Source organism: Vanessa tameamea, chromosome 20 (assembly GCF_037043105.1).
Source record: "Vanessa tameamea isolate UH-Manoa-2023 chromosome 20, ilVanTame1 primary haplotype, whole genome shotgun sequence".
Taxonomy (NCBI): domain Eukaryota; kingdom Metazoa; phylum Arthropoda; class Insecta; order Lepidoptera; family Nymphalidae; genus Vanessa; species Vanessa tameamea.
In genome coordinates this window covers 2,396,816-2,519,199 of record NC_087328.1, presented here as the reverse complement: position 1 = coordinate 2,519,199, position 122,384 = coordinate 2,396,816, and the positions used below count along the sequence as shown (strand labels likewise).

At 33.9% G+C, this 122,384-nt stretch overlaps 4 protein-coding genes across 5 annotated transcripts; 1 reads left to right on the top strand and 3 right to left on the bottom strand.

Moving 5' to 3' along the window:
* The first annotated feature begins 1,504 nt into the window (after positions 1-1,504).
* On the top strand, positions 1,505-70,614 carry LOC113403784 (uncharacterized). 2 transcript variants are annotated; one of them, XM_026644375.2, is made up of 10 exons: positions 1,505-1,806; positions 34,749-34,842; positions 62,775-62,918; positions 63,082-66,206; positions 66,682-67,113; positions 67,390-67,532; positions 68,930-69,023; positions 69,496-69,599; positions 70,135-70,193; positions 70,399-70,614. In XM_026644375.2, exons 3-10 carry the CDS (start codon positions 62,830-62,832, stop codon positions 70,538-70,540), a joined length of 4,188 nt encoding a protein of 1,395 aa, XP_026500160.2. In that variant the 5' UTR covers positions 1,505-1,806; positions 34,749-34,842; positions 62,775-62,829; the 3' UTR covers positions 70,541-70,614. The 2 variants fall into 2 exon arrangements, with proteins under 2 accessions (XP_026500160.2, XP_026500161.2); XM_026644376.2 differs by having other exon boundaries at positions 70,122-70,193; positions 70,399-70,601.
* A 2,481-nt stretch (positions 70,615-73,095) lies between these two features.
* On the bottom strand, positions 73,096-92,592 carry LOC113403781 (UDP-glycosyltransferase UGT5-like). The gene is made up of 8 exons (XM_064217971.1): positions 92,413-92,592; positions 78,404-78,494; positions 77,282-77,471; positions 76,755-76,946; positions 75,696-75,915; positions 74,912-75,131; positions 74,376-74,592; positions 73,096-73,409 (listed from the first exon to the last, which is right to left on the bottom strand). Exons 1-8 carry the CDS (start codon positions 92,557-92,559, stop codon positions 73,139-73,141), a joined length of 1,548 nt encoding a protein of 515 aa, XP_064074041.1. The 5' UTR covers positions 92,560-92,592; the 3' UTR covers positions 73,096-73,138.
* Positions 92,593-99,448: 6,856 nt separating this feature from the next.
* Positions 99,449-108,819, bottom strand: LOC113403780 (UDP-glucosyltransferase 2-like). Its single transcript, XM_026644371.2, has 9 exons — positions 108,717-108,819; positions 104,938-105,093; positions 104,151-104,253; positions 102,372-102,561; positions 101,946-102,140; positions 101,448-101,670; positions 100,647-100,866; positions 100,312-100,531; positions 99,449-99,814 (listed from the first exon to the last, which is right to left on the bottom strand). Exons 2-9 carry the CDS (start codon positions 105,091-105,093, stop codon positions 99,538-99,540), a joined length of 1,584 nt encoding a protein of 527 aa, XP_026500156.2. The 5' UTR covers positions 108,717-108,819; the 3' UTR covers positions 99,449-99,537.
* A 5,582-nt stretch (positions 108,820-114,401) lies between these two features.
* LOC113403783 (UDP-glucosyltransferase 2-like) lies at positions 114,402-118,888 on the bottom strand. The gene is made up of 9 exons (XM_064217970.1): positions 118,876-118,888; positions 118,186-118,341; positions 117,799-117,883; positions 117,114-117,303; positions 116,560-116,757; positions 116,262-116,481; positions 115,668-115,887; positions 114,953-115,172; positions 114,402-114,854 (listed from the first exon to the last, which is right to left on the bottom strand). Exons 2-9 carry the CDS (start codon positions 118,336-118,338, stop codon positions 114,578-114,580), a joined length of 1,563 nt encoding a protein of 520 aa, XP_064074040.1. The 5' UTR covers positions 118,339-118,341; positions 118,876-118,888; the 3' UTR covers positions 114,402-114,577.
* Between the last annotated feature and the right edge of the window lie 3,496 nt (positions 118,889-122,384).

The following is a 122,384-nucleotide window of genomic DNA, read 5'->3' as shown; positions in this document are numbered from 1 at the left end:
AAATTTATATATACTTAATAAATTCAATTGTGTATGTTTAACATAACCTTATACTTAATCGAATAATAATGGAAAAGTTTAACTAGATATGTACTTATTTTCTTGTCGTTTCTTCTGGATAGAAGTCGGGCACGGTAGCTATAAATTTAATATAATTATGTTAAATGATCTAAAAGCCTAACCTAACAACCAAGACTAATCCAACGGTAATTGATTACGGGTTGTTTAAAGGCCAAACCTCAACAATTTTGTCAGAAAAAAAAAATTATTTTCTAATTTAGTTTTACATTCATTTCGAATATTACTAGGTATCATCTCACAATTAACACGAAGTAAGCTAGTAATTACTTAATTGAGATCAGAGGTAGACTTCCTTCATCGAGACCTCGGGCCGAGGTCGCAATGCGCGCCACCGCACCACCCGCTGTGTTGCCAATTATAATACATTCCGCCTAAATTTTACAAGACTTTTTTTTTAACATCATTGTTTTATTTTATTTTTGTAAAACTATTTTTCATTCGAACTGTTAATCCTTTATATGTTTCAAAACATACGTACATAGATTATATGGATTTATTGCCGACTAAGTTCGTCTCATTATTAGACAAACATTATTATTAATTAAAGTTACTTATCGATAAGCATTAATTCGTTGTATTGCTTTAATTCGAAGTGTGTGAGTGTAAGTTTAATACTAATATAACACTAGTATATAGAATTTAAGATCTTAAATATGTTCTAAAATGACAAAATATTTATCTATCTTATAGTACACAATTTAATGGGTGACCATTCAGCATCAGATAGCTCATTACAATCTTCCGGCAGCGAATTAAAAAAATAAGTATGATGTAAAACTTATTAAATAGATGCCGATATTTAAATGGGATAAATACCAATAATTATTTCAAACCTTTTTGACTAAGGTAATAAAATGTAAAGTATAGGTAACAATCAAAATAATAGTCTATTAAAACGGACAAATGTGAAATATATATTATTTAATTTTCATGTCAATATGCAAAATTATAATTATAATCAATATACAAGAGTAACTTATATACGATTCCAGATAGTTTTTCTCGGTACATAGATTTACTAGCTAAACCTAGTTCCATTTGTCCTTAATAAATATTTTAAAATACGATACAAAAACGGTCAGAGTAAAATATCTTAGTCGGTCAAGCCGATTCTGAGAAATTGTTTATTTTTTTAATGTATGTTTTTAAAAAAAACATACCGTCGAACATACATATAACCCTATTTAATAGTCAGATGTCAGTGTAAAAATAACCTTGAAAAAAAAGTGTTAAATATTAATTATTGATTAAGATAAATATTTGGCCAAATAAATGAAAATAAAATGATATTGATAGGTAACGTGATTCCACGATTTAGAAAAAGACTTTTTTCGATTTATCTAAAATTGATTAACATAATTCAGGAAAATTTGGACAATTATGTAGCAACTTGGGAGTTGGCAGTCGAACAAGTCAAGTTGGTTAGTGTTAGCCGGCCGCTGTCGCGTGCCGCACGCGTAACGTTCAACAGTTAGAGCCTATACGGCTGAACTGATTCGAGCGTACGATAAATAAATTTAAAAAAAAAAAGAACAACAAGGAAATCCCGTAGCGGAGTCGCGTATCTAAAATCCCTTTAGGGAGTCGAACGCTTCACCGAATTCGTAATTTCTTATATAATTTTTTTAAAACAAAGTTGATTAATATCATAGAAATCTCAAGTTTTCTTTAATCAACGGTGGTATAAGGTGGTCGACGGTCATCGTTGTGTAGTAGTGGTTACTGGTTAGTATCGATTTTAAGTTCCAACTGTATAATAAAGGCAACTGTGCCGCGCACGATTTAAATTATTTTTTATTTTTATTTTTAACTAAGCCTCTCCGTTCCTTTGTTTTGTAAGGCCGGCATACAATATGTATGTGGATTTCATATGTTTGTTATTTTTATTTTCAGTATAAAACATTTCTATTTTTTATCTTCATTGTGCGGCTGTAATTGCAACTGTGTATTATATTTTTAAGATCAGTTTTTTTTTTTAATTCTCAGTGAGCGCCTTGTTTATTATGAGTTTTTTTATAAATCGAATTCCTTTTAACGTTTACGTGTATTTAATTATAAAAAAAAGTTATAAGTATTTTGGTATCTATTGACCTTTGTAGCGTTAGAGCGTTGGATTTGCGCAAAGTTATTAGGATGAAAAAAAAAATCTTCGCGTTACAAAACAAATAATAAAGAAAAAAAAGCTACTATGTATGAGTCATTTTGTTTATTAAAATGACGTGTATCAAAACTTTGTCCACTTTTGTCAAATTTCGGTAGGGTGCGGCATTTTTTTTATAGTGCCCAGGGGTGGCGGTAACTTTGAATGCGAATCTTTATCAAAAACTTTTTCGCACCTAATAATATAATTGAACAAAAAAACAACCGACTAAGTATTCTTTTTTTAAAAACGTCTCTGCTAAATTTCTTATAAGTTACAGATAACCTTTTAAGAAAATCCATACAAAATTTGAAATTAAGCTATGAAATCGTGCATTATATAAAGAGGATGACTTCTATACCAATAGTCTATAGTCTATTCCAATCGAGGCAGGAAATAAGATAAACAAACCTTAGATTTACGTATAATATACCACGCTATTTTCTAATAGCCCTGCTATATTGTGTACTACTAATAGTTCTTGATTAATATATCTTCACTTATAATACAACACTATTCCACTTAATACTATACCTACTCATTTATACTTTAATTTTATTTCCAAAATTCCGATAACAGTTTCGTCGACGTTCAAAACGCCGTTTTTTCGCAAATCCAATCGCAATTCGATGTCAAATATTAAGTTTACTTGGGTTTTGTCCTTATGGTTGGAATGGACTATATATTGATTTTGGAAAAACTATTGTAATTACTTATTAGCTATTCCTCATCTCTTGTGTCTGTTACACTGGCTCACTTATCATTCATTCAAGAACTAGTTGCCGCCCGCGGCTGCGCTCTCGTTTTAAGGGGTATTTTAAAGAGTATTTATCAAATTTCATCAAATTCGGTTCAGTGGTTTCGCCTTGATAAAGCAATATACAGACACACAGAGTTACTTTCGCATTTACAATATTAGTTTAAAAGTATAGATAAGGCTTTTGAACGGTCGTTATACAAGATAAAATAAAATCTAAAGCGACCACGGATTTTGGTATTCCTTTAGAAGAACTAGAAACTCACATCTAGTTACTTCGTTTTTACTTATGAAATATACTTACAGGTAAATTTCAAAGAAAAATTAAATCTAAAGGAAATCTTTTCCGAATACCTACATGCGCTTTGTTCTCTTTTGTGTATTTTATCTACGGTATGGATAATAAAGTGTTAAATAAACTGTTCAATAATTAGATAAAAGCATGTTGCCAATCATAATACACCTGGCCCTGAGCTTGGCCTTATCGATAAGTTGTTTTATGTTTAAGCGAATGTATTGTCGCGGCATTAGACTACACGTGTATGACGCCTTTGGTTCAAAATTAGTTTATACGATATATTGATTACTATCAATATCTTTATATTTCATCCACGCATCATTCTAGCTAACACGTATCGTAATTAAATTTAAAAATATGAAAAGTTCTATAAACAGTATCTTATCAAAAAAAATTAATTATTTTTGTGATTTTTTTTTAATATGATGCAGTAAGAAATATTAATCCTTCCTTATGCCAATGCGTCACTAATCTTGGGGGCTATGATGTTCTTTGTGCCTGTAGTTACACCGGCTCACTCGTCCTTTAAACGGGAAAACAACAATACTAATTATTGCTGTTTGGTGGTAGAATAGCTGATGATTAGGTACTTCCTACCCCGACGTGCTTACAAAAAGCCTTACCGCCAAATAAAATATAAAAAACGAAAACAACAGTATTGTTGTTTAATTATAGTTCATTATACAACTTCATTGTGTCTTAGATTTGGTACCTTCCGAAATAGCAATGTGCTATTCGTTATTTACTTTAAAAATGACTCAAAATAATAATCCAGAACCAAAAAATAAAATAAAAGGTCTGTGACCTCTGATCAAACTATAGATAGTAGAATTACAGATCTGTCAAAGCTGTCAAGTTCGAACTAGATTTTTTTTGTTCAAATTCTTAATTCAAAATCTTTAAAATAACACACTTGATACTTGCATAATGCGCGCCTTGGTAAATGAGTACGTAAGTATCAATTTTTTTAATATGTATGTATATAGTACAAATGTACATTATACAGCTTGTCTGCCTTGATGATTGTGTTAAGAAGTTACACTTGTTAAGAAACAAAACCAGTATTAACATAATCTGTACAATATTTACAGCGAACTAATTGTCGCCTGCTGCTCCGCTCGCGTGTTGGGCTTGGGCGTCAGCTATTAAGCATAAAATCACAAAGGCTTCCTTGGAGTTCAAGCTTGCTTCATACATAATTTCATGTAATTCGATTCAGTAGTTTGGCCGTGAAAGAGCAACAGACAGACAGATAGACAGAGTTACTGTCGTATTTATAATTTAAATCCGCTACTATCTGGCCGAATTTAAAAAAATATTCATTCATAGTATGAGGCACAATTTTATCTTACACATGCAGTTTTCGTCATGACGCTTTCCTCCACCTCCAAGTACGAGATGAATAACATACTCAAGCGTTGTATCCAGTGTTCTCGGAAATAATTTATTGACTTTTAATTCACAATTATAAACCGAATAAGCCACGCTTTAAATACTGTTGCCAATTCAGTGCTTTGATTAAAAAAATCGTCAAAATATAGAGAAAATTATACATATTATACCATGGAAATTGGTAGTATTTTATGTTATTTTAGCCACGGTTAATAGCTACTGATATTTTGAAAAACGTCATTATGTTTTAGGAATCTGAAAGATACTCATTTATATATATATATATTTTAATTCGGGTTCGATTCCCGGCCGAGTTGATGTAGAAAAAGTTCATTAGTTTTCTATGTTGTCTTGGGTTTGGGTGTATGTGGTACCGTCGTTACTTCTGATTTTTCATAACACAAGTGCTTTAGCTACTTACATTGGGATCAGAGTAATGTATGTGATGTTGTCCAACATTTATTAATTTATTTAATCTTGCTAAAGAATAAATTATTCGAAATTATTCAAATGTTTTTATATTTTATATTGCTATAGTTAAGAACTAGTTTAAATAATGTTTATTAACATAAGAATTATTAAAATTAAGTTCTTCATTTAAATAATAAATGTAAATAAATCCTTTTGGAAACATTTTATTTCATTTATGTGCATTGGATTTAACAATACAAACACATTAAATCACTCAGATTTTTCCGCATAGCATGTAGTTTAAAATGCGATAATTATACACGCGTTTTTATATTATGCATGATATAGAAAAAGCTTTGAAGGCTAACGAATTCATAAAGAGGTCATTATGTAAAACACAATGACCTCTTTATGAATTCGTTTTAGTCTTTTTCGGATTACTTAATAAAGATGCTAATCCAGTATTAGTCTGATTTACTACAGAGTATAGAGTTTGGATTTTTAGAGGCCCCGAGATTGTTTCCGGCTCGACCCAATGAAAAGTTACCAAGAACACTCCGAGACAGTGATGAGACGAGACGATACACTCATCCATCCAAAATGGACGGGCCTCATGCACACATTGCTCAATAATAACTAACCATAACAATATATCGTAATGACAGTCTCATTAAAAGTATTTACAGTAGATTTGTTGCAAAAAAGAGATAGCAAATATTATTATATTCGCTATTCACACGATAGAAAGAAACGAAAATATAATAACTGTTTACCTGTGACTTTTGAACTGTATATTTTAAACAATTATTAAGATGCCGCTCAAATTAGGGACTTCAAAAATCTTTATCTTGCTGTTCCTGTATGCCTACCCTGGTGTGTGTTACTAGTCTTTGAAATAAGTCATCGCGTCAGAAATTGGACAATGAGACAGGCGTTTGTATATATTGAATTATAGTTTGCATTTGATATTATGGAATTTACTTACAATAGATTCAGACATTCCCTCATTCATTTCCGTTTACAATCATTTCTAAATCAACTCTTTCACTTCACATAAAATTGTGTCTTAAATATGTATTTTACGTTTAAAAATTAAGTCACGTGCAACAGCATTTATTTAAAAGTATACAAAAATGTATACACCTCGTTTAATTGCCTCCACTGGTGATACGAAGGCTGGTTAATTTGTTGCAATATCAAATGATATAATAACAACATATTCTACCGACAAATCTCTAAAATGTGTCTGTAGTAGCGTTGCATATCGATAGTCCACTATCGATAGTTAAGTTGCTAGCTATAGTATCGATAGTCTATCGATAGTATTGTCACGTGTCTATACTTTCGATAGTATCGATAGCTCCCCAAGAGCAATACTATCGATAGTATTGCAAAAGACTTTTAACATAAACTATCGATATTCCAAAACTATGGATACTATCGATATCCTGAATAGTTATCGAGGTCATCTATCGATAGTCAAACTATCGACAGTTCTGCAACGCTGATCTGTAGTTGATCCGTTTACAAAGCACGTTGCGAATCTCGATGACTCACTAATATAAATGATAAAATAAATTTATCACATGTCGTATATTATTAATAGTAGAATGAATTATTATAAGTGCATTCACGACTGTACGCGTTCTTGTGTGGTTAATCCTTAATAGATAATAATGTAAAAACAATTATAGTTTTCCTTTGTTTAACAAATTATATTTTTTTAAAAATCGAACGTCTAATATTTATTAGGTTTTGGCGCCTTTTTTGTAGCTTCTAGAAATTTGATTTTTGGACCAAGCCCGGTTGGAGGATTCGTTCTAATTTTAAATGAAGATCACGTGGAAACAAGAATGTTTCGGATAACATTTTTCCATGGCGGAATAAGTTCAGAGCGCTTTTAAAACAGGACAGGAGGTTTTTGCGCAATAGAAACTGCCTTTTTGACCTTTTATAATTACTACATAAATTCTCTTGGTACTGATATAATATATACATATCAAGACAAAACACATTGAGCTCTTTCAAGAAGGTTGAACATATTCGCAATAAATAAAACGTAATTGTTTTTGCAAAGTAACATTTTTTTTAAATTCTTTATTGCACACAATATACAAGACTTATCCTGAGTACAAAAAGAAATGACAGATGAAATATAAATCATTTAAAGCGGCACTATCAGTTACAATGATGTCTTCTAGACGATCTCGTGTTCGTGATCGTGATCAGTATGGCAGGCACAATGGCCAATACACAGTACCAATGTCTGTATCATACCGTATACGTACCGTAGTTTTTTATCTCAAACCAAAAGATAAATTATGAACTCAAATTAAGTTCATGAAAATCCAGTATACATGCCAAACTCACAATCATCGGTTTAGAACCTGATTCTAAACACTGGGCCTTCTCTCGGACTCTCCTTTGCCTCCTATTACATAAAAAAAAAAACTTGCTACTTAGTCACGTACACCTAGACAAACATTTTAAGTAAGCTTACCTATATAATATCTCCATATTAGGAGAGTAACAGGACTCGGTATGGAACTTTAACTATGCCTTAATTTTATCTCCATGTATTATTTAGTTTTGGTACAATGATTCATATAGAAATACAGGGTCGATTTAGTACCATCTGGTGTTTTTGTATTATACTTTAGATGCCAACACTGGATATCACTTAAGGTCACATTTGCTGTAGTTGAGACGTTTTGAGATCAATACCATACTTGTAGATGAATACACATGTTGCCTTGATATTAAACTAATTCCACACACACGCATATTAATATTCAAGTATCGTATTTTTCGATACTATTCACCCAAAAGTATATACCCGTTAATATTTATATCCTTATAAAATATATTATTTTTGTTTTTGTAATGGCGAAATTTCTATCTTAAGTAAAGAGTAACAGTGTGTTAAGATTCCGTATAAGTCTCTATTTTTGAGAGTGTTTGGAGATTTTTCCACTACGATGTTCCAATGCGGGTCCATCACATTCAGGGTTGATTCCAGATACCCAACTCCGTTCTAGCATTCAGGTCCCCTAAATTTGATATAGCGATAACGTCGTGTAAAACATTTGTCCGCTAACAGAGCGTTTACAGTACTCTATTAACTACTAGATACTTACAATTCATAAATAACGCAAGCTGCTTTTATTTTAAGAATCGAAATGACACTGTGGTTAGAGCGCGTTCGTATTAACCGATTCGGGGTCAAACCCAGGCAAGCAACACAGAATTTTCATGTACTTAAGTTGTGTTAATAATTCATCTCGTGATCGGAGGTGAAGAAATATATCTCGAGGAAGTATATAATCACAATGAAATTCCATATCTGTATACAACAACCCGCATTGTACCAGCAAAATCTCCAAACCTAAGTCCAGGAGTGTAACAATAACAGGATATATTTTTCTTTAACTTTAAATAGAAAAAAAAAGAACTTGTATTTGGATTTCGCTATTATAGCCTTTTCATCGCTTGTTTTAACGTTCATTCGCTTTAGTATAAACCTCGTTGCTATGGCTACAGCGATGGTACAACCCGTAAACATATCCACATGTCATTGCCCCGATGTTAGCATATTTAATTAGATTAGGGTGCAAATAACCTCTCTTACTAATTCTTCATTGTTACCTATAAGTACCGACGCTTAAGGCGGTTCATATTTTTCTAGCTTTTGGTCGATATGTGTTTCAATATCTCGTATTTACTTCTTATTATTTAAAACGATTTGCGTTTAAATATTCACCGTGCTCAAAATTATAATAATTGTCATGATAAAAAGTTGCCACACCACAAATGCCAATGATCGAATCAATTAACTGAATATTCTTTTCTTACTCGGTATTATGAACTAATTTTATGTCTGGGTTCCTACATTCGCCGCCATATAATCTGTTTAAAAATACAGGGGACAATTCTACTGATAAAGTGTCATTTTATTGCAATCGAATCGAAATGTAATCGTTGGCTTTTAGCCGTTTTCCTATTTTAATTACACAAGGTTTCAGTTGCGTTTTAATATTATGTATCTTTATTACTGTACCATTCTCATTTCTGTTGGTGATCCTAAGAATAAAATCTGAACGCGCGAGAGATGAGTGGACTGTATTAAGATGAGGAAAAAGAGAAGTTGTTACCTCAAAATCCGGGTTCTTACTTTCGAAGTAACTTTCTTCTTGGGAGCGCTCCCTTGGTCTTCACACACTTGAAGAACACAGGCCAAGCGATGGGTGATGTTATTCCTAGGATAGGAGAAGGATAATAGTTCGTTACACTAGTTAACTTTTAAGCGCGGCGCAAGCAGCCCTCACGAGGAGGGAAGTACGTCATACGTCAAAATCATATCATGGACAATTATCAACGTCTCAATTTATCCTGAATACGCTACAATATAAATAAATAAATCGATCTAGGATAGGATTCGAATAGGTATTAGTTAGAAACCGTCGCTAGTTACAATTCAGCTGAGAATTATTTTTTTTACAAAATAGTCCGAGCTAGATCGTATTTCAATCGGGAACGTATCGGAATCGTTTTACATATATCACATAGTAGATTCTCCTCTACACAACTCAAAACGTTAAGGCTTTGTAGAAAACACCTTGAAATTCTTAGACCCAATACAATAATTTACAAACCGGAAGTTAATTATATTTAACGCTATGTAGAATATAGAATAATTAACCAATGCAATGGGTTAATTATTAGCTCATAAGCAGTTGTCATATGAAGGTCAGATAGATGATAATCGCTGTGATATGTAATTAGTAATCAGTCAAATCCGATTGAAACATGACAGGATTGTATTTAGTGGTCTGAACTAAGTATATAAGTCAATTAATGCGAATTAATAATAATAACATTACTAATATAACGTAAGTTTATGTATTGTGATATTGTGTTATTTTTATAAATTATAAAAATAACTAAAATATATTCCATAACATAAACATACATAATCAGCCTAATCTCCCGTTGAGGAGAAGGTATGGAGCATATTCCACCACGCTGCTCCAATGCGGGTTGGTGGAATACACATGTGGCAGAATTTCGTTGAAATTAGACACATGCAGGTTTCCTCACGATGTTTTCCTTCACCGCCGAGCACGAGATGAACTATAAACACAAATTAAGCACATGAAAATTCAGTGGTGTCTGCCTGGGTTTGAACCCGAAATCATCGGTTAAGATGCACGCGTTCTAACCACTGGGCCATCTCGGCTCTTAATATATTCCAAACTTTGTAATTGCAAATCGTTTGATCCCAGTCAGCATCGATCATCATCTGATGTGGTTTGGGTTCCGTAGAAGTTCCCTGCAGCCAAGAAATGGTACTGAAAGCCTGGCAACATGGCATTCAGTACCATTCGACTTCGACTCATACATTCGACTCGATTCGACTAGGATAGCGCACCGACTTCTCAACCTGTCACCATGTTCCCGGCGACCTCGTGCACCTGTCGAGGCGTAATGCTCTGCCCGCTAAAATATTGGTAAATAACACGGAAATTTGAGCCCACAATCATCACACATATGTACATATATAGCACAATTTGATTTTCGCAAACATCAATTATTACATTAATAAGTTGAATGTTGTTACCATTTATATTTATATCAGCATGAGTAACGCTACACCGGATGCGAATAAGATTTCAATCTCTAGTCTACACAACGACTCATTCTGGGCAAATGTTAACAACCTCGGGAGAGGAAATTATCGCAGTCGGGCGTCTTTTTTTGCGCTTTTAAAGAGACAAGAATATGCATCAATTAGTTTCCGTCCGCGAATTTGTCCGTGATAGAGGAGGGATCTAGATGTCCTTTTATGTACACCTGATACCGTGTATTAAAAAATTGATATGGACTAGTTGAGATGAGAACGGTTGAGACGTTAAAGAGTAACAATTTAATTTATAAAATAAGGATTAGTTACAATAAAATTTAAAATTGGAACGTGAACAGATTATAAATTGTCTGTGTTCTTAATTGATAGAGACAACCACGGTTCGATGAAGCCGTGTAAAGGCCTCACGGCAATGTATGTAAGTCTTGGCCAATTAACTGGAGCTTTAAGTTGGTAGAATTAGACCATTAGGTGGCGCGGGGCTCAAACACATTGCAACTCATAACACTAGATAACGACAATTTTTGACAATTATTGAATTAAATGCCATACCATTTTAACAAACAAATATTTTAAATTGTATGAGGCTTTAGACTTATGTTGCACATACGGAGCAAAGACGGACCTGAATATAGAAGTTTGTTTTAAGCGGCAAGGGATCGTGTTACAATTACGCTAATTTATGTGATATACGTATTTGAAGGAAATAACATCTCTGTCAAAACGGTCTACATAAAATTAAAACTACATCTTATACTGTCAATTTAATTTTTATTTAAATGTTTTTAAGGTCTTAATGTTAATAATTGTTATGTAAATAAAAAAGTTTTATATTTATAAATAAGTAAAAAATAATAATTCTAAGAATATTTCGTCGATAATTATCGTTTTACATGCATTTTTGTTGTTCCATAAATTAGGAAGGCTGTGACGAAGCGGCCATTAAGATAATAAAATTCTACAGCGCTTTGAGTCTCGTCTAAGTTTAAACGTTGACTCATGACGACCGTGTGTTAGTTCCTTTCACACTTGAGTTGAATAAATGTCACCGTAATACTGTAAGGACTATTACTATACAGATTGTGAACATTCGCAAAAAATCTGTACGGAGCATTCAATTTTCAATGGAACGCTTAAAATTTAGATAGTTTATTTGTGCGTTTTGTTAAAAACAACACGCTTTATTTTTCAACAGCGTATCTATATTAATATTATAAATACGAAAGAAATTCTGTCTGTTGCTCTTTCACGACCATACAGAACCGAATTAGATAGAATTTGGTATGAAGTAAGTAGGTAACACTTGACAACCAACACCTAAAACGCGAGCGAAGCCACCGGAGACAACTAGTAATCTATATTTACAGTAAATCTAACTAATGCTCCTTAATTATTCAGTAAAGAAAATATATCATAAATAATGTTTATACATTGATTTATGTTAAACTTCCTTCAGAGATCTTATAAATAAAAATGATATACTAAATTGTTAGACGTATTGATACTGGAACAATTATATTTTAAGATAATTGTTATATCTTATTTTAAACTTATAATTTAACTTGAAAACGAAAGTCATTACAATATTAAAGTTGTGTGTCAAAAGAAAAATCACTTTCTTATGATATAAGTCGGGCAAATAGACCGTCTGATGGGTCACCACCGCCTACAGACATTGGCGCTGTAAGAAATATTCACCCTTCCTCACATCGCCAATGCGCCAATCTACCAACACACAAAAATACTAACCATTTTTGTTTGACGGTAATATATCTAATTAATCTCCGTTACCTACCTAGTCGGGATTGTTCAAAGACCTATTACCAAGTTATCTACTTTCATCGTAAATATTGCACGTTCCTTTATTCTCAATGATACAAATACCTGACCTGATAAGCAGGGGAAAGTAATCGACCGTTTTTTTTTTGTCTAAACTACATTACCGATCGCGATCAATTTTAGTTGTATTTAAAAGTAGATCTTTATTTATATTAAAAAAAAAAAAAAACAAATTCCTCGTAATATCGCTAAAAAAATTAAGTTCACACATGTCGTATTGATAAAATTCTCATTAGCATTTCAAATAAGCGTGACAAACAAGATGACGTGTCAAAGTACCGCATAAAAGCTCCGGAACTAGGTCAAACCTAGATCACCCACGCTCAAGCATTGATAGAGACGAAACTGAGAGGAAAAGAAACCGCTTCTGTTATTATGGAACAATGGCACAGTTAGGGCGACTTCTGACTGTTACAATGATTCTTGGATTACTTGCGATATAAGCCAAAACACAGCTATTTTTTACCTTAGTGATGCAATGAGCGAATAGGACATTTGATGGTAGTCATCACTGCTAGAATTATACCTTGGACTGTTAATACTAACGTAAAAAAGTAACTAAACTGTAAATGTCCCAATATTGAGTAAGTCTTCTTTGAGGAGAAGTTTTGGACCTAATTTCAAAACGGTTCTACAATGTGTGTATTTCAATTAGACACGTACAGGTTTCAATGGCGAAGATGCGTTCTAACTACTGGGCAGAAATGGTAGTCGTGGTTGTAGTTTAAATTAAAAAAATAAACTGGGCATTTCGGTACTTAATACAAACGTATTACTTTTGAATTCTGCGTCTATTCTAAAAAATGTTTTGTTTTGTGGTAAAACTCTCGCCAGGAACCTGGATCTAGAATTTTGGGGTTTTTACCTCGGCGCCAAAAAGCCGTGGGTCGTGCGCGCGCGTGTATGTCCGATACATTCGGCTTAATGGCCATTAAGCCGAATGTATCGGATTATCTTCTAAAGTGGGAAAACAGAGGCTGCATCCTTGTTTGTGCACTATAAAATATTTTGTGTTGGCTACATTTAGAATGGCCCATGGAGTGATATTGAGTCTGAAGGATCATTGTTATCATGTACATACATATAAATAATAAATAAATAAATAATAAATATTGGACAACATCACATAAATTACTCTGATCCCAATGTAAGTAGCTAAAGCACTTGTGTTATGGAAAATCAGAAGTAACAACGGTACCACATACACCCAGACCCAAGACAACAAAGAAAATAAATGAACTTTATCTACATCGAATCTGATCAATCATCATCGGACCTGGGACCTCGGTGTGGCCTACCCATGAAAACCGGTGTACACACTACTCGACACACAGAGATCGTCATTATATATAATTATGATACATTACATAGACATATGTAAACCTACTTTGCAAGTTTGTAATATGTGTAGTGCAACATCTTAAACTACAAAGTCGACTAGATTTTTATCATCCGGCGAAAATGTACGGATGACTCATTGTTCAAAAGTAAACTGTAAAACTCTTTGAAAGTACTTAGCGTGTTAATGATAAATTGTTTAATGTGTAGTTAGTTTATTACTAAGATTACGTTTTTTTATTAATCTGGGTTGGTTGTAGACAAATAAATATCGATGTATTTATTGTCGCGTGTACTTACGTTTTGAAAAATATATTGTTGTTTATCTGAGAGATGTAATTAATAGATCTTTTTAATATGTTGACTATCGCTTTTGGATTACCTTAAATCTATGAATCGTTATGGGAATCTTTACTTCCTAAGGGCTTCTGTTTCTACATATAATAATGTTTTAATTCGACAGGTTTAATATAACAACAATTATATCCGTACAAAATATAACAATAATGGTTTGGTTTTACACATTGATAAAGCTAAATGTTGCAAAATGTCGACCTTTTTCGTACATGTGCTGTGCTAAATCTCAATTGCCTGTTTAAAACTGCTAACCCGATTTAGATGAATAGTACCTATGGAGATAGAGTGCAGGGAAAGGACATAGGCAATTTTTTTAAATAACCTCTTCAAGGGGTGCAATGGGGGGCGACTGTTTGTGTGCTATAGGTAAAGTTTCATAAATAGCGCGCAGGTTCAGCTAATTTTATTATATATTTTGTAAAAGTCGATAAATATGTGGCAAATGGCATTAAATAAACAGTTAATATTAAATGCCGACAAAATCGCATTTGGACATTTTTTATACAATGTAATATGAATTCAGCCGTTCGAATACTTTTCTATAAATATCAGCTTCAGCTTAACATCTTTGACCTTTGATTTGAAGGTCTTTACATTGTCACCCATCTACTTCAATATTGGTTAGATAATAGAGAAAACCTGGTGATGTTTTAGCAATATTTATTGGATTTTGTTACATGAAGAAAGTTTTTTATAACGATTTCGGTGATAGGACTTTGTGGGAACCCGTCAGGTACCACAATTCATTAAATATTCTGTTACCAAATACTAAAACTTAGTATTGTTGTGTTCTGGTTTGAAAAGTGCAAGAGTTATCGTGTTGACTCAAGGGTCATAAGATCTTAGTTCCCAAGTTTGGTGATGCATCGTTGATATGAGGTATGATTAATATTTCTTACTGTACCAAAGTCTTGGGGCAGTGGTGAGCACATATCATCGGGTGACGGAGATAATATGCGTATCATCAGGTGAATGAGATTTCGTCCGCCTATCTAATTGATATAAAATCTCATCGAATGATTTATGCGACACCTTGCATAAAATGTGTGTACTTAGTTTTAAGTCCACTTCAATTCAATCTATTTATTGCATTTTTTTTCCATTTTTTTATATAATTTGTGGGCGGACCGGCAAATGGGCTACGGGCTACCTGATGTTAAGCGGTCACCACCGCCCATAGATATCTTCCCTTACTTCGCCAATGCGCCACCAGCCTTGGGAACTAAGATGTTATATCCCTTGTGCCTGTAGTTACACTGACTCCCTCGCCCTGAAAACCGGAACACAACAATAACCTAACCCAACCTACCCAGACGGGTAGGTACCATTTACAATGTAAATTCAAAAAGCTATGTTGGTAAGAATTACTACATCGACTAAGATTGTTGTATAATTATGATGACTTTAACGTTACTCATATGTGACGAATCGTTCAAACTCCATTATTATACTATTTAGATAACAAAGCTGGATTAGTGCGTTATACACACATATAAAAATGTAGAGTGCGTATATACACTATACAAATGTACAGTGCGCTAATCTCATGCACCATAAATTCCGATTTATTTATATTTCCATTACATAGACTATACATAAAGAACAGTTAAAGTTTATGTAAGTTTATGTTAGCCGAGCTGTTACCATAAATGCCAACCAGTATGACAAACGATAAAACCTTAACTCATCTTTCTATTGTTATCAACACATCAAGACCGTGTCTTTCGGATTAGGCAAACTTTACTCTAAAAACGAAAAAAATTGTATTAGTGGCCGCGGTCGAAATACAATTGAATGGTCGTAGTCGTTAGTCATCACTAAGTTAACGTTTATCTCAATGACATATCTCATTAAAAAATATTTCATTACTCACCGGCTCATGTTTATGTGGTTTATTATATTTATTTATGGAAATCTTGGAGCTGACGTAATGTAAATGAATTAAAAATGTTATATAGGAAAAATTACAAAATTTCACTTATAAATGTATTTTTCTATACTAATGTTATAATTACAAAAGTTACTCTGTCAGTCTGACTGTCTGTCTGTCTGTTGCTCTTTCACAGCCAACCCGTGAACCGAATGTAACCGGTAAGCAATCTTGAACTCCAAAATGTCCTATACGCTACTTTGGTTATGCCTACGTACAATATAAATTATTGTTCTGTCCTATTCAAATAAACGTTATTAACAATAAACTATCGACATAACCTTTTTTTTAAATTAAAATCTAAATCATTTTTCAAGTACTTAATTGTTTTAAGTTATTTTTTTATGGACAAATCTGTTGATAAGTATTTTATTAGTGCTGTAATAAATACTAATCTTAAGAACTAACATGTTGTACCTTGTAGTTTGTAGTAGTATCAATTATTTGTTTGGCGGCAGAACTTTTGATGAGTGGGTAACTACTCGGATGGGCTTGCACAAAGCCCTCTCATCACGCAAAGCAATGACTATTTGCAAAATGCAAGGATTATTGAAACTCCTACCTATTTATTCCCTACTATATTATGATATCTCTAATTCATTGAATTGTGACAGTCAAGGTGTGCCTTTGTAATTCCGTTCGTGAGGCCACCCTGACAGAGATTGGTCAGGAGCCAGAAGAACAGCAATATAATTACCAAGAATTCATGTACTGCAGTATTGTTTACTTTTTTAGATTAAATATTATGCCATCCGTAAATTAAACAATAACCATCCAAAAATGCCTTTAGATGAAGTGTAGTTACCTATTATTATTATTTAAATTCAGTATTGTGTAATGCGATGTTACTTGTCAGGGTAATTGCCGATAGCCAGCCGACCGGTTTTCTGAATAATTCACTGTTTAAATTTAATTACTGAGTCGCGACAAAGTAAGCGACGTGAGTGGCGTTTTAAATACTAATGTGTAATTTAAATTATATTACGCGAAGTTGTATTACTCCATACGTTTTACTGGATATATTGGTGATTAACTATCCTGTCCGAGGTAAAGCTAAATACCGGGGTCGGGATGATAAAAATTAATTGGGTTTTCGGTCAAGGTCACGGCGAATATTCAGTAAAAGCCTGACATTTAAAAGTTGGCAACACACAAACACAACAACATTGGAAACAAAGATGTTATGTCCCTTGTAGTTATACTGACTCACTAACCGTTTAAACGGGGCACAACAATACTTGTATTGCTCTTTGGTGGATGGTATCTACGTAGCTGTGCTTTTACAAAGTTAAGATTTGTAAATATATCGTCAGTTTAAAGGAAGAAAAGCTTAAAAGCCAAAATGTTAGTTTTGGAAAATAAAGTTTAAAGTCCATATAATTAAATCTCATTTCTCAATGGTACCATTTTGGCGTATTGAATGTTACTCTTCAAATATTACAAATGGAAAATGTCTATTTAAACACCAACCGTATATTAGCTCTTTGAGTATTTGTAAATAATGATTATGATTACAACATGTAATTTGAGACGGTTGTTTTAGAAGTCATAAATCATTTTTTTATGTAAATTTCATAGATTTAGTGTCCGTTAAATGTCTTTGATTAACTTAATTGCTATTTTTTATGTCAGAATACGAATTGAATTTCTCATTAGTTTATTTGTGTATAAGAGTCAAGATTGTCCAATAAAAAAAAAATACTTGAAACGAATCAAAATAAATCAAAATAATTTATTTTGGCATCACACTTACTTATTTATTGTCAAATTAAACACTACCACCGGTTCGGAAAGGAAAGTCAGGGTGACTTGAGAAGAGCTAGTGAAAGAAACTCAATGGGTTTGAATTTTCTTTTTTTTTTTTAACCAATTTATGGATGTTTTTTATCATTCAATATATCAAAGAAAATAGTTAGGAAGAAAACGTTTAATTCCCTAGAAACAACAAACAACTCCTTAACTGTATAAATTTAACACAAGGATACAATATACACACATATATATACAGGGTTATTGGTAATTCGACGTATTCCCGTTAGGAGGTGATAGGGGTGACTATTTGCGATAATTTTAACCCCCATATGCAAAAGTGAACCATTTTTTAGATTTCAAAATAAGTCAAATATGCAACTTCAAAAATTTATTTAAAAAAAAGTATCGATTAAATTCTCCTTTTTTTCTGATTTATAAAAACGATTAAACACTTGATAATTTTCAATATTTAAAAAATAATTATCGGTCCAAATTTAAAAATGCGAGACGGAATACGATATTATTTCAATATTATTTTTATTTTTTTCCATCAAATATGCCTGAAAAACAAAAAAAATCATTATGAAACTTGTTCTGCAGATTTTAAAAACATTATCGTTTACTTAGCTTTCCGAAAATGTATAAAAACTAGGAATTTATTTTAAAGCAACCGAAATAAAATGATCAGAAAGGACGCTGGTGGAAATTCGTATTCGAACATGACCGAATTCGTACTAAAGGTCGCTCTTTAAAATTCCCACAAAATTGATTTAAAATAATAACCAATGTAAAAAATCTTACTTATTTACTTAACTTACTTACTTAATACAAATTTAAAATAAAATTTCGATACATAAACAGTTCAGTAGCTAAGTTACAATATATAGTATATTTACACTTTTGCACACAAACATTCCTGTACATATATTTTAAATGGGCAACAGAAGTATATAAAAAGCTTTCTGGGATTGTGTTTTAAAATAACTAATACATATACCACAAAGAAGTTTGATATTGTCTGCAATCGAAGGAAGAATATCTTAACTAAATCGCGTTCTTTCAATAAACGATGACTAAGTTTTAATGAGTTTTTAATTCATCTCGTGCTCAGCGTTGAAGGAAAACCGTGAGGAAACCTGCTTTTGTCAGGTAAACCAACATTCATTCATTGAGACCCTGATATCCAAGGTTAGTTCGTTTGGAAAAACGATGTCAGTATGGTTTCTTATTTTAATTATACGTATAGACTACCCAGTGATTAGAATACGACATTCATAACCAAATATTGTGGGTTCAAAACCGGGAAAGTGCAACTGTATATTCATGTGCTTATGTTGCTTATTGTGACTTGTGAGGGCTGGTTCGTTTTTTGCCCTGAGGATCGGAATGCGATTCAACGGGGAAATGCTGCTAGCATTCTTGCCAACATTCCACGAGGTGATGATTTATACAGTAACTATTTTTTGTTTGTATTTATAAATAGTTAAGGATATAATTATGTGTCGGATTGATGATTTGAAAAGTCCTTCGAATTATCCTAATTAGTCAAATTAATTGTTGCGAAAATAACTATTAAAGTTTGTACAGACGTTTTTAGTAAGTACCTACGTTTAGTTATAACGTGACGAAGTATTACAAAACGTTTAACAGCAGTTCACTTTAGTGTTATATTCGAGTGTGATTCAGAGTAAGGTCGAAGGGCCCGGTTATCTCGTCACGATCATCTAACAACGTATCGTTAGGACCAGTAGGGTAACAGTATTATAATTCGATTTATTGCTATCAAAATGAGTTTAATTTCTTATGACTTGTACTTCATTGGTACCGCTAGTCAACCCCCGAGCCGCATGCGACTCGCCTGGCTTTTCTGAGTGACCCAGCTGGCAATGTTCCCTAATTTATATAGCGCGCTGAGAAAAATAGCTACGACCCTTTTTTTTGGTTTCGCGGGAAAGTCGCATTTACACGATTCATGTCATGAGGGACTCGCCCGTGCCAAGTGCACTCACTAAAAACCAGAAGCAACTACTCCGTCTCTTAGGGGACGTCACTGGATCGCTTGCACGAGCAATTTGTTTTTGAATAAATAAAAATCACCGTTTGCAAAATTGTGGTTATTTCCCTTGTAATCCAAGTCATTATCTGTACCATTAGAATTATGACTTAAAAAAATATAACGACTTCAATATTTTTTAATGAACAGACTCGATATATGTTAAAATATTTTTTCTGTCGTATTTTCTTTTAATGAAATATAAATCCGCTCTGCTTTCACTATTTAAAATATTTCTTTTATATTATGTTTATAGTTGGATTTAAAATCTTACTCATATATAGATAGATAGAAAAGTACTCTATACTATGATATAGTTATAACTTCTGCTTAACGTTTCAACATTTAATATTTCGTTTCAAGAATCTCAGTTCTTGCCCTCTCTGACGGTGAACTTGTCGAGGTCAGTTGGACCAATAGCAAAGTCATGTCGAAAAAAAAGGATATATGAACGCTTTAAAAAATATTTCAACATGAATGAATGTTGTTGCAAATGATTTAAAGCTAATAAAAGGTTACAAAGACAAATGTGGCGGCGCCGGCTCTCAACATTGTTTTTTGGATATGAGACGAGACCAGCGTGTCAACGCATGTAGCGTCCCACACAAAGGCCCTTACTCGTTCCCAGGGCCACTCAATGTCCAACCAATGTCACTCCATCAGGTCCCTTATCATCATCACAACCAATTCCACGAGGGTCAGTAACAGCAGGAACCACAGGAGCATATTTATTTATTAAACAGAAAATTACTAAAAAAATAAATAGAAAAAATACAGTAGTCGCACCAACTAACTAAATTGAAGTAAATATTAGATTAACAAACACTACTTCTGAGAAAAGGTATTTACTAACGATTCTAGGCATAGTGCCAAAAAGCTGACAGCGTTTTCCTGTGGATAATCTAGCTCGTATAAGTATAAACTAACAGTTATATTATATACTAAATATATGTATATTGAAAAGTCAAAGTCTTATGTATTGTTATTTTAATTACTCGAAATATTACTTAATGCTTTTGTATGACATAGTTCTAGATGTTGCACATACAGTTGACATGTTTATCTTATATACTAATAGCGTGAGCCGATTTTTGTTCCAGTGATCATGGAAAGATAGCTGCATATAAAAAATCGGTTATGGTCTCATTTTGAAGAGCTCCAGCCGTAGATGTACAGAAAATTAAAGAGGATTCTTGATTGTAATTTATTAAATTGCGATGATTTAACGAAGAATTAATTTTAGAGAGCGGAAAAACATTACTGGCCGGTTAGAGAGCGGTACTACGACTGTATAAGTAAAAAATGAAAAACGTAAACAAAATAAAAGTAAATTGTTTTCAACAAACTCCAAGTCTAACTGAACTAATGTTAAATATTTGATATTAAAAAAATATTTAAAAGAGGTTTCATCATTTTGGCGCCAAATGTAGATAAGTGTCTTGCAGTTTACAAAAAAAAAATCAAAACAAAACCATATCATAGGTTTCAAAATTCCTAAAAAATCTTTCGAATAAATGCGACGTTTCGCGAGAGACCCACTAGTGTTTAATAAATAGTACTACCGAGTAAATTTTCCATTTTATTTATTAAGATTAAACAAATCCACTTCATCTTTGATTGAAATATCCTTTAATAGATTAATTTCAAATTTGGAAAATTTACATTGAGAGACCTCGTATTCGAACTCGCGTCATTCTGTTAAGCTCAATAAGTTCTATTTACTTTGAAATCTCGGGATTTATACCAAGCGCTGACATAATTTCCATGATACTGATATGAACGTCGCGCCGTCTGTTGTTTTGGCATTCCTAAATAAACTTGCTCCAATATACTTGGAATATTAAATTTGGAGGGACGAGGAACGCTCTCTTCAAAATCAATAAGGTTTACTTCTTACATATTCTTGTTTCAGTAATAATACTATATTACTGGAAGTTGGACGTTACAAAATTCTTCTACATTTAGGGCAAAATTTCCTTGACAGTTCTACGTTTCCCCTTGTCCCCTTTCCTTAAGAAAATATAACTGTATTGAATGAAATCTTACAAATATTCTACAGTAAAAGATAATGCTATTTTTATATATCAAATTATTAAAATCATAAGTATTATTAATGGTATTTCATTTACATTGCCACCTATTGAAATCAACAAATCCGAAATATGTAAGAATTATTGAATCCTTCACTTTATTGAATTAGCCTAGTTAGGTTAGGCAGTGCCTTCTCTATATTTCGTTTGATGACTATGTTATTATACACTGAGACCCATATGGTCATAGATGACCAATTGGTCAGATTTGTTTTTTATAAATTATATTACAATATATTTTATTCAAGAAGGCTTTTACAAGAAGGTTTGAATCGCCAATTTACAGAACTATATTTAAAGTAAAGCTACTACCCGTTCGGAACATAGATTCTACTGAGAAGAGCTGGCAAGAAATTCAGTAGTTATTCTGTTTCAACATTTGAGATTCATTATGTTAGTTTAATAAAAATTATATATAAAATATATCCTGCTTGAAAGTTAACAATTATAAGCTCAGCGCTTTTTTTATCACCTATACTCGTATAATCTTGTGTTTAATATGCCTCATTTACTAATGTTTTTCTAACAAATGATTATTATATTATAAAAACACATTAAACTAGAATCAACTACGATTGAAGCAAAACTAAATCAATAAGATTCTTCGTGTCAAGAGAAAGAATCGCAATTTTGTCATATGTCCTCTGTGTTATATGAAAATGGTACTAGTACCTGTTATATGAATATAATGTTAAGTAGATACTTGGAAGGCTGTACAAACCGGGTATCGCGTCACGATGGCTACATAATGTGCGTTTTGTCGGCGCCGAGTCGACGTGACGGCTCCACCGGGATAGGGTTGCCTAATCTATTAATATATAAAAGTTGAGTTTATAATTGCCCTACTGCCGGGTAAATGTCTGCTGGATAAAGAGTCGGATTTTTAGGTCATTTAACATGCGCTCGTTGTCTTTCACGGAAGTTAAATTATATAAAAATTGTATTAGATTGACATAAAATTGTATCTCAAATATTGGAAGAGAGTGACTATTAAGTGCGTTGCCGGTTCGTCGTAGAATCTTCATTCCCAAACGGTGTTAACTTTACTTTAAATACAATTCAGTAAAATGACGATTCAATATTTATAAATGCCTACTTGAGTGAAATATTTATTGACTGATTGGCTTTACTCTACGGTTTTAGTGCGTACGCACTGTGTTTTGTATAATATTTCAATACAAGAGTTCAGACATTTAATAGTTCAACAAACATAAATTCATTGATAGGATAAATCGAGCAACCGAAATAAAAGTCTATGTGGTTAACAGTAAACTCAGAAATGTCAAACTGCTTTTAACAAATATGTACTTGAATCTACAGAATATTAAAGGTGAAGAACTTAAATTATATTGGTTTATTTTTTTATACATAGGTGGACTGACAAATGGGCCGTTTTATGGTCATTTAGTCTGCTCATATACATACATACGTATATGACAAATCTATTATATTGTTAATATATAAATAATAATAAATAATAATAGATAATAAATATATAATAAATATATATTGTTAATAAGACAAATACTTTCATTTCTAAAGGGCTATTAATCTTAATTACGAAGTTCAACACAACAATACTAGGTAGTGCTATTTGGCGATAGAATATCTAATAAGTGGTACCTCATTGGTACTCATCGTGCACAAACCCCTAAATAAGATGCTTCAATTTAAAAATTAATCGACTAAAATTGACTCGTACAAACTCGCTAATCAGTACATCCCTTGTTCTTGAAATTAGTCATCAACCGTGCTCGCCTTTCACACAGAGATCAAGGCACTACGAAAAGTTTATATTTAGATTGTGACAACCCTAACTGGCAATCGAGACTGAGTCAGGCCCTAACCTTACTGTCGCATGCTAATAAAGCCATAAAGTTGTCTGTGATAAAATAAACTGTATTATATAACATTAAAAAGTAAAAGTTGTTTTGCTGGCTCTCGTATTTATAAAAAAAAATACATTTTTGTTTTTTTTATGAGTATATTGGAAAGTCTTAATATATGCCATATTTTAGTTCTATCTATGTTTCAAAACAAAATATAAATTATATTAAAATTAAATAAAAAATATTTGTAAACTTTTTTAAACGATTCTACGATTTCTAATCAAAACATTAATGCGTTTTCTTACCGAATTGTCGCAATATCCCGAATTATTTAAGGAATTACTAATATTTCTATTTACTCCTTCTTTTAAGCTTATCACTTGTGTTAGGAGCGGGGACAACAATAGCCAAAGTGGTCAGGGTATTTAGCTCCAAATATTGTTATGAGAGGTCCAAAATATTCTAGGAAGGAACTCATTTTTCATTTAATGAATACAATCAACTTATACATTTAGTCTTGTAGATATTTTGAACAAGAAAAATGCCTTACAAAAGTAACACATTACGAGCCTCACCACACATGCCAAAAGAGTGCTTAGACGCCTCAAATCACTGTTGCTTTCTATACATCTTGCACTAACTTTTGGTATACCATTTCAATTAGATCTAGGTTAATATTATTTCAATTTATATTGTAAGAATATATTGCATTTTTTCAGGTTAATTTTTTTATGACTATATAACTAGTATATATTTAGTCATGAAGGCGCACACTAAGGTTTAATAAAATAAACTTAACAGATGTAATCTTATATGCATTAATTCGTAGTAAGTGAATAGCATTATATATAGGAGAAAAAATTATAAAGTGTGCGCTCTCCAAATGAATGCTGCCAAAATTATAACTGCTACACGAAATGCGTCTTTCAATAGATTTTTTGGTCTTCTGAAATATCTAAAGAAAAGTCTGCCTATTGGTACAGACATACATATACTGCTGAACAGTATATGTATATCTGTACATCTGTGTGTGTTGAGTGGTGGAATATGCTCTAAACCTTATCCTCAAAGGGAGAGGAGGCGTTAGCCCACCAGTGGGAAATTTACAGGCTGCTAATGTAATGTAATGTATAAGACCTCATAAAAATAAATACCATATTTCAAAGTATTCTACAAATAAAAATGATAGTTACGTTTTGGGTCTTTCGGAAAACCTAGAAATATTACAAGATACGGATATGATCATTACAAAATTCACCATAGGATGAAAACAGTAGAGTGAAAAAGTTAGCACGGTCTAAATTATGCCATGGGATCTATTTTATTTAATTAAAAATATATGCCGTTGCTTCTGTTTTTATATCATTATTACCTTAAAGGTTAATCTTCATTTTACCCTTGTGAAGTTAGGACGGGTCGCTTGTTAAATAAACATGTTCGCCAGGATATAGCGTTAAATTTTAATTAACTTTCTGTAGCGTGTTTATAAATCGCGGTTAAAGGGTCTTGTGACTCGTGGGCCACTTCAAGTAATTAAGGAAATTCAGCCTTATAACACTTAAGTAGTTTTATGTGAGTCATTTCTACGAATACTGAATACATTTTTTGAGTTGCTTCTTTCTGGGCATATATTTATTTAACAGAGTCGTAAACAAGCTTTCTGCTCTGACTTCGCAGGGTATTAAGATTTAATATCGACTTTTCTGAGTGCCTTTTTGATTATTGTCATAGTCATATTCTCCATCTTCTTTACTCAATTCTTTTTCATCCTTCAACTCCGCTCTATTTATAGGAGAATTTTAAATTTTTATGTACTACTCATAATCGAACGCTTCGTTCTGAAGATAATTTACTTTTAAAAATTCCTCCTCATTCGACTTCATTCTATAAAAATTCCTTTACTGTTCAGGCTATTCGTCTGTGGAACTCTCTTCCTGTTGAAGTAAGACGTGCACAATCACTTGCTTCATTTAAAACTATGTTGAAACAATACTATCTTGCACTTTAATGATGTATTTTGTTCGAGAGAATTTTAGTTTAATTTTATATATAATTTATATCTAATGAGATACATACATATATGTATGCTTGTTAGCTACCAGGTACTGTACATTATTTTATTTTAAATATATTATTATTTCACTATAATGTATTCATATATTATGTTTATATCTGCCTTGTACACCCTTATCTCTTTCTACATCTGTTTCTTTCCTCTACCCTAAGGTTGCCTGGAAGAGATCGCTGATTAGCGATAAGGCCGCCTCTTGTGCATCTTTCTTAAATGTGATTCAACTTTATGTTTACTGGTGTATAATAAAGAGTATTTTGATTTTGATTTGATTTTACTGGGCAACCTGGGCTTTGTGCAAGGCAACTGGCAAGGCCGCCTACAACTCACTTATGTATTCTACCACCTAACAGTGATATTTAGTATTGTTAGGTTTCGGTTTAAAGGGTGAGAGAGCCTTACTTCCGGTACAATAGACATAACCGCTTAGTTGCCAAGGCTGGTGAGGCATTTACGATGTAAGGCTTGGTTAATATTTTTAACAGTCGTAATGTGGGCTGTGACCACATACCGTCAAAGTAACATATTTAATTGCCCTTAAAATAAAAATGTACAGTAAATGTTTTCATCATTGAGGTTACCTGCTCATCTGTTATTTTAACCATAAAAAGTATCACGAGATAAGTTGGCCTTACTATGTAAAAACAAGTGACCTTCATATATAAATCTGCGCGAGATCTTATCAATCAGAGGAGCTTGGAACTCTTGGAAATTTATTTTGAGCGTTATCAATACTTGTGACAGCAAGACCAAATTAACCCAATTTAAATTACGAGTTTTGTATTAAATATTAACGTATAGTTTGGTGGTATCACTGGATCTGATACCTAATCTTTTTTTTTTTTTATTTTGCATAACTACGTGCCCTTTACACGTGTGAAAATGTTGACGATAAAATATATTTTTGCATTTATATTTTATATAATTAATATTACAGGTTCAAACTTTACGTAGCTTGTAGAGCTGGTAGGACTTTTGTACGTTCGCCCCCTGAGAAGAGCTCACTGCGTTGGAGGAGTAGCGGATGCGTCATATCGAGACGATCCCGTGGCCTCCGATCCGTATCGAGAATTGCCATCGCAGAGGTTTTAGCGGGTTGTAATCCTAAATAATCCGGACACATTACTGGAGGTTTCTACAGCGTAAATAAAAACAAAAAAAACGTTGGTGGAATAGGCTCCATACCTTCCTCAAGAGGAAGGGAGGCGTTTGTTTATATTATAGTGCCTTATTAAATTCTTAATTGACTTGTTCTTAAAAAAAAACTTATTTAACTACGGGGCTATTATGCCACATAAAGATATTTCCGGGGCTTTTGAAGTCTGAAACACATAAACTGGAAGCTGGATTGTCCCACACAAAACGATATTAATTGGTCACCCAACAGGTGCACATTTAAGATTAGGTTGGTTTATAATGTAACAATATTTCCCAAACATAATGAGGACAATTGTCGGACGTTATGTTAGTTTATTTCGTGTCGAAAGTAAACTGTAAAATGGCTTTGTATTGCGTGTCGTTGAATAAATGCTGTAATTTATTAATACACTTATATTTAACGACTTTTATTGCTTCACGTGCTTCTGTTTTCATCGCCCGTAACATTCTTGTTGCAGTACAAAATATACTGAGTCTTATTATTGTGAAAACAAAGAACTTCATTGTGATCACATTTTGCAGACTTACACCGTAAAAACAAGTTCACTCAAACTACAATAACATATGAACAATATGTTATAACATCTACAACATATAAAACATAGTATGTATCTAAAATAATATGAAACTTTCATATCAATTGAACATTTGCATTAGGAATTTTTGTACAAACAAAATCAAATAAATGAAAATTATAATAGGAGCTTTACCTTTTCACAATAATAGTAAGTATATGTCATAAAATTAAGATTACCGTAAGTTACCCCGTTAGAATAATACTAGCGACATCGCCAGGTTCCGCACGGGTGCAATTTATTCATGACTAGCGACCCGCCCCGGCTTCGCAGGAGTGCAATGCTGATACTAAATATACAGAATATCTTACAACGTTCACAGTTTTTCAGTCATTAGATAAAACAATCCGCTTTTTTGTTCGTACTCATCGTTTCTCGTAATCGAGGACTTTTTTAAAGACCTCTAAAGTGTAAAATATTGTAGTACATTATTTTGATCTATCTCCGAGGGTTCAACCAGCGTTTGCTATGTCAGCGCATAAAAATGTGTTTATTTACGACATCACATTAGAAACCTCTAAAATTATCAGAGTTTCTCTACTATATTGTGCATGTACTATACATACAAACATTCCTCTTGATCAATCTATCTATTAAAAGAATCCGAATCAAAATTCACTCCTAGTCTACCTCAATGTTACATTGTAAAATTTCTAGTCGTATTTTATGCAACGCTGCAAAACGTTTCTGACGCAGTTATGTTTTATTTTGTATATTAGTTATGTCATACAAGACGTTGAATCTTTCAACGTACTTATATACTATTTATTTTTATCTATATACTATATACTTGTGTTTTTATCTGTGATGAACGTCAGTAACCTAAAACGTGAATCGAGCTTATTTTATATATTACTAGCTGTGCCCGCGACTTCGTTCGCGTAGTTGTCGGAAACACTATCATGATTATCGTTTGATTGCTCACGTTGGTTTTTGTTATTATAATCGTCAATAAGATTTAATAATATGTTTTACAGTACTTCAGCGTAGATTATATTTTTAGTTTTATTTTCTTGTGGTAGAAGAACATACTGATTTTGCCCGCAACCCGATCTTGACAACGCGACATATAGTTGGCCTATAAATTATCGCAGCACCTATTTTTAACTTCAGGGAATGTGGTGGAAGGCCGCTCGGGTTTAAAGAATTGAGAAACTCTTGTGGGTAATGGACAGCATCTTCTTGATCCATTACATTATCAATAGATGTGTAGGTAGTTATATCGCCTGGAAGTTTGGTTAAAATTAGGTCGTTAATTTCGTCAACGCTACTATTTCTCGCCGCCAATATTGCCCTTTGACACATCCATTGGTAATCTTTATTTTCTATTTCGACGATATTAGGGTAAACTTTTGATATTAAATCCTCTATGCTAGTCACTTTTTCTCCTAAATCGCGATCAATTTCAATTTTATTTTCAGAATGAGGTACTTTTCCATCTCCTATTAAAAGTAACTTTGAAGGAAAATTTGTACTTCCTCCCCCCAAATGTGCTCTCATATTCGTAGATAGTTTTAAGGTATGGACAAATTACCATAACGGTGAACTTTTAAGGCAAGACCTTACAATGTCTGCTCTAGTTCCTCTTAAAATTACCGGTAAAGTTTGTCGAAAATCCCCAGAAAACATAACGGTAATCCCACCCATAATTTTATCACAACTTCTAATATCTCTGAGAGTTCTATCTAGAGCCTCTACATGAGCTCTATGGATCATGGTACATTCGTCCCAGATAATTAAAGAAACGTCTTGTAAAACTTTACCCAGAGGGCCATTTTTGCGAATAGAGCACACGCTATCTTTTTGTAAAGAAACAGTTAGAGGCAGTTTAAAAGTGGAATGAGCTGTGCGTCCACCTGCTAATAAAGTTGCCGCAATTCCCGACGACGCAACTACCAAGGCTATTTTTCCCTGAGACCTTACTTTTGCTAATATGAGATTAGTAATAAAAGTCTTTCCAGTTCCACCTGGAGTATCCAAAAAAAATATTTTTCCTTCGTTAAATCGAATACTGCACATAACACGATTGTACGCCGTCACCTGGTCATTAACTAATTTTGGTTCATTTTCAGTAATATACTGATTTAATTCATTTACATCATACGGCTTCCGTAGTGCTACTTCTAAAGGATCTAAATTATTATGTGAATTATTCCTTTTAGATGCAGGAAGCCCAAAATCAGTCAATGATTTATCTGAAATTTCATGAATTTTATCTTCAATTAAGATAAGTCCATCATTGTATACGTTATCAGTATAGGCTAATGTTATATCCTGATTTTCATTACGCATTGGTTGAATAATTCTTTTGAAGTAATGAAAGCTGTTAAAGTCATTTATTCTTACCATGAGTCTAAATGCATAAAACTGCATACACGATATTGTTTTAGATCTAGCAGCAGTATTCTGCTGTGGAATATTTATACAGTATCCGTCACTTCCAAAGGGGAACAGTAAAGGATATTGAAGTGGGTCGTACGATCTATGAGTTTCAGAAACTCGTTGAAGTCGGCCTTCTCTATTATTCAACACAATATCTCGGGAACCTTTATCTTCATCTATTAAAAGAACAGCTACTTCATCTACTATTGGCGCATTATACCGACCTCGATGCTCGTTAGGAGGTTTCACATCAGCATGAATAATAAGTTTCAAATCATGCGTTGATCTATTTTCGAGATTGTATTTAAAACTCTGAATATACGTATTATGATCGTGAAGATATGTTTGGAGAGCGTCGATAAGATCAATTTGCAAGGTTGGGTTTATGTTTGAGCGCAAGGATATCTGATCTGCATGAGACACAAAATATATTTGCAAAAATTCGGCTTGTGCACCTTCAGCTGGAAGTAAATTACCGATCAAATGATAAACTTGTCCCTGGATTTTGAAAGTAGGCATAAAGTTTCCCTCACGAATTTCTTTCGCACCAAATGAAGTCATTTGAAAAAGTGTATTATACTGCCTTGAGTGATTTAAGAAATGCTTTGAGGATGGATTTGAGCCTGATATCAGTTCTTTAAAAACTGACGTTGGTTCTGGAATTTTAGGTATATTCACTTTGCCACCACTACAACACCGTGCCCGACACGTCCTTTTAAGAGCTCCCCCCTCCCAAACAAATAGATAATATATATTCACTATCATAAAAAGTAATTGTTCTTTGTCATCAGTGTAAATCTTAAAGGTCGCCATAAAATTTAATAATTACCAACATCTGTGTTTTTATTGCTTATTGTTATACGGTCAATTATGACAACCCTTTTCTTAAACATAAAAGAAATATTGTACAATAGTGTACGATTGCGAATATTTTTTTTGTTAACAATTCGATGCAGGTGTATCGACATCTGGATGTAAGACAAAAGAAAAAGTCAATTGTAAATAAATAAATCACAAACAAAATTCATACTCTGCCAAAACAAACAAAACGTTCAACAGGAAATGTAATAGTAAATCTGAATGACTTTTCTTTGTCTTGGATTAGGAGAAAAGTTCATGAATTGTAATACCTGACGGTAGACATGTTTGCTTAAACACTCAATTTTGATTCCAATTTTCTGTCATTATATAGGACCACTATGTACGTATAGGGTTTAAAAAAACATCAAGAAGAAGTGTATTTATCGATAGACCAGATTTACAAATTTGGAGTATATCATATATTTACAAACCTACCTTGACTGACACCGCCTCCAAAAATAACAATAATTTTAACTATAATATATTATCGTAATAACTTTGCTGACTTTTAAATAGTCTAAATATTTTTAATTTCATTTTACATAGTATAAATCTAAAAAATATTGTGATCATTGTTTGTTATTCATAGGTTTGTGTTAAGTTAGATTTAAAGTGGGTAGGTACATACTTATCTCCTTGCGTGGAAACACAGAACGTACCTACATATTGGTAAGTAGAATAAGTTACTTGATTATTAAGTTGTAGAATAATAAGCAATTATTTTTTACTTTTTAGAGCATATTATTTTTTTTCTCTTTTGAAGTCGGTTTTTTTTTGTCAAAATTTTTGTTTCTAAAAGATTCGGCCGATTATCGCTAACGTGCTCCTTAGAATTGTTCCGTTCCCTTCCGTACCGTTACTTTGTCATGGATCCTATGCTCAGAACCTTACCAAACTTTCACCATAGTACCCTTGAAGTATATCCTTTATAATAAAAAAAGAATCATTAAAATTGGTTGGCACAATTTTGAGTTATTCACCTATTTATCGCGCACATACATAATGCACATTTAAGACTTATATCGTTTTCATAGGGATACCATCATCGTAACAGGATAAAATTAAAATGGGGCCCCACGGGAAGCACTACCTTTCAAACAAAAAAAAATTATCAAAATCCAGTGAAAAAGTTATGAGGTAACAGACATATAAAAAAAAAATACAGACGAATTGATAACCTCCTCCTTTTTGAAGTCGGTTGAAAACAAACAATATTAACTTAAACGTAATAAGATAAACAAACCGAACAATAAGAAGTTTAGATTGTTTCTCCTTTGGTGTTATTATTTCATAAGGTGATTATAGTACAACCGTGTTGAATATGCTTGAACGTAATAGAAATTACTTGAAATATTGAACTACTAATTTATTTGTGTAGTCATTTTAAACGATATTCACCTATTTGCTTATTTGCATAATTTATTTTCTCAGTGATGATTAATCTGCATCGGTGAAAGTATCGCTCGCCAATTTGAACTTTTTTACGTGTGTAATGTAATTTTTATACCTTATTTATACCGTGAAACGTTTGAATTGTTTACTTGCAAAGTACGAAGGAATGTTCATTGAAATTTTATCTTATATCGTAAGTTAAAACTACAGCAGATTATGATTTAAATGTAATCGATTTTAAACGATAAAAAATAATGAGCAAATAAGCTGATAACAAAACCTAATTTTGATAAATAATTTAACTATTAAGAATGTTAATTTTTTTAAGTCGTTATGTGCATTGCTACTTCGCAGAACTACACCCGCGGGTGAGAGTGGCGAGCGCGGCGGCGGGGCTGACCCGCCTCCCCCTCAGCCGCCGCCGCGCCCCGCCTGCTAGCACACTCTTAACAAAGAGACATATAGTGTCACGGACTTTTTTTTTATTATTAAAAGAGGAATATATCTTTCATACACATTTTTTGAGTAACTTAAAACGTTTATGCTGCGCACGCATCGAAAGTCCATAAATGTGAATATTTTTCCCCGTTTTTGCAACATTTCTCACTGTCGCTGCGCTCCTATTGGTCGCAGCGTAATGTTATATAGCCTAAAGCCTTCCTCTATAAATGAACTATTCAACAAAAAAAGAATTTTTCAAATCGGACCAGTAGTTCCTGAGATTAGCGCGTTTAAACAAACAAACAAACAAACTCTTCCGCTTTATATATTAGTATAGATTCTAAACCCTTTATATACAAGACAAGAAGTATATTTATTTCTTGTCATTGTGATTTATTGTCTCTTAATTGAATATATAATTTACAAAATGTTGTACATGTTGCTGTGATTGACCTGGAAGTAGGTCTCGAGTCAATGACCTAGTGCACCTGTAATCAAAAGCTATGCTCTTACAGCTGCATCTAGATCACTAGGTTAACACCCGAAGTTGTAAATATTTTTTTGTTATATTTGAAGGCTATATAAATAATATTATTTCTAAGGTAATCATTAAAAAAAAATCGTTGCATTGATTGTAATCTAAGTACACAAATATCAGTCAAATGAATATTAAATTCGTGAGAGTATTTATTTATTACATTACCTACGATAAGTAGTACATTATAAATATTAAAATTTATTTAAACTATTTTTTACATTCTTACATAATATTCAAAACTACCAATTGATAGCGCGATTTAATGAACACTCTGCGCCATCTAGTTGCTGAGATATAAAACTTCCTTTAAAATAATAATAATATGTAGTTCAATGTTATTTGAAATGTTAAGTAGCTTTTTCTTTTGCCTTCATGTTTTACTAGTGATCTTAGTGATTTAACTGACAATGCAGATCCGTCGGTTGATAATATCTAATATCTGCGTTTCATTGTCAATGTAAATGTTTAAATTTTAAGCTACCGGTTCAGAATGTAGATTCTAACAATTCCGTCAAGAAACTCAGTAGTTACATCTTTCCACTAAATAAATAATCTATAGTTTTACATCAAATATGATTTAATTACATACGTTTTTTATCATCTTTATAGTAGGTATTGTATTGAGCAATAATCCTTATTCATTAAAGATTGTTTAACATGTGGGTTCATTCGGACGTTCACTCTGTTGGCGTTGGCTGATCGGCGCAGTTAATGAATTGCATGGAAATAATTAATAGAATTTTACTTTTAAACCTGCCTGACGCGAAGTCGAAGAGTGCGTAATACCGGTTGATCAGAAATGAAAATTCCCTTCAAACACTTGTTGGCAGGGCGTTGTGCACCTAAGGTACCACGCACTAATCAGATACCCAAATCCCAATCAGCAATACTTAGTTGATGTGAAGTGAGTTATCCAATGTTCCCAAGGCTATGTAAGAAATGGTTAATATTTCTTACAGTGTCATTGTCTAAGGGCGGTGGTGACCACATACCATCAGGTGGCTCATTCTCCCGTCCGCCTATCTATCATGGGTTGGTTGTTTGAGCTGGCTATATTTTATGAGTATTTTAGTGGACAGATACAATGGTTCAAATGTTTATATGATGTTATATTTCATCGTACTTAATATTTAAAGATGTTTATTATAAAATAAAAAAAATTCTGCCGAAAAGAGTTTCGTATTTGTAGCATGCTTGTAATAGAATAAGACTTTGTTTGGACAAATAATGCTAACAAATTGAAAAGTGACGTAATAAGCAATTAAGAAAACTTAAATGGTTTCTTTAGCCCCTAGAGCTAGTAAATTCTTGCAAAAGGCAAGCTCTCTACTTCATGGTTTCTACGCTCAAAGAAAGCTTAGTATTTTTTTCTGAGAACCTACGGCAATTGGGTATATTTTAATGAACTATAATAACTTCCAGGTGTTCGAGCAAGACACGCATCTCCAGCACTGCGTGAAGCCCTTCGAGTTTTACGCGAAGCGTGGACAGAGCCCCGAGCGCTGACAGATCGCTGGTGAGGAATTGAAGACAATTAATAGTTTTTTATGATCATTTATAACACACGCACACGCACACGCCCATATACAGATACGGATATTCGCACACACAGAGACACACATAAATTTCAGATACAATAACGTCAAATTGTTATATTAGTAATAAAATATATATCGCAACCAATAACAAAATAAATAACGAAAAAAAACAACTATTTGTAATTAGTTTTTAATATCATGACCTTTAGGTCGAGATATATTAATTTAAAAACTCTCACTAAACTACACTACGTAAAATCTGTATACAATTTTTTTTTAATTTGCAACATTTAAGTTATACTTCTTTGAATGTCTCGTAAGACTGATGTCTGCGTATATACAGGTTTCACGCGAATCACAAAACAAAGCGAACCTCTTAACCGCAACAGGAAACTATATCTCAGCTGTCTTGGAGTAGTATTTCATACTCGGCCTAAGCTACCGAATTACGTATAACGCAATTTACATACTAAGGTACATACATCTGTACTACACTAATAGTGTTTGCCAGTGGTTAGAACGCGTGCATCTTAACCGATGATTTCGGGTTCAAACCCAGGCAGGCACCACTGAATTTTCATGTGCTTAATTTGTGTTTATAATTCATCTCGTGCTCGGCGGTGAAGGAAAACATCGTGAGGAAACCTGCATGTGTCTAATTTCAACGAAATTCTGCCACATGTGTATTCCACCAACCCGCATTGGAGCAGCGTGGTGGAATATGCTCCATACCTTCTCCTCAACGGGAGAGGAGGCCTTAGCCCAGCAGTGGGAAATTTACAGGCTATTAATGAATGAAAATAAAAATACCCGTACGAAAGGTTCGGGCAGCCAGTATTATTATTATATACATATATCCATTATGCATATATTAAATTACATAAATTTTATAATTATGTCACTATCAACCATATATAATATTATATGTATTTTCCATTTAAAGAATGGAATTTAATTGTAATTGTTTTATGCTTGCTAATATAAAAACGTCATGCGTTTTGAAATAAAAAAATAAACTTGAATGAGGAAATTATGTTATGTTATGTATAAATTATTTCATGCTTAACAAAACGCACTAAATACTGACTATCTCATGGGACTCGTTCCTCGGAACCCACTCGATGGTACACAGCATCAGTGCACTCCCAATAGCCAATCATCTTAAAATGAAACAAAGTATTCTATAAATAAACGTAGGAAACGAACAAATTGTATTGCAATCTGTGGGTTCCATATGTTACTCTTGCGACATGCACACTGCACATGCTTGCATTAGTTCAAGAGCCGTAATTAAACACAAGAACTCGTCTCGGAAATAGTGTTGTTCGAACGCTAGGGATGCACTTGTTGTTTGAGACTTTTATTTACATTTAGATGGATAGCTTATAGATCGTTTGATTCAAAGACGTCACTACTTATAATAAACGATTTAAAAATAACGTTTGGTTATGTTTCATATAATAAAACCGGCTCCGAAACACGTTGCATCTTCTGTTATGAGTTTTATATCTATTGGTTTAGTATTTTTTTCTCATAGACGTTACAAAAAAAGTTATACGTTTATAATCATATTCATCATATGGTTTTACACGTTGGTAGGGCTTTGCGTAAGCTCATTTGGGTAGGTACCACATACTCATCATATAAGAGTAACTACTGCGTTTCTTGCCGGTTCTTCTTGTTAGAATCTACATTCCGAACCGGTGGTAGCTTTACTTAATATAGTTTGTTAAATGACGATTCAAAAGTGCTTGTAAAAGTCTACTTGAATAAAGTATATTTTGATTTTGATTTTTGATTTTGATATATTCTACCTCCAAGCAACAATACCCAGTATTGTTGTCTTCCGGTTGGAAGTGTGAGTTAAATGTTTGAAATGTTAGGTAAATGATAATACATGTTTTGTTCGATATAAAACGACTATATACGTCATCGACATCATTCATTTGGTCTTAATCTATTTATTTGAATTACAGAAAGAGGATTTGCCATTCTTATGGTTGGCAGCTTGCCTGACTGAACGTTCCTTATCAAACACTTCACACTTGCAACATTCTTCATCCCAAATTAGCTGAAATATGTTATTCAAAGTCAAGAGTCAAAACTATTCAATATAGAATCATTACACTTACTTCAACTGTAAGAAAAAACGATCAATGAACGATTTGAATAAAAAAAACAATTCAGACCTGAGAAGAACCGGCGAAACCGAATTCGTCGGGACATTTTTGTTTTTTTCAACAGTTGAATTTCGAATGCAAGTTTTCATATTTCTATTTGATTTAATTTACCAAGATGTGTTATCGAAGAAGTCATTCGTTTTTTAATACCTCCGAAATCACATAAACAAAATCCAGATATAATGGTCTAGTTATTTTTGTTTGAAATATATTTTGAAAAAATCGTTTTGCATTCAATAGCCCATTTATTGAGAAACGTTATAGATATTACGCGGAGCGTTTAACGCCAATGAAAATATGCTACTAGCTACTTTTATATACTACTAGTTCAATCTACGGCTTTACTCGCCCGAATATAACATAAACTGTCAACTTTAATATTAGCTCCTCGAGGAGCGAATAAAAGTGTAGCCTGTGTCCTTCCACGGGACTCGTAATATATCCATACCAAATTTAATTTAAATCGGTTCAGCAGTTTAAGGTTTAAGACAGACAGTAACAGTAACAGACAGAGATACTTCCGCGTTTATAATATTGTAAACATTACATAGTATAAAACAAAGTCGCTTACCGTTGTCTGCCCCTATGTATGCTTAGATCTTTGAAATTACACAACGGATTTTGATGCGGTTTTTTTAATAGATACATGCACAATATAGTAGAGAAACACTGATTATTTTAGAGCTCTCTAAAGTGATATCGTAAAGGGACATAGCGGTTTGTATTGTCTAATGTCTGAAAAACTGTAAACGTAAGACATTCTGTAGTATATTTAGTATCAGCATTGCACCCGTGCGAAGCCGGGGCGGATCGCTAGTAGATTAATAATGTAATGTTCGGAACTGTTTTTGTATTAGGTATGGTTGGAAATCTCTTCTGTTTGTCGTCATTGAATTAATTTAAAAAATATGAAAATATGTTCCCTGGAATTCCGGTCGCGATCCGATGTCGGCGCGGCTCCGGGGCGAAGGGGAGGGCGGGGCTTCGTCGAGCTAGAAAAGTTACCACGCGTGTGGTTCGCGATACGGTTTTAGAGTATCGCAGTTAAATATAGAGAACGTACGAAAATAATTAATGACAAAGAATGAGATTTCGACGAATATTATAATTAGAATTATTAGTGCTAGGGCTTTGATCAAGCCCGTCTGGGTAAGCAGCAGTACATTTTAGTCCCTAGCTTGGTGGCGCATTGGTGATGTAAGTAATGGTTAATATTTCTTACAGCACTATTGTCTATGGGCGGTGATGACCACTTATCATCAGGTGGCCTATTAGCTCGTCCGCCTATCGATACCATAAAAAAAAATTGTATTTTTGTTTTAAACTCAATCACATTAATTCTCGTCTTAGGAATGTTTTCGATATGAGACAGTTCATAATGAATCAAAATGAATTTACATATCATAAAGCTGAACAGATTGTTTGTTTGGTTGAACGCGCTTATCTCATGAAAATTCTTAGATAGTCCGTTTATTGAGGTAGGCTATAGGCTCAAAGAATCAGAGTACTTATGAAAAATGTTGCAAAACGATGGAAAATTATGTCCTGTCGAAACGGTTTCGCAAAAATAATAACCAAATAGGTTTTATTTATTTTAATAAGAATTTTGGTCAATCGAAAATAAATAAATAAATAACATAATGGATTTCTTATAGATGGCGTTGCTGTCGCTGAAAACCTTTTTTTACATACAAAAATTGCTTAAAGAGTATTTTAAACCCGTTTGGTATTCGACCAAAATTATTTCGATTATTTTTACCACAAGATATACGATAGTGTATGCGGTCTGTCACACAAGGAACCCTAAATTTTTTTTAATAAAAGCTAACTCGAAACTCACCTAGAACACGATCGTGATATATCGGAAACATATATAAGCATCTAATTCATTATAACATTTAAAAGACATACGCTTAAATATAGCGTATTACTTTAATTCGATTTTCACAAGTGATATACGAAGTGATATACTGAATACCACTTATTAATATTAATAATACAAATTACGGTATTCTAGTTTCGTACCAATTGTAAATACGGAAATAGTTTCCTTACATAACAAGACGTTATATATTATTAACAACCGCAATAATTCACGATGTCCAATTGTATAACAGCTTATCATTACTGTTGGAGCAAAAGGTCTTATGTAAAACGTGTATTTAACACTAAAACATAGAAATAGATTCGTTTCTCGTGTATTTATTAAGGATATCTAACAGATGATACAAAAACGATTACATTTAATAGTGCAATAATGTTTTTAAATGTATGTGCTCCTTCAATTATTATAGGAGACTATATTAAACATTTAATATGTTTGATATAGTCTCCTTAAATATAGTTCTTGCAAAATGTATGTGTAACATTTATATTAGTGTTATTTACTTAATTAACTGAGAACTAAAAAAATTAGATAATAGTCGTTATGTCAAAATGTAAATTAAATGAAACTTAACAAAAATATATTGAAAAAAAAAAGTGATACATTTTATAAACTGAGTGAATTCAACTCGCCATTTAGAAAGCTTACATAATGTAAATATATACGTATTATATATAAGTGTAATATTATGTAATATATTACGATATCTCGACTAATGAATAGTTTTACCTACTTCTATAGCTTATTTCAATCACAAAAATTAAGACAAAAAAAAATGACTTTGAAATTCAATTGATTTGACATCATTGGCTTAATCTGTGTTGTTTATAAGAAATAAAGTGTATATTAGTAATTATATGTTATTCCATAATATGGAATACTATTAACCATAACACTATTGTGTATAAACAGAGATATGTATATTAATCACTAGCGACCCAGCGCAGCTTCCCACGGGTGCCGTTTGTTAATAAAGAAAATGATATCAAATAAATATTATTTATACCTTATAGCACTCAGGAATAATGTAGCTTTCTAGAAATAAAAGCATCTTTAGAATTGGATTTTTAGTTTTGGAGATTTTTTTTATTTTTTTATTTATTTACTTTACAACATCCACGGGCTCACAGTTGCCCGTGCCTTTTTTTACATTTTATTTTTATAAATTGTGGCGTTATTTTATATTTTTACTGGACATCAGCAGATCTTCGCTGGACTTCGACCTTGTCGTCTTCTTGGAAGACGTGGCCCACACTGACATTTTTTTTTTTTTTGTTTTTTTTCAATTTAACATAATATATAAATAGTCCATAATAAATAATATATGATAATATATAATATATAATAATACTGTATATAATATATATATATAATATATATAATAGTTTTAGTTAAATATATACAATAGTTTTGGAGATTGCTACTTACATACAATCAAACAAATTAAACCTTTCCAATATTAGTAGGAAACAATTGTTTGTAGTGTATAATATCGCATGGAATATGTGATTCTGAGGTACATCCCTAGTCTTTTCTCGATTAGAATTGTTTTTATTATGTCATTGATAAATTGATAAATACATTGATATAGTCACATACGACGTTCTTACATTAATTAAGAACTAATGTCTACTTACGACTCTTTTACTAACAGTTTGTTTAAGGAAGCGTTTAAAAAAAATCTTTAAAACTGTTTCCACTATGGTTATTTATTATAAAGCCTTTCGTGGAAACGGACACTGCGCGACTACACTATAATAAACGCAAAACAAAATTATTAAGAAAATGGGACCTATTTTACAATTGTATTGTTCATCATATTATTTGTGAAGTGCTTGTATTGTATCAACGTGGAAGACATTATATTTAGTTGCTATAAAATAGTTACTACATTTTTTTTTAAACAATTGTGCTTGGAGGTTTTATATATCGTATCTATACAGGTTTTATAAGACTTTATTTAATTTTACTTGGTAGTATTTGTGTATCAAAAAGTTCGATTAGATTTTTATTCCCTTCGACTTTCACTGTTATAATGCTTCTTTAGTCTTGTGGTTAAATATGAGGCCACATAACCCGAGGTCCAGGGTTTAAGCCTCTGGTCAGACCATAAAAAAGTTATTGGGTTTTTTTGTCGCAAAATTCTCAATTAGTCTAGTCTTGTCTGAAAGTTGGAAGTGTGTACACTCTCTTGTCTGGGAAGCACGTAGAGACGTTCCTGTCCCTTAACTCTCTTCGGTCGTATAGGATTTTCCGTTCCATCGAATTATATGAGTAAGGGAATTGAAAGTACACTAGAATAAATGTAAAACATCGATGGTCATGATACTTATTCTATAGTAAGACTTTTATTAGAGATTTTTATTATCATTGTTTAAATATTATTTCGTTTAATTACTCTGAAATGTTGTTAATTTATTATATTGCGTCTGTTATTTAATAATTCATATTAGCGAAGGGAACTTTGTTCCAACTGCGTATTCTACGACGCAGCGACCGACGACCTACTTTTTTCTAATATCAGCTGTTACCGTAAATAAAAAAAGTGAAGGTCACGGGACGCAAGCAGGTGTGAAAGATCGAAACTGACATCATTTATAATTAATTGAAATAAATTAATAAATATGCTGTAAAATAAATAAAATAATATATAGCATTGAAGAATATAGTAAGGTATACGCGCTACGGCCACCGAAGGGAATAGGGCGCGCGGTGTATGACGAAATAAGAGGGCATCATGAAGTTTGCCGCCGTGGCATACTCGTCCGTCCTAATCCCGAGGCCGACAAAATAAAAGTCAAACGCGAATTTTATACGGAAATTCCAATATACATACTCGACAGTTTTGTAGTGAGCGTAACCCAAATAGTGTCGACGCCGTTTTCCACTAATTGCTGTGAAACGGGAAATTACATCAACGATAAAAACAGGTCTTTGGAATAGAGATGAAATGGTAAGGGAGATATTGTGTGCCAGGGACAATATTTTCTCAGAATTTCCTTACCTTGAATATGAATAAGATATTCCTAAGATAAAAAAATAGCCTTGAGTTTAAATTAAAAACAACAAAACGTGCAAAAGCCTCCTTATGAAAAATGAGCCAACGGATTGGGGAACTAGCTTACATATTATCCAATATAACGCAAAGTGATTGTTTCTTACGTTTTTAAAACTAAATTGCTGAACCGATTATTCCGAACGACACACCGTAAAGTGGGCAGAATTAGTATATGATCTACTCTGCCAGAAGACATGTCTAAGATGAGTAAATTTCTACTGTACTATTCTATCATTATTTATATTCTTGATCAACAAATTTTAATATAAATATTTTAACAAACTAGATCTTCTTACCTATCTACCTATTTAAACACTTCGAGATCAATTTTATTTCATAGTGTACCTACTACTTTTGTTGTTAATACCTAATACTGGATTTAAAAATTATTATTTTATCGATTGGTCTGGTTTCGTGTCCATTCTACTAGGCTAATAACATATCTTGTGATTTTACTTAGTTCATTGTCCATTGCGGCTTTTCCTACACGTCAAAAACTTAGCATATTTTCTTAAAACGCAATGAACATAAAAACAATCGATGCTGTTGTGGGCGCTTACGTTTTTAGGTAAAGAGGATTTTATAATTTTTCAACCAAATATCGTATATCGTAAGACCATAAGTAATAGATATCATAACAGAAGCAGAGTAACGGTTATGTTTTGATATCTGGATCTCTTTCATCCAATAATATAAACATTGATGTTTTGTGATATATTATGTATTGTCTTCGTCGTGTGTAATGTTTCATTAATGGGGGGTGGATATTTATCTTAAGAACCGAGATGGCCCAGTGGTTAGAATACGTGCATCTTAACCGATGATTTCGGATTCAAACCCAGGCAAGCGCCACTGAATTTTCATATGCTTAATTTGTGTTTATAATTCATCTCGTACTCGGCGGTGAAGGAAAATGTCAGGAAACCTGCATGTGTCTAATTTCAACGAACCCGCATTGAGCAGCGTGGTGGAATATGCTCCATACCTTCTCCTCGAAGGAAGAGGAGGCCAGCAGCCCAGCAGTGAGAAATTTACATGCTCTTAATGTATTGTAAATTATCTTAAGATATTATCGTGTGCGCTAAAATGTTTACATCACATAGATCACTCCCACTCTTTCACTTCCCCGCGGAGTACGTAGACTGATATGGACGAGATATTATGACACAAAGGCAAAGCGTCAATAGCGCAATGGTTTACGGGCCGCCTAGCGATATAAAAAGTAACGCAGGATCGATCCTGAAAACCCACTCCTAACACAAGTGATAAGCTTAAAGGGAGAGGTAAATAGGAATATTAGTAATTCCTTAGTTAATTTGGGGCAATGTTACCATACTTTAAAAAAAAATATATAATAATAAGGCTTTGCCAAATGAAGGCTTCTAACATAACTGAAGACTTTTAAATTACGCAACTTTTTTAATACGATTTTCATCAATAAACCGATTCGTGAGGAATGTTTATATGTATGTATACATGCATGTTGTAGTAGCGAAAAGCCAATAATTTCAACTTAAAAAATACTGTTTATTTTTTCATTTTTTTAATTCTTAAAGCTGTATATAGATCCTTATTGTAGCTAGTTAGTATAAAACTGAAGAGTTCCTTTGAAATCGTTTATCTTTTTTGTCCGATTTGATTTTTTTTCCCAGATAGATAGACCTTTTATTAAATAGTGTTAGGAACTTTATAACATCTCGGTTATCATCGAAGCTGAGCATTAACATTTATTACGACACTATAACGACTATATGTAGATAGATAGATAGATACATTGAGGACCTATCGTGTTTGATTGCGTTCTATTATAAAGAATAAAATCACCCTAATATAATGTAATATAGAATATATAACAAAAAGTTGTGATATTTATGTACATATTACTTGTTAAAGTCCGCGGCTTCGCACGCGTATTAAAGGTGTGTCTTATTCTGTTCCATTTGACGTGTATGCAATTTCATATAAGTACAGTTTTTCATTATTTGTAATATTATCGATTTCGGTCACAACTACGCAGGACATACTATAGTGCTCAGGGTAAATATCAGTATAAATCATATCAAATACATTTAGACAATAATAAAATAGTCATTCCTATGCAAAATATTTTCTAATTCTAAAAACGTATATTTGAATATATTTATTCGTCGTAGTGTGTTTAAACGCAATATTAATGACACTTAATATTATATGATGTATAAATAAATAAATAAATTAACTATTTTAGAAAGATTACACGGTCCAACTGTATTTTTTATCATGTAACTGTAGGTAAAGTGATTCAAAAACGAAACATACTATTTAATATTGTAAAGGTTCACATTTGTGTGCTTGTATGTTAGTTAAATAGATTTACAGACTGGGGTTTAAAGTGCTATATATAGAAAACGATTGTAGAGCACATCAGTTCACTAGGCCATATATATTTTTAAATATAAAATATATATGTGAAGGGATCGCGTAGGGATTTCACTAATACCTTCGAGTATTAAATGACACGCAACGTTATAGAAACCCTATCAACTCAGTCTCAGTATGGGCTCGTTGTTTTTTAAACTTATAATCTTTTTTTTTTTCGCTGGAAAAATGCATTATGCGTTTCCCGCACATGATGTTTATGTGGGGCTCGTCAGCGCTAAAGGCGCCGGAATACCCACTAAAAAACTACGGGGGGGCATCACGGGATCGCTTACGCATGCTACCGTGACGCCCCGACGGTTGGCCTCCAAGCTAGAGGAGTTCCCGGGGTACGGAGAATCCACTACTTCTGGCGACGCTTACAGCGAAGGGAGAAGGTATGTGAAGCCGTCTCCCCGGTCTTCTTCTTCGGAGCCTATCCGTGGAGGCACTCTCCTAACGCTTATAATCTGCTGGTTGTCGCGCGCGGCTTTACTCGCGTTTTAGGGCTTGGTCGTTAAATGTTAGGCATAGATAAGAAGTAATTGTCCTTGCTCAAGCTCAAGTTTCTTCATACCAAATTTCATCAAATCTATTAACTATCCCCATGGTCAAGGCGAAATTAAATATACGTTTGAACCATTGAATGCTAATTTATAGTTAAACTGGGTTATAAAAAAATTTCATAATTTTTTTTATTCATATTTTATTTTTTTTATTAATCACATCTGTCATGGATGTATCAATATCTCCTTCCATAAAGCTGTTACCATTTTCCTTAATTAAAATATCAGGGCGTCACAGTAGCATGCGCAAGCGATCCCGTGGCGCTCGCCTAAAGACGGAGAGGGTTTTTTTTGTGGGTAAAGCCGGCGTACCTGGGCGCACTCGGTCTCCAGGGCTCCGGAGAGTCCCACACACCCCCCCACCTTCCATCGCGTGGGGGAAGCGCGTTTTGCGTATGCGTTTTTCCAGCGAGAAAAAAAAAGGGGGGTTATAAAAAATGAGATGTCTCGTGGGACAATCAGTTAGAATGAACTCGTTTTTGCTATTTATTGTGTAATAAATAACAGATACAATGGAATAAATTAACAACACGAAATGTTAATAGAAATCCCGTTTAAAAAAAAAAAATTAACAAAAAGTATGTTTAAATAATGTTATATTATACCGTATATAATAGGAAGAGTCGGAGAGGAGGAGAGAGGTAATGGTCGTCTGGGGTCACGTGATGTTTTCAATCAGTTCACTCTACTTTAAGCCGCGTAAAAGAAATTCGTTCCAAAAATCCTAAAGGATAGAGGATAGCCTAACCTAAGAATCGCAGATAAACAACTCATAATGATAATGAACTTTATTTACCAAAAACACTCACACACACACAGGGAATAAGTACAAACAAATAGGAAGATAAATCTCTATCTAAAAGTTTTGGTGAAGCGGTGTCTAAGCCTTCATGATCAACTGCTTAATCGAATGTGATTTGAATCATGGAAACAAGTTTGCAAACAAATTAAAGCAAGAAAAATGAATTTCATTACTTGCAACTTTGACGTTAGTTGTTTCAGTTTTATTTGATTGATTCTTGATTCATACCGCCAAACAGCAGTACTCAGTATTGTTGTGTTCCGGTTTGAAGGGTGAGTGTGCTAGTAACTACAGGCAAAAGGGACGTAACATCTTAGTTCCCAAGGTTAGTGGCGCATAGGTGATGTAAGGAATGTTTATTATTTCTTACACCACCATTGTCTATGGGCAGTGGTGACTCAGCGGTCCATCTGCTCGTCTGCCTACCTATGCCATAAAATTATTCTATAGCCTATGTCTTTTAAAATGCAAGTAAAGACTGAATAAGACCGAGCGTTGGCGTAAACCTTTAGAGAATATCTTAAGAGCTGTTATCAAACTAAACGCCTGCCCAATCAACTTAAGTGCTCCGTAATTCTGAAACCAATGGCGTGTTTATCTGACTTACTTTCGTTTAACATTAGTATATATCAGATACAAAATGCTTAAAGTGTTTACAAGATAAATATGCTTAAAGGTTTAGTGTATAGTTATTGACTGACTAAATTTAAAATAAATTTAAATTTTGTAAATTTGAATCATTTTTTAATAACTACAAATAAAGCTACATTAAAAAAACCATGTAAAGTTGCTGCAAAGGTTCCAACCTGCTTGGCACCTCTCACCTCTCCCTTTTGAGGAGAACGTTTGTAACTTACTACACCATACTGATTGTCATTCGCAAAGTGCAGGTTTCCACACCATGTTAACCTTTACCGAGCGCATTAAATATCTGTGGTGATTTACTGGGTTGTTTCTTTTCACTTCCTTATAAATACAAATGTACTATAACAAAATTATGGGAAAAATTTTAAAATGTTATTGGCGTGCGTATGGTGATCGTTTTCATGGGTTTGTGCGACTGCCCCGGATATGTTTTAAAGCACAAGTACTTACATGACTCCTTCACTTTCATCAGGCAGGGACGTCAATCTGACACAACCAGAAAGGATTCTGGCACTGGTCCAATTGATTTTTTTTTAATGTTCTTTCCGAGTTTGGTTAGGTCTAACTACAACATTTTATTGGACTGACTTTATTGGCTTTTCTACCTTATAACATCACTAGACCTAGACCTATGAGGTCAAAGGCGAAATGTCTACTTAATAATGCATAACCCTTATAATGCATTAACATTATAAAAAAAAAATCTACATATTCTCTTATATAAAATACAAAAACATATCTTCCGGTATTTCTTTCATCTTTACGGTTCTTTAACAGGTTTATCCGCGCAAAATATGTGCATATTTATATGTTTGAAATATGAATGAAACTAACGCGTATCCCGTAGCCCGCAGTCGATAGCCAGCGTTTGTAACGACTGGTCGTCTGTTAATGAATAAACGAAAACATACGAACGAATAAAGTGCTATTTCGATATATTATTTATATCGTACGAATGGTGTTGTATTTAATATGAAACGTGCGTTTTAATTTTGTGGAAATGGCGCGATTGTGAGGTGAGGTTTGTATTATATTAATTTTTCTGTTTTTTTGTATCAATTCTTTGGAAGCTCATAGAGTACCATGTTTATAAGGGCGCTTGATGATCCAGTTATTTTTTACTAATTGTCTCGTGTTTTATGGGTTGGTCGTCAGGTGTGAGGTATAATAAAGGTATGAGCTGAATCCGAATGGGCTTTTTTCATCCTGTGAGTCTGTCCAACTATACGGGTCTCCGTTCATAACTAAGTTGGCGGACAAGTCTCTCCAAGGAGAATTCAGTCTCCTATATTGTAATATGTTATATATTATAATACTATTTGTCGCTGCGGCTTTTCTCGCGTGGTAGGCTTGGCCGTTAGATGTTCCTTGGAGTCCAAGTTTGTTTCGTACCAAATGTCATCAAATTCGGTTCAGTGGTTTGACCGTGAAAGAGTAATAGAGAGACATAACGACAGAATTACCATTTATAAAATTAGTACATATCTGTTCCTTGGGACGTTTAATTTTTTTCCAATAAGCCCGTAATTTATATAGGTATCCCAGGCAGCTTTAATGTCAAATTTCATTATGTTCGGTTCAGTGGCTCAGTAACAGATAGACAGAGTTACTGTTGCAATTTATATTAGTATTTTTATTTTTATTCCATACGGGCATGGGCTACCTCATGTAAATGGTCACCACCGTCCAAAGACATCACCACTTTTAGAAATTTTATTCATTCCTTACACCACACCAATGCGTTACCAGTCGTGGGAGCTAAGATGTTATGTCCCTTGTACCTGCAGTTAAACTGGCTCACTTACAATTAAAATCAGAACACAACAGTACTAGGTATTACTGCTTAGAGGTAGAATATCTGAGTAGGTTGCACCTACCCAGACGAGCTTTCGGATCTGATCCAAAATTTTTGTGACTCGGCAAAAGAAACTCCGCGAAATTTTGCTATAATTTCCACGATGTAGACATGATTTTTATTATGATAAACTAATTGCCAATTTTTTAAGGTGCATTGCAAGATCAGCAATGGAATAAGTTCTATCAATCGATTATCCAGCTGATTCGCGTACCATACCTGTTGTAATTCAGGCATTCGAAGCAGTTTTATCAGCTTCTATTGCCTGGAGAACAAAATCAATAAAATGGTGATCGAATCAGTCAAACCAGAAATTCGTTCTGTACAATTTTAACCCGACGCACTATGTAATTCGAATAATTTTATTTTTCTGTTCTCTCAAATAATTGGAGGAATTATAAAGGGTTGATTGAGGAAAAGGAGGGAGTGCGCTTTTTTTGAACCATGTTAATTGTTATCTAGAAATGTGTGTGAGTCGTCTGTAATTAGTACAACTAATTAAGATTAGCTACAGGGTTCAAATGTCAATTAGTCGAATTTCGGTCGCTTGTAACGCGTTACTAATGTTAGTTATCCTTTTTTTAAGTTTGTAACAGTATAATTGATTTTACAGGTTTTAATGTATCATTACAGATATATCGAAAATTTCCAATTCGAAATTTAAAGTTCTTTCATATTTGTATCTGCTAACCCCAATTGAAATAGAGTAGATTGATCTCGAAAATTCCTCCTCGAAATTTAGCTTTCGCATACTAGTTTATATTTATTTTTATTCAAACATAATTCTCATATTAATATATATGTATGCTAACTCTGTCTACAGAAAAATATAACTTATTAAACACAGATAAGACCATAATTCTAATTTTAATTGAGAACTTAACTTTAATTTAAAAATGACTGTATCCTCTACTTTATTTCATTCAAACCAATCCTTAAAATGGTAAAAGAAATTCTCGTGGAAACCTGCTTGTATCCACAAATCTATCCACCATCCAAAAACATAGTGGTGGTATAACCTTCGAATCTTCTCCTCAAGGGGGCCGTAGCCAAACACGAGACATTTACAACCTATCACTATACCGTGAAGTAAAACCGATACCACATAAATACATTCTGATAACGAAACCCGCGCATTGCATGCGTCATAATTATGCGCGGAAAATATTTCCGTTCACACTTGAACGGTTTCAGAACACCAACGGTTGTTGATCTGAGCTCGATTGGAAACTGCATCTCGTAACGAATACCATCGGCATCACAATGCCGTGAAACTTAGACGTCATTATAAGCTAAGGGTTGTCAAAACACGATTTTTTGTACGCACAATTTGGTATTTTAGTTATTTTTGTTAGTTTATTAATTTATAGTAAGACTGATGGTAAGTGGTGACCATCCCTTGTCGTCAAGGCAACCAACATTGGCCCAGTCAACCTTGGGCTTTACTTGGGGGTAGGGTTTCGTGCTGGCCGTCTGGGTAGGGACACTCACACATCATAGTTTCTGCCGCCAAACAGCAGTACCAAGTATTGTTGTGTTCCGGTTTGTAGGGTGAGTCATTGTAACTACAGGCACAAAGGTATAACATCTTAGTTCCCAAAGTCGGTGGTCCATTGGTGATGAAAGGTATTTTTAATATTTACAGCACTAATGTTTATGGGCTGTGGTGCTTACCATCACGTGGCCCATTTGCCCGATCGCCAACCTATATCATAAAAACCTTCAAACAGGAACACACCAACGTCAATAATTGCGGCTCCGCGTTGTATAAATAAGTTTTTTTCTAATAGTTGACACAACGGCCTTATAATCTTATCAATCTAACATTTAAAAAAAACGGTAAAGACGTAATTAATAATTAAACAAAACTTAGCAAATAAAAAACTCATATATTACGAGTTCCATAAACGTCATATATCATACGTTTATTGATAATTTAAATAAGAGCGGCATTTAAATAAGTAAACCTGTCCGTCTGTATACCTTTCATGGCTAAACCATTAAACCAACGATTAAATTATGTATGAAGTAAGCTTGAATTTCAAAGACATGGACTGCTTTTTTAATGAATCCATTCAAGGGGGTGAAGTTAGGTTTGAATTGTTATACATGTAAGTTCTTTAAATTTAAATTTTGAAAATGTACTTAAATTAGTATATAGGCCCTCCCACGCGGGCGAAACTGCGAACGGAAAACATGTAAAATATGTACTATTACAAATACTATCAGTGATTATTACTGGAATATTTTTGTTTCCAAAAAGGCAAATATGTCATCCTTCTTGCTAGAGTTCTAAGTGACAATGTTTGAGATATTTAATACGGTTTTCACTTATCCTAGATAACGTTCGTATCGGTTTCTGGATTTTGGCAACGCGTTCGACAATCGCAAATCTTGGAAATTTTCCAAATTGCCAGATAAACGGCGTCAATTGATTCCTTTTATCTTAAGAAGTTTTTCGTTTAGTTATGTCCGAATTTACGGAATTATATTTGAAGTTAAATAATTTGTAAGAGATTTGTTTCCTATCTCTTGTTGATGTATTTACTAAGTATTTTATTTGGCTCAGTTAAAAACTGTATCACAATTCAAATATCATTCAAGTAGGCTTATCAAAATTTGCTTACAAATTTTGCAGTGCTAAAATGCTCCTCCTCCGTGATACTTAGCGTGATGTTTTGTTTAGTCTATAGCTTTCTCATTGAAGGGGTTATTTATTGCTTTTTTTTCTAATCGTACCAATTAGTCTTGCGATTTGCGCGTTCAAACATTTAAACTCTTTAGCCTCATGTAGGTACTAGTCTTCCGTCTCGACTTTGTACGGGTGAGTTTAGTTTATTATAAACATAACATTAGCCTGTAAATTTTCCACTGCTGGGCTAAGGCCTCCTCTCTCTTTGAAGAGAAGGCTTGGAGCATATTCCACCATGATGCTCAAATGTGGGTTGGTGGAATACACATGTGGCATAATTTCGTTGAGATTAGACACATGCAGGTTTTCTCACGATATTTTCCTTCACCGCCGGGCACGAGATAAATTATAAACACAATTTATAAAGCACATGTAAATTCGGTGGTGCTTGCCTGGGTTTGAACTCACAATCATCGGTCAATATGCACGCGTTCTAACCACTGGGCCATCTCGTTTATTTAGTTTATTATGTTCAAGTAAAAATCCTAGATGCTTATCACTGGGCGCCACGATGTCCAATCTAAACCATCCAGGGATTCGCTTAAACACAGACCAAAAACATCAAAATCGGTCCAGCCGTTTAGGAGTTCAAACATACATACATACAGAAGATTAACGTATATATTTGAATATTTTTTAAATTAAATCCGCCAGAATTATTGTAGTTGATATTGAGATCGCTCAATTAAATAGGTTAATTTATTAAAACTATTCGATGTCTGATATTATCGCGCTTAAACAAACAAACAAACAGTTGAACAAAATTATCGGAATAAGTCGTTTTATAAGGATATAATAGATATCTTAGTGTCGCCTGCATGTGTTAGACGCGACAGTTTCAACCGGAATGCAGTTATAAATATCACTGCAATGGTTTGCAGTGGTCTCTATCTTAAATCTTTATTATTTACTAGAGAACAACCCAACTTAATGTGCTAGACTTGTATATAATTGTGTTTTAGAAAAAAAAAAGTAGGAGTATGTTATATATAGATAAAAAAAACTTTAATTAGGATATTTTTTTTGTTTTTGTTTGAAATTAATTTGTCATTTTTTTTAATCCTGGAGCTGAAGATCGGTCAACTCTTTTTTGCAGAATGAAAATAGTTTCAATATATATGTAACATTATCCCCAAGAAAAATGCCGTAAGACATAATACTATGTAAGTCACTGATCGAGCACTAGTAACTTTGCAAATCGCGTATGCTGCGTCACCCTGTCAGGGATAAATGAGGATTCCACTGAAGTTTGGAGTCTAAAATCGCCCATGCACACACGGGATAAGTGAATGGTATGACGACTCCAACGGCATAAGAGAGGGTCATGCAGTTTATCGTCACGGTTTACGAGTCGTCTTACCCCATATGCCCCAATTTCTTAGAATCTACAGTTCCAGGAAGTTCATTTGTCCAATACTTCTTTCATATCTTATATATGAATAGCGTAAGCAGATTTTTGTCCCAGTGATTATGGGACGATAGCTGCACACAAAGAAACGGTTATGGTCGCCTTTTGAAGAGCCGTAGATATGCAGAAAAATAAAGAGGATTCTTGATTGCAACTTACTAAATTAATTTTAGAGAGCGAAAAAAAGGTACTGGACAATTAGAGTATTAAAAAAAAATGAAAAACGTAAACAAAGTTAAAGTAAATTGTTATCGATAGACTTCAATGTATAATATTTGACTTAAAAAAAATAATTTAAATAAAGTTTCATCATTTTGGTGTTAAATGTAGGTGAGTGACTTGCAGTTTACAATGAAATGAAATCAAAATAAGACCTGTCATAGGTTTCAAAATTCCTAAAAAAATATTTTGAATAGACGCGAAGTTTCGCGCTCGACCCACTAGTTTATATATGAATGGAGTATTTTCCAATGCCATCTATATATATTTTTAGCTTCAATAAAGTGCCACACTCCACTGACGTTTGAGTGACGTTCATTAATCCCCTTCGAAATGAAGTTTGAACAAAACTGAATTGAGCTTGCAATATTGCAAATTGCTTTCAACACAACACAATGGACGTAAAATCACGACGGGTTTATCGCCACACGGTATCGCGATAATACTGAAATCCAGGTTACATAATTGCCAATTTGATTTTAAAGTTACATATTTGGTTGTAGGGCTTTGCGCTCGCCTGAGAACACCCACTTATAAGATATTCCAACGCCAAGCAGCAATACTTAGTATAGTTGGGTTCCGGTTTGACACTGTTTGGTCCATTGGTTATATAAGGAATGATTAATATTTCCGAAAGTAACTATCTATGGACAGTGGTGACCACTTACCGACAAGTAACCCATTGCCAGTCCGCCAACCTAATTGACATAAAAAACCATCAAATGATTCATGATCAGTTGGCTCATTTGCCAGTCCACCAAAATTCAACAAAACATATGTATATTGTGTTTTAGTAGTTCGATGCTTGTCAATATTTTTCAATGTGAGGTTACACAGATATATCGTAAATATGCTAAATATTGAACTTGACATATTCTATTGTATTAGACTTACAATACAAAATTATATTTGTTATGTGATTCTTAATACGCTTGTTTGGTTTAGTGATTAGAACGAGTAAATTTTAATCGTAGGTTGGGGTTCAATATCGGTCATGCCCTGCTGAATTTTCTTGAGATTTCTTCCATATTTGTATCCAATTGGAATATGTCTAAATCTTCTCCTCAAAGGAATATTCTATCCGAGCAATAAATATACTTTACTAATAATTCTTGTGATTAGGGCGTTGAACTATACAAATTCTCTAGCTTTATAATATAAACTGTCATGTCATGCGATTTCATCAGCGTTAAATTTGCATCTTAAAGGCAAGAGCTGCAGTGGAAAATATTAAAACGAACAAGTGCATATATTCGTTTAATTCCCATTGACATCTTGACGACGTGTGCAGTCAAAACACTAGGAATTATAAAGGAAGTTTAAGTTGTAATGGTCGAAAAGATTAACTACTGAGTTTCTTGGCGGTCCTTCTCAGTACAATATACTTTCCGAACCGGTGGTAGCTTTAAATTAAATTCAACAATAACATGGCGGTCAAAAGATGATTTTATGAGCCTACTTGAATTTATGCTATTATTATAAATGCGAAAGTAACTGTACTTCTTTACGCTTAAACTGCTGAACCGATTAAGAGAAAATTTGGTACGGAGATAGTTTTAGATAGATTGAGGGGTTAAAATTGGGGTGACGGTTCGTGTGCTGAAGGTAAAGTTTTATAAACTTGGCGCGCGTGAAGTCATACGTTTTGTTAATAAAGAATATTTTGATTTTGAGTAAAATTTAAAAATTATAATTATAATATCCCTTATTGTCTCAATTGATAACAGAAGGATCGGATTTGTTAGCTAGAAACTATTTTTAAATTTGATTTGTATCTATTTAAGTCTTCATTTGAGTTTAATAATAATTATAGATATAATATTTAATATGATTATGTCGAGTAGTCTGCGTAGCATTGCAATCTGGATGGAACTAATGTCAGTGGTATTGTTTTGTTTAGAAATCCGCAGGAGACTTCTATTCCTGGCGCGGTGATGCTGAGTGTACACGCGTCTTTACGGATAACTCACATTGACGGCTATAAATCTTTCTGGAACCCCCTTTATTTTATCTAAACAATCTGACTAAGGATAAGTAAAGAAATAAATGTATTATTCTTCAAAATTGTTTGTTTACGAAATGTATTTAGAAAGTCGATTTTAATATATATGTTTGGTTATTTATAGGGGGAAAAAAGTTTTGTAGTTACGTGTTGATTTATATTTTGACTATAACTAGTACACGTTTGAGTTTGTAATCTTTTGTCCCGAAAAAAATTAAATCCATTCGAAAACATTCGAATTTTTGTCCGAACAAACGCTTTCCGTGGATTTAAGATCGGGTCATTATCAATCAATCAAAAAATCCGTTCTTAAGCAAAAAGTTATACATTTTTTTTTAAAGACAAATTATTTGAATTGACATCCTACTTATTTGAGGTTGATTAAAATATAGACCAAAAGAGTTGTTAGCAATCCTTTGAAATAGACTTTTTATTTCTTTAAAAAAAATGATTGCATTATAAATATAATTGATGAAGATACGAGGATAAATGTCTATTAATTTATACAATAATGTATGTATCTATATATTTAGCTAGTATAAAATAAAGTCGCTTCCCGCCGCCTATTCGCTTAGATCTTTTACACTACGCAACGGATTTAATGCAGTTTTGCATCAACGAAGAGACTTATTCAAGAGCTAGGTTTTAGGTTTGTCCTCGCCGGATAATAACACTAGTTTTCCCTTTTACGTTTTTCCTTCAATAAAAAAGTTGTATGTAGATTCTAAACAATAGTATATGAAATATTTATTTTTTATATGATTTTCCTAGTATTTTTGTTATTATTTTTGGTTCCTCAAGCCGTGGTATATAAGGGCGGTAACTCACCGGCAGCGATAGGCTGTAAAGTACATTACATTACATTATTTACATTAACAGCCTGTAAATTTCCCTCTGCTGGGCTAAGGTCTCCCTTTGATGAAAAGGTTTGGAGCATATTCCACCACGCTGCTCCAATGCGGGTTGGTGGATACAAGTGTGGCAGAATTTCGTTGAAATTAGACACATGCAGGTTTCCTCACGATGTTACAATACTGCCTATCTGAATCGAGCATTCGCCTGCAGTTGAGTCAGTGGTTTTTACACTGTAATGCCCGATGTAATGTTACAAATTGTATCATTACAGGTTGGGCTCTGTAATGCTCAGCTCTACTCCATCACGTATTTAAAGACCAAATCTGAACTGTTACAATACAGGCGAACGCTCTCAATGAGACACCGCCCTAACGATGCATATATCTGTTTATTATTTTAGTACACAAAAGTGTCGGACACGTTGCAACACGTGCTTTTGACACATGCATAGCAGCTGTTAAAATAGAAATGTTACAAGTTTAAAACTTATTCTTAATATTAAAAATTGTTGACCGGATTTAAAAAAGAAGATTGTTTTTTTTTTTTTTTAATTTTTGTTTTTTCAGAATTCCGTCATTAATTAACCGATTTGAAAATTCCTTTTCAGTTTAAATATTAAGAAAAAAAATGAAGTCAGTTTTTTTTGCAGTTAAACGTTTTATATTAGGCTAGTTGTAATTGTAACCTTAAATCTCTTTGCTAATTCGCTGTTTACGACTGGAAAATTTGTTTTATGTGTGCATGCGTAATGAGGGATTGTATAGGGGACAGGGTGAGCGGCATGTTGGACCTGGTCGAGTGCCAAAAACTGACAGTACATTGCTGTATATTCAGTCTACTACATTGTAGTATTCTATATATAATATGTACTTTAGTAAACATAATGTTGAAGTACTTATTACTACAAATGCATATGAATATTATGCTTAACCTTCGAGCACGGGTACAATTATAAACATAAATAAAGCTTGAGCTTTTTAAATTTAATTCAGATTTACTTGCCTGAGTTTGAATCCACAATCTTCTCACATGCACGTGTAGACAACTGAGCCTACTGTTACAAGTCCGATTTGAATATTTTTGCGTTAGATAGTCAGTTTATTTATTCTAGTATTTTTAAAGGGGCAGCTTATGTGACGGCCCCACAGATAGTCAGCTTAATAAGCAATATAGGCTTCACGTGACCATAGGTATCAACCAAGCGCAAGAAAAATGAAATATTATAATATTTAACGGTGCGATATCACGTAGCAGCTAAAACACGTCAACATAACAATAAAATTACTTTTTATATTCTCTAGAAACACACTCTCCATGTATCTGAACTGTTGATATTTCCACTTTCCCCATTAACTATAGTTTTATTACTTGAAATCTTCGTCTTAAAGCACAACGCGCACGCAAGGACTGACTCGTACACAAGAAATATTACCTACCTCACACACATGATATAATATTCTACCGCCAAACAGCAGCACTCAGTAATGTTGTGTTCCGGTTTGAAGGGTGAGAGAGCCAGTATAACTACATGTACAAGGGACTTAACATCCTAGTTACCATGGTTGGTGGCACATTGGCGATTTAAGAAATTGTTAATATTTCTCACAGCGCCATTCTATGGGCGCTTATTACTAGGTGGTCCATTTGCTCGTCCATATCTATAACATAAAAAAAGTTTTAAGGTTCTTTCAACGCCGGATGATGAATTACAAATGCAAATTAATAATGCTTATTCGGGCGTGAACCTGCACCTGCATTTTAGATACACACGTGTTGTGTCAACTCAGCCGACGAGTCTTTTAGTAACTTTCCTTTATTATAAACAAAGAAATATATTTTAACTGTCTCAGTGAAATCTCCTCGAAGATATCAATGAAGCGCTTATATTTTTTTATGTTAATACAAGCGCATACTTAACATGTTTTCTACGACTCGCTCTGCTTCCCGCCATATCGTCTTCGGCCGGTTTCCATGAATTATTTATTCAATTTTCCAACATGATATTCATTGGCGAACGCGTTCAAACATAGGTATATATACTTCTATCGACGTCTTTAATATAAATATATAAATTTAATAAAAATAAGATTACATAAATAAAAAACATAATCAGCCTGTAAATTTCCCACTGCTGGGCTAAGGCCTCCTCTCCCGTTGAAGAGAAGGTATGGAGCATATTCCACCACGCTGCTCCAATGCGGGTTGGTGGAATACACATGTGGCAGAATTTCGTTGAAATTAGACACATGCAGGTTTCCTCACGATGTTTTCCTTCACCGCCGAGCACGAGATGAATTATAAACACAAATTAAGCACATGAAAATTCAGTGGTGCTTGCCTGGGTTTGAACCCGAAATCATCGGTTAAGATGCACGCGTTCTAACCACTGGGCCATCTCGGCTCAATAAGAAATAAGATTGGTAAAAAAATATTATAATATTAAAATATATATACAACTAATTCAACTAGTGGTGGTCCATTGGTTAAAATTTGTCTGTATTACATTGCTAATATAAATATACGATACTAAGTTCGAAAGATAGGAAAAGTGAGGCTCAAATTGGAGAATACCTTGTCATTTTTAATGCATACAACTCTAACGCATTTTCCGACAGTAAGAAACCCTTTTCAGAGGTGTTTTTAATATAAATATATAAATATTGGACAATATCACATACATTACTCTGATCCCAATGTAAGTAGCTAAAGCACTTGTGTTATGGAAAATCAGAAGTAACGACGGTACCACATACACCCAGACCTAGGACAACATAGAAAACTAATGAAATTTTCTACATCAACTCGGCCGGGAATCGAACCCGGGACCTCGGAGTGGCGTACACCGGTTCTTCTATCGGAAGGTCTTACTATTGGAAAATGCGTTATTAATTTTTAAGTTTGAGATGACGAGTATTGTAATTTGCAGAATGAACATAAACTACGAATTTTGTATTTAATTTAATACTAGCGATCCGGCCCGGATTTGCATGTTGGAATTAATTAATTAATAATATTATTTGATATAAATATCATTTATATCCTATAGCACTCGGGAACAATGTAGCTTTCTAATAGGGCGATTAGCCCCTACGGGCCTACATATATACAAAATAAATCCTCTTTATAATATAAGTAGGTATACATAATATATTTCTAATTCTAGTATTCTTATACAGTGTGTCCGGTTACGGACTAGCGATATTTTAGATACTAATAAAACAACTATTTTAATATACAAATACAGCATAAATTTGGGTCCATCCCACCTCCACGCTAAATGGCAGCCATTTTGATTTTTTTAATGAAATTTCTCTACGTGTGTACAAAAAACATCATATCTGTAAAAGTTTAGGTTTCACTGTGATAAAAATAACCTTATTCGACGGGTAATAATACTGTCATTTACATTATAAAAGAGTGCGTTAACTATCTACAAACTTTAGAAAAACAATATGACATTGAAAAAAAAAAGTAAAAATATACGTAAATTAACAAATTATTGCAAATTACTACAAAATCACTACACAAAAATGTTTTTAATAGATCGATAACTTTTGAGCTAAGCTATAATACAACATTAAATTAACAACTGTATGTCCGTAACTGTATATTTAAACTTTTTAATAGTACCTGCAAATGATTCTCGATAGAATTCCGTTCCGAACCGGTGTAACAATATTTTCTACTTCTTACAAGCCATGACATTTTAACTCATAAAAATACGTTATGTTGTTATGTGCTCCAGTGGAATAACAGCTTTACGGAATTACATTTGAAGTAATTAATAATCGATTTTATTAACATTATCAAAGTATATGGGCGACAACAGGTAGCCTATATACATGGAAAATGTATTAGGCAGTATACAGGCAGGTATTTGCCTATCTGCCTTCAAAAAATATTGTTTTTATTAATTATTATTATTTATATAATAGTTAAGAAATGTATCATAATTCTTATCTCTAATTATTGATTAAGTTTAATTTATATTTTAAATACATATTTTGCGATGTGGTGGTACATGGTGAGACTACCTGTAAATAGTAGAACATTTGCTGTGATATTTTTTTATTTTGATTTGATATCGTGTCTGAGCCGAGATGGCCCAGTGGTTAGAACGCGTGTATCTTAACCAATGATTGCGGGTTCAAACCCAGGCAAGCACTACTGAATTTTAATGTGCTTTTGTGTTTATAATTCATCTCGTGCTCGGCGGTGAAGGAAAACACCGTGAGGAAACCTGCATGTGTCTAATTTCAACGAAATTCTGCCACATGTGTATTCCACCAACCTGCATTGGAGAAGCGTGGTGGAATATGCTCCAAACCTTCTCCTCAAAGGGAGAGGAGGCCTTAAGTAGTAGTTTGGATTCTGTCTACGTTGTATATAGTGTTCAGGCCTTGAAGAAGCTCTTACGAATTTTTAATATCCGTTATGAAGTCGATTAAAGTGGTGTTATAATAATTACTTCCTGTCATAATGTACCGATAATCTTCACTGGTAAATTTATTGAGATTTCATAACTAATTTTAAGCCAATGTTTCCTTTTCTGGTAAAAAGGCTCGGAGAATATAACACCATTCGGGCGTCAATGGATATATATGTATTCTTGGTGGTCGGTCTTAGTGTTAATCCGTCAGGGTAGGTACCACCCAACCGTCAGATATTCTACCACTTATATGTATATTGAGTAAATATTTTGACTGGAACATCTCAGCTTAGTTTCTGAATACAATATTTATATGACGAGACGTTGGAAAATTCAGATTAAGGGAAAAAAAGGTAGACTTCATTTCACCATTCAGTGGATTTTTATAGACGGTACAATGTAAGACCAGCCGCTACAGCATTTGTGTCTGAAATTTTTCGTATCATGAAAATTTATCTGATTTGTGAAGTCTTTCGCCTTAAATTTCAAATTGGAATCTTATAAAAGAATGATTTTATAAGATTCCAATTTCAAATTTCATGGCTAATATTTGATTTCTATTTCTTTTGTTGTTTTTTTTTTTAATTTGTTCTTTACCACAGTATACATAGCATATTTAAGGTTGGGTCTCTCTAGTGAGCACGATACATACTTTATGTTATGGGTGTCATTTAAATGGTCTGCTAATTTAAGCGCTTGTGCGGTCCAAATGTATTTTGTAAGTAAACAAAGTACATTAAGCTCCTTCTAGTAAGCGGCTAAAACAACTTAATTGATCAGCAAGCTATGTAAAATTGGCAGCTTTCGAATTAAGTTTTATTAAGCAATCAGCGGATAGGGAGTATAATTAATTTAGTCCATAAAAAATATCTTATAACCCAACCTAACTAACTTAGAGATTACATATTATAAATATTATTTTTAGGCCAACCGATTGTATAATTCTGCTAATCAACATTTTTGTTTTTTACATTAACAGCCTGTAAATTTCCACTGCTGGCCTAAGGCCTCCTCTCCTGTTGAGGAGAAGTTTTGTAGCATATTCCACCACGCTGCTCCAATGCGGGTTGGTAGATACACATGTGGCAGAGTTTCGTTGAAATTAGACACATGCAGGTATCCTCACGATGTTTTCCTTCACTGCCGAGCACGAGATGAATTATAAACACAAATTCAGCACATGAAAATTCAGTGGTGTTATCATAATCATCGGCTAAGATGCACGCGTTCTAACCACTGGGCCATCTCGGGTCTGAACTGCTGCTAATCAAATAATAATTTTGCAAACATACATCATCAACCTTACCCAATATCTACTTATTTTCTGATCCTTAATTTCGTTTCTAACATATCTCAATATTTAGTAAAAGTTAAAGTAAGAGCGCGTGAATATCCCACTGCTGGGCTAAGCTTCTCTATTTAACAGGAAGGCTTGGAGCTTACTTCACCATGCTACTCAAATGCGAGTTATCTTCTAATGTTTTCCAGCACCGTCGAGTACAAATTAAAAAAGTACGTGAAACATAAATGGTACTTACTTATTCACTAATGTTTTAATAGTCATAGTAATTACAGCACACATTTTTTAATTTCAATTAAGACCAAGGGCTGCACGAGTAATTTCATCCTTCAACGTTTTATTTATTCAAGAAAAGCCTTTGTGTTTTCCTCTTTATAAAATGTACGCTAGTTTCTGGATATATCACGTAATTTCTATATTGTGTACTGGCTACTCTTCCCGGGTTCACACGGATATGATAAAGGTATACAACATTTAAACATAAACATTCTTGATTTATTTTTTCCGGCAAGGAAATCATCTTTTTTCTACTATATATATATATGCATGTTTGAACCTTCCTCGTGAATCACTCTGTTTATTGGTGAAAGACGCATTAAAATCCGTTGCGTAGTTTAAAAGATCTAAACGTATTGACGGCGGGAAGCGACTTTGTTATACACTAAATAGAGATATATATACCAATATATGTATTGTATATACATGTTTTAGCTTCAAGCTCGGAATGCTTTACAAATGCCCCTTTAAATTTATAAATATTGTTAAATACGACTGGCGCTAAAATAATCTCCGTGTTCAAACGTATAGCGTCCATCCATCACGTCACGGCAAACGGTTGAACTGTAGAGAGATTTGTTAGAAATTGATTTGTTGCAGCGCCATCTAGTGGTGAGTTGCAGGAAGGTTGATAGTATAAAATTCTCCCTGAAAAAATACAAATTTCTGCCAACTTACATGATCATTTAATTTGTCAAAATGAGTCTAAGTTAAGCTAATAAGCCAACATCCATTTTTATATGTGTAGATGTAAAATGAATATACGTTTTTGTGTTCGTAATGTGTATGCTGTTAAGTATCGTTAATTAAGTGGGAGAAATACTTCGTAAATTTAAAGGCGTTCGTGTATACCTATATTGTTTTATTTGAGAGTATTATCTTGAACATATAATAGTCTCAATTTCTTTACCGGCGACAAAAACTGAATGTCTGGTTCATTATTCCTGTAGCGAATTGATAAAGGAATCCATTCCATCCATTCAACGGAAAAAATCTAATGTTGAAGTAAAACATCAGTTAGCGTGATTTGGGGGTAAGTTCGATTTGTATGCCGTGACGGGAAACGGCATGACACTCTGGTATGCCGTCACTCTTCGTACTTCTCCGCCACTTTCGACTTCCTTGTGTGTCGAGCGTATACTATATATTTCAATGCTCATAAGAAGAACTTGTATATATTATTAAGGAAGCTGTATGTTTTAATTTATTTTAATTAATATATTTATTTATTTGTTTTATTTATCAATTCGCTCGAACATATAGGATGGCCATATTTTTTTTTATTAATGGGTATAAAAAATTAAATTATACAAAAATAAATAATTTATTTGTTTATTTCAGGAAAGCGGTAAGCGACGATTCGTGCGCGTCTTGCGAGCGGACAAGTGTGGACAAGATGTGGGGGAATGAGGTACCGGCACGCGCCGCCGCATCACCTGGGTTGCTGCGCCGGCGATATTCCATGCCGGAAACTATCATGAGAAAGTAAGCAAACTACTATATTTAATTAGGATCTTCAGATCGGTACTGAAAAGATTTTTTATGCGCATTAGTTCCTTTGAAGAAATATTTATTATTTCCTCGTCGTACGTTGATGTTGGGATACTTTCTTTTTACTTATTTATTTATCCATTTGTTGCAATTACAGATACAGGCTGGCTCAGCAGAGATCTGAGGCTGAAGGCGATGAAGGAGGACGTTGGAGTGCCTCTGGAACGGCAGCTGGAACGAGAAGTTCGTGTGCTTGGTGTGGTGCTCGAGCGGGTGGTGCGCGGCGCGAAAGAGAACATATGCGAAAATCTGCCTTACTACGGCTATGGGGCAGAGCTGGTGCATCTCCAGCTCGAGCTTGTCCTTGTGTTCCCTGTGCTCCTTGCGGCACGCGTTCACTCGATGCGTCACATTCAGAATTACGTACTTCACCTAGACGTCTCAGACTAGACTCCTCCCGAGATCGACATTCCGACTGCTCATCAAGTTCTCCAGTTAGAGGCGCATCCTCCTGTACCGACCCTATTTCAGACTCAGCGATTGCCAGGGAAATATCACCAAGACGTACCGGCAGTGTAGATAAGACACGAATAGTTTGTACTCCTCTCAACAGTCCCGTTCTACACGTTGAGACCACTGACCGATCTCTTACTGATTCTTCTGATGCATTTACAAAATCTATGCCAACAATGAAAGAAGTTGCATTCAGAAATCCCGAACCATTCACTCATGTATCAACAAGCGAGTACATAGACGGTCGAGTGAGCGAAAGGTCAGTTAGTGCAGAAAATGAGGAAAGCAATGTCGTTCCATATAATAAACCTCTAACTTTGGAGACGCCTCCTTATGATATCTTAGAAATCGTCGTATCTGAAACATTAGACGTAAGACCAGCTCCAGTAATAAAGAGCAGTTCACCTGAAAAATTACTTTATAAAAGTCAAGTATCCAATTACAAAAACTCTAATATAGATATAGATGAGTACGTGTCTAATATTCTGGTTGAGAGTTTAAATTCTCTAACCGATCAGCTCGAGTCAATGAACGCGTCAATTGGGAGTGATCGGAAGATGAGCATCGTTGAAAAAGAAATCAAAGTAAAATTACAAAACACTGGTGTTAATACAATTGTTCATTTGAGCCCAACATCTAACAATCAAATCATATTTGGTAACGAAGAGCTTTACGAGAGTGATGGAAGGCGGGACAATTGCAATAATCCGCGTGACTCGTGTAGTGTAAATATTCGCGATGAAGCACCTAGTGTTGAAACTAATAATAATGTTACTTCCGCTGATAGCTTGCGACATGAAGAGGTTACACATAATCATAACCAATCTAAGTCTGAGAATTTTTTGAATATACCAAATGAAAGTGTAAACAAAGCAGTTTTACAACAGATACAGAAACTTTTTCAGGAAGAGCTTCAGAGTATTGAACCAGATGTACATTCGCCAGATGGAAAACGACCAGGAATTTCGCACATTGAAATTTCAAATGTTGATGTCTTTATAGAAAATAATGATAGTTCATTTCAAAATACTGAGACCATTGAAATGCAGACGACAAGAAATTCAGCGGGCGGTCAAATACTAGGGGGAGTTGTTTCTGGTAACTATTATCAGGAAGTAGATGATAATGCTATCGTACCCCGATTTTCTGCCTTTCCGCACACCGAGTCGATGGAAGTCAATACATCTTCTTCCGAGGATGCTGAACTTTTGGGTTCAGAGTGCACAAGCCTTGTTGACAGTCTAGATGATCCAAACTCTCCGCGATCGATACTTTTAAGAAGATCCTTTAATAACAACAAAAGAAGTGAACTTGTGCGATCAGCTATAGACGTCTTAGATTTACTACCTGAAAATGCCAATCAAACTACATCTCCAAAAGAAAAAGGTGAATCATTCTTTATAAGAATAAAAGACGATGACTGCGACTGCGAAAAAGAGAATATCGTAGTAGCCGACCATATGCCCGAAACTATAAAACAGAGATTATACCGGCGTCACAGGAAACGAGAAATGCGCATGGAATGTGCGCGTCGTAGTAAGGTGAAGCAATTGAAACGAGATATTGAATCTCAAAATCGTCAAGAACTCTATAAATCAAAGAAAGAAGTGGAAAAGGAATGCATGATTATAATAAATGCAATCATAGATGATGTTATTGCGAAAATAGCACAAGACGAGTATAAATGTATGCGTATAAGTCAACGATCGAATAAATTACTTGCTACAAAATCAGATGAAAACTTATTGAAGAAGCAATGGAAGAAAGATAGTAAAAATAATAATAACAGAAATGCACGGAAGTTAGTCAAAAATATCGTTTCTCATTCGTGCTCAGACAATCTCGATAAAGATCATAGAAAAAGTGAAAGACTCATACGAGGCAAACTTTCTCTTCAAACACATCCACCAATTTCATCAGATGAAGGTGGTCCAAAGCGAATATACCAAAAATCGGAGATTCACGACGGGAATAAATGTATTGAAATACTTGAGATAATCGAGTATGTTAATAGTTCACAAAATTCTGATACGACCACTTCAGATGAAAATCATAATCTAAATTCGAGGAATAGAAAATCAAGAATTCCAGTTCCCGTGAATGAGAAAATTCAAAGGGTATATGATGGTAATACACAAAAAAATAAAAGTAACGGCAGTAAAAGAACTCCACCGATCCTCTCGCGAGAGAGAAACGGCAAACCGAGCCATCTGCTAGCTAACATGTTGCTAGAGGCGCTGGGAGACGAAATTCTCACGGATGTTCAAGATGCGCCCACGCGTCGCGGTTCCGTTCCTTGCGAATCACGTGCACGCTCAAATTCATTACGCTTTAAAAATGTATTTGATATTATACCGGAAGAAAGAAGTAGCCTCAGTATAGAATCAACAGGCGATGACTCCGCTTACAACCGTCGAGCATCAGCTCCAAGTCTAAGCGACGGCTTATATTCGACCGATCAGGAAGAAAAGAGAACCAAACCGACCGAATCTGGCCAATACTACGATAACAGAGGAGTATCTACAGAGATACGATGTGCAGAGATGAAAAGTACAGGAACTTCGCCTATTCACGAGGTGTACCGCGCACCAGTACATGTCAATGTGGGAGCGATGACGTCACCGATTCGCAAATCGGCTTGTACGAGTCCTATACGAATATCGAACACCGAGGCGCGCGAACGAAACCACTGTCAGCACACGAGCCGCAAGCAGCTGACGCAGCCAAAACTCGCCAAGCGGGCGTCGACGCAGAGGCACGAGGAGGAAGGTATCGCGCGCACGCTTGCACCGCCGCTGCTAACCCACCGCACCGCTTTGCCATCTCTGTAGTAACTCCGAACGACTGGACTTTCACGGAGTTATAGCAATAGTATGTTTAATTCATTGTTAAATTAAATCAGATTTATATTAGCGATATCCTGCAAAGGTTGAATTTACTAAATTATATTATATTACGTAAAGTTAAATATATTGTTATGTATGTGGATTTCGATATCACTAAGGTTAAATCTTTGGCGGAAATTGTTATGTTACATGTTATATCGTAAGAGATAAAGTTATGGACACACAGTTACAAACACCCGTTGTTATGACACTTGTAATACGTTTATAAAAACATCACAGTATTTCGAGAAGCACGCGAGCACGTAATCGTTTATGTAGTACGTAGTATATACAGTATATTTATGATCGAAGTCTAATAAAACATATGAAAACTGGATGTTCGTTTTATTTATGCGAAGGTTCCACCGTCAGGCGGAAGTCGATCTCGTCGCAGTGCGAGCCGACCCGTCGGTTACGAGGCGGGAACAGCGAAAGAGAAACAATTCCCTCAATATTTCGCCTCAAGCGCGGCAAAAAGGACGAGGAAAGTCTGGGGTCGAACTCGCTCTCCGAGAGACGATCTTCTGAGGTCTCGTCACTGGGAGATAAAGAGCGCCGAAAAGAGCGCTTGAAAGTTCGAAATTTGCTGGGTGCGACTGGGAGGGAGAGACGGGGCAAGAGTCAGGTGAATGTAGATGAGGAGAAGAGACAGAGGGGAGGGTGTGGGAAGCGCGAGGGAGAGGACGGTGAGGAGGGATGGAGCTCGAGCGAGTCGAGTGGCAGTCTGCTGTGTTCGCTGGCGCCCGCGTGGCTCACAGCGCGCCGCAGACGACGACGCGCCGCCCCCCCAGGTTCAGACCACTCGATATCGTAACAAAAGCTTGTAGATTATACATGTTCATAATTTATATTTAATATGCTTTCACCTTTGAAATTTATGTCACTGTCGCGTGTTCGCTTTATAATATATTTTTCTTTCTAAGATTAAAAAGTATCTAAATTTAAGGTTTGCAAAGACAGTTTCAAGTGGATAGATATTATGAACATTCATACATCCATAACATCTGTCGTATAAAAAATAAAAATATTGCGACTATCACATAAGGAAATAGTAAGTATTTTCGTAGGCGAGTGGGCGGTGACAGTCGCAGGTTCGTGTCCGGCTGCGTTACCCAACGATGTCGAGATGCGCCTGCGCTTCCCGGATCCACGGCGACGTAGCTCCGTGATATCCGAACAGACACCGCGCGCCCCGCCCTGCGCACGCGCTGTAAGACGATCTTTGAATTTGAATGATTTTATTAAATTGTTATTATAAAAAAAAAAAATTAATAACGATTGACACAAATGGCTCTTATAATTAAATTAAAAATAACTTTTATTTTATTGATAAATTAAATAATATTACCTTAACGTAAAATAAATTTAACGGAACGGAACGGATTAAATAACGAATAAAAGATTTTCTATGAAATAATTACGTCACTTTAAGGTGTCTGTAACCAAACCAAAACGACAATGATTAAAATATAAAATATGTATTCCTTAGAAATCAAATCAAGTAAAATTTTTGTAGCAAAAATAAGGTAATGTAATGTAATAATATTTTTTTATTTTATATCACACCATGAAGTTCTCATCACCAGTTCTCCTAAATTAAAACCGGTGACTTCATTAGCTACAAACTTGTACATCACGATTCGAAAGTGATCTTGTGAATCTTAATTAACCATGTAGGGGCAAGCATATTGATTTTTAATAGAACGAAAAAAGTATTTTGAAGAACGTATGCCGACTGTCTTATCCAACAAGGTTTGTTTACACAACAATTATCACAGCAGTAAGCGATCCTTGGGGCATAATGATATATATACATATGTGACCCCGGCTATCCTCTAAGCATCATGTTTAATTAATTTTTTTTTTTTTTAAATATTGTACAACATTGCATACATTACTCTGATCCCAATGTAAGTAGCTAAAGCACTTGTGTTATGGCAAATCAGATGTAACGACGGTACCACATACAGACAATATAGAAAATTAATGAACTTTTTCTACATCGACTCGGCTGGGAATCGAACCCGGGACCTCGGAGTGGCGTACCCATGAAAACCGGTGTACATCCTACTGAACTACGGAGGTCATCATTATTTCTAAGTTGTCTTCTTAATGGATACAAGCTGAACCTACGGCTTTACCCGCGCTAAGTTTATAACAATTTATCTATAGCACACAAACCGTCAACCATATATTATCAACTCGAGAGGTGATATTAAAAAAAATAAAAAAGTAGCCTAAGGCGTATAAAATCAAACCATCTCCGTACCAAATTTCATCTAAATCGGTTCAGCGGTTTCAGCATGAAAAGGTAAGAGACAATTAATTTCGCAGTTATAATATTACTAAAAAAAAAAGTTGGATACGAATATTTTCTTATTTTGTACTTTTCAAAGCGCGATTTTTTCCATAGGTAGGTTTTAGAATAGGTAGAATTAAAATACTTGAATAACTATGTAATTAGTAGTGAGTAATGAATTAAACACATAAAATAAAATAGTCATAAAAGTGTTATTACGTCACGAGAAGAGGAGAAACTTATATAATACATAAAATATTAGAATCTCATTTCGATATTGACTTATGATGTTATGCAATTGATTTCAGGTTGATTGCGGCGCGCAATGCACGCAGGGACACACACGCCGTTCACTCGACGAGGCGGGCAGACTCACGCTTACCGTGAAAAAGGAGGCTTCAGGTAATTTTTTTTTAAATAGTTTTTATTTGGTACCATAATTGAATACCTACGTGTGTGTTCCCATAGAATTTGTTTGGAGAGTAGATACGAATTGGTCTAGGCCAGGCTAAGCCGGCAAAACTTACCATTTTATGAGTTTTATGAAAACAAAAACTATACTTTTTTTCCGTTTAGAATTAAATCATTGTCTATAGTGCAATAAAAATACACAAATGCACACGAACACACATACAGTTTTTGGAAGACGATGAATGATAATATTAATATGTGTACATTAGTATGCACTACACCGCATTGGAGCAGCAAGGTGAAATAAGCATCAAACCTGGAGGGGGGGGGGGGATTTTGTATTGGCCTTAGTCTAGCTGTGGAATATTTACAGGCTGTTAATTTTGAGCCAATAGATATGGGCAGGGATAACCACGTGAAACACATTATACGATATTACCATACATTTATTTTTTAATTTCAGACTCTTCAATAGTTGCGTCGAAGAGTGTGAATAAGTCATCCGAGATGCTGCCTGATCTCCACACGTACCGCGCTTCACGTAGCAAAACGAGAAGCTCTGTGAAGGTAAAGCTGCAGCTTAAACGATGACATCTTACGTCATTATGGTCTCCTAATACCTATTACTATCGTGAACCCATTAGCGTAACCAGGGCGGGGTATGGGAGTTCAAGCCGTAGTAAGCTAGGTGGCCTCCCCAAAAGACTAGTAAATCATATTTTTTTCCAAATTCTTTTTTTAGAAGCCTGGGCCCTCCGAGGCTACACCATAATAAAACATTGGCTACAGTAATGCACGTACCATAATATAATCAAAAGACGAATTTGATTCATTGACATTTTCGTTAATTTTATTCAAAAACATCAAAACCGATTCGGATGATTATAATTTACTTAGATGAGTCATCAACTTCAAACAATTTTGTAGTCCAAATCAAAATGTACAAGAGGATGTTTTTTACAGTTACATCGATATATAACATTATTAAGTTTATATATTATATGTCGAGCAACGCTTATTTTAGCAATATGTCTTTCAATTAGGTATAATAAGACGTGATTTAGTAAGCATATTATTTACATCGAGAAGGCCGTCGTTTCAGACGCGGCAGGGGTACTCCCTACATTGCTGGCTTCCAGAAGAAGATCCTACGCCGATAAGGTACATTGAAAAGCATGAATAAAACTTAAAATTATGTTTAAAATAAATAGATATTAAAAAAGTTTTGGAATGTGATTTCAATTTTTTTGTTATATGTAAGTTTTTTTTTAGAATGTGTTTATTTATCGTAACGTTCAAATATTTTAGGAGTTATGTCCTTATTTTGTAATTTGAGTTATTAGTAAATTTACAATATGCTTTACAGAGCACGTAACGGCCTGGCCGTGGAGGGCAGCGCCATTGTGCCGCGACGGAAGCCCCGCGCGCCATCTATGAGCGAACGTGATCTCACGCGCACTCTGCCGGCCAGACACCATCTACCGTTAAATTTACGAAACATTTTCTAATTTGTGTAAAAGTAGCCTTGACCCCATCTATCATTATTAGACAATATTATTTATCGCATTTAACACAATTCCACGAATAGAGACAAAATGACAAAATCTTATAAACGGATAAAAATGTTGGCTAGTAAAAAAATGTGAACGAGTTTTAATATGAAGCTAATCAAATCAAATCAAATCAAATCAAATCAAATCAATTTTATTCAAGTAAACTTCACAACGAAGCGTTTTTGAATGGTCAATATTAAAATACTACCACCGTTTCGGAAAGCAGCCTCCAGCGAGAAGAAACGGCAAGAAACTCGCATAGTTGCTCTAAGACTGGATGCTAAGGCTTTTGTCGTCTTCTATGCAAATCTATTCTAATAAAACACTCAAATAAACGTCTGTATATCTTCACCCTAAATAATCTATAAATGTTAGGGATAATCCAAGTACAAGAGTGAAATAGATAACCACAGGACAGCAAACATGAACATACATGAAATGCATGAAAATATTTACATGCCAAAATGATGAATTCTAAGTTATGCCATTTTGTCTCCTACCTATCATGGTGTCAATTATATGAGACACGATAGTCATCACTAAAAGGTTAGAGGTTGTTTCAGGGAAGTATTTCTTTTTTAATATTTTAAAAATGTTTTAAACAATTCCATAATATTAACGCGAGATTTAAATTTTAATTTCTTGTTTTAGACGCTAGTATAAATAATACGTACTTAATTTTAAAAAAAATGTACTTATAAATAATTTGTGTTCACTTACTTTTTATTCGTTCCACAGGGTTCCGCTTTTGCATTTGTCTTAAATGATTTTCAAGTTTATTTTAAAATTTAGTATTCATAGAATTCTGTTGGAGGTTATGATAAATTAAATATCTATCAACCACAATTAATTTGTCTTTAATTAAAAAATAAATTAAAAGAAAATTAATTTTTAATTGCCTATGTTTTAATTCATGAACACCTATAATGTTCATTAATTAATATTAGAAAAACAACTTTCATTCATCCGTCCACAGTCTAAAACGATGACAATCTAGTTTTTTAATCTGTGACAAAATTTAAATATTGAAGGAATTTAAAAAGTTCAGTCAAACAAGCATCGAAATCTAAATTTAAAAAACGAAACCTTTATTTAATCTATATTTAAAAATCATAGAATATAAATATATTACTTATTACATCAAACTTTTTAATTTTATGTTGTTGTATATTATTCTTGGAAGATTTTTTTAGATCTTATACTTTTTAGTTATTTTAAGAATTACGCCTCCGGCATGCTGATTATGTCCACAAATTAATTTTTAAAAAATTATAAAATGACACGTTTTACTGGACAATAATGAAATAGGCAATGTTATCAATATTTTAATTCTATTTACTTATTAATTTGAAGGAAGTGAATAAAGTAGTCAAAATATAAATATATATTTTCTTTTTCTTAAATCCTGATGAATGATATCTTGAGATTGCATCTCGACTTATATTGTGTGAAAAACAATTGGTGAAGGTTATATATATATCTTTCTCATTCTTCTTTATTTAAATAAACTTTGGATTTTACTTGGACTTCGTGCAAGCCTTGCAAAACTCATTCATGACATATTCTAGTGCCAACGGCCAAACAGTAATACTTGGTATTGTTGTGTTACGGCTTGAAGCGTGAGTGAGCCAGTGGAACTACAGACACAATAGACGTAACATAGGTAAAAAGATAATGTTGATTTTTCTTACAGTGCTAACATCTACGGCGATGACCACTTACCATAAATAATTTCCTCATCTGTACCAAAAACTGTGCAACGGTATTAAATTTTGGGTAAATATCAATTATGTTGGGTACATATCAATGGCAGAATTTCGTTGAAATTAGACACATGCAGGTTTCATCACGATGTTTTCCTTCGCTGCCGAGCACGAGAATTAACACAAATTAAGCACTTGAAAATTCAGTGGTGCTTGCCTGGGTTCAAACCCGCAATCATTGGTTAAGATGCACGCATTCTAACCACCGGGCCGCCTAGGCTCATTAATTCTTCGTCTTTGATTAATTCTATAATATTTGACAGTACGGCAGAAGGTTAGAGTAGGGTATACGTCGGGGGGTGCATGTCAGTCACCTCCTCGTGGTGCACCCTGGGCAACGGCAAGGCGTACACTAGGCGTGTGTTCCATGTATTCAGCCGCTGGTGAGTCCGTGGTTGCATGCCATGGGCGATCCCGCTGCCTCACCACTCGGCGGCATGGTGGAAATCCGAGAATGGTTTAAGTGGGTAGGACAGGGCATTAGGCCCTGGCACGGGGCCCTCATGGCCCCTGTTGAGTCTCACATACCCGTCCTAGTTCCCCGACCAACACAAAGAAAAGGGTATACGTCGGAGGAGTCTGTAATAATAATAATTACTATAAAGCATAATTAATAGTTGAACTGACTGACTGTCTTAGTTATTGATAAAAATAATAATAATACATTAGATAAACTTGTTTTTTTCATCGTTTAGTTTTCGCTAGTTTTGAAATTGTTTTAAATCAAAATAAATGAAAAGCGTAATGTTCTGATGAATAAAATATATTTGCTAATTTAATAATTAAAATTCTAATGCACTTTTTTCTTCTGATGAGTGTCGACTTGCATAAAGGTAAACAAATATTTAATGATCACGAAAATCATCACTAAAGCGATTACTGTAACTGAAAGTAGATCTAGATACATTTTCTTGTACCAGCTGACGTGCAGCGCTGCAGAGCGCAAGTGTGGAGCGCCATTTGTTTTTATCACGTGCTCGATCCAATACACGAGCTCTTTGCCTGGAGGGACAATGCGATCGTTGAATTGGACTGAGAGCTCTTTAGCCCTTTGTTGGTAACTGAAATATTAAAAGAAGAAGATTTTTAAAATATTTATCTATTATTTACTTTAAAGACGAATTAGTTGTTCGATACAGGGGTCGTCTTTAATCTCGGAAATATCGGCACCTGGCGGCTGACACATTTTTTTCTCAACTCCCTTTACTCGCCATTTCAAAATAATATAATATAATTAAATTGTTTTTGTCATATGCCCCGCAACGACACTTTAAGACATCATAAAAACAAATTGCACTCAGAATGGACTTAAACGACCCGGAGTAACCTTAGCTTGCGTAATTGTTAGTGTCATAAGTCAAAAGTCACGATAAAACCACATTTCTTGTTGATCGTTTCACTTGTAAACCGTAATTATTTTTTATTGTTATTACACATAAACACTATACATGCTACACCGGAGCCTAGATGGCCCAGAGGTAACAACGCTTACATCTTAACCAATGTTTGTGGGTTCAAATCCAGGCAAGTAATTACATTAATACAATATTAATACAAAAACGAGATTAATTATTAAGATCTATACATATAATAAAATTGGAGTGTCTGTTTGTAATATTAAAATAACCGCGTTTTACTAAATGCATATGTATGTATACACGGTACATATACCTAAATAACATTTTTTACAATTTTTGTCTGTCTGTTTGTTCCGGCTAATCTCTGGAACGTCTGGACCGATTTTGACGGGAATTTCACTGGCAGATAGCTGATGTAATAAGAAGTAACTTAGGCTACTGTTATTTTGGAATTATGCGTAAAATAATAATAAAGTCACGGTTTTTATTAAATTCAAACGCGCACGAAGTCGTGGGCACAGCTAGTAATTAATATATTAAGCTTATCAAAAATTAGTTCTGCTAGACATGAACCTGCTTTCTTGGAAATGACTAGATGATTTAGACTATTGGCAGACGTATCTTTTAGTTATAAAATATATTTTTATATTAAGATTATAGAAAACATACCTCGGGTTCTCCAGAATTTCCTTAATGGCCTCTTTCAAAGGAATGACATTTTCGCCAAAGTCTATTCGTTTTGCAAAACCTTTAGCAACTGCTCTGTTGACATTAAGATATTGATCAGCGAAGAACGGTATTCCTATAATTGGTTTTCCAGCTCGCAATGTTTCGAGGAGTGAAAGGAAACCTCCATGGGTTATGAAGAGCACGCATTTTGGATGAGCTGAAAATATAGATTTAACAATTAACAAACCCAGATTTATCATCATTGTTACTTTCATTAATAACTCATATTAAAGAACATCGTAGATGGAGCGCACGTAATATTCAAGTAAAGCAATAAAACCGAATACAAATTAAAAGCGACTAGTCTTTTTGTTAATACTTTAACCTTGATCTTTGACCTTGATCGTCCATACGATCCATATTTTGTTTAATAATCTGAGATTTATAAGCTTATATTCAGGAATATATATACAAATAATAAATATATATATTTGCTATTTCAGTGAAATTCTTAAAAAAATACCAGTTTTGTTTACCCAATAGGCTTTGTTGAGGTACCCAGGGAGATATATGGACATTTTTCGGTAAGTCTGGTATAGTCTTTTCCAATTTCCAAATCACAGTTTCTTTAAATTCACTGAACATATCAAGAAGCTCCCTTTTTAATTTATCTGGTATATTGCTGCTCTTAAGATTACTGCCCATGCTGAAGTATATTACGCCATGTGGGGCATTTTCAACGATTTCTTTCATGTCCTATAAATAGTTAAACATAAATTAACATTGTTATTTATGATTTTTAGATAATTGAGCAAATCACAGGTGTAATGGAAAGTCTACCGGTGTACTGTCTAGGGAAAAAAGGAAATACAGGCTTCCCTGTCACAAGGAGTCAGCTCTAGATTCGGTGACGTAAGATACCATAGATGCCATGCTAAGATTGCTTCTCGCACAGCTGCAGTCGTAATTACGCTGCAGTCAGAATATCTGCTGATAGGCGTCTTGGATACCCAATTCCCAGAACAAGCAAATCAGGGCATTTATTGAAACTCATTATTATTGTGGGGCTTAACATGTGCTACAAAGTTGGAGAAAGCGGAAAAGGTGATCAAACATATTTCTCAACAGTCTAAAGGTAGTCCCTACAGACGTCAGATCGTGTTTTAAACGCTAAATAGCAGGGACATTACGCGGTACTGCGCTGCCCTGATGTACTGAGTAGCCTAACCTGCGCTGTGCAGCTGTGAATACTAAAACTTTCCCTGAAATCTCAAACTATGCACTTATTTCTTCTAGAATAGTGTCGATATCAAGACATACTTTAGGCAGGGGCTCAATCTCCTCTTTGAAGTGATAACCACCAATATGCTTGTAGTTTTGTGGCAGAGCTATACCGGCTCCTGCAACAATATTTGAGTTCCCAAGCATAAGTGACGCGTTATATTTCACTTCATCAAACTCGGGCAGTTCTCGGTTTTTTTTTGCAACAATAGGTCCGTATAATTGTTTAAATAATTCGTTTTCATTGTTGGAGTTAGCCCTAAAAACAAAAGTTAGGTAATGTTATAATGACCAACCTCATTTGTACTGTATTGATTTTTTATTATTACTTTATTTAAAAAAATATTGGTATTCTATTCTAATAAAATTGAATATGTATGTGTGTTAAAATAATTAAATTTTGCCAATACATTAGATACAAGGGTTCACGTCAATAGTCTTAATTTATAGGTGAACCTCCATTTCCGCAGCAACCTATGTAATAATTTTATATGCTAATATCTTCCCTTAAACGTGCTGCATCTACTATACCAGAGTATAGTGGTATAGTTCGATGTACATTGCTTTAGTAGTTTATTCACGCACGTAAAACCGTTTGTCTTCCTCCTGAACTCTTCCCAGGCTTGTCGGATTTGTCGCTCAATCAGATTATGGCAATGAGGAAGTACAAAATTCATCTGTGTTTGCGTCTGTATTGCAGGACTGTCGTTAGTCTGACTATCGATAGTTGACCTCAAAAACTATTCAGGATATCGATAGTAGTATCTATAGTATCGCCGTTGTCAACAGTATTGCTCACGAGATTTATCGATACTATCCACACTATCGATAGTATTGACACGTGACATTACTATCCCCTTAACTATAGATAGACTAACAATTGTCTATCGATAGTGGACTATCGATATGCAATACTAGTTTGTGTACACAATTGTGCACTATAATATGTCCTAAATCAGCTAGCCTTCCTTGAGATTGGCTATCGTGATCGAAATCGGTCAGAACGACATCAACTTTATCGATAAATTAGTATAGAGAGATATAAAGTGGTAAATATGATGTAACATATGATGTAAGTGGTAACATATGATGCCTTACCATTTGTAGTATCGCACTCTAGCCACACTCCACAATTGATAAACTCTGTCTAGGAACGAAAAGGAGTAATCCTTGGACATATGGTGTACAGTGTACGCTGGATTTAAGTGTTCATCTATCAGGGACAGTACGAAGGTACTAGGATCCATGGAGGAAGACCAGATGAGAGGGCAGTTGAAAACTGTAGCGAAGCTGAAATTAAGATATTAGAAAAAGTAAATCTCTTTCCTTCCTAAATTTAATCAGTTTTGAGTCTAAATTCTCCATCGCAAGACATCACAAGCAACGGTTTCATTTTTCATTTTTTGGCTGTGAGAATTGTTCCCTTCAATAATAATAATAATTAAAAATAAATAATAAGTGTACTATATTTTAAACCTTACTATTCATTAAAGCTACACTCACTTGCCACGCCTCAAATAATCTCATTAATTTTGTTTTAAGAGAACCTTGGACATGCCCCAAAATCTTACTAAGATATGATAATGTATATTCAGAAAATTTTAGTAACTTTTAATATACAATACCCAGAACCAAGTTCACTGTACAGCCATTCAACTACAACAGCATCGAATTTCTCATTTTGATCATACAGAAATCTTTGCAAGGCTTCTTTTTTCAATGTACATTCCCAAAAGTTGTCCATGATCGGTATTATTACGTTTTGGTCTTGCAAATTTATTTCTTTATCCATAATAACCTTTATGTCGAAGATGCCTGAAAAATTAAAAAATGATTGTTCCATTTGTTTTAAAGGAATTTCAGCTTCATGTTTGGTAATAGTTCGAATCATAGTCTAGCTCTTCAATTATGCTTTAAGCTAACGGGTGCATGAGTACGTCAGTATTCCAAAAAAAAAAATTACAAATATACATAACTGTCAAAATTGTAATGGAGTGCTATTCGAGTAACTGTACATTATGTATGACCATTTATAATCGTATAAAGACTGAAATAAATAAACAACTATGACTTCTGATAGACATCAAATCAATATCATGATCAACACTTTCATAGTATTCGTGAAGAAAATACGTTTTGAATTTTCACAAAGTTGTTATCAGATCATTGGAACAACGCGTCTCTGCTTTCTAAAGCAAGTTTTGGACACACCACTGGGTCAATCAAAGACACGGTAGCTAATTGCTACCGTTGAGGAAAAGCCCGGACAAGGTGGCATGCCTCGAGGCCCGTACCCGACTTGACCTAGGCCTAGCAGGAGGAAACCCACCCTTAAACCCTCTTAAAGCAAGTTTTTAATTTATTTTGGACTAGTTCACGCCTGCAGCTTCGCCCGTGTGTGAGAGGACTATATACACTTTCCAAAGAGTAGCTATGTGATTGAATAACAAATATAAATACATTAACGGTATATTTACACATATATATATATGTCAAGTTGTCATAGATTTAGTAGTTGGCAATGCAATTAAGGTACGAAGAAAGGTAACAGCTCCATCGGATATATCATAATCTACTACCATCCACTGGCCTATTTGTTAGGTGACCACGATATCGTTTCTTTGTTATAGGATTTCTTTTGTCGTATGCAGCCGAGCACTAGTGATTTTCGGTTCAAGATTTAATATATTATATCATTACGTTTGATGCTTACTTCATTATTATAAAATAGTAATCATAAATATTACCCATGTTTAAGCATTTAGTATTCTCGGAAACATCTATATATCGAAGATTCTTCGGCGGATTCTTCTCCGGAAATGGGGTCACGTAGGTAACCTGAAAAAAATAAAATACCTTATAGTTTAAAGATGACATCTTAACCGAAGATTGCTGGTTTAAATCCAGACATGTACTGACAACCTCAACTTTCATGAGCTTAATTTGTGTTTATAATTATTCGTGATGGAAAAAATCTTGAGAAAATCTCAGACTAAAAAGAAATACTGCCAATGCATATATATACATATATATGTCTACATGTATAATATTTTTTCATATTACAATAGCGATTACAAAAAAAAATGAGTTATCTTAAAAGAATTAGGTAATGAATCAATTTGTAATTGATTCATCGTCAGTTCCGTTTATTTGTTATATAAATGACCATGATTAATAAATCCTTAGGCAAAAAACGTAATTAAAGTATTTATTCTAAAATATAGACTACATTGATTACAGAGAAGTACAGAGATCACAAACTGTCACAGTCTGTAAAACTTGATTCATCTTATCACAAAACCATCAGGAAAACATTGACCCATAAAATATCGGTACGGGTAGTTAGATAACCTATTACTTCAGAGTGCTTATACTCATATCAGAGTGTGTAGGTATATATCACGTACATAATAATGCAAGGTCTTATTTTTTAATCAAAGTCCTTCTCGCACGTTTCACTTCATACACTTGACGATGTATGAGAGCCAGACGGAAATAAGCGTAATTCCGGCTGTAAAAACTCGTCGTGAACCTCTTACTGAGAACCTCTTTGTGCAAGCCCGTCTGGGTAGGTACCACCCACTCATCAGATATTCTACCGCCAAACAGCAGTACTCAGTATTGTTGTGTTCCGGTTTGAAGGGTGAGTGAGCCAGTGTAACTACAGGCACAAGGGACGTAACATCTTGGTTCCCAAGGTTGGTGGCGCATTGTTGATGTAAGGAATGGTTCATATTTCTTATAACGCCATTGTCTATTGGCGGTGGTGACCACATACCATCAGGTGGCCCATTTGCTCGTCCGCCTACCGATATAATAAAAAAAAGGATTTTGAAACTCTCGGCGATGGTACACCGTCTATACGCTTGTTGTATCTTTTATTTATTTATTTTATTTTTATTTATTTTATTTTTATTTATTTGACAACACCAACAAGTAGTACAAAAAAAATACACAGTAAACCAAAAGTCATAATAAGTAAATGGGTAATTGCGTACTTTTTTACAGGTGTTCTAAGATTACTTGGAAATTGAAATATATGTCAACATCGTAAAAAGCTAATTGATAAAAAACATAATAAAATTAATAAAAAAGAGACAATGGGAAAACAGTCTAAATACGGTTTTATGTCAAAATGTTAAAAATAAATTAAATTAAGCAAAACTATCGATTGTGAGTTTAAATACAATGTTAGAATTTGTAAAATGTCATAATGAATATATAAAGTTTGAATTATACATAAGAATATTAATTATCAGTTTGTATGTAACATCTTAAAACCAGGATAACCATTTGGATTTACATAACATAACATAACATAATCAGCCTGTAAATTTCCCACTGCTGGGCTAAGGCCTCCTCTCCCGTTGAGGAGAAGGTATGGAGCATATTCCACCACGCTGCTCCAATGCGGGTTGGTGGAATACACATGTGGCAGAATTTCGTTGAAATTAGACACATGCAGGTTTCCTCACGATGTTTTCCTTCACCGCCGAGCATGAGATGAATTATAAACACAAATTAAGCACATGAAAATTCAGTGGTGCCTGCCTGTGTTTGAACCCGAAATCATCGGTTAAGATGCACGCGTTCTAACCACTGGGCCATCTCGGCTCGTTTTCTAACCACTGGGCCATCTCGGCTCGTTAGTCATAGTTAGTCATTTGGAGTTACTAGATTATTATAGGCTATGAATTATAATTTATATACATTATTGTTTTTTTCTTAAAACAACGTATATTATCATTAAAAATGTCAATGTCTGAATAAACCGTTGAATTATTTTCGTTCTTATTATTATAATGTAAGTAATTTGCTATTTTATATATGCTGTTGTAGTTAATAATTAATCTGTTCATTGGGAATAGACGACCATAACGTGAATGAGCAAAACTTTCGACAAAAGGTGTGTAAGTAGATGCTCTGAAGGATCTAGAAGGAGCACGAAACATTATTTTAGACAGCAGACAAGATGATTCAATTGACCCATTGACTAATTTGAACATAAATGAGTTGTCTAGAACGCGTCTACGGTTTTGAAGCGAAAGGAGTTTGAAAAATGATAACCTCTCGTCATAGCTTTGTAGTTTTTTAGCTAAATTGAGACTGTAGGTTAAACGCCCGAGAAATTTTTTTTTGTACACTTTCTAACCTATTTTTATATATATCAAAGTAAGGGTTCCAAACTATACTATCTTACTCCAAAACGCTACGAACCAATGCAGTAAAGAGTGATATATTCGTCTCAGCGTTTTTGAAACTCTTGCAGTTGCGCAATACAAATCCCAAGATCTTGAAAGACCTACTTACTACGTCGTCAACATGTAAATATCTATTTAGTATCCAATATGATACCTAGATCTCGAATGTGTTCAACTTCCGATAGGGTATTTCCATCGATTAATTTCTTTCAAAAGATGTTCTCTTCGTACTAAACTTTATTACATAGCACTTCGAAGTATTGAGACTCATGCAATTTGCCCTGCACCATTGCACTAAGTTGTTTAGATCATTCTGAAGACAGATGGCATCCAATTCAGTGCGAACCGTTCTGTAATTTTTTTTAGGCAGAACCAGAACAACTTAGGATTCGATCGCAACGCCTTCTCTATATTCTCCAGATACTTAGCGTGTGATTCCTTTAATAATCTGTCACAACGTTTTTTTAAAAGTTCAAAGGCCATAATATCGCGAGGGTTACAGTATTTACGTATTTTCATTCCCATAAAGTACATTTTTCCCTTATGCAATTAATTAGACTTCTACTGAACCAGAATTGGTATTTGTAATTTTTAGGTTTGGATAAGGGTACGTATTTGCGAATAAGAATATGTAACTGATCATAAAATATAGCCACCATAGCATCAACAGAGCCACACTCACCGAGGAGGTCATCCCAAGGAATGGTTTTTAATTCTTGTTGAATTTTCACGTAATCTGCTTTACCAAACAGTATTTAGGAGTGGATATATCAGGAAGCAGATCTGGCATTTGTCTAGTTTCAAGAACAAATGTTAAAGGTGGATGTGATACGTCTACAGAAATAAGAGGGTGCATGCATTCACATACATCAATTTGAGATTTATTTGAAAGCACTAAGTCAAGAATTTTATTTTTATTGTTGACAAAGAAGTTATATTGTTTTAAATCATTAAGGGATGAAAAGTCCGACAGCATGTTATGCAGTGCGCTATTGGAGTTACCTACATAGGTATGAGTCGTCCTAGACCATAACATTTGCCCAAATTGAAATCCCCCACCACTAACGAAGTGCCATCAAAAGATTCTAATACTCTATTAGTATTGTCAATAAAGTGTTTGAGTATGTGTTTTTAAACGGGAGGAGGAATGTAAACTCCGCATATATATATAGTCTCACTGTTAACGCCCTTATTGCAGATATTTAAGCTAACCCAAATATCTTCACAAACAGATTCATATCCTTGAATTCGATAAGATTCAATATGTTTCGAAACGGCTATAAGGACCCCTCTACCTACCTTTTTAGAATGAAACCCACTGCTCATGCGATCACGTCTGTAAACTGTGTACCTATTATAGTCAAATAACTCGAGTCAAAGATGCTATTATTCAGCCATGTCTCAGTCAATATAATGATGTCATATGAATTACATACAATATTATTAAATAATTCAAAGGTTTTCGTCCTCAGACCTCTTACATTTTGATAGTAGACAGATAAACCATTTAAAGTGCCTTTAAGAAATAAAAAAAATATGTTAGTCAACTTTAGCTATTTTATGACAAATTATTAATACAATCATGATTACGTATCTGAATGAATTTTGCGTTTTCAGATTTTCTCATGTAAATTTTACCGTCACGCACCCACACAGACCTGTAATTTAGCTCCTTAGATTTCTGTCGAGCGGCGGCGAGTAGCATTTTGGTTTCAGGCGACAAATGCTCCGATATATATATATGGGTACCTTTTTTGTGTTTGCAATGCCTAAGTGACCGCTGTGTAACTTCTCGTCAACATTGCTTCTGTTAAACTTGCTTGTTGCTGCTAAAAATTCATCACGAAGGCGTGGTGTGTTGAATTTTACTAATATAGATCTCGGGCGAGGGCTGGTCTTATTCATTTTAGCAATTCTGGCACAAAACTGTATATTAGTCGTGTCGAATGGGCATTTTATGACCTTAGCCAGCTGCTGTACTGTGTTCATCAAATTTTCAGATTTGTTTTCCGGTACACAATGAATCTCAATGTTACATGCACGAGAGTGTTGCTCTAGTTATGTTAGGCGGGAGTTTACTAGTTCATTAGCGGAACGAAGTGAATTATTTTCTGCGCGTACTATCTCTAGAGTATTTTCTTGAGTGGATAATTGCTTCTTTACCACTTCCAACTCTTGGTGAAACGATGACAGCTGTCTCAAGCGAAGAAACTACTATGAGAATGTCTTGGAGTTTGAAATTGAATTCGGTCGTTAGCACCTGACGAAATTCTTCTCCTATGATGTTACGGATCGCGTCAGCAGATAGGCATTTCCATGATGATTTTTTATTACGTTGTGTCACATAATCCTGTTGTACGTTAAGTGATGACGTGCGTACAGGACTATTAGTGTTGTTGCCCTTCTTTGGTTCTTTGCAACGACATAAATCACAAATCCAAGCATTCAATAAATCTGGGTTCATGCTATTATACTCTGTTATTGAATGTCTTGTGCAAATAACATGATAATTTTTTTTACAACGCATACTATGTAAAGACAGCAGCAGATTTTATTTCATTCGGACAACCGCCGCATTTATGCGTATTAATTTTTCTTTCAATGCAGCAATTATAAGTATAGTAAAAAACAAGCGAGCGATGTCTTATCAGCAGCGCAAGGGTCACTGACCTGGCCGAGTGGTCATAGATGCGACTGCGGTGCAACTTATTGTCGTAGGTCAGGCGCGAAATAATTTAAAGATGTTCTTCGTTGTATCTTGCGAATAATATGTGTTTGCACTGAGATATCTCACTTAATTGACAACAGTGTTCACCAATAAGGCTTTAGTTAAAAATGATAACAGTTGATTTTAAACTAATAATTTGGCGAGCGTAATAAAACAATGTTAACTCTTTGAGCGAGCGAGCGAATAAAAAAAGTATCATTTGAGCTAACAAGACCAGCGATCGAGAGCTCCATGTACAGATGTAGTGAATAATCCTTTCCTATCGGCAAAACTCGGAACAACGATAACACCTGAATGGTGCCGATGTGTCTATGAATTACTGTATTATTAAATTACGTACATACATAATAAACATAATCAGCCTGTAAATTTCCCACTGCTGGGCTAAGGCCTCCTCTCCCGTTGAGGAGAAGGTATGGAGCATATTCCACCACGCTGCTCCAATGCGGGTTGGTGGAATACACATGTGGCAGAATTTCGTTGAAATTAGACACATGCAGGTTTCCTCACGATGTTTTCCTTCACCGCCGAGCACGAGATGAATTATAAACAAATTAAGCACATGTAAATTCAGTGGTGCCTGCCTGGGTTTGAACCCGAAATCATCGGTTAAGATGCACGCGTTCTAACCACTGGGCCATCTCGGCTCTATATTGAATTACGTGTAGGTATCAAATAAATAGCATACTTTATTTATCAATGTCAAATGTCAAACTGCCCGTTTGACGTATATTACACTGAGATGTTAAAACCACCACGAATCTATCATATAAAGAATTCGTTAGGTAAACAAAAATATAACTAGTTACCGAGGATGTTTTATTTCAATAAAACGCACTGATAAAAACCAAATTCCGGTTGGGATGATCTAATGATTCTATAAGGATTGGAACCCCAAAAGTCTAACTATAAGTCAAAACTACAGTAGGATCTTGCAGACCTTTCTTATAACAATATTTTTTTATAATTAATTAAAAATACTATGACATAACAAAAAAGACACCTCAACATAAAACAAAACAAACCAGCAGAGAAATTAATATAAATAAATATGATTTTCTGATTGGATGAACGTCTTCGATTATGACAGCGGAATAAGAGGAGGAGGAGCGGGGTGGACAGTGTGATGCGAAACAAATACTTCCAACTTCCATATCACAGTCAGAATCAGAACTATTTTCTCGTGTATCATCGTCAGAGTTTTCATGAACGGTGATTAAAAAACTAGCCATATAATTTTCCAACTCAGGTTCGTGTTTTCGGTACTCGTTTTCGCATTTGATGGCGTGGTCACATACTTTGGCCCAAACATCGGAACCAATCGTATTAACCTTTTCCTGTACCAATTGTTTCACAGTAGTCATATTCATACTGATATTTCTTTTGGATACGTATCCCTTTATTTGAGACCATATGTTTTCAATCGGATTGAAATCAGGATGATATGGTGGCAATCTTAGTACGCTGTGTCCATATTCGTTCATAAGTTTATCTATAGAGTATTCTACAAAGTCTTGTTTGTACTTGCAAATAATTTCATATATTTCAAGTTTTGTTAATGACGGATCAATCGGAACGTTATGTTTGGGTAGCCAATCAATCATGTCTTGCTTCCTGGTATTTGAATTAGGAGGTTTTTCTACGTACTTATTATGATATGCAGCATTATCTACTACTAGTACCGAATGTGGAGCTAAGTTTGGAATGAGTTGATTACGAAGCCGTTTTTCATAGTTTTCATTGTTCATCGCGTTGTGATAGTCACCTGTTTTATCAGTAGACTGATAACTTGACAATGCCCCAGGTATAAACCCCTTTCTACTACCAGCGTGCAATATTATAAGACGTTGTCCTTTAGAAATTAACTGTTTCACTCCGTTTTCTGACGAGTCAGCCCAGCTTTTACCTGCCAAATGTGAGGTATGGATGTATGTTTCATCCATATAAACAATCTCTCTCCCTTGCAATCTGTACTTTTTTATCGCGGCTAAAAACTTTACTCTTTTTAAACGAACATTATCTTTCTCGATAAGTAATTTTCTGTTGTTTTCAACTTTTTTATACCGAAATCTCATTTTTCTAAGAATTTTTCTTAGCGTAAAGTCACATCCCTTAAAATTTATGGCTTCGAATAACTTGGACTTCAGGGCTTTAATTGTAGGTACGTGTTTGTATATCAAATGGAAATTATACACTAATCGGCGTATAACGTTGTAGTCAAAATCGTCAAGACCTAGACATAATAATTTATTTGGTCTACCCAACTTTGCCAACTTCGGACTATTGGAGGTGGATTGATTTATGTATTCTTTTTGCAATATTTTATTTACTGTTCGTTGAGAAATTCCACTGAAACCTGTGCTGGACCTGATAACATTCCGTCTCTGTTTGCAAAACGTTGTGCTGCTCATTTATCTCGACCATTAGTGGCAATCATCAATCGATCCCTTACTGATGGCAAATTTCCTCAACGATGGAAACAGGCAAGAATTTTACCAATTTATAAGAAAGGTGCGCAGGATGACATCAAAAACTATAGACCTATTTCTATTTTGTCTTGTTTTTCAAAAATATTTGAGACCCTAGTTTATTCCAGCGTTTATCCTACGATAAATAATATTTTAACACCCCACCAACATGGTTTTAGGAAAGGCTATTCAATACAAACTAATTTACTTTCTTTTGTTACTGATATTTCCCAATCATTAGATGCAACACGTGAAGTAGATGTCATTTATACTGACTTTAGCAGTGCTTTTGATAAAGTATACCACTTCATTTTAGTTAAAAAGTTAAAGTCAATTGGTTTTGATGGTCCTGTTTTAAATTGGTTTAAGTTGTATCTGACTGATCGTCCTCAAATAGTATCTATTAAAGGGTATGAATCAGCCGTATATTATGCTAAATCAGGAGTTCCTCAAGGTTCCCACTTGGGTCCACTGTTGTTTTTAGTGTACATCAATGATATCACTCAATACTTACGTCATAGCAAATATTCCCTCTTTGCTGATGATCTTAAAATATATCAGACAGTTAAATCTTGCTGTGACGTACAATTAATCCAAAAAGATTTGAATGGTATTCAACACTGGTGTGCACTCAATAATATGAAATTAAACCCAAAAAAATGTTACCACATTTGTTTTACCAAAATGAAAATAAACGTTTGTCCAGCTGAATACACAATTAATGGAGAATCGGTTGAACAAGTTGATGACGTTCGTGATCTCGGGGTTACAATCGACAAAAAACTCACATTTGTTCCTCATATTGAAACCATAGTCAAGAAGGCATCACAAATGATCGGTTTCATAAAGAGAAACACAAAAACTTTTAACAGTAACACCAAGATTACCCTATATAATGCTCTTGTACGAAGTCTTCTTGAATATGCGTCCCAAGTATGGAACCCCAGTATACAGTTCATTCACAGAGAATAGAAAACTTACAACGTGCATTTACCAGATCTCTTGCTTTTAATTGTAGTGGATTATCACATAGAACACCATATGACACGCGTTTAAATTTCTTTAAAATGGAAGCCTTGTCTAAACGTCGGCAAATGCATGACCTGATATTTTTATATAAAATTATTAACGGGGTAGTCAGAAGTGAGCACCTTCTGTCGTATATTAACATCTCAGTACCCGTTAGACCTCCTAGAACGCCTATTTATAAAATATTTCATACAACCGTCTCTCGCACAAATGTCGGCAAACATTGTCCTATGAATAGACTTTGCTCTGAGTACAACCAACTATGTTCTAAGATCCCGCATCTTGACATATTTTCTGATGCCTTGCCCAGATTTAAGAATAAAATCTATCAACAAAAAAATTCGTCTGTAGTCACATTTTATCACTGTACTGTTACTAAGATATAATTGTTTTATTTTTCATTTGTGGATTTTTATTTATGGTTTTATATATTAGTTTTGTATATTAGGTCTTATGATTTCTCTTTAATATATATATATATATTTTTTTTATTATTACTTAAATTCAACAGGTAGACAATAAGCTTTTTTTTTTCCTTTGTGTGAATGTTGTGTACATCTGTAATTGTCACTCATATCAGGTCCTAATTTTTTTCTCTTGTTTTATCTGTTATTTATAAGTGCTGAATATGTGTGATGTTGATGTACCTTTTAAATAAATAAATATATCTAGGTCAAACACGTGTCTGTTTACAAAGATTGAATTTACCTACGGATTAGTTTATAATTAAATATTTATAAATAAAAAAAAAAAAAAAAAATCATGTAACAATTTTTATAATTAAGTTATTCATAATTAGAATATATGTCTATATATATATCAGCGGCTTATAAATTTTTTGCGATCAAACAGACACAGAAAGGCGGCGGAGGACTTTATTTTCTCATCTCTAAATAAAACGGTAAATTATATTTAATTAGGATTGAACATATTACACGACGGTCTTGTCTTGTATAGAACGATATTACACTACGGTCTTGTCTTGTATACTAGTGGGCAGCATGCGAAACTTCGCGTTTATTCAACAGATTTTTACAAATTTCGAAACTGTCATAGGTTTTGATTTAATTTTATTTCATTGTAAACTGACGACGTCTGTCCGCACTAACTCAGTCATGGCGCCGGTCTCCACCTGACCAGTTACTTTTTTCCGCTCTCTAAAATAAATTCTTTGTTAAATCGTAACAATTTAATAAATTGCAATCAAGAATCCTCTTTAATGTTCTGCATATGTACATCTATCGTATAATAATCGTCTCATGCTATTATATTAATATATAAGATGTTTATAAATTTTATAACATTAATTATATTTTTAACAAGCACTTAATATCGTAATAACTAGAAGCACTTAAATTAATAATAGCTTATAAAAAAATCCGGATTTTTTTTACAAATTGCATATTTTTCAAGGATTTTACGTCGTAATTATGTGATATTTATTCCAAACATGTTCGAAATTAGTGATTGTACACTGTACACGTCATGATGTTTTCCTGGACGATTTCGGTTACGGCGTCCCTCAAGGGAGACCTGCCAACTACGTCGGACATATGACATAACATACATACATAATCAGCCTGTAAATTTCCCACTGCTGGGCTAAGGCCTCCTCTCCCGTTGAGGAGAAGGTATGGAGCATATTCCACCACGCTGCTCCAATGCGGGTTGGTGGAATACACATGTGGCAGAATTTCGTTGAAATTAGACACATGCAGGTTTCCTCACGATGTTTTCCTTCGCCGCCGAGCACGAGATGAATTATAAACACAAATTAAGCACATGAAAATTCAGTGGTGCCTGCCTGGGTTTGAACCAGAAATCATCGGTTAAGATGCACGCGTTCTAACCACTGGGCCATCTCGGCTCTATGACATATGACAGTGAACGAGGATTCAGGCGCACCAACGGTTTGCTTGCTTACTTGCTTTCCGAGTTTATTCACTTCCAATTTCAGGTGTTCAAACTTAACTCTCCGCCGAAAACGAACTTGAAATGACGCAATATCGACTATAACAATAATAAAACATATGCGATACACTTGTCCAAATCACCGTAACTCGGTTGTTAACATATTTACTTAGACTTTTCACATAAAGTAACGACTAGTTAATGTCTTATTTCTGAGCAGAAGCCTCCTTTAGTTTGTCCTTTTTAGGAGAACGTTCGAAATTTGAAATTGATTTGTACAAATGGGAATTTTTCATGTATTTTTTTTTTATTATTTAAATTGTAAAAGGCTGCTGGCTAAACCAAACGAATAAATAAACTATATGATCTAAAATTTAGAATGCAAAACGAAATTGTTCTTCGTATCTTACTTAGTCGAGTGAGTCAGTATAATTACAGACTTAACTGATTATTAGTTTAAATAGTTTACGTAATACAATCGTGGTGATCACGTGACCACGTACCGTAAAATAATATACGTAATTAACAAGATTAATTTACTATAGTTAAGAAACGATTATTTTAATATTCCTAAAGTGTATATGTATTTATGTGGATCTACTACAGGAGCCTAATACAGGAGCTATCATTGGCTAGTAAGCAAGTAAGTGTTACTGAGACGGCTACAAGTAACGAGTAGTAGGGTAAATTTTTAACAAATATAAAAGGGTATCACAGCATCGCTTGCCTTTGCCCCGTTTTCCCGGCGATACTCATGGGAAAAGGTACGAATACCGCCGACGCCTTTACCCTGGTCGTCTAAAGCGAACGAGTCAGCGGGGGCACTCTCCTCACATAGAATATTATTGGGTTTTTCTATAGAAAAAATCTCAGTAGCAGCCTAAAGTTCTAAGTTGGAATTGTGTTGATTACCGTGCCTCGAATAGCACGTAAAGCCGTTGGTCCTGCGCCTGCGATTTAAACTGATAACTAATTTATTGGAAACACAGATTTCCTAAAATTTTCAACTATAAAGGTTCTATATTTTTATTCAAGTGATTGTCGTTTGACAGGACATTTTTAAGTTTATTGAAAGGACTATCATCTCTCTCTAACGAATGGTAGCGAAAAAGTTTGTTTTAGTTTACTAAATCAATATCATACTAGGTTTTCTTATTTCCTTAACTTATGTACAATAACATTCTCGATATTTAAGAAAATATGAAAACCTTCAAAAATCTATTTGGCTTGATGAATTGAATTAAAAAAATATTCTTTAAATATTGAACTAATCAAAAACGAATGTCCTGCTTCACACAGCAAAAAGAACAGACTTAAGAAGATAAAGTTGCAGATTCTTGACTTTTCTCATAAACATTCCTCTTGAATTACTTTGTTTATTGATAAAAACGGCATTTAAATCCGTTGGCTAGTATAAAAGATCTAAGAGTACAGACGGCGGGAAGCGACTAACTGTATTACATAATACTAAGCTGAAAAGGTAAACTGGTAAGGGGGTTCCAATCCAGGCAAGCTAGCACAAAACCAGTGTAAAAATGGCTCTCTTTAGTTAATTTAATTGTTAAATACTAAGTCTTATTTGATTGGTCGTAAATTCTGACTATGAACAGTTGCTAATTGGATGAAAATTAAATTGACCTTCGCATCTTCGTCGCAGAAAAAATTCTAAAAGGCTTCCAGCTTTACTCTCTCTTATTAGGTATTATTTCCAAATCTTTAAATTACATAAAAATAAAATAAATTGAGTATACTTAAATTTGCAATGACAGATACGAAGAAATCGCAATTTTAATAGAGGTAAGCACATCAATAATGATAATTAATTATTATGTTCATCGATCCGTTCTTCTTGATTATCTCAGATCGAACTACTCATTTCGATGTTACAATGTCATGAACATCTGAATGTTATGTCATCATAATATAGGCATCATGTGCTTATATAAAACTGTGTATGTGTGTAGTTAGTATTTAAGTATGTTTTAGTGTGTGTTCATTTTTTTTATTTATTACACGTACAAAAGCGTTTTTTTTATTGTTATGTATTTTCAATGTTATTAAACGCAAACTTGTTTTTTACATGCTACGGGAAGTCCAACGCCAAGGCCATGACAAGCTTCTAAGAGTCCAAATATATATGTTTTCGTTATTATGGTTATATTTGACGATCTCTGTGGTCGAGTTGTATGTACACCGGTTTTCATGGGCCACTCCGAGGCCCCGGGTTCGATTCCCTGCCGAGTCGATGTATAAAAAGTTCATTAGTTTTCTATGTTGACTTGGTTCTGATTTTCCATAACACGAGTGCTTTAGCTACTTACATTGGGATCAAAGTAATGTATGTGATGTTTTCCAATATTTATTTATTTATTTATTATTTATTTATGTTAAGCTATACGATATAAGTATACTCGTAAATCGCATTCTGAACAATTTTTGAGCGAAACTTCACTGTCCTAATTTGCAACTTTCAAAGTGACGTATCTTTAACATTTTATATTTGCATTCTTATTTTAAAAAGCTTTTCCTAATTCCAAGACATGCGTACCATATCTTTATGTATTTAGGTACTTAGTTAATTCAACTGAGCAAGGAGCTCAAGTTGAATTTGAATCTCAGAAACGGTTTCGACTTCTAGGAATACAACTTTATTACTTTGATTATTTATATGTTGGGTAGACAATGATAATGTGTCGAAAATATTGGTGACCAACAGTTGGCAGTTGGGTTGGTTCCACGCAACAAGTAAAATGGTAATGTGTCTTTTTTCAAGCGTAGCTGTCTCGCGTATTAAGATAATGAAGTAAGTTCGTTTGTTTTAGTTCATACATTCTACCTACATGTAAAATATTCTAAGCTGTTTTTTTATACTTAAAATGAAATAGATTAAAAAAGACATATTTATTTAATAAAAATTATTTTCAAAAATTTTTTTGTATAATATCCTTTGTCACGCTATGTAATTCTGTATTTTAACCTTTTTTTTTAATTTGTCTTTTATTTTTGCCGAGAGGACACAGATAATTTCGAAAATATTTTTACATTTATTAATATGTAAATTAAGTTGTCAACTGACTCGGCTTAATAAAAACGGTTAATTACAAAGGCTTGAAGTGATTTATTTTAATTTTAAATTAAACAAAGTAATTCTACATAAATCAAAAATAATGTACACAAAAACGAAAATTAGTTAGACTTACATTAGATTTAAAACAGCGTCAAGCAGTCATCTACAAATATTGCTATACGATATGACAACTATATAGTATATTTATAAGGTTATAATATATTTATAAGGACTTTTACATATAACTTAACAACATAAGAATTTATAACATATTTAGAAGATCAAGTCGGCCAAGCGTGACATAAATTTCAAAGCACCAGTTAAAAAAAAAACAAACAATTTTTAAACCTACCTCATGTCCAGCTTTTAAGAGATGTCTGACATAACCCTCTCCAAGGATGCCGTGACTCTTGCCCGGCAAAGTAAACACGACAAGGACTTTGTATCCATAACAAATATTAACTAACAATATTGTTGATATTAAATATTTTAGTATCATTGTTGCTTGTTGTTTAAATACGATACTGTGACTGACTGACTGTGACGAGAAGACAGTGTATAAATTGATTGTGGTGCTTACTAAGTCAAAGTGTGATCGTGCATATGTATGTACATATGCACGTTAAAATGACGTGCGTTAAAATTGCAAAAGGAGACTATATCATTGTATGACAAGGCTGAATATTCAATGTCTTCGTTTGTTGAATTTTTTTAAATAAGGGAAAGAGGTTCTCAATTCGCTCGTATTTCGATAGATGTCAGATCTCTGTCATTTATTAACGTTTTAATTGATTAACTCTTTGTTTTTTTATTGTAAAATACATGACTGTATTGTGTAATTTAATGTGGAGAAGATCAGGGCTGTCTGGGCCCATTTCGGGGCCCAGGGCATACGACGGTACGGGATACTAGAAATGAATGCATGCATTGCCTTTTTAAATATGTTTATATTGTCCATTTTTATGAATGAATGAAAATTATGAAAGCAAAAATATATTATAAGGTTAGTGCACTTAAAATACCCCCAAAAACGTCGGAGCTATTAAAATGTTAAATTTTCCGAAAATTACTATAATTAATCTTTATCCTTAACTATGAGTGCGCGAGGCCCCACCGCGAGGGCCAGGGCCTACCCACGTCCCCCATGCCTTACGCCACCTCTGTATATATTAATAAATTGTATATAGTATTAAATAAATGTATTATTTTCTTTCTTATATCCTAGTTTATGTGATAAAGATCGTATGTATAGAATTTTTGTAATGGCTATATGAGGGCTGGATTATAAAGATGACCAACTGTCTAGAGGCCCCACATCGAAAGTCAAGCTTGTCACCTCAATAGTCTTAATTTAAAGCGTGCTAAACTGCAAAGCACGGCTTATACAGAGTTATTGGTAATTCGACGTATTCCCGTCTAGGAGGTGATAGGGGTGATTATTTGCGATAATTTTAACCCCCATATGCATGATGCAAAAGTGAACCATTTTTGAGTTATCACGTTTTTTAGATTTTTTCAAAATAAGTCAAAAATGCAACTTCAAATATTTATTTAAAAAAAAGTATCAATTAAAATCTATTTTTTTCTTCTGATTTATAAAAACGAATAAACACTGGTTATTTGTCAATATTAAAACAATAATTATCGGTACATATGGCCTAACGGGAATACGTCGAATTACCAATAACCCTGTATAATAATATTATACACTAAAACCTTCGAAATACGTTGCATCTTAAATTTTATATACATACTAGCTGTTACCCGCGGCTTTGCTCGCATAGAATATGAATAATTGGATATATTTACAAATTAACTTAAAATATTACGTTAAGTAAGACCTCTTTGTTGACATTGGTGTGTATTTCATAGCTTCTGACTTCAAAAATGACGGACTTCCAGACTAACCTGTATACGAAATGTTAACCCAATTTCCCTCCTTAGGGTAGAATATTCAGAAACGTTTAAATACGTATCTCCTAATTTTTAATCAGTACCCAAAAATAAAGTTTCATGCTTCTAACTTCAAAAATGACGGACTTCCATACAAACGTTCAACTCCTATTTCACCCCTTTAGGGGTAGAATTTCCAAAAGTCGCTTCTTAGTGGGTGTCATGATATGTTAGTTTATAAGTGTACTGCTTAAAATATACGTTTTATGCTTCTAGTTCTAAAAATGACTATATTTTCAACAACTTACAACCTTTCATTCCCCTTTACAGCATTTTTTTCAAAATAAAAAGTAGCCCTATGCCCTTTCTCAGGCTCTAGACTATATGTGTAAATTTCATTTAAATCGGTCCAGTAATTTTGGCGTGTAAGCGAGACAGACAGACAGACAGACAGACTTACTTTCGCATTTATAATATTAAGTATATTAGTATGGAAGTATGGATTTGCAAACATATTTTCTGAGGTGTGTTTTCTGAATCATTTTAACGAAATGCAGTGACACGATTGTATTCAACTTTAACCTTCAAACCTAATTACTAACTAAAAAGAAACCAACTAAAATAAAATGAAACCTAAAAGTAACTATTCAATTGAAACTAACCTACCTAATAAAGTGCGAGTCGGACACGTGGACCGAGGGTTCCATATACATATTTATAGGTATGTAAATATTTAGCTCATAGATCTACCAAAAGGGAACGATGCTTGAAGATATTTCCCTTTTTTCAAGTTTCCAATGCAAGCAGAGCCCTGCTCCTAAGCAAAATGTACGCAGTATGGGATCAATTTATATTGCTTAATTTTATAAACAAAAACATCATGATTTTCAAGTTTCTAGGACTACGTACTTTCAAGAAAAAATAAAATTCCCGTTTATTCCCTATCCCTTGGGAATTCCAAAATTTCCTAAAAATAGTTTTTAGTTGTTATTATAACCTACTTGCATGCTAAATTTGAAACCCCTAATAATTATAGTTACGGAGATAGAGCTACTTTGGTTCGAAAATATAAATCCCATTTATTCCCTAGCCCGTGGGAATTTTGAAAAATCCCTTCTTAGTGCACCTCTAGGATACTCAAAGTATACGTGTGCCAAATTTCAAGTCTCTAGGTCCAGTGGTTTAGGCTGTGCTTTGTCTGTCAGGCACTCAGTCACTCCATCACTCAGTAACGGAAGAGTTTTATATATATTGATATGATGGTTTTGTAGTTGTTTTTCTATTAGTTAGGGCTTGGATCTATTTGGAATAGCTATATTAGAGTTACGTTGATTCCTATTTTCGCGGTAAATGTTACCAGAATAACTTATCGGTAATGCCGGCGGCATATTAATCGGTTACGCCCAAGGGCAAGGTCAACGACATCCAACTCTTAAGTAACAGTCGCAACGTTTAAATGTAACTAAATGAAAAGTAAATGCAATAATAATATTTTTTTTATATATTAAAAAAAGACTTGTACTACACACATGTTGTAGCAGTGTCGTAAAGGTCGAAACGCAACATCTGCTTCTCTGTCTGCCTCTCATTCGCCAAATGTATATATATATGAATATAAATATTGAAATATAGCTGGGGCCCGCGACTCCATTCGCGTGACTTTTTTTTTACTAGGAGGATATGCATTTACGCATGCCGCCCAGACGGCGGACCGGGACGGGTATGTGGGACTCACCAGGGCCTATTGCCCCGTACCGGTCCCTAATGCCCCGTCCTACCCACATAAAATTCCTCGAGTTTCCACCACGCCGTCTAATGGTGAAGCTACGTGCACGCCCGTGGCTTACACCTACGGCCCTACCAGCGCGCTTAGGGCCGCCTTCCGTGTCGCAATGTGACGAACTCCCCCGAGTCGGCCACTGGAGGCCGGGCGTCAAGGGCTGATGCCCTGCGGCGGATAGGATGACTGGCTCCGCCGCTGACCACCGGTGTAAACCACACCTCCGAGGCTCCTAGCGAGCCTGGCCGACGCGACGCCCCCGTTCTTGTCGACGAGACCGCTCACACGGTCCACTCTGCTCTCCAGAGACGTACCAGGAGCGACCCCGTGGCATTCCGCCGCGTCAGTCTGAGCTGAGGGCTACGAGCAAGCCAGCCCCTTTGTTTAGGGTGGACCACGAGGTGACTGACATGCACCTTAACCACCACGAACCAGCAAAGAATCCACAGTGAACCAATAAGCTGGACCCTATTTAATATGTCCGGGTGAAACTTGGAATATTGACGAGACGTCCGGAGGTCGAAATTCAACAGCCAGGATTAATCCACCAATTTCTCGAAACATTTTCCGTAAAATATTCAGTAGAAGATGCAGAGTGATCCAACATCTCTACGCAAAGCCAAAAGATCAAGCAGATCGGAAAGGACTTGCTCGTCGATAATTCGAGCTGCTGATTCTGAGCTTGCGCCTTGTATAGTCTTAGGCGATGGGCCGACGTGAAATACTGTCTTGCCTTGCTGAGCACACCGAGCTTTTTTGATGCCAATTTGGCTTTGCCTTCTAATTGAAAGTATTCCGATACTAGCTGTGGCGGCTTCTAAAATTCTTCTAAAATCGTGGAGATACGACAAATGGTGTTTTTTTAACGGTTTGGTAATTTCTAAATCACAGATCTCTACATTTTTTTTTGTTCGCGTTATCTTTTAATCATACATATATAGACTATTATTAACCAAAGTTTCAAATATTTAGATGTATTATTTTTTAAATTGACATATCTTTTTTATTTGTGTGTTGTGTTATATTTTTTTTATGATATCGGTAGGCGGACGAGCAAATGGGCCACCTGACGGTAAGTGGTCACCAGCGCCCATAGACAATGGCGTTGTAAGAAATATTAACCATTCCTTACATCACCAATGCGCCACCAACCTTGGGAACTAAGATGTTACGTCCCTTGTGCCTGTAGTTACACTGGCTCACTCACCCTTCAAACCGGAACACAACAATACTGAGTACTGCTGTTTGGCAGTAGAATATCTGATGAGTGGGTGGTACCTACCCAGACGGGCTTGCACAAAGCCCTACCACCAAGTATAGTGCGTCTGGGTACCACCTACTCATTCCATTTTCTAACACCAAACAGTAATATTTATGATTATTGTGTTGTATTTAATTGTTATTAAAATACCTTAAAATATATTATATAATGTTCACGTGTACGTTGTTTAAGTGGCATGACATTACCAGTCGTATAAATTACACAAAATTACGGCAGCAGAGATAATGGACATATGCTTAAGTCTATTTCAATGGTAGGAGGAGTTGAGAAAAATAAACAACTTTGACCGTGAATTGTCGTTAGTCATTGTTCGAGGTCTAAAATAATCTGTAGTATTAATTATGGATTATTATAAAAATGGCACTCTTAACTTGAAAGAAGTAAAAGTGGTTAAGTATATGTAGTCAAGAGGAATAGTGTTTTATTATAATAATAATAACATCTCAAGCAATTTACTTAAATAGTATTACAAACTAAAAAATCTCCCCCTCTGAGATCGTTCACGTGCAGTAGTAACGATTGATATTCGTGATATTCGTGATTAATCGGACATGCGAATGGGCCATCTAATGCTAAGAGTACCATTGCCTCCGATTATACAACTATAGATCCGATTGACTTGATATTTGTTATAGTTACTCTTTTCGCGACCTAGACGCTCAATTAGAAGGGATTGGGAATTAAAGCTTTACGGGGCAAATGGGAGGTAATTTTTGTGTAACTTTAAATCATACGAAATTGGGACATTAGCTAGTCTACTTATTGAATTGAACGAAATGTAAAATAATGTACGTCTTCATAGGTAGACCGCATGGAATAACCAAAGGTCACGGATCAAATTCGAGCAAAAACAGTAGTTTTTTAGTGCTGCTGGATTTAAAATTTCGCATAGCGAAACATTTATATATTCAAATTATTATTATAATTGTCAGTAGGACGTTGTGAAGGCCGTCCGAGTAGGTACCTAGCACTTATCATATATTCTACCACCAAACAGCAATACTTAGTTTTGTTGTACTTTGTTTTGAAGGGTGAGCGCGTCAGTTAAGTTACAGACACAAGAGACATATTTGCTGCCAAGGTTGGTGGCGTATTATTGTGATGCCTACTTTTACAATAAAATAAACATATAAAAATAATAGTCGTCTCTTAACCAAATAATGCCTTTGTTTCGTTTACAGTTGGAACACTTTTGCCGAAGTCTAAGAAATTATATTCCAGTTACCGAGCGATTTTTACTGAGGCCTATGTATTGAAAAATAGCATTTATAAATTAACAAGAAACTTTTTAAATTAACATGGTTATTTTTATTACTAACAGTATCTAAAACGGGATATTTACCATGTTTTTTATTTTTATTTGGTGGAGTCTCGTGAACAAGACATTCGTAGATAATGTCGAAATATCGAGCTCCACCAAATAAAAATAAAAAACATGGTAAATATCCCGTTTTAGATACTGTTAGTAACAATAAACTGTTCTAGGTAAATATTTTTAGTAGAAACATTTCACTCAATGGTGATATACAAATAATACATTAATTATTATTAGTGATCACATTTTAGTCCTGTTTTGAAAAAAATATTTAATTTTACTAAGTGTTAGGGCTTCGTGCAAGACCAGATACCCAGACGGTATGTACCATTCATCATAAATTTTACCACCGAGTAGGATTGCTGTGACCTTTTTGAAAGATGAGAGCCAATGTTAGCACAGGCCAAGGAGCGTAACAGCTCAGCCAAGGTTGGTGGCGCATTGGCGATGTTGGGAGTAGGCATTGGTGACCACTTACCATTAGGTGGCCCATTTTGCCACCCGCCTACATACGATATTAAAATAAATAAATTTGAAAATATAAGGGGATCGGACCTACAAACGTTCCCTGTTTTGACTATTAAAACACTGCGTAATATTTTAATCTGGCTTATAATGATTGTTTAAGATATTCACGTCTCGTCAACCCGTTACTGCCGTCGCTGTAGACTTTAATATTATCTGACGGCGTGCTATAAATGATAAATAAGCAGATGTACGTGTATATACATCTATTATCTACTCGTTGAATCTAAAACTTATTTAACAGGCAGGTTTTTTGAGCCCAAATAGCCCAGTGATTACGACGAGTGCATCTTAATTGTGACTGTGTTATTAATTTTCACTAATCATTCAACTCGTGCTCAGTGGTAAAGGAAAACATTGCGAGTCAAAGTGTATCTAAATTCAATGAAATTCTGCCAGATATGAATTTCCCGACTCGCATTGGAGCAATGAGAAATAAGCTATTAATGACGTTTTCGTCAAACGTAGAGGAGGCCTTAGCCATGTAGTCCCTTTACATGGCTAAGGCCAATTGCATTTGCATCCTGTTACTGTAGTTTTTTAAAAATAATTATAAAAGGGAACAAAATTTTTTTAAATAAAAGTTGTAGGCGATTAATGAAAAACGATATTATTTTTATAATTAATTAATTAAACATATATAATAAAGATATGCATTTATGAAATGTTTTATTTTACTATCTTAGTTTTTCTTCTCTTTCTTCGACTTGGAAGCTCTTCTACATCTTTTACAAACAAAACGCCTTGTTGCCAAAACTAACAAGTATAATAATAACATAGACAGAACTAACAAATCTAAGTATATTTTTTTATAAAAAGGTATTGATAAAGCTGGTGATCTTAAATGTGGAGCTCCACGTGTGTTAACAACGTATTCTATCCAGAATACAAGTTCATCTCCAGGCTTTTGTTGGCGACTGTGAAAGATGTGAGATAGTTCCTTCGCCTTTGTTGTGTATCTGGAAAGTATAAAAAAAATAAAAACAAATATAATTAATTGGTTAGTATAAAAAAAAATTTAGCAAGGAAATACCGATTTCAAAAGGTCCTTTAAACGCCTTAACAAATTAAATAGCAATTAATTAATACTACTAAGTTTTGCTATTACAGTTTAATCCATTTTATTTTATACGATTATTAGTTTATTATTTTTATTTCCAATTTGAAACAGGTAGCAAACACAAGCCAGTAGACCACCTGATGGTAAGTAGTTACCACCGCTCATATGCATAGCCGCTGTAAGAACTATTAACGAGCCCTTCCATTAACAATGTGCCATTCAGAACCAAGATGTTATGTCCTTTGTACCTGTAGTCACAATGGTTCAGTTACCCTTCAAATTGGAACATAACAATACTAAGTATTACTACTTGGTGGTAGAATGTGAGTAGTGGTGGTACCTTCCGAGACAGTCTTACAATTAATTAAATATTAACAATAATAATTTATTACTTACGAAGTATTCTCTAACATTTCCTTTATAGCTATTTGTAAATTTATCGCCATATTTTCAGCTAAATTGACCAAAATACCAAAACCCTTCTTGGTAACAGATCCCATATTCGCGTGTTGGTCTCCCGCCACTGGGATGCCAATAACTGGCACACCGAAATGGACAGCTTCAGTTGTAGACAGTTGTCCTCCATGAGTTATGAAGAACTTGAGGTTTGGATGAGCTGAAATAAAAAATAAAAATAAAGTAAAAGCTTGTAAGGGCATTTGCGTTTATTAATATTTATATTTATGATTTAATTGTCAAATAAATATAAATAAATAAGTCTCAATACGTACCAAGAATGCTCGGCTGGGGCGCCCATTTTAATAAATGGACGTTTGTTGGAACATTGTCTAAATCTCCTTCGAACTTCCAGATCACAGTTTGTTTTAGTGTACTAAACATTGTAAGCAGAGATTTCTGCATGTAGTCTGACATATCGATGCTTTTCAGATTACTGCCCATGCTGAAGTATATTACTCCGTGTTTCGCTTCATTCATGATATTTTCGATTTCCTTTAATTGTAATGTAGACAATTTTTTTTTAACTAGGCCTATTACTAATAAGGCATATTCCTCAATACAAAATTATATTAATGATTAAAAAGCAGAGACTTAGTATTTTATAGTTGATTTCCAGGCAGGATATATAAATAAATAAAAAAATATTGGATAACATCACATACATTACTCTGATCCCAATGTAAGTAGCTAAAGCACTTGTGTTATGGAAAATCAGAAGTAACGACGGTACCACATACACCCAGACCCAAGACAACATAGAAAACTAATGAACATTTTCTACATCGACTCGGCCGGGAATCGAACCCGGAAATAAATCTATTTGTACTTTATTGATATACTCTTTAATTAAAGAGAAAATATATACTGAGATTCTTGCCGGTTCTTCTCGGTAGAAGTTTATCTCTCCGGTTCGGAAAGTACATACTTTATGTGGTTGTATCTTTACATTGTAACATGATGTTGACATTCAGAAATCCTTTTATGTGCCTAATTCATTAAATAATATTTTGATTTGATTTTGCGTTGAAAATCCAGTCACTGGCAGGGTAGTTAGTTTATGGACAATTGCTCACCTTTGGTAAAGGTTTAACCTTCGTGTCAATATGATATCCAGCTATATATTTTGCGTTTTGTGGCAGTCTAAATGGTGTTCCAATGGAGGGATGTGAATTGAGGAGCAACATGGAACCATTGTATACTGCTTCATCATACGAGGGAATGGTCACACCCCTCTCAGCCGCTATTTTGTTGAACACATTATTGTAAATGGTCTTTTCGAATGGCGTTATTAGGGCACTGGAATTTGGAAAGTTATTTTTTTTAATTGAAGATGATTACTATAAGCTTATACTTAAGCTATTAACTACTCAGATTTAAGATTTTCTACTGGCTGTGTTTGGTGATGATTCTAAACCAACTCTTTACGTAAGCTCAATAAAAGTAAAACAAACTTCACAAATTTCCAATTTCCCCGAAACATCAACGAGGGAAAATGATATTACGACGATACATATTTCAGTTTTGCTTTAAAACTTTAAGAAATGAGATTTTCAAATTAATATCGGACTTACCCAATAATTAACGATTTCTTTAAAACTTTGTACAATTCTCTGATTCTTTCCCAGAAGCTAAGAGGCGGTGTGCTGTTAGAGAATAGGTCCACGGTGAACGATGGGTTTGGAATTTCATCGACTAGCTTTAGAACTTGCCAATGAGCTTCTGTTGAGCCAAACCATATCAAGGGGCATTTAAACAATGGAGCTATCCTATAAAAAGAAATAAAGGCATAGTAATTAATTACGTACAAATTTGTGCGCTTTTTATAGCAAAGATTTTCAAGATGATTAAGTTTATTGAGACATATTACGAATTTGGGGTGCACAGCTGTTAATTACTTTATTTATTTGTCTTTAAAATTCAGTTATAGTCTGTTAATATTTGCACATGAATTATTCATATTCCTTATTCAATAAAGCATATGTTACAAATATTCTCACCCAGCAATTTCGTCAGCGAAGAACCACTCCAGAATAACAGCGTCGAACTTCTCCTTTGGATCACTGAGTAACTTCACCAAAGCGGGGTCATCTAATATCTGTTTGTGTATTTCGTGTGTGAAGTATATAAAGAAAAGCGAATCTCCAAAATTTCCTTTACCAACGAGATTCTTTAATTTAAATTGTTCAACTGAAAACATTAATACGGAATGAAGTTTATGTAGAAGGTTTGACAAGTTTTAATACTTTTTGTTTATATTTGATATTATGATTATAATTTGAATTACCCACATCAATCCGTTCGCCTACATGTTACATAAAAAATAATATGGAATGAAGTTTATGTAGATGGTTTGACAAGTTTTGATACTTTTAGTTTATATTTGATATTATTATTGATATTATGATCACAATTCGATCATTAATCCGTTCGCCTGCATATTACATAAAAAATCCTCATTTATATTAATTCGTTATATAATCATCGTATAAAAAAAAACAAATCGATTCGCAATCTGCGAAGCAGTCACATGAAAAGAAAAAAAAAAGACTGAATTAATTGTTAACACCATTCTTATTGAAATCTGCTAAGGCACTTTCTTACTTTCTGTTTTAACCTTAATCGAAGCCTTATACTTAAGTAAGCACTTTTTAATAGTTAATTAAATATTAAAATCTTATTTCGTTAAAAAAAATAACTGATCTGAGAAAGATTGTGTGAAGTTTTGTTTTAATTTTATAGTTATATTATTCCGATAACTTTTTAATTACATGATTAGCAAGAAGTCGAATTTTGTTTTGTGCTTGTGCGTGCAAAATGTGTAGATGCCAAGACACTGATCTTTAAAAAATCGTCAATTCCTCAACGTTCATTTAAAAAAAAATACTATCGGACCTTGAATGTATCTCAAACAGTCCAACGTTATATTTTTTATCGTATACAAATATTCTTAATATAGTAACTTCTTAATATACAGTTAAAAGAAGATTTGCGTTTGATTTACGTTTGCAATGTAAGCGCAAAAAATGTGTTTATTTACGACATCACTTCAGAAACCTATAAAATTATCACTGTTTCTCTATTATATTGTGCATGTATTATACATATAAACCTTCCTCTTGAATCAATCTATCTATTAAAAAAAAACCATATTAAAATCCGTTTTGTAATTTTAAACATCTAAGCATTCATAGGGACAGACAGACAGTAAGCGACTTTGTTTTATACTATGTAATAATAATAATTGTGTAATAAAAATGTAATAATAATTAAAAAAAAAAAAAAAAAATTAATATTACAACAGTGCTACAATGCCACACTTAAAAATAATCTTCATGAATACAATTTTAATTGTAAGTAATCTTAATCTTTTTATAAAAAAAAGTTATTAGATAGACAGGCGGACGGCCAAATGAGCTACCTGTTAACATAGACATTGGTGAAATATATATTAACCATTCCTTACATCGCTAATGCGATACCAACTTTGGGAAGATGTCCCTTGTGCCTACACCCTGGCTTACTCACCCTTCAAACCGGAACACAACTATAACAAGTATTCCTGTTTGATGGAATAATATCTAATAAGTGTTCTAATGTAGTTTACGATTATGAGTTATTGTTCACAGATATAATATTACGTTTATTTACTCTTCATAATCTTTGTGAAATAAATATTCGAATGCGTTCAGCAGTCAGTGACAGTGGCAAATGTCAATACATACAAAATTTTCATTGGCATATTAATAAGATTCTTTTAAAATGAATTGATAACATACGCTTTTCAGCTTCAGCTTTCATTTTCACGCCCAGAGACTGTAAGTTGATTTCTGTTAGGTTTGCTTCTGATTTGTCACGAGGAAATGAAGTTATGTGGACTACCTGAAACAGATTTGACACCATTAGCATCAAATATATCCGTGAGTATTTCAATAAACTATTCCCAGTAGGTACATTATCACATACAATAACTCTGATCTAAGATCATATAAAATTTTAGATTAATTAATAAACATTTATTTATTTTAAGAGATAGGTAGACGGATGGGCAAATGGGCTGTGGGATTTTAAGTGGCCACCGCCCATAGACATCCAATGCGGGTTGATGAATGCACATTTGGCAGAATTTCGTTAAAATTAGACACACGCAGGTTTCCTCACGATTTTTTCGAGCACGAGATGAAATATAAACTCAAAATAAGCACATGAAAATTCAGTGGTGCTTGCCTGGGTTTGAACCCGCAATCATCGGTTAAGATGCACGCGTTCTAATTGGACTTGGGCCATCTCGTGTCTTCACGCTTCAAACTGAAACACAACAATACTAAGTATGTGGTTAATACCTACCTAGACGGGCTTGTATAAAGCCCTACGACCAAGGAAAAAAGCAAATGCTTTCTGAATTGTTCAGAATCAATATATGTAGATAAATATGATATACCAAATAGGTGATTTAGATTTTATATTCGCCTAGAAAGTCTTGTCAAATTTTTTAATTATTTCCGTTTGAAAATCACTTAAAATCTTAATATTCCATAATTTTGTCCTTGGTTTAAGGAGACGTACCTCATGGCCAGCTTCCAGCAGTCTACTGACCATGCCCTGTCCCAGGATGCTATGGCTTTTTGAATACAGTGGGAAGAACACTAACAGTCTTAGTGCCTCACTCGAAGACACCATTAATATGAGGATGACATTGAGGATCATCTTTCGCGATGCCATCTGTAAACATATATATGTACATATACTATAAATAATAATGTTAATAAAGATTTCAGTATTGGTGTCATAAACAGGTTGCAAATTATATATTTTTTGATATGAGATTATTTAAGTAGGGTTTATAATGCTTGCTTCTTTAAAATCTTTAATTACAAAAATATTTTTCAAGTGCGGAACTGATGCTTGGGGTTTAAGTTCCATAAACCTCCTCTGAAAAACTATAGAAAGCATTAATATATCTATCATTAGTAATAATAAATTGCCATAATATATTATTTATTAAAACATCATTATACAATCCAATAAATTTAAACGAAATATATATCCGACTCCAAATATTTATTCCAAATATTTTACTAAAGGAAATGTATCTAAATACTATATGTACTATACAGGAGTATAAATGGATATAAGTATTTTAGTGGAATACTATTGTATTAAAAAAAAGTCCATCTTAAGCATAACAAGCACAGTTGCGGTTCTCCTACCCCCAAAACGGATTTTCAAGAGACCTTCTGGGGTGCCTTTTTATGGTCTTAGAATTGACGATACTAAACCCATACGTTCAAACCTGGATTAAGATGAATCTGATTATAAATAAAGATATATTAATTAGGAACTGTTTTAGTGCAATATATCAGAGTTATTAGTGAATCGAATGTTATATGTAGATTTAAGGTCTGTTTATCCGCACTCCTTCTGCTGTTAGAATAAGTATGAGTATGTATATATTAATATTAATATACATCATTCGTAATATGTAGTGAATAGATAATATGTCATTGGTGAGGTTCATCACGTCGTTTTCAAGTGATGCTTGTGATAATCAACAATACTGAGTACGTATATCTATTACAATGCTCGTCGATTGAAGTGTTTACTGTCCTATATTTAGTTGTGTAGGACATCCATTATCCATATTTTATTTTAATATTATAAATGCGAAAGTAACTCTGTCTGTCTGTCTCGGTTTCACGCCAAAACTACAGGACCGATTTAAATGAAATTTGGTACACAAATAGTTTAGAGCCTGAGAAAGGACGTAGGCTACTTTTTATTTGAAAAAAATGCTGTAAAGGGTTGAAAAGGGGATGAAAGTTTGTAAGGTGTTGAAAGTATTGTCATTTTTAGAACTAGAAGCATAAAACTTATATTTTAAGCTGTACAGTTAAAAACTAACATATCATGACACCCACTAAGGAGCGATTTTGGAAATTCTACCCCTAAAGGGTTGAAAAAGGGGTTGAACGTTTATATGGAAGTCCGTCATTTTTAATAAAGAAACATGAAACTTTATTATTGGGATACTGATAAAAAATGAGTAGATACTTATTTAAGTGTTTCTGCATATTCTACCCCTAAGGGGGTAAAATAAGGGTTGAAAGTTTTTATTTAAGTCAATCATTTTTAAGTTAAAAACCTGAAACTTTATTTTTTGACACTGATTAAAAATGAGTAAACACGTATTTAAGCTTTTTTTTATATTATTTTGTCCGTCATTTTTGAAGTTAGACGCATGAAACTTTATTTATAGGCTACTGATTAAAAATGTGTAGATACGTACTTAAGCGTTTCTTGATATTCTACATCTGAGGGGGTGAAATAAGGTGAATAAGGGATGAAAGTTTTTATGGAAGTCCGTCATTTTTTCAATTAAAAACATGAAACTTTTTTTTTGGGATACTGATTAAAAATGAGTAGATATGTATTTAAGCGTTTCTGGATATTTTACGCCCACGGGGAGAAATAGGGGTTGACATTTCGTATACAGATTAGTCTGGAAGTCTGTCATTTTTGAAGTTAGAAGCATGAAATTTCATTTTTGGGCTTCCGATAAAAAATGTGTTGATTCGAATTTAAGCGTTTCTGGATATTCTACCTTAAGGACTGAAATACACACCAATGTGGTATTATACAAAGAGGTCTTACATGAACGTAATATTTTAAGTTAATTTGTTAATAATAAATATATTCATATTCTACGCGGGCAAAGCCGCGGGTAACAGCTAGTTTTTAATATATTTGTGTGACATTTTAAAGAAACAAAGAAACTTTATCTCCTTTGATTATTTCGTGTGTATTTAGATGGTGAAAGTCATTAATAAATAAGTCTTATAACTCAATTAATGACTAAATAGATGATAATCAGCTGGTGTTCTTTGATATTAACGTAGGGTAAAAACTAATAATTTTCAATAATAATAGTTTTCAATGAACATACTTATGTAAGCTAGTGGCAAAGAGTAACTACAGAATTTCTTGCCGTTTCTCGGAAGAATCTACATTCCAAACCAGAATTTTATATTTAATTCAATACTGAACATGCCGTTACAGGGATGAAGTACAAAACCTGTTTTTATGAGTCACCTCGAATAAAGAATATTTTGATTTCGATTTTATACTTTTAAATAAAAAAGTGGTATATTTACATTTTGGTTTTTAGTTTAACTGTAAGATGCAGAGACAAACGAGTTTGTATGTATGAGTGAAAGAAAAAAGTTAAAAACTAGTTACTCGGCTCGATTACATACGTGTAAAGTCGCGTCTATATACCAGTGCCTTAGACCCATATAACAAAAAAAAAATTCCGTCTATGATATTTAAAATTCTTGACTTTTCTCTATTATAATATACCTTTCTCATATCTTAAGTTTATTTTGACGACAACCGCATCGAAGTCCGTACAGACGGGCGGAGAGCGACCTTGTTTGTTTGTCCATATATAATGCGTATCTTAAATCACAACCGCTAACTTAATTTATACAATGTGTGATGGAATATTATTTACAAGCGCTTTAAATTATCTTTATTGTTCTAACTCTTATCGCTTCGTATTGGTCGTATGTATGTACTTATTTATTTGTGATATAACACATTAGCTGTCCGCCTCGACTTTGTACGAGTAAAATTCCTATAAAAATACCACTCCCGTTTCCCTCTCTTATAGCTGAAACAGTAATCCCTGATACTCCGAAGTGAGTTTGTGGATACATTTCAGCGGTAAGGAAGAACGACTAAAGTGCCAAAATTGTACATCTGGCATAGAACTAACTTAACTTTAAATGTAATTTTCTAGACAGAAATTAGGCACAAGAAAACACAGCGATCATGACCGGGTTTGAACCCGAAATAAATGTAGTCCACCTGGATGGTTAATGTCGGAAATATTAACCATTCATTGCATCACCAATACACCATCAACTTTAGGAGATATGATGTCATGTCCCTTGTGACTGCAGTTACTTAACTAAGCTTACTTACTACATTTATGGTATATTGCTGTTTCGCTGTAGAATATCTGAAGAGTTTAGTTTCTAGACTAACCCTACCTAATTGACTTAAAGAATGATCATCAAAATCTTTGAAACATAATCAGATCAATTAAAAATTAATAATTGAAACTAACAAACAAAATTGTTCCATTTAACTTTCACCAATCACGAAAAAGCACTTTTGGATATAAATTTATAGTAAGCATTGTATATTTATTTTAATTACTTTTTTAAATATCACGAAAAACATCATTACTGTGAGTACATTTATTTATAATGACTTTTAATCTATCGACGTTAAAATAAAAAAAAATACAAGAAATTATTTTATATAGAAACCTTAACATTTACCGTATCCGTTTAATATTGCTCAGTATACAAATTTTAATGTCACAATTCACTGCATTTTACGCAAAAAACACTCGACGAGTCTTCGCGCACGCGCACACTGAACTTACCTTATGAGCAAAACTTTGAGTCTCGACACACGATTATTAGGGTTATCAATCATTGAAAATATTACCAGTTCAATAAAAAAAAACTATTTATTATTTTTATTTTGTTTATCTATCATACATATAACATAAATAGGAAAGTTAATATATAATTATCTTAATATAATACTAGAGGTCGCCGGCGGCTTCGCTCGCTTTTTAGGGGTTGGTCATCAAGTGATTGGAATAAAAAAACCTTCCTTAAAGTTCAAATTTGCTTTGGGTCAGATAGACATTGTTGTGTTTTTGTCGTTCTTTTAATATTAGTAGAGTAATTAATTTTTTTTTAGTATTTCGTTTGCCTGTTCTTTATTTATATAGCGTTTGCTTGAGTTGTCATAGATTATATTAAATTAAATCTTATCGATATATTATATATTACAAAGGGGGCTCTTAAACCTTATACTTACGTTCTAATCACCGGTTCGAAATATAGATAAATGTTCAAGTTTATATTTAGTTACTTTCTTATATAATATTAAAACCAATTTAAAATGTTTAAAACATATAACATCGGACTGCATGGCGAGCTGTAAACTCGATCAAGGTTTGCGGTAATGACCATAAGGCGTGAATCATGCCTGAGGATAACGGCATTTATAAATAAACTAGCTAGCAACTTCGATTCTCTGTTAAAAATATACGAATAATATAAAGGCAGCATTTGATAATAGGTAGGCTAAAATTGGCAAATGGGTTACTTACCATCAGTATGGTAAGTAAACCCCACCGAATATAAAATTTGGCACTTTTAGAAATATTAACGATTTCTTACAAAGCAAACGCGCTACCAGCCTTTGTAGCTAAGAAGTTCCTTTGTTCCTGACGTGGTACCTACTCAAGCCAAACCCTTAACACTGAGTTTTTTTTTAAATATAATCTTGTACTGAGTAATGTGACTTATCTATCAATGTTTTTTTGACATGAACTTTAAATCTTATTGTCATAAGGAAGGATCACACTTTTAAGGTAAACTTGTCGTATGTGAATTAAATATCTTCTTATTCTAACAATATTATACTATTACACAATGGAACATACGAGTCAGATCTAAAGGCAAATAATAATTGTTTACATAGTAATATTATTAGTATAGTACAGATAAACAAACCTCGAAGTTGTTCAAAAATATGTCTACCTCGGGCAGACATTGCGATTAGGTAGAAACAACTTTGAGGATGAGTTGAATAGAAGAATTCAGCTAGGTTGGGCAGCATTTGGGAAGTTACGACGAATCTTCACATCGTCGATCCCACAGTGCCTTAAGATGAAAGTCTTCAAGCAGTGCGTCCTACCCGTCATGACATACGGAGCCGAAACGTGGACACTCACGACAAAGCTGGTCCACCCGGTTAAAGTCGCTCAGCGTGCTATGGAAAGGGCTATGCTCGGAGTATCTCTGAGGGATCGCATCAGAAATGAGGTGATCCGTCACAGAACCAAGGTCATCGACATAGCCCACCGGATTAGTAAGCTGAAGTGGCAGTGGGCTGGCCATATTTGTCGTAGAACCGATAACCGTTGGGGAGAAAACGTTTTCTAGAGTGGAGACCGCGTCTCGGCAAACGTAGTGTAGGACGTCCTCAGGCACGGTGGGGTGACGATTTGCGCAAGACGGCTGGCAGGAGCTGGATGCGAGTTGCCGAAGAAAGACCACAGTGGCGTGCATTTGGAGAGGCCTATGTCCAGCAGTGGACGAATGCGGGCTGATGTGTAAACAAACTTTAGATTTACAAATTCGATGCAATTTGGTGATACACAGATCTAACATATTTGGCACTACAAACAGCGATCGATTAATATATATACATCTACTTAAATTTTAAATGCAATGTTTTCGCCAGCAATTTTTTACGTATCTAAAATGTAACGAAGATTATTCAAACCTTGACAATTCAAGGTCGAACTTGTTTCTTAGTCGTTAAGTTAAATACTTAGTTCTCCTTCCTTCGTCTATAACGATTGCTGTGAATAGATCGTGTAACAAAATTTTAACTTTTGAATTCGTGGGATGGCAAGGGTTCAAGTTTATTCGATTTGATGGAACCTTATTTTACCATTATTGAATTTCCTTAGAAAGTTTTGTGCAATCCATATTGGATAAATGTTTTTTTTGTTTGGACAGAAAAATGCTTACCTAAATTTGTTGCAGAATATAAAACTTAGAATGTATTTGATACATAATATTATACCATAATCGATTTACGTACACTAGCTACTCGTCCCGGTTTTACACGGGTACAATAATGGTTTATATATATGTAGGTAATTTTTAGATTGAGAATCAAATAAAAAGGAAATTTCTTGTTTTTTATGACCAGGAAAGTTAGTATCAATGTGTTATAAGTAAACCTTCCTCTTGAAATACTCTGTTTATTGATGACAACCGAATCAAAATCCGTTGCGTATCATCAAAGATCTAAGCGTAAGCAATACGGGAAGCGATTTTGTTTTATACGATACACCTACAGGTTTGGTGAGATATGAGTGGATAAAATAACTATTGAGACTGTGTAGTATAATTTAAAAAGTACTACATTTTGTGTACGATATGTTTTTTTTTTAATATATATATAGACTTGGCCTTATTCTTGAGTCCTAATTTTTTGCGGTCAATTTTGGAAAGTTGTCAACCCTAGTTACATTCATTACACAATGAGCGAACTTGAATCAGTTTTCACTTTACATTCAACACTTATTTTTGTTACGTTTTTATTTTATTCTTAAAATGTAAATTAAAAATTAAAAACTCAAAAATAAAGTACAACATATTTCGTAAATCGTCGTTGCGCCTGCAAAAGTCGCTATGTGTTTTTTTCTTATTTTTAAATTATTATGCCGTTTTAATCGTTATTTCAATACGCACGTACTGTAAAAACAGTTTTGTGATAACTTCAATAATTTAAAAGTTTTAAAATTTATCTATGTGTCGTTAATACTAATAGCAATTCCCTAGTTTATCAGTTATCTTACCCAGCTGCAGTTTGGGTTTGAATTCCAGATCCAGGTCATTAAAAGTTTTTCGGATATATTGTGCAAATACCTACCAAGCAGCAATACTTAAAATTGACGTGTTACGGTTTTAATGTCGAATAAGCCAGTGTAACAGTAAAACAGGTAAAAGGCACATAACATCTTAGTTTGTAAAGTCGCTGCCGCATTTATGGTTAATATTTCTTAAAGTGCCAGTGTCTATGGGCAATTCTCTTCATTTATCATCAGAAGACCCATTTGCTAGACCGCCTTCCTCAATAAAATAAAAAATTATTGGTCCTTTTTATTAATATTACTATTATATTGAGTAGTTTTTCTTGATAAATAAATTTAATATCTCTCAGGTCATGTCAGATGATGGTGATGGAATACAGTGCATCAATGTTCCACCAGTGTTTCCATATGCCTGAAACTTGTACATCCTGGGCCCGAATTCTACTAAAAATTTACAGTTAATCGCAATCGAAATGAATCGTTGCAGTTCAGACGGTTATCTCGTTTACAAACGAAACGATCCAGTTGTGGTTCGTTCAAAGTTGTATCGGAATATAATTGGGACTGGTTCATCTTTGGGAGGAATAGTTTGTTAGCAAAGTTGGATCATAATAGAATCGGTAACATATAATTACCGTTATAGGTTAATATAATTGATTCAATGTGCAGTTCGTTAGTCTTTTATGTAAACGGCAGCCGTAGCCGAAGCCATATTTATTAAAAAAACTTAATTTAAAATTAAAAAAAAAACTTTAATTTGATCGTTTTGTTGTGACGTATTTTCTTTCAACGAGTTTCTAATCACAATTGTTCTAAAGAAGTTACACTTCAATAATAACCTACAGCCTATAAATTTTCCACTGCTGGGCTGAGACCTCCTATACCTTTGAGGAGAAGGTTTGGAGCTTATTTCACCACGCTGCTCCAATGCGGGTTGGTTACACATGTGGCGGAATTTCCTTGAAATTAGTCACATGCAGGTTTCCTTACGATTTGTTCCTTCTCCGAACACGAGATGAATTATAAACATAAATTAAGCACATGAAAATTCAGCGGTGCTTGCCTGGGTTTGAACCCGCAATCATCCAACCACTGGGCCATCTTATAATAACCTAAATCTGACTAAGAAATGCAAATCATCCTCGTCGTTTGCAACCACGGGGAATTACTGAAGTATGTTTTCCTTATTAATAAACAAATATATGACAAAATAAAACAGATTTCAGTGCCGCATAAATACCTAATACAATTGGTATTTGATGTGTTTATGTGTTTAATTCGTTGCTCTAAGTGCCATGCCATGCGCAAAGTGCGCGGCATGCGTCACGCGAAATGGTTACGTTAGGTAGTTTTTTGTCTGAAGCCCTCGATAATTGAATAATAAAAAAAAAATTGAAGGTATTTCGAGCTGGAGCCATGATGCTGAGGTATTTTAGCAAAGTTTTTAAGTAACCTGTTCTGACTAATACCTCTTTTTCGTCTTATTGTAATAAGTGGTTTTGGTAGTGATGGTGGTAAGTATAGATCATTGAAAACACAGGATACTTAATTTTGAACCCTTTTTGCGTCGGATTTTATAACGCCAGATTAGCGACATCTGTGATTAAAGCTATGAACTTGCTAAGTAATTTTGTCTATCATTGCTTAACTTTGCCTACAAAGAACGAATATGTTCAACTAGATGGAGTATTTAAAGAATAACTCTTTTAATATTCCATGTAGCATTTTACTCTTTAAAAAAAATGTAAAAGATAAAATTGTGGTGAATCCGATGAGAATTACACATTACCTCACCGATCTATCTACTCTTACTGTGCACGAAACACAATTTGCGTATGTTTTCAAACATTAATTTAAATATATCGGGCAGTGGCAAATTCTAGATAAGACTTTAAAAATGTGCTTAGTACCAACATAATTTCATCAAGATCACTACACTCTACAGCCATCTAGACATTTTATACATAAACATAAATATATAATAAACAAACATAAACACTTATGTATACACACAAATGTAAACTGACATTTTTTTTAAACTCATTCAGCTCATTCAGATTTGCCGCCCTGGGTCTCCAACAGGCTTAGTCCGCCACTGATCTCGGGATATTTCTAAAACTACCGGTTCGGTTCGATTCGGAAAGTACATATGTAATATTTATCTACGTGGAACGTTTTCATATTAATATGTTATTTATTTTGACGTTAATTAATACTTACAGTTGCCATACTGCATAGCTAATATTACTTTGTTAGCTGTACTGCTGGAACTGCGACTACAAGCCGCCAGTAAAGATTATTTCTATTGACTCATTGTATACATTTCTGAATTAGAAAAACGTAAATAATAGTAAGGACCTACTTGGCGGTTACGGCAATAATAAATTATAAGATTTTAAATTAACATGGTTATTTTTATAACTAAAATATAATACGAATGTCTTGTTTGTAGATAATGTCGAAATATCGAGCTCCACCAAATAAAAATAAAAAACATGGTAAATATCCCGTTTTAAATACTGTTAGTAATAATAAATTAAATTAAAAGTAAATCGTGATTTCGACTAAATTTATTCGCATTTATCAGGTACAGTGGAAATATTGGTTTTATTTTAGTACCAGAAGATCTTAAATTTCAGACTTTTTCTGGTGATTCTTTGTCTCAATTAGACTATTGAGGCCTTGTCTCCGAGTTATACAAATACAGACATAATATGTTGATATATTGCGCTAATTTTGCTTCTTTTTATAACTAGCTGATACTTTGTTTCCATTTGAACAACAAATATATCTGAATATATATTTTATCGCGATTATTATAATCAGCAGAATAATTGCCAGGTCCAGGTAGACCTTTTGATACCAGGGCGTCATTAATGCTGGAGTACGCAAATGCCGTGCGCCTCCCGTTTTTATAACGTGTTCCACCCAATGAACCAATTCTTGACCTGGGGAAACAGTTCTGTGATGATATATGAAGGATAACTCCTTAATTTTGGTCATGTATCTGAAAAATAAAAAAGGCCCTTAATTATCAGTTTACAGAAACTTTGCAGAAATGCCCATGGACACAAATCTTTTTGCTGTATTAATTGTCATACTAACCTTGATTCATGAATCATTTCTTGAATAGCTACTCTTAAATCTTTGGCCATCGTATATGATAAGTCTACTTTCTTAGCAAAACCTTTTTTCACACCTCTAGCAACATTTACAAACTGATCAGCAAAAACTGGTATACCGATAATAGGGACTCCAAAATGTATTGACTCAGTAGTAGACAACAGACCACCGTGCGTGATGAATAGGAGACATTTTTTGTGAGCTAGAAAAGTAACATTGAATATAAAAACACTAAATGATTTAAAAGCGTTATAAAATTTCGTGTTTTATGTAAGTGGTCACCACCGCCCATACACATTGGCGCGGTAAGCCGATCGAATCAAATAGGAACAACTGCTTTTTGGCGGTAGAATATATCAGACGGAGTAGCACAAGGCCCTAAATAGCCACATGATGTTTTCATTATCTAAATATAAGTGCAATTTTGATTTTGAGTTAAAAATTACAACGCAAACGTACATATAATTTATATATATTACTATAAAGGCTCGAACTAAGGTAAATCCTAAGATTTACCAAGTGAATGATGGTAAAAGTTCGAATCCCAAAGTTTTATGGACATTTACCATTCATAATCGGTAAATCTTAGGTTTTACTGGAAAATCAGATTAATAAATTAATAAGGTTTACCGTAGTTCGAGCTGTTCCAGTAACATATATACTAAAAAAGTTTTTAAAAAATAATTATAACGTATACCTAAAATGCTTTGTTGGGGGGCCCATTTTAGAATATGAACATTGTTTGGTAGGTTGGGTAAATCTTCTTCGAATTTCCACAAAACAGTTTGTTTTAATTCAGCGAACATATTTAGTAATTCCTGCTTCACTTCGGTGGGAAAATGTTGGCTTCTCAAATTAGATCCCATACTAAAGTAGATGATTCCATGCTTTGCATTATCCATGATGTTTTGTAAATCCTGATGGAATAATAATTATAAGACACTAGTTTTTAGTAGTTATGCGTTTTAGGGGTTGGTTGTCAGGTATTATTCAACCAATGTATTTTTATATATATCTATGTGATATTCTGATGTATAAGCTATATTGTTGTCAAGTTTCACTAAAATACATCCAGTTATATTTGCGTGACACACATTCATACATAAAAACTTTCCTCTTTATAATATTAGTAAGGATTTTGAAAACTTAATAAAAAAAAAAATGAAATAAACATAGATAATTCTGACTTACCTATGATTATAAAAAAAAATTGAGCTTGATTTTTGTTATTCATTCATCAGTTATTTTTTTAAGAAGAATTAACATTAAACATTCATTATTTAAAAAGTACCTTTGGCAATGGCTTGACGACAGGATCGATATGGTAACCTCCGATCGGAATAAAGTTTGGTGGTAATCGTGTTGCAACACCCATTGAGACGTGAGAATTGCTCAAAACTAACGAAACATTATACTTCAACTCTTCGATGGGTTGTACGGGATAACCTCTATTGCGAATATGTGGTACGAAATGATTTTCGTAAATTTCCTGTTCAACGCCAGATGTATAGCTGTAAAAACAAATTAAAATTTAATTTATAAAGTATAAATGAACTACGATTTTATATTATATTATAAATTTTACTTACAAAATTTGAATAAGTTTACCAAAAATTTGAAGACCTAGCTCCAAAAGTCGTTGTGAAAAGGTTAGCGGTGGAACGTTGCTAGATAAGCTGTCAACGTTATATGAAGGATTAGGAATTTCATCTACTAATTGTAAGACCATCCAATGAGGCTCAATTGTTGAAAGCCAAATTAATGGACAGTTAAATACACCTGAAAATCTGGAATACAAAATAATCTACATACGCAAAACATATATTTACAACTAGCTGCCTGTCTCGACTTCGCGCAGAAAAAATAATACAAAATGTGTAACTTTGTATTATGTTCCCATAATAATATAAGTTGAAATTTCCAAAAATCTTTCTTTATGAGAGTCTGTCGGACCTATAGCTTCGGAGATCTCGTGATGAGTCTCGGAGATCTCGTACTGACTCATCACGAGATCTCCGAAGTTGAAACTTTCTGCACGAAGTCGAGACAGGCAGCTAGTTATAAATATATGTTTTGCTTAAAACTTTTATTTAATATTTCTGCAAATACTATCCAAGATAGATAGTATATTTCCATTTCTCACCCAGCATAGACTTCATTAAACATCCACTCAGCAATAATGACGTCAAATTGTTTGGTTTTATCTGATAGAAGTGTTTTTACGCCGTCATTATTTATCGTGTTTCTACTCATATTCATTAAGGCAGGCATCATATTAAATAAATCATTGCTTTGCGTCTTATCCATTATTGATTTTAAATTCATCATTCCAGCTAAAAAAGTAACAAGGGCTTTTGGTTTAATTTAATAAGTAATAAGCAAGCTTCTATATTGAATAAAGACTGACTCTATAAGTGCAGTACAGAATCTTGCTTCGCTATTAGATAGAAAATTATCTATTTTTATTCGATTTGAAACAGATAAGTTTAAATAAAAGAAATATACATGTTGTTAACAAACAACATGTATATTTCTTTTCATAGACATGCGTACGCTTTTTTTTCAGCTTGACCAGATTCGTTTGATTGTTCTGTCTTCGAGAACTATTCTAAGGTGTGGTGGTGGTAAGGTATCGGTCACGTGAGAAGAATTAAGATTATTTCAATTGCGTTTTATTGCAAGAGATTTCGGCAATTTTATCGATATCGGTGCAGTGATTTCTTAGTCAATACTTGCATTAACGCCTACTTATTTACTGATAGATTTAATTCACATTATTATTTGACGCAGAGTCTTAATCCTCATCATTGTGATCATGAATTACTTACTTGGCAATTTTACACTGTCACTTACGTCTATAACAGACACTCCTTTTATAGGTTTTTCGGGAATGATGCTTGCTATATATGTTACCTTAAATAAATATGAAATTAAAAAGTTAAAATGCTCAATATTAAAATATCTAAACTCGTCACATTTATAAGCTTCTAGTCAGTTCGGTTAGATAGGTCAAATATATTCAACGTCTATATTAAAGGTAAAATATCCAAAGAAAGATTTTTGTTATTTTAACCAGGAACTATGCGAAGAACAACTCACTAGAATGCTGCGGTCCGATGATTGGTAAAGGAACGCATAGAGTCCCAAAATACGAAGATTAATTTTAATTTAATATAGAAGCAATATAAAAAAATGAGACATTTTTCCATAATTACCTCATGGCCAGCTCGAGATAAGTGATTCAGTACTCCTTCCCCTAAAATCGAATGACTCTTTGATGGTAATGGACTTATAAACAGGACTTTGTATGCGTTCGATAAATATAGAGATGATAGAAATGACACCAAGACTAACGCCCATTTCGACATTTTCTGTAAAAAAAAAAAAAACAGGATGTAATTGTTCCACTGCTGGGCGAGAAATCGTGTCTTTTTCAGGAAATCTTGGAGTTACACGAAACCATTCCAATGTAGATTTGTTGATGCAAATGTGGCAAAATATCCTCTAAATTATGCAAGTCCCTTCACGATGTATAGTTTCACCGCCGAGCACGAGATGAATGGTAGGCACGAATCAAGCACATGAAAACCCAGTAGTAGCGCGGATAGAAGTGCAATCTTTGGTTAAGATTTACGTAATTGAGCCACTGGACCGTATTATTAAGCCTAAGAAAATATTTTTACAAGACTAAGTTTGAGATATTCTAGTCTAGAAATTTCTTTTGAAATTCAATATTTATTATAAAAAAATCTAAAGTTTGTTTTTAGGCTCAATAGGCCATTGTAATTAGAGATACAAGATACACAACATATATACGATAACCAGCAGGTACTGCCTACAACCCAATGCTATGCAAATATTTACAGGTAAACTCAGTTAGTACTATGTGAACTATGTGAACTCACTTCGTATCTCGAGTAGTATTGAAAACCGACTGACCATGATTTGTTTGGCATTCAAGTGTTTAGTTATGATAAGTCATATCGCTTATCATCCCATCCTGAGATTTCACCATCGCGTAATTGCGTGCGTACGTAGTTTGGTGAGTATCGTGTTTCTTGGTCACCTGATATTATTTTTCTCACAATTAGCGATGTTAAGAGATTTGTTCTTATACGTTACTAGCTGAACCTGCGGATTTATTCGTGCGAAATGTTACCTGTAGCGTTAACCGTCGGCCCCCATTTTATCCCCTCGAGGGGTGAATTTAAAAAAGTGGCCATACCATACCAAATTTCATCGAAATCGGTTCACCGGTTTCAGCGTGAAGAGAAAATAGAGTTATTTTCTCATTTATAATATTTGTATAGATTTGTTATCTTAATATATGACATCAACCTCTAGAAATAAAAATACATACGATAAGTTTTGATTGTGCATTTTTGTTGCATAATATTAATTTAGATAATATCGATAAACATAAATACATCAGAACACTGATTTGTCATATAATTTTTTATTACAATAATTAATAATAATGTTTTTAATACATGTAATAAATTTATATTAAACAATATACTATCTAATCGAAATCTGTATTATTTTATCAAATTTACCTATTAAATTTATCTATTTAAAGTGTCTGCGCGATGGATTTGTAAGATAACGTGATACCTACAGGTATTTGAGACTATATCTTTAACCTGGCTGCCTGTTTAATTCTATGTAATAAATAACGGCTTTATTTGTAAATGTTTTTACAGATAAATATAAACATAACATAAATACATAATCAGCCTGTAAATTTCCCACTGCTGGGCTAAGGCCTCCTCTCCCGTTGAGGAGAAGGTATAGAGCATATTCCACCACGCTGCTCCAATGCGGGTTGGTGGCATACACATGTGGCAGAATTTCGTTGAAATTAGACACATGTAGGTTTCCTCACGATGTTTTCCTTCACCGCCGAGCACGAGATGAATTATAAACACAAATTAAGCACATGAAAACTCAGTGGTGCCTGCCTAGGTTTGAACCCGAAATCATCGGTTAAGATGCACGCGTTCTAACCACTGGGCTATCTCGGCTCAGATAAATATGTTTTCCTTTTTTCAAACGTCAAATCATTTATACCAGAAAGAGAATAAAAATGGCTGTTCAGCTAAAACTGCATTTACATCCATCTGAACAGCCATCAAACAACCTTTATATAGAACTAGTTGAACCTGCGGCTTTATAAAACACATACTACCAGCCCCCGGTTTAACCCTGAGGGGTGGAGTTTCGTAAAATCCGTTTTTAGTGGATATGTACCTATAAGGCACCTACTTGCCAAATTTAAGGTTTTTAGGTGGTATAGTTTCAGAGTTTTTGTAATTAATCAGTGAGTTCTATTTCGCTTTTATATATATTAAATTATCATTAAAGAAATTAACGTTCAAATAAAACAACAATATAATTTATTCTACTTATTTAAATTTAATGATACCACAGGTTCGGAAAGAAAATTGGCGATAAATTCGGTAGTTACTCTTTCCGAACATTGAATTACAAAGGAAATTAAATAGAATTGAATTATTATTTATGAAACGAATGAATGAAATATACTTTATTGTACACCACAAACAACACGAAACACACAGAAAAAAAAAGAAGTAAAATACACAAAACAAAATAAATGTTGATTACGAGTGTTGTACAACGGGCGGACTTATGGCTAATTAGCCATCTCTTCCAGACAACCCAATCTGAGAGAGAAATTTTAAAACCATCGGCGTAGGCGGTGCAGTCATAAACTTACATACAAATACTTACACACCGATACTTATACTTACTACACATATATATATGACGGCGCGCTGATTTTTGATTAATTTTAATGATAAAAATAACGAAATTATTATTTACGATTTTTTAATAATGTTTTAGTTTTAGTTGATTATGTTATGGTATTAAAAATATGAGCGGGTAACTCCGAATAGAGTAGCGGGTGTCGCCTCGAGGAATGGCGGCCGGCATTCGTTTGACAGCTGCCGCACGAGGTGCGCACGTGCTAATCGATTGGCTCTAATCCAATTATAATAAAGTGTTAATTGTGTACCTTTTGTGTGAAATTGTAGAACAATAAAATAATAATACTTTATACAATACGAGTGTGCTTTTATTATCGAATTCCTGCCGTTACAACGCCCACTATGGATAACGACACCCAGGACCTCTATGAGGCCCCTTCTGACGCTCCTTTATATATATATATATAATATATGTATATATAATATATAGCTCTATTATACACTAATACATATTTAAGATACTAAAATGTTATATAAAGGAAATTAATTAAAGTCGTCTAAATTATTATTTAGGTCGTAGTTTTTACGGCTTTTTTAAAAGCTAAAATTGATGGAGCGTTTCATAGCTACCGGAAGAGCATTCCATAACTTCATGGCCTGTACAATAAACGAATTGTTTAGGAATTTTCTCTTGTGAACAGGCATTTTGAGTGTTAGGTACCGCTTAGATCTTAATAAAGAAGGATCCCCAAGAAATTCAAATTTTTCACTTAAATACGTAGGAAAACTATAGTTAAATAGCGCACAGTACAGAAGGGAAAGAATATGCAGGTTCCGGCGAAGACGTATAGGAAGCCACTTGAGTCTTGAACGATATTCGGAGACATGGTCATATTTTCGTAGGCAAAATATGAATCGAATAGCAATTCTAGAATTGATAAAAGAAGAGAGAATTGATAAATATTTATTCGTAATGGAAATGGTGTTCTCACGATGTTTTTTTTTTTCAAAAAATAATCATAATAAAATCCAGTGGTGCTTGCTTAAGTCTGATCTAGGGATTTTATGGAATTAACTTTAACCGAAACTATCGGATATCCGAATTGAAAATCTATCCGTAACCGTAACTGAAACCAATAAAAACATATTTATTATCATAGTGTTATACTTAAAGAGAATAGCTAATTGTTTTTTTCTGTAATTATACCTAATCTAGACACGCGGTAGCGTGTCAAGCCAAGTTCAAGTAAAAGAAATGGCTAGCAGCACCGTGTGTAATATTACTCGAACCATTTGGAGCCATTTTTGACCCCCTCATAACACAAAAACTATTTCACATAAACGTGTCAAATTTGCCTCATATATTGAGACACTTTTGTTATTACAAACACACATTATAACTTGTGTTTATAAACATATGAGAACTAGCCAAGTCAGACCTTAGGCTACAATATATTCTCCTAAGTTATAAGGATAAATTATATTTTATGTAGGTATAAATAAATTTCAGGACTGACCATTGAACTTGGCACCCATTTAGATCTTACTTCTTTTGTCGTTGAAGTAAACAACCAAGGCCTTTATCATAATATTGAACTTGGCTCTCATTTCACATTTGTTTTGATGGGACTCTAAATACAAAAATAATATCTTTTACAATTTCGTTACAGTCTAACATTCGTAAC

Excerpts from the sequence above, each read along its gene's own strand:
- LOC113403784 (XM_026644375.2), top strand. The coding sequence starts at position 62,830 with ATGTGGGGGAATGAGGTACCGGCACGCGCCGCCGCATCACCTGGGTTG. Across the intron at positions 69,024-69,495 it reads CGTGAAAAAGGAGGCTTCAG|ACTCTTCAATAGTTGCGTCG; the intron begins GTAATTTTTTTT and ends TTTTAATTTCAG. Across the intron at positions 69,600-70,134 it reads AAACGAGAAGCTCTGTGAAG|ACGCGGCAGGGGTACTCCCT; the intron begins GTAAAGCTGCAG and ends CCGTCGTTTCAG.
- LOC113403781 (XM_064217971.1), bottom strand. The coding sequence starts at position 92,559 with ATGATACTAAAATATTTAATATCAACAATATTGTTAGTTAATATTTGT. Across the intron at positions 78,495-92,412 it reads TCTTAAAAGCTGGACATGAG|GTTACCTACGTGACCCCATT; the intron begins GTAGGTTTAAAA and ends TATTTTTTTCAG. Across the intron at positions 73,410-74,375 it reads GAAATTCTGGAGAACCCGAG|TTACCAACAAAGGGCTAAAG; the intron begins GTATGTTTTCTA and ends TTAATATTTCAG.
- LOC113403780 (XM_026644371.2), bottom strand. The coding sequence starts at position 105,093 with ATGGCATCGCGAAAGATGATCCTCAATGTCATCCTCATATTAATGGTG. Across the intron at positions 102,141-102,371 it reads TTCGCTGACGAAATTGCTGG|GATAGCTCCATTGTTTAAAT; the intron begins GTGAGAATATTT and ends TTCTTTTTATAG. Across the intron at positions 99,815-100,311 it reads GAAATGTTAGAGAATACTTC|ATACACAACAAAGGCGAAGG; the intron begins GTAAGTAATAAA and ends TATACTTTCCAG.
- LOC113403783 (XM_064217970.1), bottom strand. The coding sequence starts at position 118,338 with ATGTCGAAATGGGCGTTAGTCTTGGTGTCATTTCTATCATCTCTATAT. Across the intron at positions 115,888-116,261 it reads TCGTCAAGCCATTGCCAAAG|GATTTACAAAACATCATGGA; the intron begins GTACTTTTTAAA and ends TTATTCCATCAG. Across the intron at positions 115,173-115,667 it reads CCCCCAACAAAGCATTTTAG|CTCACAAAAAATGTCTCCTA; the intron begins GTATACGTTATA and ends TTACTTTTCTAG.